The 119,497-nt window shown below is 45.2% G+C and overlaps 2 protein-coding genes across 4 annotated transcripts; one reads left to right on the top strand and one right to left on the bottom strand.

Moving 5' to 3' along the window:
• Nucleotides 1-4,157: 4,157 nt before the first annotated feature.
• FBXO15 (F-box protein 15) lies at nt 4,158-57,731 on the bottom strand. Of its 2 annotated transcripts, none has more exons than XM_036823078.1 (10): nt 57,657-57,731; nt 39,710-39,820; nt 34,943-35,047; nt 31,198-31,440; nt 30,424-30,633; nt 26,894-27,020; nt 25,661-25,743; nt 24,544-24,686; nt 5,996-6,120; nt 4,158-4,515 (listed from the first exon to the last, which is right to left on the bottom strand). In XM_036823078.1, exons 1-10 carry the CDS (start codon nt 57,671-57,673, stop codon nt 4,246-4,248), a joined length of 1,434 nt encoding a protein of 477 aa, XP_036678973.1. In that variant the 5' UTR covers nt 57,674-57,731; the 3' UTR covers nt 4,158-4,245. The 2 variants fall into 2 exon arrangements, with proteins under 2 accessions (XP_036678973.1, XP_036678972.1); XM_036823077.1 differs by lacking the exon at nt 57,657-57,731 and adding an exon at nt 46,902-47,022.
• Nucleotides 47,730-55,560, top strand: TIMM21 (translocase of inner mitochondrial membrane 21). 2 transcript variants are annotated; one of them, XM_036823079.1, is made up of 6 exons: nt 47,731-48,361; nt 51,838-51,900; nt 51,997-52,094; nt 54,706-54,779; nt 54,866-54,971; nt 55,067-55,560. In XM_036823079.1, exons 1-6 carry the CDS (start codon nt 48,061-48,063, stop codon nt 55,160-55,162), a joined length of 738 nt encoding a protein of 245 aa, XP_036678974.1. In that variant the 5' UTR covers nt 47,731-48,060; the 3' UTR covers nt 55,163-55,560. The 2 variants fall into 2 exon arrangements, with proteins under 2 accessions (XP_036678975.1, XP_036678974.1); XM_036823080.1 differs by lacking the exon at nt 51,838-51,900 and having other exon boundaries at nt 47,730-48,361.
• Nucleotides 57,732-119,497: the final 61,766 nt, after the last annotated feature.

Below are 119,497 nucleotides of genomic sequence, written 5' to 3' on the forward strand. Positions count from 1 at the left end.
TTTATACTGAGCAGAATCCGTGGACATTCACGACGTGCAGAACTAACACAGTGTCAGTACGTTAATCCTTGAGAAATCCCACCTTCCCCCACGTCCGTTCCTGCAGCAGGCGGGGTGCAGAGGCTGCACACGCAGGAGCGGGCCCCCCCGAGGCACGAGGCGCTGGGGCCCTGGCAGAACGAAGAGGGTTTCCTCAGGGCGCAGCACCCCACCACAGCAAACGGGAAGCGGAGAGGACGACGCGCGGGCCGACAGGAAACTGGGTTGGGATGTAGCCTTTCCGGGTCCCTCCACTGTGGACTCACTGTCCTCTCCTTTGTTAACAGTACGTACCTTGTGGCAAGATACTCTGAGACTACGTCAGTATCCTGTTTCTCATCACACTTTCACCCACTAAGTTAGCGCTCATGATTCCTGCTGTAGTTTTGCCAAATGGTGAAGATGAAAACTTTTTTGAAAACTAAAATTGATAACCCCAGAGACTGGTGTGCGGGGTTGCAAACTGCCGCCTGAAGGCCAAATTCAGCCTGCACCTGTTCTGGTAAATCAAGGTTTTGTGGAACACGGGCCCTTCACTTGTGTACTGTCCGCAACTGATTTCATGCTCGACGGCACAGCGGAGTAGATGCAACAGACACCGTACGTTCCACAAAAGCCGAAACTACGATTGGTCCCTTTACAGAAGAAGTCTGCCAACCCCTGCCTTAGAGAAAAGACTGCATTTATGAAGCAGGTACAGAATGTTTTATATGGAGCTAGAAAAAAATTCGTATAAAGTAAAAGCCCGGTCATCAAAATAAAAAAGAAAATTAGCAAAAAGGGTTGAAAAACAAAACTGAGACACTATTACAGAAAGTACAACAAAGGACTAAGAGACAGAAGATGGAAAAAATAAGAGACTTCACAGGATCAACCCAGAAAGGATTATAGTTGATTAATAAAAGTTACAGAAAAATACAACAGAAAAAATACTGACAGGTTTTTTTAACCCATAGCTGAAGTACACAAATTCTTAGATTAAAATGACCCATAATGAAGGATAAAGGCCCACTCCAAGGTACCGAGCATAAATTCCAAAAGCTTCCAGAGAGAAGAGAAAAAGAGCACATGCAAAGGAAGACCAACCAAAATGGCGTTATGTACATCAAGGACAACCACAGGATAAATGCTCACGACAAAATGTCTTCCAGGTTCTAAGAGAAAATATTCTTCCTGCTACAATTTGTACCCAATGAAACTACCTAACAGACTGGATCCCAAATGCATTTCTTGTGTCACTTTCTTAGAGACTTATAGGAGAACGCGTGCCACTGAAGAAAGGATATACAGCTGACCCCTGAACAACACTGGTTTGAACTGTGCGCATCCACTTATACTTGGATTTTTTTCAACACTAAATACGACTGCACTACACAATCTGGGGTTGGTTGAATCAGCACATATTGAGGAAGCTCGGATATGGAGGGCTGACTTTATGTTATACTCAGATTTTCAACTATGTAGAGGGTCCACACAGGCATTGTTCAAGGGTCAACTTTAAATCAAGAGTGAAGACAAGATTCCATAAGGCAGGATTCACACAAGAAACTTCCCAGGATGTGGGCTGTCCAGTAGGGCTAGAGAGAAGTTTAGATTAAAGCAAACAGAGGCAGATCTCAGGGGATGAGCCTGGGGGGGAAGAAGTAGTAGAATTTAGAGATTATTTGAAATGTTTAATAAGCATTTGGGGGGGAACACTGAAACACTGACCAACATATGAAAGACTGGACAGATCTTTAAGGAAAATTTTAGGTTCGTTGAAAACCATTTAAGTAAAAAAAGAAGGCAATTACTAATCCAAGAAAAATAAAAAGTTGTAAAAGAGAGAAGCATCACTGGGAACAATATTACAGTCATAGTAACAAACCACAACAACGTATTTTCAACTGCAGGAATTATCTGGTATGATGCAAGAGGGGAAGTAGTAGTGGTGTAAAAGAGATATATTTTATCTACTGTAAGTCAATATATGCCAAAATTGACAAATCCAGAAACAGCCACAGATTATCATTTAGAAATATGAAGACAAATAACCGCTTTACAAAGCTGAACATTATCCCAGACCCGTGAAAAGGGCAAGTGGGGGCGAGGCTGAGTCTTCAGCATCACTTGGTGACATGTGGTGTGCGCGCACGGCTTTGGGGAGGCGCCATGACGGTGACTACCTCGTTCACCCCTCCCCCAACACCGCCCAATAAACTTTCCTTCAGAAGTTAGCTCAGATGGGAAGGACTCCCACCCCCATCAATCCCTGCCTCCTGCACGCTCCCACAGCTGCTGGAATATCCCTTACAGTAGTTTCCATGGATGTAACAAACAGCTACTGAGGATGGATTACGAGCCTGGCATCGCATGACCTGGACCAGCCGACTGGGATGCAGACAAGTGTTGTAACTGTGAGCCCCCGCCTACGAGCTTCCCCACGGTATTGCCAACATGAATTACCCGGCTCCCATTCCATCCAAATACCATTCAACCGGGGATAAAGAGAGCAGCACTCTTTCTCCGGGGCCACCTCACTTCTACTACTATTTCTAGGACATCTAGTCCCTCCACCATCTAACCCAGTGAGTCCAAGGAGTCACCCCACACTATTCTGGGGTTGTTTCCAGTTCAGTCCTGCTGGTGACGCATGGCTTCCGCCAACTGCTTCTTGGAGCATCTTGTCCTCTTCTACCTTCATCCTGAGCTCACGGCTCAAACCACTGCCTCTCCACCCGCCAAATGCCGCTCAGGTGGGGCAGGTGCTCCACATCCCCTCCTTGGTGAGACCACGAAGTAGCATCGCCCCATGCTCTCAGTGTCTGACACGGATCTCAAATTTCTCCCTCCCCAACATCTGCAGCCCAAGACCTAGGAGGGCGGGAGGGTGAGGATGGCTTCAGAGCAGGGATCCTTTTTACTCTCACGTTTCTTTGGTCGAGAACCTTTTCTTTTATTGCTGTCTTCAAGCTCTTTATTCTACACACAAACACCTCTCAAGAGAAAACTGATCAGATAATTCAATAAGAGAAGAAGAGAGATAGAGGGGGGAGGAGTTTAATCATGTATGTCCCTGTGGGAGCAACACGGCATTTCAACGATCAGTTCTGAGAACAACTTTAAGTGGGAGATAAAAATATGATAGAAAAAGATAATCAATACAATCTCAAACAAATTTAGAACCAGGGGCTTCCCTGGTGGCGCAGTGGTTGAGAACCTGCCTGCCAATGCAGGGGACACGGGTTCGAGCCCTGGTCTGGGAAGATCCCACATGCCGCGGAGCGGCTGGGCCCGTGAGCCACAACTACTGAGCCGGCACATCTGGAGCCTGTGCTCCACAACAAGAGAGGCCGCGATAGTGAGAGGCCCACGCACCGCGATGAAGAGTGGCCCCCACTCGCCGCAACTAGAGAAAGCCCTCGCACAGAAACGAAGACCCAACACAGCCAAAAATAAATTAATTAATTAATTTTTTTTTAAATTTAGAACCAAATCCCTGAAAAACGTGATTAGATGAACGTTACCTCCACTTGAACCCCAGGCGTCTGCGGATCCTCCTAAAGCATTTCTGCAGAGGGCGTGTCCTTCCCTCCCTGTTCCCCTGATGCAGAGCTGGGTGTCTGAACTGCACGTGCATCATGCTTCGCTCTTCTAAGGGATAACAACTTCCTCTGATGATTACAGATGCATCTTTCCTTGTGAAGCAGGTCATCTGTCTATTTTACTTTGCTTTATTGAACACTAACGTGGCTGCTAAATGCCATGAATGTAGCAGTTTCTAATTTTAATGAATTCCATGAAGTTCATATTTAAATATATTTCTTTATTTGGGGTTCTAACCAATAAAGAAACAATCCTACGTATACAACACATGCACGCACGCACACGCGCACACACACACCCTCAAGAGAAAACCGATCTGTTTTCAGTCTGATCCGTTTTCTTGTTTTTTTAAAGTGTAAGTGCAGAAGAGAAGCAAATACCTTTTTTCTTTTTATCTTACACGAATTTCCACTGTGATGTGCTATTTTCACGTTTTTAAAATTTAACTTAATCTTCTAACCTTAACTTTAAAATGACTCAGAGATCATGATTTCTAGTGTGAAACAAGAGGACATCAAACAGACTACTGCTTTATTTTAACTTCCAACAAACACCAAGAACAAACCCAGTTAGTCCAAAATAAACAAACAGCAACAATAATTTGCCACCTACTGCTAATGCTCAGTATTTGGTCCCAAACCAGTGGTTTATCTTTGCCACCCGCAGGTAGAGCGCCAGGCTGACGATAAAGTACTCTCCCGTCTCCTCGATCCACACCAGCTCCAAGTGCACCCTTCCCTCCGCGTCTGCGTAGTCCACACGGTACGTCTCCCCCAAGAAAGTAGGGCCGTCAGAGGGCCCGGGAGAGGGTCTCATGCACACCGGGGAACTGAAACACCAGAAGGGTTTCCCATATTCTTCCAAAAGAGTTAAGTCCATTATAGAGCAACTCTACAAAATAAACACAGATGTTCATAAGTGTAAGCATAAACCGGCCAATTAGACCTGACTTAGTAAATGTAGATGGAGCCTCGTCATGAAGGATTAAGTGAAAGAGGAGGGAGAAGAGGAAAGAGAACAAAATTACAGGAAGAGGGAACAGCATGTGACGAGCATGTGACAGTCCTCGGCACGGGGCAGGGCATGGGGGGGAGGCGGGGGGATGCGGGGAGGTGGGGAGGGCGGCCAGGTCAGCTCCAGCCATCACTGAACTGCTGCGCCCGCGTGCAGCAACCGGTACCAGCAAACGCAGAGACTGCCTTTCTAATGGTCAGAGCTGGGATAAAGCTTTGTTTCCTGTACAATTACAACGCTTCCCTTCCCGCTCCCCAGTGGGAACTGAATATCTGCTTCTCGATTACCAAGGAACACAAAACAAATTATATTATTTTTATATTATGCTGACCCTTTAAGTCTGCCATGTTGATATTTTGCCTTTCTTGGTCCTCAAGGCCATTGTGACTTCAACATTTTAGCACGTGTTTTTGTAAGACTCATCTAAATCCATTTTAAAAAGTCAGGTCTGTGCTCTTGAAGACATGAAATAATATTCCTTTGTATGTGATAAATCTTTACCAAGGTTTAAACATCTGCTCACAAATAAACAGAATAAAACATCTCATTGTAACAAACAGCAAGTGACTCAAGAGAGAATCCTTAATGATACTTAAGTGCTGCTTTTCACGCTCAACAACAACGCTGCTCTTGGCCTCAGTCATCACCCCTAGTCATTGTCACAAGGCATCCGTGCTCGTAGGCAGAATTCAGCCAGCTTAACTGGGGCCCTCTGCGTCCACAGCAGATCCATCCTGTGGAAATCCTGTTCATCCCACAATATACAGATGGAGAGGAGTGAGAACCAGGGCACCCACGGGCACAGGGATCACAGGAGAAGCGAGACTGGGTGAGAACCCCCCTCCTCCCCCCTGCCAATCCTCCCTCCCCTCCCTGTGGCTGGTTTGTGATAGAGGTAAAAATTGTTTTAACTGTTCAAGGAAAAATCTGTATGCTGGAACTTATAACTGCAATAAACTTTAAATTGGTGTCCTAAGATGTAATTAAGAAGTAATTAAGATGTTTTTGAGTAAATGCTACTTGCCTGGTCCAACCTACGGCTCCACTCTTTCTCCACAAAACAAACAGCCAGGAGGACTTCGAGGGAACAGAGGGGTGCAATCAACACTGCTCAGCAACGTGCTGCGTGCCACCTACCCGGCAACTCCACCACGCTCAGTGGAAAACGAAAGGCACTCAATACGCGTTGCATAAATCAATCAACTGATTGCCACTGGCTAAGAGGACGTGCACAAATCTTCAGACACCAGAACAATAAATCCAGGACTTTCAAAGCAGCATCAAACATATACATCAACAGACACATTTGTTATACAGAAACCAGGTACTTTAAGAAAAAAACAAACAAACAAATTACCTTTATACAGCCATCAAAAATATTAGTTTTCCAAGAAAGGCCAACTTTTCCAATAAGAGGTAGGTGTTCTGTGCTATTTTTAAAACTTATCACACTGAGCTTCATATATTCATTTTCAATGCATCCTGAAAAGATCAAAGATTTTTAAAATTACTATACGCCAACCAATGCAGGACAACAAGTCAAGACCCCTCAGATCTGCTGCTCTATAAAGGAAGCCTCGTGGAGCTAAGTACTGGGTTCAGGGGTGGAAGGAGACCCTGACACAGCTGACGCAGGCGTCTGGCTGAGGCGAGGGCACTACTATATCCACCTGCACTCCTGAGACAGAGAAATGAGCTTGTCTCAATGGCGAGACGGGGAGAGGCCTGGGGTGCACAGGACAGCACCCTGTCACCGATGGGGAGACTGCTGCGAGGCAAGGGTTCCACTGATTTGATTAAACAAACCGCTAGGAAAATGCGAAACCAGAGCTGTGAAACTTAAGAAAACAGGGGCTTCCCTGGTGGCACAGTGGTTGACACTCTGCCTGCTAATGCAGGGGACACGGGTTCGAGCCCTGGTCTGGGAAGATCCCACATGCCGCGGAGCAACTAGGCCCGTGAGCCACAACTACTGAGCCTGCGCGTCTGGAGCCTGTGCTCCGCAACAAGAGAGGCCACGATAATAAGAGGCCCGCGCACCGCGATGAAGAGTGGCCCCCGCTCACCGCAGCTAGAGAAAGCCCTCGCACAGAAACGAAAACCCAACACAGCCAAAAATAAATAAATTTAAAAAAAAAAAGAAAACAGAGGCCAGAAACTGCACAGAAAAAGGGCATTAGACGTGAGGGAGGGGAGAGACGTCCAGAGGAAGGAGGGGTGAGAGCCAGTGAAGGTGGAAAGCGGTCAGGGAAGGAGCCCAGAGCACGTCTTCGCAGGAGCGTATGAACAAGCAGAAATCCCACCATGTGCTGACCAGGAGCTGAGACCAGAGCCCTGCCCTCCCTGGACCAACGCAGAGCTGCCCGGGAGCAGCCTCGCCACCCAGGGCTGTCACGGCCCAGGTGCACGCACGCCCGGGGGCCTGCAGGACGGCTGAGCCTCGTGCGCCCACTTTAACGCATCCTGCAAAGGGGAGCATCACCCGTGATGATGTCACAGGCCTTCACTCGCACGCAAGCTTTCCTCAGAGGCGACACCTGATCAAGGGTGAGATGTGAGTCACGGGCAGAGCAGAGAAAGGAGAGCAGAGAAAGGCACATGCTCTCTGACCCCATGGCTGCTTATCTCACGGGACAAAATAAAACCAAAACCAAGCTGCCCTGGGAGCCAGAGCCCCATTCTAGAAACTCTAGACAGTGTCCTCACGGAAGTGCAGCCAAAAGATCAGGACCAGGACATTAGCTCTGAGCGGGAGTCCCATTAGGCAGCGCCAGAGCTCCAGCCCTGGAGGGCCTGTTAGCCCATCTGGTCCAAGGACAGAGGCTGCCCAGGTTCCCTCCCCTGCTGCTGAGTGCTCAGCAAGAACCGTGCAGCTTGTCAAGCGAGGCCTCGGAGGAGGCGAAGCAATGACATCCCGAACAGCAGATGTGGCTCTGCTCTGCCCTTTGTCACCACACAGCCACGTGCAGGAATGCTGGCTTGTCCGCAAGACATGGCAGAAAGTGGAGCCCAAGGTACAACAGCCAATAACAGCTCAACGGCAATTGTCTGAGTTGATAAACATGAAATCTGTAGGAAGCGAGGACTCTTGCTACTCTGTTATCACCAGACAACCTCCCTGTAGGAAAGCTAGAACACTGTGGTATCTTAAAAGGTCAGAGCTCTTCCTACTGACCCTGTGTAACTGCTTGCTTTCCAAGACAGAACAAGGTGAAGCTCTCTGTACATGTAAGCAATCTGCACACAGAATGCATATGTGAAGGTGAATGCAAATAAAATAGGTCATGTTTTTGAGTATTTACTGTACACCAAGCATGTTACATACTTTGTGTACAGCAGCTTAAAAGAATACCTTAGAATAGTACTATTAATTAGACACTGCAATTCTCTGAGCTCACAGTTGACAAAGCTACGCGCCGAGAGGTGAGCAGTGCCTTGCCCGAGGCCACGTGGTGGTCAGCAGCAGAAACGTGACCCAGACCTGTTCTGCGTCTGGAGTCCATGTTACAACAGATTAAAACAGATATGAACGTGGGGACACACGATCACCTATTGGTTTCAATACTAGCTGAGAATGTATAACGTAGATCTAGATTCTCACGGAGTTTTGTTTTCATTTTACTGCCAATAGAGAAAAATCTATAAATGCACAGACAGATGCGCTGGGGAACTGTTTATGGCTCCCAAAACTGTTGCTGATTTGTCCATGCTCACTACCTCCCGTTCCCAGCCCTCCTGTAACCAGGTCGTGAGTGGCCTGGCTCCTTCTCTGAGACGCGCCCCTGCTCGCCTGGGTCAGAGTGAGCCGTGGGAGCGGGTAGAGAAGGGAAAACGCCTCTGACAGACGCAGGGGCAGAGGCCCAAGTCCTCGCGGAGCCGGCACGGGCAGCACTCTGGGGTCGACTACTAGGTGTGACAGGGCGATGTTTTCACAAGAGAAGCCACAGTGCGTCACACGTATACAAACGCAGAGTCTAGCTCTTCCAGAGAGACTATGAACTACCATATCCTTATATATTCCTGTGCTGCTTAAACCATTCAGAATAAATTCTGTTGTTGGAGACTCTAACTTTAACCTACCAATACGTAAGGCCATCCCCAAAACGCAGAGAAATACAATGCAAGGCTCACCACTATTGGCTTCCCGTGATATGCATGCAGAAGCATGGACTTCAGAGTCGTAAGGAACTCGTTCCAAACCTGCCCAGGCATTTGCTAGAGGTATGACCATGGTCAAGGTCCAAGCCAAGCAAAATGAGACACAAATAGAGAGTACTTTATAAAGCTTTGTGATTAATGGAACAAGTAGTAAACATTAACATTACAGGGTGAATTGTTATAAAAGCCAGTGTAAGGTTGCTAAGCACTTTAACGTATTATCTCAACCATAATACTCCATTTAAAGAGCCAAGCCCACTGCCAAGCAGAAAGATGTACCATGTTCATGGAATGCAAGACTCAATACCGTTAAGACATCTGTTTACCCAAATTGATATACAGACTTAATACAATCCCAATCATAATCCCAGCAGGCATTTAATAAATAATTTACAAATAAATCATAAGATGTGACAAGCTGATTCACATGGAAATGCTAAAGACCTAAAATAGCCACACAATCTTGAAAAAACGAAAAACAATTGACTTCAAGACTTACTATAGAGCTAAAGCAATCAAGACAGTGTGGTATTACTATAAAGATAAACAAATAATAGATCCACAATATAGAACAGATAGGTCCAGAAACAGACCAACACTTTTACAAGCAACTGATTTTCGATGAAGACATCAAAATAATTCAATGAGAAAAGAAAGCCTTTTCACAAATGGTGCAATAACAACTTGCTATTCATATGGGAAAATAAAATGAACCTCAACCCTTACCTCATACTTCACACAAAAATTAATTAGGGATGGATCACAGACCTAAATGTAAAAGCTAAAACCATAATCCAGCTGGAAGAAAGAATATCTCCATAACCTGGAGTAGGAAAAGTTTTTAAGACAGAAAAAAGAAAATAATACCATAAAACAAGAAAATAATAAATCAGATATCATCAAAGTGAGAAACTTCTGATCACTAAAAGATACCACTAAGAAAATGAATAAGCAAGCCATAGACTGGGAAAAAATATTTTCAAAACATGTATCTGCACTACCAAATGTAAAATAGATAGCTAGTGGGAAGCAGCCGCATAGCACAGGGAGATCAGCTCGGTGCTTTGTGACCACCTAGAGGGGTGGGATGGGGAGGGTGGGAGGGAGGGAGATGCAAGAGGGAAGAGATATGGGAACATATGTATATGTATAACTGATTCACATTGTTATAAAGCAGAAACTAACACACCATTGTAAAGCAATTATACTTCAATAAAGATGTTTAAAAAAAAATAAAATAAAATAAAAAAATAAAAAATAAAAATAAAAAATAAAAAAAAAAAACAAAAAAACATGTATCTGACAAAGGACTGTTATCCAGAATATATAAAGAGCTTCTACGATTGAGAAATAAAGAAACAAATACTGATTTAAAAAAAAAAAAAAACACCACAAAAGGATTAAAGACACTTCAAAAAAAGATATGCAAATGAATAATAAGTACGTGAAAAAGTGCTCAGCACTATTGGCCACTAGGGAGAAACTACTACTACCATACACCAGATGAGCTAAAATTTAAAAGACTAATAACATCAATGGTTGCCCAGGATACGGAGCAACCAGAACACTCATACACAAATGACAGAGTGTAAAATGGTACAACAACTCTAAAAAAAGAAGTTTGGCAATTTCTAATACATAAAAATGTCTTATAGATTAAAAAAAAAAAAAGACTGGCAACTTTTAATCCATAATTAAACCTGCCCTAATTCGACTTCCCAGTCCTAGGTATTTAGCCAAGAGAAATGAAAACATATGCTCACAAAAAAGACTTGTACAAGAAATCTATAGCAGCTTTATTCATAACAGCCCAAAACAAAAAACAACCCAAATTCCCTCTCTATCAACAGGAAAACTGGTGAGCAAATTCTGGTATACTCATTCAATGGAATACCGCTCATCAATAGCAGGAATGACTATCAACCTTGCATCAGTATAGATGCATCCCAAGTACATTATGCTGAATGAAAGAATCTGGACACAAAAGAGTACATACGGTATGATCCCATTTATATGAAGTCCTAGAACTAGCAAAACTAATCTAATGTGGAAAAAATAAGAAAAATGTGTATGGGAGTTTTTGGACTATTCTTGTAATTTTTTGTAAGTTGGAAAGTATATCAGAAAGTTACAGAAAAAGCAGCGCTCAATAAAGGTTAGTTGTTAGCTGTATCAACCTTCCTCCGAAGGCCCCTCTGCTTTTTTTGCACTGGCCCCTCTTTTCCTATCCAACCTATAACTCTGTGCATGGCCCACCTGCATCCTCAGATCTTCCTCATCCCCCATTGCTTTAGGGAGTTTATCAGTCACCCCTGTGGCTGACAGCACCTTTCTACCTACATTAATCTCTTTCTTTCCTAAACCCCTGTACACTTTAACATTTAAATATATTGGACTGCTAGATCTGTTTCCTGAAATAATCTACCATCTTTGGGAATAAAGGTCATGTCTTCTGTGGCATATTAATGGCACTACTAATAACATTTCTCATTTCTCAGCTTTGATTAGAGTTCATTTTTTGCATCATAAATAGAACACAGATAAAGTGGGAAGTAAAGAAGGTGGGGAGGAGAGATTGGTGATTGAATTTTCCTGAAGCAAAGAGAAAGAAGAGGGAAGGGGGTTCAGTTAGATTAGAACTGCCTGAGGCAAGGACAACAGAGCACAGGTTAACTAAACAGATAAGCTGAATGAGACAGAACCCTCGATCACCATCTGGAGACCAACTCAGGGACACAAATAAATGGAACGGTCGTCAGGAGGCAACTCTCAGGTGTCTCTAAGTCTTGGATAGAGAGGTAGAAAGACCCTATAAACCTAAAAATACTTGCCACAGAGCATTAACAATTTACAGCAGAGACCTGATGCTACAAAGTAATAATCAGTAACAAGATGGTATAATCATTAGACTCTAATGACCAAATAGAACTGGCACTAATTCTTAGGGAGAGAAAATCTTTAGTATCCCGCCATTCCCTGCTGGTTGTCTAATGTAAATCTGCCCTGGCATATACATGGCTTTTCTATTTCTCTCAGCTAATTATTTTCAGATACCTCTGTTATTTTCCGAACCCCTGATATACGTAAAATGTAAATAGTTAAATACAACCATAGATCAGGTCCCTGAACACGAGGAGGATCAGAGCTCCCTCTTCCACTTCCGTTTCGTATGTAGGCTGCAAAAGGGAAATGAACTGGAGCTGTACTCGTGGGAGACTGGAAAAACAGAACTTCCAAATCTTTAGGACAATTTCCATCCTCGGTTCCGGCTTGGACCCAAACAATGTCTGTCTTGGAGGATGTGACGACATCAATAAAATCTCCAATAATCTTCTGAGAAGCGGGGGCAGTGGGGGGGGGTCTCTACTTCTTTTCATGTTAAGTAGGACTCCCACAGGCTACATTTTCTGGTGGTGTCGTTCCTGATATTGGTGACAATTAACTTGATTTTAAAGAGAATAAATTGTGTATTTAGACTCTTTAAAACTTCACTGTTCATTAATTCAATGGTGTTTGAAAATAGTTTTTTCTATTGCTGTATTCGAAGGTTCAGACTGGTATTTTCACAAGACTTGGTTCAATTTTCCTGCCTTTGGCTCAATTTTCTATCAGTCCAGTCCATCTGAGTATAATTATTTTTTCCTAGACTAGTCCTTCCAAAGACGTTTAAGGGGAAAGTATGCGGATGTTTGTTTTGGGCCCTCCGACGCCTGCTCTGCTTCTCTCGCTAAGAACAGTCCGGTATCCTCTGAGGAACACAGCCAGGTCGGTGCCCATGCTTCAGATGCGAGGAACCAGGCTCGGTCATGGAGCCCCATCCATCTGGCCACTAACTGAGTCAGGGGTGGTTCATGACCCGACCAGAGCCAGGGAGATGCTCTGAGACTCTTAAGGGGCAGGCTGTGGGTGGAGCTCGGCAGCAAGACCTCGGCCTTGGATGTGGGATCTAGAGCTCGTTAGAGCTGCCCTGGGAGGAGGAAGTCCGACTCAGAACCCAGCGAAGCAAGAGTCGTGGGAATGGGAGCGAGAAGGAGGGACAGAAGACTGCTGGACATGTCCAGTCCCACTGACACGCAACAAGCCCGCCCGGCAAACGGCACTGGGAAGGAGACCTACCCCTGGGTTTTTCAACATGAATCCTTCTTGCTAAGCCAGCTTTAGGTTAGGTTTTCTAGGTAGAAAATTAGGTTCTAGGTAGCTTTCAAACAAAAAATAATTTTCCCATCTATACAGAAGTGGTTTTTTCTTTTAAAATAATTTTCGAATCAGAAAACATGAATACATTTATAAGTGGAAGAGGAGTTGATGGAAAACTGGTTTGAAATAATGAAGAGATAAGAGACCAAGGGCTAAATAAAGGTGCCAGAACAGGCAGGAGCAGATATATTTAGGAATGGAAATCCTTTGGAAAGGAAATCTTTTGGAAAGAGAGTGAGACATCTTTTTCTCTGAAATAGGAAAAAAACAAGCCTACAAACAGACTGTGGTACCGTGAAGATGTGCTGGCAGATGAGGGAGAAAGAGCAGGAAGTACAGTCATTTTTCTTAGCACGGCGGGTAGCGAGCCTTGAGAACAAGGAAGATGAGTGCGACTGCATTTAAACAGCCTTTCTGTGAAATACAAGGCGGGACTAACAAGAGTTGATTAAAAGACTTCTGAGGAGCAACAAGGGATGAGTTGAAATCTGACAGCCCCAGCGGACATGCATTTGTGATTTCCTGCAAGGAACTGCCGGGCATTCATGAAGTTAGACTCTCAAACAGAGTCAAGAGTCCGGAAATGCAAAAGAAGAGGAAAAGGGCTCACATAAAGGCCCCTCCTCACAGGTCCTGTGTTACCGGCAGGGCTGGCTTCAGGGGCCACAACCTGTGTGGATACAAGGGACCCCTCCTGGTTTAATGTGCTGCTGTCAGCATTTTGAACTTAATAATTTTCTAACGAGGAGCCCCGCGGTTTCATTTTGCACTGGGTCCCACAAATCACATGGCCTCTTCTGCTTCAGGGCAAGGACCACTGACTCCCTGTGAGCACTGACATAAAACGTATGGAGATCAGTGTTCTCCTGCTCTGTGAACAGAATCTGTAATGCTAATTTTTCATAATGAGTCACCAAAAGTACAAAACGGGAAAAAATGTACTAACAACTGCTGATGAAGATGCTCTAAAGAATTATCTGTTCTAATTTTTCTAGATAATCACCACCTAGAAAGTACTGTACTATTTCTAATGCCTTCCTGTTATCATAAATGCTTAGAGAGGATAATCTGACCTAGAAACATAGAAAGTAATTAGTATCAAGGAAGAGAGGGAACAAAAAAGTATCTATTTTTGGAATCACAAAAATAAAAATGGGATAACATGCTATATATGAAAAAAAGTATCTTAAACAAACACTAAAAACTTTAAAAGTAGAATTTCTTAAAGAGAAGTTATTTGGGCTAACCAGTGTCTGCTGCTCAAAAGTTGAACAACCCTACTTTTTTCATAGAATAAAAATTAGTTTCTCAGGTGCATAACTTCTTTCAAACCCCTCAATATTTTCTATTGTGTCTTACAGAGTAAGGCACTGAATATTTATCATTTAATCAGTACTTTAATGAAAAGCATATTGCAGAATCTCTATAGGAGATAGAACAAATCTAACAACAGATAAAGGAAACATAATCTAAACATATTCCTTCACAATGGCAGCACAAAAATGAGTTGAGAAAGGTGAAGGACCTACATAAGAAAACATTTCTCCTAAGGGCAGAGGAGAAAACTTAAAGAAATGGATAGTCCAAAACCCTAAATAAAAACACATCAATTCCTTCCAAATTAATGTCCACATTCAATACAAACCTGATCAACATCCAAATAAGACATTTAACATCTGGCCAGGTGATTATTAATTATATCTAAAAGAATAAATGGATGGAAATAACTGAGAAATGCTGGATGAAAGTTCACTAGTAAGAAATGTTACATCGGGGGAGGGACACATTTTCATAATACAGTTCACAAGTAAAGCTTGAACTGCCTTCCTGCCTGGTGGAGATACAGGGAGAAGGGGTGCCAATCCTCAGCAGAGAGAAAGAGCCCGAAGCGGGAAGGGCATGGGAACCTGCAGGCTGCGTGTAATCTTTATGTTAATCAAAAGGAAGTGTGGGTTTAAAAAATGAAGAGAAATAATGTAAAGGAAACAAAGGTGAATATTCACCTGATCTTGGCAAGTGAGTACTTTCTACGTGAAAAAAATTTTGGAAGAAACAAGAAAGAAAGGACTGATTACATACCATTAAAAACTTTGGAAGGATCCAAAACAACATATACCAAATTAAAAGGCAAAAGACAAAATGGAGAAAACACCCGCAGCAAATATAACTCATATAAATCTTGTAAACATTTAAAACAATGGAACCAACCAAACACAAACAGATGGAAATTCAATCAGGAGAGAAATGTAAAAACAAGACAACACCAGCACATGCCCACCTCCTGGAAGCACTCCTTACTTCCTCTTATTTCCTCACTTTAGTCCTCGGGGAACCTTACGTGGAAGGTTCTCATGCTACTGCACCATCACACACTTGTGAGAGGTACTCCGGAATCTGGATCCTACGAAGACGCCCCTGAAATAGCCTACCGGATAGCTACTACAGTAGCCATAAACCTCTGCTACAGTCAACAGGCTTTTTTAAATAGTCAACCTAACATTCAACATTTGCAAATTTAAAACAATCAGATGTCATTTTCACCTCTCAAATCATCAAATATTTTTCAAATTAATGCTCATGATAATAATGCTATAATCATGAAAATGGAGATCTAAATGCCCAACAGAAGGACAACGGGTCAATAAATCCTGATAAAACCAAACAATGGGTTGTCACACAACTTTTCAAAATCTAATTTTTCCTATGACTACCACTTAGTGACATGGGGGAAAAGCAAGCACTGTTCACACAATGTGGTCCACAAATATAAATACAGCTACAGATTTGAAAATGGACCAAAATATAAACAGGAGCTGTCCTTGGGTGACTTTTATTTGCTTCTTTAGAAGTGATCATATATTCAGAATTTTCAAATCCCATAATAAGAAAAAGACATTAGTTTTTACATGCATTTTTATAACAACTCAAATAAATGACAGAAGCAGCATACTTTGTTATTTAAAAATTCTTTCCCTTTGCTTCTTTACCATCACTCTCCCTCTCAATACTGATAAAAAGACTACAATCTGCTGTACTATGCAAAACCTTTTTCCTTCAGCTTCTGAAAATTGGTAATAATTAGCCTGATACAAAGATCAAAAAATATGCATTCTTTCATACTTTGCACTGCCGATCATGCTCTTTTTCAAGCTCTATTCATACTTCAAAGACACAACTGGACTGCTTCCTGTCTGCTCTTCCACTGGGCTGTACCCATTCTCATCCTGAGACCGTCTATTCTTAGAAAGGCCTGCCTGCCAGGCTGGCCCTTGGCTGGTGCCTGGGGATGGATTTCAGGAGTGTTCCCACCTCACCATCCCTCACTGACCAGAGTGGGTCACCTGCCTGAACAGTTTGTACCAACAATGTGGTTCCTGCTGAACATCTTTCCACCTGGGAGTCTGGAATTTGGGCGAGCCAGGCAGCAGGTGCCCACGTAACCAGCCCCAAAAAGAACCCTGGGTGCTGAGTCTCCAACACACTTCTCAGGTAGGCAGCATTTCGCAGGTGTCCTCACGACTCCTGTGTGACTGCACATCCTGGGAGGGGACCCTTGGATGCCTGCACCTCCTTCCCCTAGACTTCACCCCTTAAGGCTTTTCCCCTCCACTGACTTTGCTCTCTACCCTCTGGCTGTAATAAATCTTAGCCATTAATAAAACTATACCTTGAGACCTGTGAGTCCTCTCAGCGGATCACTGAACCTCCCAGCAGATCCACTGGGTCTTGGGGACCCAATGCCAACAGTCTACCCACATTTGCAAAAGAACAGAAATCATGATGTGCACAGGAAAACCCACAATGCACTTGAAAAAGCTTACTTCAAGTTTCCATTTACAAATTATTTCGCTTATAAATCCAATTCAGGTAACAAAATATGTCTTCACTTAAACTTCCTTTTAGCTTAATTTTAGTGGCAATACCCAAAGAAGCAGGTAGCAAACATGGACAGGCTCAGGAATCATGAATCTTCCTTTGAAAAAAAAGGTAATACTGCTCCTTTTAAGAAAATTCTTCACGCAGCCATGACTCGTCAAAGTGACAGAACACATGAAAATACAAAGAGAAAACATCCCAGGTCCTTGGGGGAGGAATATGACAAAGTCCCAAGGAGAAGCCGTCAAATAAACCTTTCGGGAAAGAAGGAAGGACCTGGATTCTCTGCATTCGCCATCAGCAGCGCTGAGAGGTAGGACACCGTCTCCCTGGACAGCGTCTGACTGAGGAGAATAATGTCTAGAGCTCGAGCTCTGCATTAGCAAACTGGAGGACCAGGCAGAGCCGCCAGCACGGAGCCTGCTCTGACCCGAAAGGCAGACAAGGTGAACAGTACAGCAGGGCGTGGTGTCACCACGTGGGAGCTGAGCCCACCAGAGAAGTGTGGGAATTCACAGCCCAGAGGTGTTGGCTGTGGCCTCACAGCGCTGGTCAAGTCAGGGTCCCAGGGTGCTCATCCCCCAAGGGTGAGCTCTGTGTCTCAGGGATCTCGCTCCAGCTCCAAGAACTAACTAGGGTCTTCTGGTTTGATTTTAGTAACATGTATCGCAACTACAACAATAAAAATCCAAAGAACCTTGTAGCACAGTACATGAGACAGAGTTAATAAAATAGAACAGAGGGATATTTTATTCAGAGAAAATACTGTGACCAAGAGGTAGAGAGCATCAAATGGCCAGTACTCACTCTGAATGCTTCACTGAGGTTGCTCTGTATGAATATAAACATGGCGTGAATCCTTTGATTATCTGTATTCCCTGCATATGAACTGACTGCACAGTCATTTCTAGAGATCTTTTTAGCCCGTCGTAGGCAAATTATTCTACACAATGCATTCTATACTAAAACTCTAAAGAAATATATACATTTCCTCTAAAGGATGAAGATATGCTCAGATTTATAGACATATCATGGTACAACTAATTAAAACAGCTACTAATTGCTATAAGTCCAATATTTATCAGAATACCTGACAAGAGAATCTGGAACTGCAAAAGATGTGCACGGTATCTTGGGCAGCTGCTGCTTCAGTGATCCCATGCTTTCTCAGTCACTGTAGTTCTACTGTGTGTTTAACATTTGGTAAGACCAGTAGCCCTCTTATTATTTTCAAAGTTTAATCAAGACCTGGATGGTGGTCACACAGTTGTTTGCTTTATGATAATTTGTTTTATGCGTTTCTCCTTGTGTCGTTTTACAATACAAAACAAGTTTAACCACACAGGTGGCTTCAGGGTTACGGGTAATGGTCTACTTCTTACACTGTGTGGCAGGTACATGGATTTTTTAACTGTTTAATTGTTTTTCTGTAGTCTAAACACAGAGAAAAGATGACACTACCTCACACTTAAACATTTAAAACAAAACTTTTATCAACCATTCCATATTCATGTGTATTTCTAAATGGATTTTAGAGTCAACTTGGCAAGTTTCATAATAAATTCCCTTTGGGATTTTTTAAAAGAACTGTAATGAATTTGTGGACTGAATTGGTACAGCCTCAAATGTTTTATTTAAAGATGGAATGCTGGAAGCGGTCCTACGAAATGACCAAACTCAGGCTCTGTTCATCAATTACATCATATTTAAAGTTGTACCTTTCCGCTCCTTCGAGACCCCTCCTAACTGGGTCCGGCCCACTCCCCGTTAACCCGTCTGAGCGCCACCACTAGTCGCTTTACGCCGGCCCCCCTCGGCCTGCCCCTCCTCAGAGCCCTCCGGGAGCCCCTGGAGCCACCCTCCCCGGGGCCTGCGACCTGGCCCAGCAGGCTTCTCTGCACCCGTCACGGAGGGCAGGCGACGCGCGTGAGACGGGCGCATCCGCCGCCAGCACGCCCCCTGCATCCCGCCAGCACCTGTCAGTGCACGCGCCAGACACACGGACGGGCCTGGTCCCCTCTCCTTCCTGCCACTCCCCGTAGGCTGCCCCTCAGGGCCAGGCGAGGACGCTCCCAGCTCCAGGGACGTGACGACAGAACACTTATCCTTGACGGGGCACAGTGCTGTCACCCCCTCCTGCAATGGCATCGCTGGAATTTACTAAACATACCCCCTGGTACCACAAGAGAGTTTCTCAAAAACCGTAGCAGGCGTTTGAGTCTGTACTCCGGTGAAATGTGACAACTCTGATGGCAACGGCGCCCCCTGCTGACCCTCGTCGCAGAACTACACGCAGAGGAAGCACCTGAGCCTTGTGCGAAGTCTTAGGGTGAAAGTGTTCCTCACTGTGAAAACAACAGATGACGGTGAATTATTCCCATAGAAGTTTCCTATCCTCCTTCACTTTACCTGGCCTCCTGTGTGTCCTAACAACCATCTCAGCTTCTCAGGGGTGTGTCAGCACTCCAGCAGAGACGGGCCCCGCCTGACACCCGTACAACGGCAACACCTTGAAAAGACAGAGCCGCACACGCGAGAAGACCCACTCTAGAAGCACGTCACTGCAAAGTACAGCGGAGAGGAGGCAGCGGCGAGGCTCGGGGGCAGGCGGAGCTCCGCCGCGCACCAGCTGCTCGTGACTCGAGAACTGGCCTACGGTCCACTTCGGCCGCCCTGTTAACAACACGGGAGAGACCACAGTGCCCAGCCCACAGGCCTGCCGTGGAGGTTAATATAAATATGAAACGTTCAGCAAGCGCCTCTGATGAGTGCGCATCCGTGTTCTCTGTCACCATCGTCCCGTCCTCATCATCATCACGGGCACAGCTTAGGCGTTAGGGACACACACAAAGCTTCATCAACATGATGCTGTATTTGCTGAGAACGAGGGGAGGGGGAATCCTGTCCTCTGAAGTCCTAGCACCTGCCTAAGACAGACCTCGACCCAACCCCTCGAGAACAGAGATCGTGTCAGGTAGGAAATGCTGGAAGTGAAGGGCCCCTGAGGACGCAGGGCTGGAGCCCCGGAGAGCAAGAGAACAAGTTCTCTGCCAACACCAGCCCCAAGCACACGAGTCTGTGCCCTGGGTATAGACAGGGGCATGTCAGCAGTCCCCTCGACAGTGTATACCGGGAAAAGGGACAGATTTCATTCTCTATTTTAAATAACAGAATAAAGGTAAATGGGTTAAAGTACAGAGAAGATAATTTGGGCTCAGTGAAAGGCCGAATTTTCACACCTTCACAAAAGTGGGTGGGCTGTTTCCGGATAGAGCAAATTCAAGCCCAGGAGGGGTCATTCTCTAGATCACCTCACCAGTCCTTCCTAACTCTGAGAGTCCAAGATTCTGGGCATAAAGACCACTGAAGAAAAACACGAAAACCTGAAAATTAAACAATCTAAGCAGTCAACTCAAAAAAGGTAGAAAAAGATCAAAATAAACCTAAAGAAAACAGATGATTTCTAGAAAATCATATAAATACTAAAACCGATTCAATTAAAAGTAGAAAACCTGATTATAACAGAATCAGAAACAGATTTAAAACATAAAAAATAAAGGAAAACTGTACCCTGAGTTTAAATGGAAAATACTAAAAACCAAATAACTGAAACCAGTACCTTAAAAATAAGCATACATATGACAAGAGAAGCTTATCTTAGGGATTCTAGGATGTTAACCAATAGAAGATACATTAATGAAATTCACTATAATAGTGTAAAGGAGAAAAACAATCGTATCATCAATAGTTGCCTAAATGTATTTGATAACATTTAACAATTATTCCTGATTTTTTTCAAAAAATCCAACAAATCCAGGAATAGAAAGAAACTTCCTCAACTTGTAAGAACACATAACAAAAACCTAGAACAAACATACTTAGTGGTAACGTATTTTATTAACTTAATTCCCCATTAAGTTGTTAATAACCTTCACAAGAGGGGAATTTGCCAGTGTTCTTCAAAATTACATTTGCATTTACCCTTTGAGCTAGCAACCCTATTTCTAAGCAAGTCTCCCAAAGACAAGCTGCCAAAACATGAAGCAATGTGTGAACAAGGCTATTCCTTTTATATTCGCTATTCCACTGCCTGTAACAGCAAAGACTGGAAACCACGGAAAAAGACATTAACAAACTACCTACCTATGGATGTTTTAAAAAGAGAGAATGAAAAAGATCTGTATCGCACTGTAAAGACTAATCTCCAGGGCTTCCCTGGTGGCACAGTGGTTAAGAATCTGCCTGCTAATGCAGGGGACATGGGTTCGAGCCCTGGTCTGGGAAGATCCCACATGCCGTGGAGCAGCTAAGCCCGTGTGCCACAACTACTGAGCCTGCGCTCTAGAGCCCACAAGCCACAACTACTGAAGCCCGCATGCCACAACTACTGAAACCCACGTGCCTAGAGCCCGTGCTCCACAACAAGAGAAGCCAGTGCAATGAGAAGCCCACGCACTGCAACAGAGAGTAACCCCTGCTCGCTGCAACTAGAGAGAGCCCGCGCACAGCAACGAAGACCCAACACAGCCAAAATAAATAAATAAATAAACAAACAAACCAACATGCCTATTAAAAAAATAAATAAATAAAGACTAATCTCCAGAATAAATTATTAATTGGGAAAAATGAAGGAACTTAAAAGGGAGTACAGTATGCCTCATTTTAAAAAAAATGGGAGAAATATGAATATATTGATATATAGCATTATGTATTCAAAAAGAAACATTTAAAGAACAAACCTTAGGCTAATATAAAGGGTTAACTTTGAAGGGAGGAAAAGAAGAGAAGTGAAGGGATAAGGGTAGAAGTAAATGTCTCTGAACTACATTGTTTTATAACTTCAACTTGGGACCATATAAATGTTGTATGTAATTTTTAAATGTAAAAATAGAAGCAAAGCAATCCTGAAAAAATAAAAAATCAACTGAAACAAATCACTCTAATTGTATATCAAAGAGGTAGCATACCCACAGACAGCAGAATTATTTTAGATGACTTAACTTTTTCTAACATGACATATCTTAAACACATAAAGAACCACAAGGAATATCTTAATTAAAATAACATTCAATAGGTTATTACTAATAATTTCAGTACTGTTTTTGAAATTCTTATATATTTTGATGTTGTTCGGAACAAAGACTTTCAGCAAAAGAAAAGAAATACAAGTATATAATAAAAAAGGTTAATTAAAAACCCCAAGATCTTTAATTTAAATGAATGCATGATTTATTTCTACATATTATGAAATCTACAGACCTCGTAGCTCTGCCTACTGAAAACCCTAAAAGAAATGAAAGCCCAAGGGCACTGTGCATCCCTAGGACCCAGATTATGGTCCCTAAACACCACAGTGTAGTGGGAGCGAGAAGGAACCAGAGCTCCTAGGGGAGACGGCCGACTCCAGGTCCGCGAAGGAAACAGACAAAACGAGCTTGAGGTATCTTGTCCTGTTAGAACACAAGCAAGTTACCAAAGATGACCACACTCATATCAAAAGAACAGGAGCACATGAGATGACAGCACAATTTGAACATCACAGTAACAATAAAAAGAATAATGACTTCAAGTGGACTAAAATACATAACCTCTATTTTTTTAATCCATGAATTCATAATAATACCTCCCCCCAAAAAAACTTACAAGTCATCTTCGAAGACTATTACAGCATTAATCACTATGTTGTAAATTAACGAAGAATTAAGCATGTACCATGCCTTTCCTATATTAATTATATTTCATGGTAATTAAACAGTTGATAATAGAAAACCCTTCTTTATAAAAGAATGCTAATAATAGATGTAGAAGGAATGACAGAATTAGGGGATCATCATTTTACAATCGCTAATAAAATGATGGCTATAAGTACCCATCATCTGGTAAACATTCATGGAGAAATTTACAGAAGACGCAGGCTGAAAAATCCCTGAACCCACTGATCAATCTTAACCTATTTAATATTTAGGCAAATTGCTTGAAAGACGCAACATACCAAAGCTCACACAAGAAGAAACAGATAACCTAAATAGCCATACACCTGTAAAAGAAACTGAAACTGTAGTTAAAAACCCTCCCACGAAGCAAGCTCCAGGCCTCGATGGTTTCACAGGTGAATTCCACCAAGAAATACTGCCAATTGTATCCAACCACTTAAGAAATACTGCCAATTGTATCCAAAATCCTCCGAAAAATTCAAGAGTTAGGAATACTTCCCAACTCATTCTATCAGATCAGCAGTGGCCTGAGACCAAAACCACACAAAGACATTACAAAACAAGTAGGAGATATAATATCAGAAATAACAAAGATGAAATACTTACTAAAAATCTTAAGAAATGTGCAAAATTAGTATGAAGAAAATTCTGATACACTCCTACGAGACATAAAAGTATTTCTGAACAAACTGAAAGACACTCCACATTTATGGGTAGGGTAAATCAACGACGAAGATGTCAATCCACCCTAGGTTAATATACATATTTGTCGTAATTCTATCAGAAGTGCCATCAAGCACAGAAAAATCTAGAAATCTTCCCGAGACAAATGCAAAGACGGCTCAGAGAAGAAAGGAGGTTATGAAAAGGGCACAGAAGCCAGCCTGAAGTGGATCCCACTGACCAAACTGGGGACTTCACAAAGAACAAACTTAGCTTCCCAAAGAATAATATCTGTAATTGATTATAAATTACTGAGTAAATAAAAACCGAAGAGTCCGAAGTGACACTAAACAAGAAAGACAGAGAGGAGAGAGTGCACTCAAAACCGTTCCCCACCACAGGAGGCGACAATTACATCAATTTCCTAATCTGAAAATTGGTGGTTAAAAGAGAAAGGATGCAAGCATTTACCCTACCATTACAGGAATCTACCCAGTTGATGAAGGAAAGCTCTTTACAAAAGCTCAGCTAATAAATGTGGACACAATGACATAATTTTAAAACCACCATTTTCTAAACTCAAAAAAACTGATTTAGGCAAGGAGTATTAATGGATGCCAAATCCATTAACTAAAAGAATTTTGGGGAACAGGATATTCAGAAACGAAGTGCATAGTTTCCCCTATAAAATATTCTTACGATATATGTTAAACTTCAGTCTATGCAAGTCTCTATACCAAACTTCAAGGTCTTGGGACACAGAGCAAAGAGAGCAAGAGGAACCAGTCAGAGAAACCAGAGCAGGGTGCACTGCATTCCCTCTTTTCCTCCTCTTGACTGGTGTCCCTTCCCTCCTCTGTCCACCCCAGTCCGTGTCTCGGCTTCCGTGAGCGTGATAAACGCTGGTGCAGTACAGAGGGCTCGCTGCCTTTATTCTCATCCTGGACGGGCTCTACACTGGCCCTGCTGGCAAATCTACCAAATTCCTCTGAGAAAGAAGAGAAGAAGCTGGGGTGGGAGAGGGGGGATGTGGTAGGGCAAAGCAATAAGTGCCAGTAGAAAGGCTGAGCAGAGAATATTCCAGAAGGCAGAGCAGGGGTGACGGTGATGACGGACACAGAGCCAGCATCTGAGGAACTGCACAAGTCCTAGTGATCAGGGTCTGGGAGGACGGAGGGCCAGGACACAGTTAAGGGGCCAGCCAGGGGGCAATTCTTAACTCAGATATACAACGTGCTCCCCTCGCCTCTCCAGCCTTGGAATTCCACTCTGAAACAAAAGACTCAGTGAGTTTCACCTTTGCTGGTGGAGAGGTTGCGAAACGTGCCACACAGGCAGGAAACTCCCCCGCTGTGCATATCAACATGGAGTTGGTAGTCACTCAGTCCACGCTCTGGGCTGTCATCCAAAAGGGGGGTATGAGGAGGCAGCTCGTAGGGGCTAAAAAGCAAAACAAAACGTATCTGTCAACACCAGAGCTAAAATGCTTGAACTGGAAATACTCTTTAAAAAATTAACACCCCTTCAAAGCACCAGCTCCCATCAACCCTCTATAGATTGCCAATCACGTTCAGTACCACAGACGCAGAAGAACGGCCCCACGTTCCTTCTACCAACTTCCATACAAACGGGCAGAAGCGCGTGTTCCCTGCGCATCCCCGGACCACCATGACAGAACATGGTTCTGAAATCCGCCCGGGGCAGCAGCTCCGCTCTGCAGTGGTCTCGGCATCCAGAGGGCTGAACGCGCAGCAGGAAAATGCACCCAACAACAGACCTACAGCTCAGGGACTCCCCCGGAAGAAGACCAAAAGCCACAATGAACGAGTTTTCATTCAGTAAGGAACGCGTTACTATATAAGGTAACAAACTCAGAAGCACTGGGGAGCAATTCACGTTAAAAAAAAAGAAAAAAAAAAAAAAAAAAAGGCATATGGGAGTCTCAGCCCCAGGGGAAGGGTGAGAGGAGCAGGGAGCCGGAAAGCATGTCCCCCACCTGATGACCCGAAGTTCATTAACAGACACGCTGCCCCAACCAAGCAAAAACACATCTGCAGGTCAGGCCAAGTGGGCCACGGGTCTGCCTGCCTTTCAAGACATGAAAATGCAAACTACTGCAGAGAACTTGCAGCACCTCAGTGCACTAGCATCTTGTAGTAATGAAGCTTCCCTGCCCTATAAATCACACTCCACAAGGTGCGTCACCCTGAACCCAAACAAATAAAGCAAACAGCTACTGATGGATAATCCAATGTTTTTAGCAACAGCTACGTAATTTTGTCTGTTGGCTTCTGTCTACTGATTAAAGACAGAATGTCTTTGTGGCTAGTCTCATCAGGATATTACGATGGTATCAACTCGGAATCCTTTATGCTGACTGCACAAAATTTAATACACCACATACGGATACATACATAGCAGCCGAGCCTAACGTGCTCCGCTCCACAAGGTGATGGAAATGAAGATTTGCCATAACAAAAGCCAGTTCTTCCTCCCTCTGAAAAAGAATACATTTTTCAACTGAAATATTTCAATTTTTCATAAGGTCATTGTGAAGATCGCAGCACATGCATCTTACAGATAGATGTGGTTTCTTACAACCTAAGATTCCTGCAGTGCCAACGCATTATCACTGTCTAATATGACTTATCTGTCACATTCATAGCAGGACCACAATGCACCCAAATATGCAGAGCACGTGGTACCAAAAGGATTAACACCCTAGTGTTTATGAAACATCAAAGTGCTGTCTGACACATGATGACTGTGGAAATATATTTTGTTAGCTCCAGGTTGTTTCAAAGTCTTTTCAAAGATAAAGAGAAGGCTGGTACGAACTTCACAAGGTTAATCCCACACACACTCAGCAGCCGCGGCAGGACCTGTTTGACTTGGCAAACCCGGTGGGAGGGATTAGACTCCAAGTCCACTCATCAGCAGGTCGGGCAGCAGCAGACAGGACGGGACGGCACAGGAGCCGACACCCGTTTCTCCCCGGGCACAGCTGCCCTGCCGGGGGAAGGTGACCCAGACGGCAGCCTGAAGCTGCCCTTCTCCAGGGTCAACCAAAGTCCCGGCATCCGCTCGGCCAACCCAGATGGACCAACTCAAGAGCCCAGAGCGAGCCAAGCGCTGCCTGGCCCCCAGTCACCTTGTACAGAGGGAGTGAGGGAGAAAGACGACCCAACGGCCAGAGCAGGACGAGGGAAGAAAAGGTCCGGAGGCTGGCGTGGGGACCTGGGTTCTGCCTGGCCACCGTGTACAGACGTGAGTGCTATTCCCACAGTCAACTTGGGAGCTGCCATCCTTACACGGCTCCAGGCGAGACACGTCTGAGGGCCCCAGGGTAAACGCACAGGAGATGCTCTGGCAGAGGAAGGGCGTGAAAGGAGAAGGATGGAATGTGGACCGGCTGGAGGAGGAAGGGGAAGGTCCCAGGATGCTAGCGGGGTAACGCGAACCAAAGCGCCCGGCGGGAAGGGCTGGTGCGTCACAGGCGAGGGTAGAACGGCAGACCTGCCGCGAAGGCGCGAGGGCCAGGCAGCGGGGAACGCGAGGTCCGTAGGAGGTGGCTGAACGTCTACAGGACTTAACCCTTGACCCCATGCACGACGGGAGCACGCGTGGCAGGTACGGTCCGGGCTCACCTTCCAGAGCCCCACCACGAGGCCCGGGTGCAGGCAGAAGATCCGGATCAGCCTGTCACAGCCCAGCACGGTGGACTCGGTGAAGCGACTCAGGTTGTACTTTGCAATTAAAGAATGCCATCGGGGTCTTTGAACATCATGCCAAAGAAAGGAGAGAGAAGAATGAGCTCTGGCTTCCCCCGTGCTGTCGATTCTCTTTGGCACATCTAAAAAGACTATTAAGAACATGCTAATCATGTACACATTGCTAATAAGGAGAAACAACTTGTATAAATAAAAGGCAAAATGGCAAGTCCAAATTTCTCACCATCTATCTTATTCTCCCCACCCCCGCTCTTACTGTCAACTCTACGGCCCCGCCAGCAGTGAGCTGAACAATCACACAGGTGAGGGAGAGGAAGAAACCGTCTTCTATCCTCTTCCCTTCAAAACCCAGCACAACGCTACGATCAGCAGTAGATTCTCAATGTACGGGATGCATAAGCAAAGATGAAATCCCTTAAATGACAAAAAAGTAGGGGGTCTAGTAGGCGGCCTGAAAGCAGGTTTACCTTTTAAAGTTATTATCAAGAATAGCTCAGAGATGGTGAAAACCGTAACGTCAGAAAATAAATTTAAACCAAAATCATGAGTGTTTTCATGAAGGAGATACAGCATGAACTCGACATTAGAATTAGTGTCTAAGAGCAAGTAACTCAAATGTGTAAGAAAACACAACTCAACTCTACTGTTCATCATGACACATAAACAGAATGAAACATTCTATTCGCTCTATCATGGTAGGCGGAGATGTCTGTCATTCCCAGAGGCAATTCAGGACACCCTGAGGGAGAGGCGATCTCAGTGGTCAGTTAACACAGCTCAGCACCAGAGGAAAGTCTCCAAGGAGCTGGGGCCAAGGGTGCGCCTCCAGCACCTAAGACACACGCCAGCAGGTGACAGGTATTCAACTGTTCATTAAGCAGAAGTTAAAAGCCAAGGCATTCGGCCGTGCACTGTTTCCAAGCAGAGGGGGCCGTAAGCGTGGAAACCAGATGCCTGGCTGCCAGAGCACCCTGGCCCCTCACTCAGGGAGCTTCCTGCGCTGAGAGCTACGCCGGTCAGGGAGAGGCGGTCGGTGAGCGTGCGCGTTGAGCGAGAACCTAAAAGTATGCTCAGCGCAGGAGAGCAGACTCGGGGGAAGCTGAACGCCAGGCTGGGAACCAGAGCTGAAACCTTAGCTCCAGCCCTACAGACTGTCTCAGCGTGACCTTCACCTGTGTCCGGGGAGACGGCCCCATCTTCGAGGGAGGGAAATGAAATGAGAGAACCTCCCCAGAGCGCTCGCAGCGGTCACTGCTGTGACATCATCAGTGTGGCCACGAGGCGGCGGGGCTGGGAGAGCACCCCTCAATGTGCCCGAAGCCTGCACCCTCAGACGCAAGGCTCCAGACCAGCTGGACGGACTCCACAGAGAACAGGCTGGTCCCCCTTTGCCTCGGCCTCACGGGTTCGTCCTGGCACAGAAACTAAGGCTGACATCTACCCCACGTTTCTCAGAAGTTCGGGACACAGGGCGTCACCTGCAGAATGGAAAACGCTGGCCACAGTGACAGCGCAAAGTGTCCGACCAGGAAGGCACATATGACAGGGACACGCAAACTGCAAATTACATAGATAAGGCTTTCACCGTTTTAAAAAAAAAAGTCTCACGGAGGAAACAAGAAAGACCCAAATCAGAATCACCGAGTCTCTCCTCTGCTGTCACACAGACACGCACAAGGATTTGTTTCCTCACGATGAAAGCATCTGCTCACAAACTTGCAATAAAAGTGCTGATCAAAAGAGATTCCTGAAAAACACTTTCAGTGTTTGTTCACCACTGTTTATCAAGCGCTGTCTGAAGTCCATTGAGTTTTAATGTAAATAAATTACATTAAATGAATTTTCCCAATGAATTTTGGCATTTCTGTCACTGTGCAGTATCTAGTATTCCTGACCTGGATGACAATTTCAGGAACATAGTATCTTTAACTGAGCTTTACAATTCAACACTATCCATTTATGAACTTTCATGATCATTTAATTGATGTTAACAATTCTGTCCTAATTCCTGTAAACAACATCTCATGATATCAAATAACATAGTGTTCAAACTAGTACAGAGGTTGCAGACTCATTCTCCAAATATAATTTCATGGTGCATAAAACCTAAGACCGCATTAGAAAAATCTGGGGTCCGTCATGATACCATATAGAATTTCAGAGATTTATGCAAATAAAGGTACCATTCAAAAAAATAACTGTTTCCAAAATATCTTCAGTTAACATAATCAGGGAAAATAATCCCCGCGTTTTTCTTCACTGCAGTAAGGATATTTTCGGAACGCAGCAAGACCTGGATTTACTAGCACTAGGAATACAATGCCTCCACGTTCACGGCACGACAACCAGACCAGCGATCACGGAAACAGTCCTCAAAAAGCCAGCACCAGAGGGAGGGACCACAAACAAAGTCCTCAGGGACAAGTCGCAGAAATGTGTCTGTACGCAGGGGAAACAGGAAAGAAGGTGGTTCTTCCGTGGAGATGCAGACCCTAAAGTGAGATCTCAACACCTTCCGTGGCAAGGGCTGGGAGAGAAGCCCGCGGTGGGGCTGCAGCTCACAAGGCGGTAAGAACAACGCCCGCAGATGCCCTGCAAGGTCACAGGGGCCTGAAAGCGGGAAGCAGGCGGCCGGGGACAGGAAACCAACACTGGAGAAGGAGAAGGCGGCTACCTTCGCGTTTCCATACATTTTATGTCAGGAGGTCAGGGTGCTACGTGTGCCACAGTCCAGCTTTTGGAAGAAAACGACTAGTGGTGAGAAAAGCGAGCATGAGAGAGTTCTTGGGAAAAGCAAAAGCCTGATAATGAGTATGAACCCAGGGCAAAGCCACCTCGTGACAAAATAATAATAAGCACTCAGTAAGCATCAGAATACGACACACACGCATCTGATTTATGCATTTGATGATGAAATGTTTCGCTCTTCTTCACCGCAGCCTACATCACGACTGTCATCACCCCATTTTACAGATGAGAAAACAAAGGCACAGAAAAGTCACCTGCACAAGACTGCATATCTAGCCAAGTTCAACACAGAAGCACATAAAAAAAAATTAATGACTTTATGATCTACAGTTTAAACTACGATTACTGTATCCCTTACTGAAGAAGGAAAATATAATAGTTTTATATATCTTTGTGTTAAAATGGTTAAAACTAAAAACTTCAAAAGGCCGGCCATCTATCATCCAGGAAATTATTATGAGAATATCATTCCCTAAGTTATAGATAACCAAGGTATGAGGAGCCTAAGCTCAGGCTTAGTCATCAGTGTGATAAGCCCCTGCTTTTCCTACATGATAGTGATCCAGAATGAAAGAGAAGGCTTTAAGATGCAATCAAATTAAAATACACCACTGGTATTTTTTAATGACAAAAGGAAGGCCAACTGGCACTTACGTATAAGATGTCCTCACCCAGAGGTTCTGCTGATTAGTACTTACCCGTTTTTGATGGGGGTTTGAGACCGGTTCATAAACACTGGCGTCACCCCACACAAATCTAAGGTTGACAGTGTGACAAGACGTGGCCAGTCTTTGCCGTACCACACAGCCGTGACTGATGAATCGTTGATGGAAAGATCAACGTGTTCCAGGATGTGTTCTTTTCCACTATTTTCTTTCAATATTATTACCCAACCTAAACCAGATATTCTGAAGAAAGAAAAGCAAGCAAAAATGTTTGCCTAGTGGAAAAAAAAACCAAAAAACAAAAAAACTGCAGTCTATCACATGTCATCTCTAAAGCACCTGGTACCCTAAAAGCCAAAGCCAAAGTTCCTAGAACACGCCCGACATAAATTTTCAAGTCACAACAGTTCTCTCTTAGGACTTGTCTCCTCACCTAACAAACACTCACAGAACAGCTGCTTTGTTCCAGGAACTGGCAATACACAGATAAAGAACACAAAGGGCTCTGCCCATGGAGGGATGCCTTGAATGAATCTCCTGCTTTACTACAGCTGACGACCAGGCTGCTTCTGCTTTTCATAAAACCTTTGAACCAAATATATGGAATAGGAAAATACTATATATTTTATAGATACACAAAAGCACAAAATATCCAACAGTCCCTCACAATACAAACCACACATCGGTTCCATACACACAATACTCGGAACTTACACCACCCTTCTTCTTTAAGGTGATGGTGTATCTCAGTGTTTAACGGCCCTCTCATGACCACCACGCCCACCTCAAGAAGCCACGCCTGCCTACCTGAGGGCCTCTTTGGTCTTAACTGGGAGGCCTGTGTAAGGGTGGAGAGGTTTGAGAACCCGAGCTAGAGCTGCTTTTACAGACGCTATTTGTTTTGTAATATATTCTTTCTTCCAATATCCAGCTTCTTTATCCCCAACTGACAGTGAGTTCATAGACACGGCTGTCTTCTCTACTGAATTAACTTTCCAATTAGATCTTTTAGGTGAAAAGGCAGTTGAGTAGATTCTGATCCAAATAAAACTGGAGGAAAAGAGGAAATATGTTAACTGTCTAAGAGACACTGTAATGCACCTGTAATAGGAATATATTAAATTAGAGATATGCAATCATTTTTAAATAGTCTATTTCCATGAACAAGTCAAGCTGAACACTTACAGTTGTTCATATGTTAAACTGAACTGTAGTGTGAGGTAAGCGTTTTAGATTCACCAACCCACAGGAAAAGCTTGCTTCCCGGGGCTGAGTTAAAGTGAGTGATCTCATATTATTTGGTACCATCCCTAATAAGAACTGCCGTCTTACACCAATAATTGAATAGAAGATTTACTATAGAAAAAAGCAGGAAGTGTATACAATATGATTCCCTATCTTAAATGCATACATGTTTTTGAAAAGAGCAGAAAGGAGTTTTATATAGATAGATAGATAGATACAGATATATATACACACAGAGAAATGCCAACAGTAACTGACATGTATGGAATTGTATGTTCTTTTTCCTTTCTGTATTTTAATTTTTCAACAGTGAACATGGACTGCTTGCTCAAAGAGGAAAAAAATAAAGATGATTAATGACAACTAACAGTGACAGTTAACATTTTTGAGCACCAGGTGTTGAGCGCTGCTTCAGCACTTCGTATGCATTAACTCACTTCATCCCCCCAGCAAACCCATGAGGCAGCAACTACTACTGTCCCCGCTGAACCGATGATGTGACTGAGGCCCAGGTGCAAAGTGCCCTGGCCCAGATCTGTACGTAAGTGACAGAACTGCCACTGAATCCACGCAGCCTCAACCCCTGCATGTCACTGCCGCTTCAACAGCACAAAGAAATGGGTCCAGACAACTGTATCCACATTCAGAGAGCCAATCAGCCACAACGCTGGAATTCGACTCCACACCCTCGGTTGTTACAGTAACCATCCTAACACTCCTGTGATGAACCATTTTCACACACGTTATCTCACTTAATTCAAGGTCAGTGGAGCCTCAGGAGAATGAAAACGTCTTACGGAATTAAAATATTACATATATTGTTCCCCTTGATTATTTATAAAACACAAAGTTCAAGTTTAGGATGCTTTTGACAGTCGCCAAACCCAAATACATTCATTTCTTGATCACAAAATGCTCCACCTTGTTAAAAAGCTAAAGCAGATTTAAGGACAAGAGCGTATTTGTCTAATCTGACTATCAGTCAAGCACAGAAAAACTTCAGTCAGGTTGTTCAGGACATAGGGCCAATTTAATGTTTTGATAAAGTGTTTCCCAGAGGGCTGGAAAATAACCCCCCATGTGATGATCCAGCTCCAGCCCGATGTAGGCCTCCCCGTTACCCCACGCAGAGACTGGTGCTCAGGCCAAGGGCTGCCCTACGCAGGGCAGGGAGGCAGCACCACCGGAACAGCAGGGCGCCAGGGAGACCCCACCCTTGCAGCGTGTCTCCCGAAAGTCAGCAGTGTAATTGGCTACAGCAGGGCTCCTGCCCTCTCCTCAGACAATGCTTAGAAAGTACCATTAACTTTTTAGAAACATTCATCATTTACCTATCCAGTTGTTAATACAACCTTTTATGAAGTCTGGCTATGAAAGCACACTCTTAAAAATACAATTCAGGGACTTCCCTGGTAGCGCAGTGGTTAAGAATCTGCTTGCCAATGCAGGGGACACGGGTTCGAGCCCTGGTCTGGGAAGATCCCACATGCCGCAGAGCAAATAAACCCGTGTGCCACACTACTGAAGCCCACATGCTATAGAGCCCGTGCTCTGCAAGAGGAGAAGCCACCGCAATGAGAAGCCCACGCACAGCAACGAAGAGTAGCCCCGGCTCTCCGCAACTAGAGAAAGCCCACGCGCAGCAATGAAGACTGAACGCAGCCAAAAATAAATAAAATAAATAAATTTTAAAAAAAATACAATTCAACTGACACAATTAAGATTCTCCTCCAAAAAAGGAAACAAACTTTATTAAGGGTAACTTCCTAAGAAGCTCAGCTTTTCAGAGGACAGCTACTCCCAAGAAAGAGGGATGGGCAAGTATGCAAAGACTCTCACTAGAGCTGAGCCCACAAATGCACCGAGAGGCCCGGTGCCTGCCCCGTGTGGGTCTTGGATAGAGGCGATAGAGACTAAGAAGCTTATAATTTATTAGTTTATCTAAATAGTCTGAGTTCTATCCTTGAGTAAGGTAAGAACCTGCAAAAAAGCTACAGTTTTCAACATTCAGTTGACCCCTTCCTTGAAAAATGCCTCACTGCACTTTGCTTTAGTGAATGTCTTCATCTCTTACTAAGGGTCTTTAACGAAGAGACACACAAAACTTGCCCTACATCCATTCTAGAACTATTTCAGGAATTGACATGATGCACGTATACTGACACAGACGTGTATTCTCTAATACAGGAAATATCTTTTTAAATTAAGAGATAAGAAAACCGCCCTGCCCAACCAGAGAATAATACATGTCCCCTTCTCATTATGAGAACTTGGCTGCTCATTATACGACCTGGAGAAATTTTTAACACAGATTCTAGAACACAGAGTTAAAATCTGCAGAAATCTACATACCAGGGATCCAAATATTTATTTGAACTCTCCCAGCTTTTCTAATGCAGCCATTCCATGGACCGGCATCTGAGAACCACTGTACAGACGTTTCCTGCTCACTGCATTCCAAGATTCAACAATATCACAGCCCTCCATCTGTTACTCTCCGTTTCCTCACCCTATGAAACCACCAGTGAAATCCGCATTCCCCCTTATCTTGCTCTTTTCCCTGGTTGATACGGGGGTTCCGTGTGGGATCAGTACCTGTCTGATCTTTCGATGTTCAAGGACAGAGGGACCTCAAAGCCAAGACACCACAAACCTCACCAGAAGTTTGCAGGATTCCACTGTCTCGCCCCCAAGATAAACTTCTGAGCTGCAGACAAAGATCAAAGCGACAAAACAAAAGAAGGGGTTTCATCCCTCTTTTCATAGATCTCCGCTAGCCCAGGGGCGCCCCACTGGCCTCCTGCTTCCAGGGCAAAGGCTCCCTGAGCGCATGTTCTCTCCTATTCCGCCCGCTTTACGCTTCCCCACCAAGCAAGTTCCACGGCTGGCAAGTTTCGGTTCTCCCCACACACACCTAAGGGAGCCCCTGCCTTGTCTTTCCTTAGGGTCTGCTCTGCAAGGCCCGGGCTGGGGTTAGTCAGGGGCAGGCTCCACAGTGCCGCTGCAGACTGTGTGGGTAAGTCTGCCTGCCTCGGGGACAGCAAGCCTCCCCGGACAGCAGACCAAAAGCCACTTTCTCCAACAGTTACACCAGCAACAAGCTTCATCTTTTTCAGTTCACGCAAAGAGATGCAGAGAAATGCAGACCTTTGAAAATATCACACATTAGACATATTCCTACTCATGTATAAAACTACTCTTGAAATTCTTTTAAATTCTAAAAAATGGTTAAAAAGCTCCTACTAGTTTTCACGACTTCCATCAAAACACCATCAAACACGACAGAGAGGTTTGGTTTTCTCCTTACTTGTCATTGGCCAGGTGATAAAAGCGCCTGTTCACACATCCGGCGCACAGCAGGGCCACCGCATCCAAGTAGGACAAGATCTTCAGCAGGATTTCTGAAGGCAAACTGAGAGAGGGAGGAATCAGAGAAACATCCAGAAAACAACTGGCCATGCATCTCCAAATGGAAGGCAACAAACACACGCTTCCTGTACAAGAGGCACACTGCACCCTCATCTTCAATCATTTCTCGATTGATACGCTCTGCTTATTACAATTCTCATGACTTAAACCAATGCAGAGACCCAAAGGTACAAATAGCTAATTTCCTTGGTATTTTTAATCAGGTTTTCACACTGAAAATGGAAATGAAAGACAGAGGATGCACTCTTGGCTATAGGCAGACCTCAGATATTACTGCAGGTGGGTTTGGTTCTAGACCCACCAGAATAGAGCGAGTCACAGGAATTTTTTGATTTCCTGATGCATATAAAAGTTATGCTTACACCACACTGTAGTCTATTAAGTGTGCACAGCATTATGCCTAAGAAAACAATGTACATACTTTAATTAGAAAAATACTTTATTGCTAAAAAATGCTAACCATCATCTGAGCTTTCAGTGAATCATAGCAATAACATCAAACATCACTGATCACAGATTGCCGTAATATAGTGATAATAAAAAAAGTTGGAAATATTGTGAGAATTACCAAAATGTGACACAGAGACAAGAGGTGAGCACATGCTCTCAGGAACCGGCGCTGACAGACATGCTGACACAGGGAGGCCACAAACCAGCTGGTAAAAAACGCAGTATCTGCAGAGCACGATCAAGTGAAGCACAGTGAAACGAGGTCTGCCGGATTAATGAGAAAAACACAACCACCCCCGCTTCCAAAACATACGAGCGGAATAGGATATGTCAACTTGTTCTCCCCCAGCCCAGGCGACGCCCCTGCACCCTCCTCGCGCAAGACTTCACGCCTGTGATGCTTCCTCTGGGGCTTCAAGGAGACGCCAGGCCCCAGAAAGTTCTCTGAAGTGTCCTTTTCATTTCATTCATCTGCCTAAATAAATACGATGTTGAGATGCATCCTTAATCTCCCATCTATTTCTATGATCTTAGAATTTTACAAAACACTGTAAGAATCTGAAATGCCTAGAAAGCATGACTGGTGTTAGGAAGTCAGGAATGGGCACTTTTGAACCTCAGGCGAAAGGAAAAATGAAAAAGCAGCTACAGGAGATTATACTTGGTGGCGGGTTGGGGGGGGAGGGCGTGTCTAGGGATACAGGATAGGGAGTGTAAAACCCTTCAACCAGTTTATTTATTTATTTTTTTTCCATTGACCAATTTAAAACAGTTTGCCCCTTCTCTCCACCTGTGATTTTAACTGTTTTAAATTTTTTAATTATGATGAAAACCAGGTTAACAAACGTTTCATAGGGAAACAGTCAGTCCTAAAATTCTGATAATACTGAGACAGAATGAAGTGGATCCTGGAAGAAAAGACGATTAAAACAAGACATACTTGATACAACGTGTTACTGTGCAAGTGCCACCCCTGCTCGAAACTTTCTGAGATATTTAAGCAGAGGCTTTCTGAAAGCTTAAACATGTAGCCATGCTTAGATATTAGTTAAATCCCTACCCTCCAATGAAATTCTGTATATTCAGAGTCAGTAAATTAGATGCTTTTCGTGAGAAAAGGTCTCTAATGCTAGAGATAGCAAAGGTGCAAGAAAACACATTTCGTGACCATTTAAATTATCCAGCGCATATAGTTTTTATATTTTGATTTCACAAAAATTCAGTTATTATTTTTTAAATCAGTTTAAGTTTTTTCTAAAACACAGAATTGGGCTTCAAGAAAACATCTCAGAAAGGTATCCAGCAACTGTAAGAATTATTTAATTGGACTAAAATCCCATTCAAGATGGGCATTAGACAGCCTTTACTCTCCCGTCCACCAGACTAACACAATAAGGGATGGGAGGGTCCTGTCTAGGTACTTCCGGCAGACGAAGAAAACCTCCATTTCATGTTAAAACAGTCGAGATCAAAGATGTTCTCAACCATTGTTCATAAGGTTTCCTCAAAGCTGGTGCAATCCAAGTTCACACCCATCCTGCGTTACCTTCTGTTGGATTCTAGTTACTTCACATCACACCGGCTAGGGCAGGGGACGGGGGAGAGAAAGGGACAGAGGAAGGTGAGGGGCAGGACAGTCCAGGAAAACCTCCCCGAGAAAATTTAACCTGTGTGCGCTCGTTCACAGTGTGTGGGAATTCACGGTCCACACAGAGGAGCCTCTGCAATCCCCACTCACGCTGTTCTTGCTCTCTGTTCCCACAGAGAAAGCCCAAGCCCTGCAGAGCCGCATGCGGACCCACGCTCAGGTGCCCAGGCCCGTGTGTGTCCAGGGACCCAGCCCTTCCAGCCCTGCCTCCCCTCCGGCCGCTGCTCTTCCCCATCAGCCACATCAGCCTCCGAAGACCCTGCACCCTGAGACAGTGCTCTCCTCGTCCCCCATCTCCTCTCACTGCCAAGCTTCTGTCCACACCTGCAGCCTCCACTACCTTGCCTCCCACTTCCTTTTGGCTTTCTACATTTGGTGTGAAATACGCAAACACTACACGCGAAATGAAGTCCAGCCCATGGCCCGCCACTGGCCTGGAGCAGCTGCAGACGCTGCCCTGCCAGGCGGCCTCCCACCGCGGCCCCGCGGCCCCGCGCCCAGCCGCGCTGAACCAGCCACCCCTGTTCTCGCAGCCAGCTCCTCTCCCGGGTCACACGCCACCCCCCCTCCCTTTCTGGGACCTCGCTGGTCTTTCCTGCTCCCCGGTGGTTCGAAACGTCCTGGGCCCTCTGAGCTCAGTCCTGAGGCCCCTCCACTGCCGCCTCCACACTCTCCCCGGCGCCACCGGCATCCTCACTGCCTGCGTCCAGCGCCCGGCTGTCACTCTGCCTCCCACCCCCAGCACTTTCCAACCCCACAGGCAGCACCTCCACGGACACACGGACACACCGCTCAAGCCAACAGTCTAGGATTCCCGCCTCACGTCTGGTTCATAAACGAGTCATGTCACTTATGCCCCAGATGTACCTCAACTTGGTCAGTGTCTCTCCATCTCCCCTCCTCCTAGACAAGGGAGACAGGTAAACAAGTAAACAAGGTAACGTGAGAAATCAAATGGCATCACACCTCCGTGCTTAAAATCCCACATCGTGGACTTCCCTGGTGGCGCAGTGGTTAAGAATCCACCTGCCAGTGCAGGGGACACGGGATCGAGCCCTGGTCTGGGAAGATCCCGGATCCCACATGCCATGGAGCAACTAAGCCCATGAGCCATGACTACTGAGCCTGTGCCCTAGAGCCCTCGAGCCGCAACTACTGAGCCCGAGCGCCACAACTACTGAGCCCACGTGCCTAGAGCCCGTGCTCTGCAACAAGAGAAGCCACCGCAATGAGAAGCCCGTGCACCTCAACAAAGAGTAGCCCCTGCTCGTCGCAACTAGAGCAAGCCCAGGCACAGCAACGAAGACCCAACGCAGCCAAAAATGAAATGAATAAAAGAATAAATTTATTAAAAAAAAAAAATCCCACACTGTGAATAAGGTCCAGACTCCTGCCCACGGCCCCGGGCCCCTCCCCCTTGCCCACCGCCCCTGCTCCTGCAGCAGGTCCAGGCCCCTCTCTGCCCACCTGGCTTCCCCTCTGGGTGCTCTTCTGCAAGCGCTTTCACCTGTTCTCAGTTCTCAGCTTCGATGTGAGCTCCTCAGCAAGTCTTCCCTGACCACCCTGGCCCCTGATCTGGACTGCGGAGCCCACCTGTTTTCTTGATGGTACGTACCCCAGTGTATAACCCATTCCTTGCTTTAACCCGTGTCCCCCCCACAAGACCGTAAGCCTCGTGAGGACACGTGTGAGCGGCGCGCCACCTGCATCCTCCCGCAAGCGCAGCACCTGGTACAGAGACGGTCCTCGGATACGGGTTGGAGGGATGAGCTGGAGGCGTATTTGCCCTGCTTCTCCTCTCAGGTTATCCTACGACGGAGTCTATTCCCAGAGTACGCAACGTTTCAATCAGTGTCCTTAAGTACATCTTTCTTTTTTGTCTTTTTCTTTCTTTTCAAAATCACAGTGAAAGTATGTACACTGTTACCTGAGCTAGTTATGACATGGTGTTAAAAGCCCAAAACTTGAAGTCGGGCAATTTACGTTGGAAATGTGCAGACCAGGTGCACCCCCCGCCCCCCACTGTAAGACGCTACAGCAGCGCCAAGCTTCCAGGACTCCTCACGACACTGAGCATACAGCTGGTGCTCCAGAAACATTAGTACAGTACGAATCCACAAGCATTTCAGCACCAATCTCAAATAATAAATTTTTTTAAAAAGTTTCTACAGATCTTGCTGCTGAGGGTCACAGTACAGAACCTGCCGTAGCAAAAGGGGCTCCCCAAATCCTGAAAGCTAAAAAAGTCAGAGATCTCGTAAGCTTTCAGAAGAACACACTTTCATCTTCTTTCTCCTTTTTCAAGGGTCTTTATCAAATGGGAAGTGAATAATTCTGAAGAACCTTTTTTAAAAAGGACAATTAAATTTACTTGTCACTTTTAGAAGTTCAGCTTCATGAAACTAGTCTAATAATGACAGGCTGATGACTCATAATCATACTCTCCGTGTTGTGCATTCTTCCGACACAGTGCTATTCTTAGAGAGCTCAAAAGAGCAACCCGGTATATCCAGCCCCGCAGAGCGGCAGAGCACCTCTGCTCCTTACCCGTCCAGAGACACAGTGCAGCCGGTGCAGGATTCCCCGCAGAGCTCATCCAGGCGGCCACAGTGACTCAGAGCAGCACAGCCCGCGACCAGCCTGACACCTCGCCCGGATCTGAAAACAAACATGGAAAATACAAATTACAAAGGCGCATGTCCGTTCCCCTCTACAAAACACACAGGATTCATAAACTCCAAAGACCACTCACTATGAAACTTCATCTACAGCAAGGGAGGGAGGGAGGGAGGGAGGGGAGGAGGGAGGATGGTGAGACATTCAGAGTCCTGAGCAAGCCTGAAAACTGGACTTACTCTGACTGACGTGTTTTTATTACAGGCTGTCAGCATGTCAAGGAGCTGCTATAAAGTGTACTGAATGGAAATAAAAAGGGAAAAGATAAAATGCATCCGCTGTCCAGTGCCAATAACACAACAGAAGCCTAATAAAGATAACATCCATAGAGTAAAAAAATGTAAATTTGTGAACCAGAGCTGCCACCACAGTCTCTGAGTTTGCCGATCTTTGAGGAATAACGGCTGGTTCCAGCTCTGACAGTCACAGCCACAGGAGGACCAAACGCTCATCCTCAAACTCGCTTACCTTCTGCATCTCACATTCAATGGAACACGTTTTAATTGGCATTCTTTTTATTTTAGTGGTAAATAATAAACGTAAAATAATAGTGAATCTTACAGTCAATGGCTTTTAAGACTTAATGAGATCTAACATTTTATGCAGCTAGTCCTTTTCAGAAGCTCCTAAAACAAATTTTTATTAAAATCAGTCCTCAAGACCAGCAGTACTCAATAGCAGCTGGGCAGGGATCTGAAATGCCCAGAAAGTGACCAAGCTCAGTTTCCCACTTCTAGGCAGCAGTCCACAGAGAGCGCTCCTGGTGGACACACGACTTCTCTTGGGAAGATCTGGAAGCTGCCTCTTTACCCCCTCCCCAATACACACACCAATAACTGACCCACCTCCCGGCCAGCATGCTATTTCAGAAATGACTAAAATCTAGAGTGCGCGAATTCTGTATGCTTAGTTCACCAGCGCTACGGCTCTGAGGATGTCCTTTGTTCACCAAGGGTTTAACCACTCCCCCGCCCCATTTTTCCCACCAAGATGACTTCCTGGATATATTTAGACTATCACTCAAAAAGGATATGGGCAATGATTGGGGGCAAAAGGAGGGGGGCCTAAGAACTTGGAAGTAAGGGCAACAGTCTCTCTGGAAGTGGAAGAACGAAATCCACACGGGCAGATCTGAACAGAGGGTGGCCCTCGACCCCGAGCATAACCTGCTCTTAGGAGGCACGGGGAGTGTATCACCCATGGATTCAGAGTAGCCCGGTGCCTGCCACGGGGGTGGACACGCCAGGACGTACGCGTCAGCAAGCGCTCAAGTCGCCTGGCGATTCCCCAGGTGACTCTGAGCAGCCAGAAAATGAGCCTCTCTTCCCGTAACAGATTTTTCTCTTCAGAAACAAGCATAATGGCTGGCACACAGTAAGCCCTCAATAAACATGAGATATCCTCTGCACGCTGGCACCTCAACCCAGGAGAGGGTGAATACAGTAAACCATTCCAGATCCTGCTGCTACCCACGCCTCTCCATCCCAGCTTCAGCAAAAGGCACTCAAGGTGCTCTTCATCTTATCTGACTTCCTAGCCAAATGCAGAGCAGTAGGGGAAGGGCAGGGAGAAATGCTAATTTGGAGAGCTTTGCAATGCCCTCTCCCCCTTTGACCAGAGAATTCCACCTGCGCTGTAATTTTATACTTCTGTTGTTTCAGCAAAGACTTCCACAGTAGGAAAGCTTTAAGTCCATTGACCTGGCTCTAACAGTAATCAGAGGTAAAATACAATTTCCTAATTGCACTGATTTCCTAGGGCTGCCTTAACAAAGTACCTTAAACTAGGTGGCTTATTGTCTCACAGACCTAGGGGCCAAGTGCCCAAAATCAAGGTGCTGGGAGGGCCATGCTCCCCCCCAAGACTATAGGACAGAATCCTTCCTTGCCTCTTCCAGCTTCCGACGGCTGCTGACAATCCTCGGTGTTTCTTAGCTCGTGGCAGCTAAGCTAACTAACTCCAATCTCTGCTCCCTCCTTACAAGGCCGTCTTCCCTCTGTGCGTGTGTGTCTGGGTGTCTTCCTATAGAACAGCAGTCACATTCAATTTAGGACCCACCCTAATCCAGCAGGACCTCATCTTAACTAATTACATCTGCAGAGACCCTATTTCCAAATAAAGTCACATCCTGAGGTTCTGGGTGGACATGACTTTGCGGGGGGAGATGGGGGCACTATCCAACATGATACACAGTTTTTTTAAGTATTTTAAAATGAGTTAAAAGCATTCCTTATTTTAAGTGGTTAACTAATCCTGCAAACTCTATATGACCTGTGTTACAGATTCAACGAAAATACCTGCAGGAGACAAAGGTTTCTGACACTTAAGCTTTAAATAAAAGGAATTTCTTTTACCCCTCCATCAAATAATAACAATATCTACCCAGAGTTCCCAGGTGGTGACCCTTAGACCCCTTCAAGTGTGAAGTGTCGTGCCGAGAAGTCTAAGAGTCTAGACACACACTGATGAAGACTGAGGAATGACTCTCCCTGATACACTATTTTTTAACTTAAATGAACACTGCTGTGGTTGATCAAATATAAATTTGTCTAGAAGCATTAGTAAATTGATAACAGCTTTTTGCCATTATGTATTTCCTCAATCAAAAGATGCAAAAAAAAAAATCAAAACTATTACCCTAAACCTTTCCAAGGGAACTGAAGAAAAGCAAATCAGTATCGATCAGTTTCAATCTAGCAAGTTGGCAAAGACCAAATAAATGATAAGGACAAGGGCAGCTCTGCGGCAGACAAACAGGCATTCTCCTTCACTGATGGGACCACAAATTGGTGGAGACACTATGGAGAGCCAAGTCCTTAAAAGGCACATGTTTTTTTAAGCCAAGAATCTCACGTCTAGAAATATAACCCAAGGCAAAAAAATGAGCCCAAAGACTTCACTCAGGAATGTCCATCTCAAAGCTGTCTGCACTGGGAAAAGTACTAGAAACATCATAGACATCGGTTAAACCCCACGACCTCCGTAAAGTGAGCCACGTTCAGCCAATAAAAAGGGACAGTTTCAATACAGGTGGAAGTGTTTGCACAAAAACAAGTTCGTGGCATCTCCCAGATGTCTGCACGGCCAGTTCCCTCACCTCCTGGATACAGGCCGCCATTCAAATGTCACTGTCTTCCTGAGATCTTCTAGCCACGCTCTCTAAAAACTCCAATCCATATCGTGCGCGCGTGCACACACACGCACGCACACACACACACACACACACACACGATGCCCCCCAGCACCTACCGCCATCTGACACCACACATTTTGCTTGTCTACCTTGTTTGCTGTCATTGGGGTGTAAGCACCATGCTGGCAGGTCTTTTGCACGAGTTTTGTTCCCCGCTGATTCCTCGGCACCCACAACATGCCCAGCATGCAGAAGGCATTCAATAAATATCTGCTAAATTAATAATATCAACTGAAAAAGGTTATATCAGTGTATACTACATAATCTTATTTTTGTATTTCTCTCTTAAGGGAAAATGTAAACACATACATACAAAGAAAAGCGATCTTTGAGGAAAGATAACAAGGTATTAACCGGTAATACATCTGATTCACAAGATTATGGAATTACAGGTGGTAGTTTTTAAATGGGGGCTGGAAGATTGAAGGGACAGAACACCATGTACTTTCTAATGTTTCTTAATATACTGAAAATGTAATGAATTGTGGGGTTTTTGTTGCTTTAAAACTGAGAGCCCACACACAAGAAGGCTTGGGAGCACAGTTTCACAGCACCATCCTTTAGGCTGGAGCCGTGGTTTTCAAAGGCCTCCACAGCATTCTGGGTAGCAGGCCCCCCGAAATCTTGGAGCACAGCCTGCAGAAAGCATAAAACTTCTTTGAAGTCTCTTATTTAATACTAAAAATTAATGCAAATATTGCATTCTACTGGATAACATCAGTGTTTGTCTTATCATAAAAATGTATTATATGACTCACCAGTTATTTAACATTTTCCCCCAAAGCTGTTACATTAATTTTCCACCTCAGGAAGGTGCCCCCTGCCCACTGGCTCCTATCTGTTTGAAAAGTACAGCCTACTTGTTGCTGTTTTGCTTTTCCATAATTAAAATAGATCTCCTGAGTCCCTCATTTCCAGAGCAGAAGACTAAGTCTCTAACGAGGCAGCCAACAGTGACTTCTTCAAGGTCCCAAGCTAGAGGTCAAGAGCCCCAGGACCCTCCCCTCCTGACTGTCCTCCAGAGCTCCTTCCACCGTGTTACTATAGTTACTCTACATCTTATCAGTTTGGATTTTGGTACCATTGAAAGCACATCTCCATTTCTCCATAAAATAAACTAACTGCACATTTTTAAGGGCCACACAATTAACAATCAGTAAGTTCCATGCGTGTGCTCATGGAGCTTGATCCCAAGCAGGGCCCTGTGGGGCTCCTGGACACAAAGCCTTTCTGTGCCCCCCATTTCTTTGATTATAGGAAATAGCCTTCACCCAGCCTCCATGACCTTCCCTGAGTTCCAACGGGCAGATTCAAACAGTTGTTAATTAGGGAAGGGAGGGGATACAAGACAAGGGAGAAAAAGTCAAGAAAAACAATAGTTCAGCCTTGGGGCAAGGTCCTGGTGCCCCATCAATGGATACACACATCTTTGAGCTGTTCTGCAGATGCTAAAACGTCCTCCAGGTGGGAGAAGTTAACCATTAACGAAGGCATGCTGCCCACAAGCACCCGCGGAGACACCAGACCAGTTGGAACCAGGTTGATGATGCCGACTCCCACTTACCTCACCACCAACCAATCAGAACAATGTCCACGAGCTGATCACGCCCTCTTTAAACCATTACTATAAAACTTCTCACTACCCTCTGCAAGGGGGTCACAGCTTTCGGAGGCACTAGCCCCCTGTGTTCCCTCTTTGCCTGGCAGAGAAATAAAGCCACTTTTTTTGCTTTCCTCTCTGTATTTCTTTCCTTTCTGTCTCTGTATTTCTATTCAGCACCGGTGTATAGAAGCCAAGATTTCGGCAACAAGCTCTGTACGTCTACAAAGTTAAGTACGCATTTAGCTGATACAATTAGTAAGATGACATTTAGCTTAAAACCGCCTTTTTTCAAGTGACAAACTTTATCTGATTGCTTTGAATTAAGTTTGGTATTTTAAAAACCTACTTTCTGGGCCTGATTTTTAATATCTGATAAATCAAAGAAATTAGACCAAGTAGAAATTAAGCCAACTTGATACGCTTTCTGCTATATTTCTTACAGTTTAAGGTATTTATTTATACAAATCCACATTTTGTGTTAAAAAGGTTTACACATATTACACATTTTGTGTGATTCCTTGTTAAAAACTAATTCTTCTGCACTGAGACATTAAAAATAACCATCTATGTAGACCATAATCATTCTTAGGAGCTGACTTTTCTTTACCAAAAAGAACTTACATCTCACCAAATCACAGGTTGAGGTGCAGACTCCCATGCCAGACATAATTACAGGCATTCTAATTACATCATTTCAACAAAAAGTTCACTCAACTTTCAAAGTAATAAAAGATTCATCATATAACAATCATTCCGCTTCCACTAAAAGAGCATTATATATAAAGACTACTTTTAGTAATAGTGGCAAATTAATGTAAAGTTCAAGCTTCCTATTTTAAATTCCTGTCTTTCTCTCCTACATAATAGAAATTTTGCAGGCATTGTCACCATTTTGTCACGAGGCTTGTGATATGTCTAGCATTACAGCTATTTTCAAGAACCAACTATTACCGTAATACCAAGAGAGGGGGCCCTGCTTCTGAAACCAGGGTAAGTAGGGTTAGCGGACCCCAGGATGGACAGAAGACATAGTCCTGGAGATTCAGGGGAAAAAATATACCTTAATTAGTTGAGCTGGTAAGTAACAGAATCCTTTTCTATGCTTAAACACAGACATCTGGTTTGCTAGAAGGCATATTATGCCTGACTTTTTATATCTATAAATGGAGAATACCTACAAGGAAAAAGACAGTCCTCAAGAATGCAAACGGTCCTTAGCATTATCCCTCCACCTGGTAATCTAACTGGGACGATGGGTGCAGAGCTGGGACTAGCTCACGATAAAAGAAAGAGGGATTTAACAAGGCATCACGACAGCACGTGGATATTTCTGACAAACTGGATCACTCGCTTTGTGAAGTGAGCCATTATCCTTGGAGTTAAGCTGAAGTTCCTTTTGGAAAGCAGCTACCGGCTCCCACTACCCGCTCCTTCCCCAGCTCACTCCTGAAAGTTGCCTTCTCTCACTGTGGAAGAGGACCAGCCTTCAGGCCCACGGTACCCCAAGAGAAATGGAACGGAGACACGAGCCTCCAGACACCAGAACAAAGACCACCACACGCCCCCGCGCTTGGACATGAAGACTGCAGAAGAGGATTAGAGGCTGAGCACCAAGGGGTGACTGTCTAGAAGGCATCCCTCCAGGGTTTGCTTAGAAACTCAGACCTGGCCTTGACGTCGGAGTTGCAGCTCCCCGACCAACCTGCCTAACAGAGTTACCTGGTTAGGGGTTGAGGCCTCCGTTCATGAACTGGGAGTGGGAGAGAAAACCGATAATGTTTGATAAGCAGAATCTACTTCTCTAAGTTATAAAGTCATAAAAAAGACAAAAGGTGACTCCCGGTCCCCGAATTAGGAAGCAACTTTGGGAACGCGTTCTGGAGGGGACCCTGCCAGCGAGCCGCGGGCGGAGCGCAGAGCTGCGCAACTGCCCCCGCAGGTGAGCGCGTCCACGCGGCGGTTCTCCGCGAGGGCTGCTCAGGGTCGCGGGCCTCGCACGCCGCCGTTCCCCGCAGGGCCCACTAATTGAACGAACTGAGGAAAGAATATTCCCGGGAAGCTCCTCTACTTGTATCACGACTTGGGGTAACCCCACGGTTCCAAGTTTTAGAGACTTCCTCCCGCCGTCCTTCCAGACCTTTCCCGCGCTAAAGGAGCGGCGAGCGACCCGCCACGGCGGAACCAACGAAAATAAAGGGAAAGGGAGGCGGGGGAGTGAAGGGCTTTCCTCGCAGGGGCTCCCCGGGCGCGCGCCCCCCGAGAGTCACCTGAACCCCGCGCCCCCGGCTGCCTTCCCCGCTCTCCCGCGGGCCGAGCCGTCGCCGCCGGGCGGCGGGAACCGGGCCATGAGGCCGCGCCAGGGCGGCTGCAGTAGCCGGCCGCGTCCGGTCGCCATGGAGACCCCGCGCCTACGCTGCTCGGCGCGCTCCTCCTTCCTGCCGTAGCACCGCCCCGGGCCACGCCCACCCGACGCCAGCGCGCGCCCCCATGCGCGTGCGCAGAAGCGGGGCAGGGCCGAGGACACAACCGCTTTTTCACGGGCTCCAGGGGCGGTTCTGGAAACTTCCGGGGCCCGGCTTCTACGCACGCCCGACGTGCTGACGCCGAGGACGCCTGGCGGCCAGAGGCCGCTCCGACTTCATGGCACTGCGTGGGCTTTGTAGTGGCTTTGTCCCTTCCCACCTGCTGGCTCTGGGGTAGTTTGCGCGGTTTCCTGTCTGGTTTCCTTAGGAAGAACAAGCGCAAAGGCTACATCATCTGCCCATAAGGAACATGATAGCGACAATCAAACCGAGAATTTCTGTTTATAGGGGGCTTTCTAGGGGTCGCAGGAACAAGCAGTTTATAATTGCTAACTTGACTTCTGCAAGTTCTTTTTGAATTACACAGCGCCAGGGGCACAAACCCCGCCCACCACCAACACGGCCCCACCTTCTTGTCGCGCCAGGTACTGCGGCGCGTGCGCAGGGTCCCGCGCAAGGGAGTCTGGGAGGCGGCGAGAGGTCAGCGCGCGCTCTGGCCGCCTTGCACTGTGGGAGATGTAGTCCTTATGCCTTCCCCGCTGCGGCAACTCTGGAAGAAGAGACGCCCTCAAACTACTATTCCCGGGACTCCTAGGGGTTTCCCCGGTTGCTTTGCAAAGGCCTGTCGGGGACGGGGTGAATGTCTGCGTAGAAAGTAATCAAACGACTTTAATTCCAGTAAAAAGAGGGCCGAAGAGAAGGGAAGGAGGACATTAACTCTTTTCGGGAGACTTTCTGTCTTGATTTACGCTGCTGGAGCCAGCGTTTTTTCCGAACACGCCGTGCAGAATTAGCGGTGTGAACGCGAGGACTGGAGTCCGTGTCCGGCTGGGTGTGTGGTGGGTAGTGAAAGTTTGCTCGTCACAGCTGGCATCTTCCCTAAGCGGAGCGGCTTTCCGGGAACATGATTTGTACTTTCCTACGAGCTGTACGGTGTACGGAGAAGCTGCACAGGTCCTCGGGGAAGCGGTTGTTTCTGGCACACTTTGTACTTAACAAAGCTTGCTTGAAGACTGAGCCCAACTGGAGATGGGGGCCGCAAGAGCAGAAGAGAACGGTGCGACCTAGGTGTATTTTGGGAGTCACCCAGAAAACCATCTGGACGCAAGGACAGAGCCCGCAGAGAGCGAAGGAGGACGGCAGCAAACAAGTGTCTGCGCACAGAAGTCAGAGCGGGGAAACCGCCATCTCAACGTCACAGAAAGGTAAAAGGGAAGTCCCTGTAACGATCAGTCTTTCAGCAAACGTGACGAGAGCTGCCAGTGCCCTTTTACACAAGTTCAGTGTTAAGAATAAACAGTTGACACAAATTAAAAGGTAGAACCGTTAAACACAGTTTAGAACCAGAGAATACAGGCCCACAATTTTCTTCACAAATCTGAACTCAGATTTAAAAGTTGGTTTTGATATAACTTTGCTGAATTATGTCTATAAAATTTTTGTCAACTTAGTTTGGTGACAGCTATATAAAACTTAACCATTGTTTAGTACTTTATAATAAACAAGTAGATTTCCCAGATGTTAGTTTGTCTCATTTGAGCCTCAAATTTACTGTTTGAGGCAGACATTAGTACTCTTTAGTATGTATAAGGCATATTTCCCCAACTTCACACAACTAAAAATTGAATGCAGATTTTCCCAGTCTCAATTTTCTGATATCCAGGACAACCACTCCTGTATCTTTAGTCTTTCAGAATAGCACTGTCTCTGGCATTCCCCCTTAGATGTGATACTGCTTTTCATTTACTATTTTGGTCAGTAGGAGGCAGTTTCACAGACTTCCATTGGACTTTACCCATTATGGTAGCTTTTAACCTGCCTCAAGGGAACTAAAGTAGGGCCTGTTGTTGGCAATTACTGAGTATGTCCATTCCAGTTATATGTTGGGAATCAGGGAAATGACTGCCAGGTAAGTCCATGGACCCAGCTGTGAACCTCTTACAAGCCAGGCTTTTTATTACATAGCCACCGTATGTACATAACAGAGGGACCATAATGATTCCTTGCGGTATTGATGTCAGCTCAGACTCTGTCCAGCAGACCTTGACGTGTTTGGGTGTCCCCCTTTTCCAGCATACAGTCACCAAGTGAATGGCCGTAGGGCTCTGGTGAAGGACCAGGGGAATCACATATACTTGCTCAGTATAGAGGCTGGCCTTCCTTCGGTAAATGGATTCCAGGTCTGAAGACTGATTCACGTCCAGAAATTGAGCCATTGATTATCATGGTTGCTCCCACCTGGCTTCAGTGCCACTGCCGTCCCCATGGCTGTCAGGGCGCCTTGTTCTGTAACGATGTGAAGTGTTTTCCAGGCCCTCCTACAGGACAGCCGGCTGGTGGATTTTGCCACTCTAGCATGCCCACAGTTTTCCATGGCAGTTCTGTCATTTTTACTTCACTTAATGTGGACCACGCTCTCTCCGTCTTTCCAAGAGCGAACCTAGCCATGCACCAGCTCCCAGGCTGCTTGTCAGACTTGAGTTTTTGATCGGAGGAGAGTACTGCCCCTGTTGATCAGCTCTCACTTGTCCGGTTCTGTATTCTGTGATCCTTCATGCTGCCCTTAGGATACAGCCGGCTCTGCTGGTGGGGCTTCCAGCCCCTTTGGGGATGGCCCGTTTCCTCTTTCCTCCCAGTTATGTCGTAACCTGGCCAGAGCACGTGTCTCGCTAGATGGAAGCCCCCGCCAGGTCTTCAAGGAGGAAGAAGAGCTAGCCTTGAACTGGAAGGCATGAGCTGCTGCTTCACACGTTAGGGTTCAGGAGAACCTGCGGACTCAAGATTCTGGAGTGCGTCAGCCTTGATACCCCCCTGCCAAGCTGCAGGCTCTCTCTCCTCCCAAGTCACGACACTGGCCTTGACACAAGAGACCTGGTGGGGTGAGAGTCCAGCCTCCCTGCTACTCTTTTGCCCTGGGCCTGGCCCTCAGCTTTTTCTGCCCTCTGGGTGCAACAAAGGAGTCTCCTGTTTTGCTGTCTAGGAGGCGCCTGACTTTCACACTTGACCTTCATTGGTGATCAGTCACCTCGTCCTCTCACTGTCTTTCTCCAGTGCATTGGCAGCCCCCTACCACAGCCATCAGTCCGACTCCTTATAATTGCTTATTCCCCCTAAATTCCCAAAACATGACACCCATCAGTGCATTCCGTCCCACCAGTGCTCCAGGCCACCATCGGTGAGAGCCGCGACAGTCGTGCGACCACTCCCTGCCGGGCCTCTCAGCTCCTCCCGCCACCAGGGACGAGTCCTCGAGGCCAGCCGGTGGCCAGTGATCCAGCTCCAAAATCCCAGTTTGGAGCTGCTTCCTGGGACCACTCCTGTAGCCCCGTCGTAGGGCGAGTTCCAGGGAAGCAGACTCAGTGGGGTCTGCGGGCAGGAGGTTTGGGGGCCTCCCGTGGGGAGGAGGGAGGCTGGGCTGGGCAGCGGGGCGTTTGCGATAGGGCCTCCGCTGGTCCTGCAGGAACGCGGGGGCTGGGCTGGCCCTTGCAGTCCTCTTATCTCAAGATGTGGGGCTTGGGCACCAACCAGGCACTGGGTATGGGGAGGGCCAGGGCCTTGGATGCAGGGATTCCGCCAGCCAGCAGCCACGTCGGCTCCCCCAACCTGGGGAACGGGAGCCCTGGTCCTGCGGGGAGCACGTGGGTGGTCACCACAGCACCCCTCATTGCAGAGACAGATGGCAGGAGGGGTTTTGTGTGAAAGTATACGGTCTGAAAGGGTCAAGAAGCGGAAGGTAGACGATGAGCAGCTTCTACTGAAGACAGCTATAACATGACGCTTAAACAAACTTCGAGAATGCGTGGGCTATGAGTGATACTCGGCACGGGCTTTGCACGCAGCACATACAGTCGGTGTTTGTGGTTGAATAAATGGGGAAGAGCCTTCCCGAGAGCCTAAGCGAAGCAGCGGTGAGTGTGCCAGGCGGGAATCGGGAGCAAAGGTGTTGGGGCAAAGGCCTGATTTGGGTCACGGGGAACATCGCGGCTCCTGACCACCGCACTCAGTGTCGTGTTCTCAGCATGCCGCCGGGCTCACAGCTGGCAGGTAATGCTTATTAAGTGTGTTTTGTGACCTTGGTAGAGACTAGAATGAGATGGGTTTTTAAAAAAAAAAAAAAGTGCAGTATCTGTGCAGGTTCTGTGCAGGTTCTTCATTTTCTAAAGCATTTCGATTCACAAATCTGCCTGGCCAAGCAAAGTCCTGTTTTGTTGTTTCACAGGCAGCAGGGTGGCAGGCTGGGAAGGTCACTGACTGTTGAGGGCCGAGACCCGTTTTGATCCCTTTGACTGCAGCTGACAAAGCCAACACGTCTCTTAATGTGTGAACAGCAGACCGTATCCAGTGGTGCCTAATCAAGGACTGTTGTTTCCACTTAGAGGGACTGGATCACTCGTTCAAAGGGTTTCCTCATCTTAGACAATAAGGAGGCATTAAAATCATAATGCTACCTAAAGTAAAGAATCCATTCCTAAGCCCCGCTCCCAGAATCCTGCTGCGGTTCTTTCAGAAAGTTTCTTCAGGTGGTCCTGATTCACAGAGAGATTTGACAACAGCTGCTCCAGAACATGTACCGACCCCCTCAGGTCCTGAGCCCACGTCTCACCTGCTAGAGATCCTGAAGCCAGAAGCATCCCGGCTCACGTCCAGCACACGTGTAACCAGTGGTGTTTTCTCTTTACAGTGAAAGAAGCTGGAAGAGATTTTACCTATTTAATAGTGGTGCTTATTGGAATCACCATTACAGGTTGAAAAACACAGCAAGTATAAAACCCCTGAATATCTTTTTCACTTTCCGTTTGTCTTGCTCTTGCTCTGCTTGAGCTTTTTCTTTGATTTTCAGGTGGCTTGTTTTACACGATCTTCAGAGAACTTTTTTCTTCATCCAGTCCTAATAAGATATATGGGAAAGCCCTAGAAAAATGCAGATTACATCCCGAGGTTAGTCCTCAAGATTGAGTTACACAGACTCTGATAACAGGGAGAAGAATGTTGTGGTGGGGAGGGGCAGGCAGAAGTCATGTGCTAGTTCTGAGACTAATGAATTCATATAATAATAAAATCGTAATGGTTGGATTGTGATTATGTTATTAGCTCTTTGTACTTGAAATGCTTTCATTACGAGTAGCACCCAAAGGTCCATGGGGGGGTGTTTCCATCCTAACGGTACAAGAGAGTCGTTTTACTAGTTGTCATCAATAATAAATGCTTAGAATATACCAGAGTATTAAACTCACTAGTCTTTTTAAAACCCTGATTCATAATCTTGTGATCATAATAGTAACTGTTGATGCTTATTGAGAGCATATTATGCACCAAGCACTCTGAGCTGCTCAGTGTTTGAGCACATCGTCTTTATTCAGTCTCAAAAGAACCACTTGTGTTGGGTGCTACTATTATCCTGTTTGCAGAAGGAAACTGACATTTAAAGAGATTAAGTAACTCAACTAAGATGACTGAACCGGTGAGAGGGAGAGCCAGAACCTCAATCCCAGTTTGGGTGATTCCACATCTTAGGCTCTTAAGCACAGCCTGCCTGAGCCACGCCCTGGAAGATGCAGATGTGGAAAAGCCGCCTCGATTCTTTTAAGGATCCCGTCCAGAGGAAGCTTTTCATAAGGCTTTCCAGTCACAGACAGAAAGCCAGTGTAGCCCATGCGGTGCCAGATTTTACTCCTGGGTGGAAAACTTTGGCACTGAAACATCTTACTCATTGACATCTTAATTCTTGTACTTTGAAAGAAAATGGCAGGTAGCATCATAAATATCAGGGCTGTTTCTCACACAGACCCAGGAGGAATGTCAGAGAAACAGAACGTGAGGTCCCTGGGGAGGGGAAGCTTTCGAACCCTCAGATCCTCTCAGCGTCCATGCCCTGCCCTGGGTTTCCCTGGGGCACCACCTCCAAATGCTCCATGAGTGTCTCTAATCATGTCAGGGCGGAAACGGCAGGAGCTAACGGCCTCTGGCATCTTTTTACTGGACTCGGGCAGTCTGAGAACTGCGGAGGAGAAGGCAGAGGGGGAGGTGTCCCTCTGAGTTGAAACTCAGCAGGGAGTAAAGGAGGTTCCCATTAGAGTTACTGGGAGTCCTAATTATACCTAACAAGAAACCCTTTACAGGGTACAAAACTAAACATGAGCAGTTGCATAATTAAATGTTAGGGTGCATCTCTAAGAAGAGATGAAGAGTTGCTGTGTTATTCCCAAACTCGGCCTTTCATAGATCTTCAGCCTTTTGAACAAAACAGAACTTCACAGAATAAACACAAAGAGCGAGATATTATTAAGGTCATAACTTAATTTGCTGCCTAAAAGAGCTCTACGAAGAATAATTAAACTTCAACAATTCGATTTTGTCAGCATTTATTAGGGGCCTATTGTTTGCCGGGCACTTTGCTTGGTTGAAAAACAGAAAATACTTACGTTTTGATACAGACATGTTTAATCTATTAAGTTGTTTGAACAATCATTTCAGCTACACAGTTCTTAAATATGTCTCATCTTACAAATTAGTCTGTATATGTGCCTGAAAATTTTGATACTGAAGATGCTCAACAGACCAAATAAGAAAAATTTTCAGAGTTGAAGCAATATTTTTTTAGTTTGATATCAAATTTCTATTTTTTTGAAAAGGTTCCAAAGTATTTGCATTTTAAATTCAGTAAAAATTACATTTCCACTTCATTGTGAGTTTTCCCATTAGGAATAATGGATTCCTACCTCTAGATCCGGTTTGTTTTAAATAAATCATTACTTGTTTTTATTTGTGTATTTAATGACCAAAAAATTATTTTGATCTCATAGCTTTTAGTATTAGACCCCATTGGGTAAATTTCACTAAAACTATTCAGACATTTAAATATTTGAACACTTTGTTACATCGTGTTTCTTTTTGTAAAAGGGGAGTGGAAACAGCTCCACTTCAGCCTAACTGTTCTGAAACTACAAGTAACACCATAAAGTTACCTATTTCATTCTCTGTGCATGAAAAGTTTGAGTGTTAATTATGGGATGATTTTTGCATAATAACTCTTTTCCCACTTTTCTTATCATTGGAGATATCATTTTGAAAGAGTCCCAGGCTTATTTTTTTTTCTAAAATAAATCACTCAGTTTGTCAGAAAATAGTTCCCTAGGAAGCTTAAAAAAAATAGCCCTGGGCTTCCCTGGTGGCGCAGTGGTTGAGAATCTGCCTGCTAATGCAGGGGACACGGGTTCGAGCCCTGGTCTGGGAAGATCCCACATGCCGCGGAGCGGCTGGGCCCGTGAGCCACAACTGCTGAGCGTGCGCGTCTGGAGCCTGTGCCCCGCAACGGGAGGGGCCGCGATAGTGAAAGGCCCGCGCACCGCGATGAAGAGCGGTCCCCGCACCGCGATGAAAGAGTGGCCCCCGCTTGCCGCAACTAGAGAAAGCCCTCGCACGAACCGAAGACCCAGCACAGCCAAAAATAAATAAATAAATAAATAAATAAAGATTTACCTTTAAAAAAAAAAAAAAAAAAAAGCAGCAAAAATAGCCCTGACTGAGGAAGCATCACCTTACTCTGCAGGTCCTAAGTGTCTTCGGCGAGCCCGTTAAAGGCTACGGGGAGATGACGAGACGTGGCAGAAGGCAGCATGTCAGGTACTGCAGGCGGCTTGGATTCGAGAGCTTGGGGTGATGTTTAAGTGGGAGGAATTCAGGCTTGTGCGTTTTCATTGTCTTGACAGTTTTATTGAATACGTAAAAGATGGGCTGAAACACATGCGTGTGAAATTCTACATCCAGGGCTCCGAGCCCGGGAAGCAAGGAACCGTGCATCTTGAAGTGAAAGAGGTGAGATCGTGTGGGGATGGGGTTTCTTGAACGCAGACTCTACGTAAAGTGCCAAAGAGCAGGGCAACACCTTGACACTCATTTTTTTTTTCCAGAACCCGGAAAGTGGCGAATATGAATTTCAATATATATTTGTAGAACTTGAACCGTATTCTAGGAGAACTATTGTCATTGAAGATAATCGATCTTAAGACAATTAAAAGAACAAGCAACCACGTGTTTCCTGGCGGACATGGAAAAATGCACATGAAGGCTCTGATCTTCACAGCCCTCTTCCAGAGTCTATTTCGAATAAAATAGGAAGGAGTGTAGCTCATAAAAGTGAAGGCAACTGGGTAGTTGTTGCATTTAGACAAACTGAATTAGAGATTTTCTTGTACGGTGAAAAATCATGAAATAGAGCACACCTTATGTTAAATCATTGAATCGCTGATCATGAGCAGTGTTTCTGCTGTACTTAACATCATCTTTTATGATAAACTTTTGTTATTAAAAATTTTACACCATGTAAATAAGAAAATAGAGGTATTTAATGCTTTTTCATGTTGTATAACTGTAAAAAGTCTATGAAATAAAATTGAAACTAACAGGAAGATGTCAGAAGCAGCTTCCTTCCACGTATTTTGGAATATGACTTGAGAAACACTTGAAAATATTTGAGAACTATAGGGAACCAAGTGATACACTCTTCTAAATTATCATAGATAGGTGTATGCGTTGCATGGTTTTTAGTAATCTAGTTTGTCTCATGTTTCCCCCTCTGTGAGTTGGGGGCCTCGTGCACAGTAGGACACGTGCACGCTCTAAAGTTGGGTGGACCTGGGCTCTCACCAGGTGTGTGGGCCTCTGCAGGTACCTTAGCGTTATCAGACCTCGCTCTGTCCCATGTACCCGGAGCCAAGTACAGGATACGTAAGAGCAGAAACCTGGCAAGTTTGGGTGGAAGGATGATTTTTAAGATACTGTGGTATGCAATCTCAGTTACGGTCTTAATGGTTGTGTCCCTGCAAAATTCATATGTTGACATTCTAAGCCCCAAGGTGATGGTGTTGGGGGGGGCGGGGGGGTTTTGGGAGGTGATTAGGTCATGAGGGTGGAGCCCTTGTGAATGGGATTGGTGTCCTATAAAAGGGACCCCACATCTTCTAATAAAACTTTTTTTGTTATGACAAAAAAAAGGGACCCCACAGAGCTCCTTCACCCCTCCCCCAAGTGAGGACACAGCAGGATGTCTGCAGCCTGGAAGAGGGCCTGAGTGTGTCCTTAGCCTAGTCTCAGCCTTAGATTTTATCTACCTTATTACCCTAAATCCTCAAGTCTCCCCAGACTTTATGCATTAGTATACAGATATGTCAAAACCCTGTTTTCTGGTCTTCTCCACTATAATAACATTGTGTTGTTCTTTCAGTAGCCTAACTTGTATCTAATTTTACCATTTCGGCTACGCCTTTTTTCTCCTTCCTTCCTGCATTCATTAGTTTTAATCCACCCCCTGCTCCCTGTTCCCACCGCCCCTGTGTGCTGGGTGCTCCCAGAGGCCTTCGGCCAGGAAGTTAGAATCGGCTTCCACACCAGTCTCTGCCCCTTGTCTCTCCCCAACTAATCTCCCTCCTCATGGCACAAGAGCCGCTTTCTAAACTCTGGTCTGGTTGCGCCCTGTCCCCACTCACATCCTTCAGTGATTCCCAGATGCCCTGAAAACGGTAAATCCCGTCAGGTCCCAGTACTCTGCCTCAGTCCCCTCCCCCTGACCCACCCTCCCCCAGGCCTAGTCCAGCCACCCTGCACCAGCTCAGACTCCACGGGGCCACTCCTTCAGACCCTTAAGTTCCAAAGTTCTGCTGGTAGGCTGTTTTAAGAAGGTTATGTGTGTTTTGCTACTAAACATTCTCAGGCACTTGGAATTTTCTTAATGCTTAATCAGGCCAACCTTTGGCGGGGTAGGATTTCTCCTCCCCTCAGTGGCATTTTCAAAAGCCTTCTACTGCATTCCATAAAACTCCTTGGGGTCACAAGGCATTGTTTCTGCCCCGTAATTATTGACAGTGCATTTACAGCACACAAAGAAGTAGACTGCCAAATCTCCCACAGTCCCGGCCGTATGTTTGCGTAGCCAGAAGCACCTCTTGCCAAACGTTCTCTCTTTAGGTCCTCACAGCTATAGAGGGCTGACTAGGGGCTCTGGTTTTACTGATGGGGAACATGGGGCTTTATTATTTGTTGGGAACCAGAAACAGGATTTCTCACTCATCCATTCAACCTTTTAGCGTCTTTTAACACCTGCTGGGTCTACCTGATGTGGAACAAGAGTGAGGGGTCGCTACCCGCTAGGGGATTAGGACCAACCTCTTCTGATTCCCATTTTGTTTCACCTTCCTTTGCACCTCCCAGACGCTCATAGTATCTCAGAAAGGACATATACACTATATGCCAACCAAAGCAGGAGACGGTGACAACAGAGGGAGCACCGCTAGGGAAATGGTCCAGGCGAAGGTCATGGGGCTGGTGGACACTGGCCCCATCACACGAGAAAAGTCAGGACGAAACCTCCAGGAACAGGAAGCCTGGGGCCAAATCACGCTCCACCCACTGAACAGCATAATCCTGGATGAACTCATCCCCTCAAGATCCCCAGCTTATTCACATCTTTGGCCTTATAAGGTAATATTCACAATGTGGACTTACCTTTTGGGGCCCAGCATTCAGGAGCAACCAAGAGCATCTGCTACAGCAGCAAGGGGCTCAAACTCATCCACTCTGTGTGACCTCGGAACCTGGGATATGAACGGGTTGGTCTGACTCACGTCCTAAGTGTTTAACCTGATGTTGCCTTCCCATTTCTTTACCTCTTTGCAATTCAGTTTCCTCGTCTCTCAAATGAGGACAGTAATACCACCTTGTAAGGTTTTTATAAGGATTCCATGTGCTGGTGCAGAGGCATTTCCTCAACAGCTGGCAGCTGGTTAGATTGCAGCTATTGGAGGATCTCATCTTCCCTTTAGGTTTAGATGGTAGACAGAGGAGGTACCATTTTCATTTTTGTACCATCAGCTCTTAGCGTATTTGGACGATAGTACGTTTTCAAAAGTTCTGTTAAACCTAAGCCTTAGAAGCATCTATAGATACTTCTAAAACATAGGCAGCACAATTCTCAGAAGGTGACTTTAAAAGCTGCTGAAGTCCTAGTATGCCAGCTCTAAGAAACAGAAGACTGCAAAAATTATGGCTGCAGCCTTGTCACAGTCAAAAGCATTCCTGCACCAGTGAAACAAAATAACAACCAAAATAACAGAAATCTAGTGCCTTTAAAAGGTTGAAATTCCTCTAGGAGCAGGGTTGGAAAAAGGAAAACATACATTCCTCTTCAGAACATACACACACACACACACACCAGCAAAAGATGGTTCATGGAACAACCAACTTGTAAAACCACTTCATAATATGATAAAACAAAAATGCAAAGAAAAGAAAGTAATGTTTTGATCAAATAGTTAGTAGAACCACGGTAAATGCTTTGATTCATGTCTATTGATTTGACTCTAAAGTGTTTTGTGCACTTTTAGAAAAGAATGTTTTTGTGGTAAAACATTTCTTTGCAGTGAAAATTGTGTAACTATTTACTCAAAAACTCCAACATAAGCAGCTCAGAATAACCATTGGCATTAACCAGACTCGTTGGATATTCTGCAATTATCCACGGACTGTGCAAGGTGGCATCCCGGCGCCACCCCTCTTCTCACCACGAGGCATGTGATGCTGCCAGCAGTCAGTGATTTACACAGAGCTTGTAAGGAAGGTGCCCCCCATCTCCCCCGACACCCAGACGACTTGCGGAGGTACTCTGTCCCTCTTCCACCAACATCCCATTTCCAAATCCCCCACCCAACCTAGAAAAAATTAGTCAGTGCTTCTGGTTTACAACCATCATACTAAGATCTCTGGTAAATTATAAAATGCCTCTCCTTCTCCTCTTTCTGTCCTCTCCCCTTCTTCACGGAATTAATGGCAAACTTTTGTTAAAAACAGTTAACAGGGGACTTCCCTGGTGGCGCAGGGGTTAAGAATCCTGCCAATGCAGGGGACACGAGTTCGAGCCCTGGTCTGGGAAGATCCCACATGCTGCGGAGCAACTAAGCCCGTGCGCCACAACTACTGAGTCTGTGCGCTAGAGCCCGCGAGCCACAACTACTGAAGCCCGCGCGCCTAGAGCCCGTGCTCCGCAACAAGAGAAGCCACCGCAATGAGAAGCCCGCGCACTGCAACGAAGGGTAGCCCCCGCTCTCCATAACTGGAGAAAGCCCGCGCGCGGAGATGAAGACCCAACGCAGCTAAAATAAATTAATTAAGTTAATTAATTAATTTTTTAAAAAAAACAGTTAACAGCAATAAAAAGACCTCATGAGATGTTTAACATGTGTCAGTTCCATTGATTAAGATCTGAGCCATTTAAAAAATAATAATAAAAGGAAGCATGCCGAAACGAAAAGTTAGTTGAAAAGGTCAAATTCATCAGCTGGAGAATCCTGACTTTACTGCAGGCAATCGGTATCAATCGGGACATGTATTGCTCACGTTGTATTTGATAGGTGTTGTAGCATCGAATTACGGGAAGGAAGCAGCACAACAATGAAGAGAAGAATCAAATGACTTGTCAGTAATGATGCTTCAGTCCAGGGGAGCCTCGTTTATGAGAACCCACTGTTCACATTCACGTACTGTTCCTGCCACGTGAGAACGTGGCAATGGGAATGTTCATTTATTTAAGCAAAACTGTCAGCACTGTTTCAGAGAGAAGTAAACAGTATAAAACAAATGCGTGCTGAGCAAGGCACATGGCTTTCTGCCTACAGAGGAGACACTAAGGGACTATGTACTGACTTCACAAGGACCCAAACAGGCACAGACGATGAAAACCAGCTATTATGTTTTCCCAGGAAGCCACCGTGTGTGATGGGCTGCCAGTAAATGCTGCCAATTTTGTTTAGGAACAATTCAGATAAAAACCATAAACCTATTAAGCTAAATGTCACAGTCATTGGTATCAATTGTATTTAACCTACACTTATACAAAATGGACATAATACATAAAAATAATATGTCATTTCAAGTAGTTTCAAATAATCGGATTGTAATAGGTTTATTGTTTATCATATCAGAGTTATAAAAATGTTAATTTTTGTCTTTATCGAGCATGACGGCATCGTTTGTGTTATTATTTTTTTTTTTTTTAATTTATTTATTTATTTATTTATTTTTGGCTGTGTTGGGTCTTTGTTTCTGTGCGAGGGCTTTCTCTAGTTGCGGCAAGGGGGGGCCACTCTCCATCGCGGTGCGCGGGCCTCTCACTATCGCGGCCTCTCTTGTTGCGGAGCACAGGCTCCAGACGCGCAGGCTCAGTAGTTGTGGCTCACGGGCCCAGTTGCTCCGTGGCATGTGGGATCTTCCCAGACCAGGGCTCGAACCCGTGTCCCCTGCATTAGCAGGCAGACTCCCAACCACTGCACCACCAGGGAAGCCCCCTGTGTTATTATTAATACTGATGTATTTTATTTCTAATTTATGTAACCGGGGCGTGCCAATGCGTGTGCCCAGCTTCTCATTAGTGATGCCACCTGGCAGCTACCACTCTTGCAGGGCTCGCCTTACGCTCTAACAGTGGGGGACAGGAGTGCAGCCCGTGGCTTGATTGCTTCCGGTCTTTGAAGCGTTCTTGATTTGGTTCCTGTGGTTGCAGCCCTGAGGACATGTTTTAAGTGGGCTGCTGACACTCCTTCTATACAAAGGGCACCTGCAGACTTCTAGAGGCTGGACTAGAGATTCGGGATTCCAGGGAGGGAAGCACACAGAGGCCACACACTCCAATACCCAGGCGACTTCGCACAGAAGCTCATGCCCCGGGGAAATGGCAGGATGCAGTCTCTAACTCTCGTCTAAAACCCATCAAGCCTCAGTTTCCCCCACATTCTTCCTCAGTGTGTCCCCTTCTTTCTATCACTCTCCGACTCTCTGTCTCTGTTCTCTCCAGCCTCCCTCCTCCCTCCTCCATTTCTCCATCTTCTCCCTATTTGCTCCTTAACAGACTGTAATAAAGACTTACAAACATCCACGTTCCTTCTTCCTGATTTAAATTGGGCAAGATAGATCTTGTGGCTGTCACTGGATCGGGAGAGGTGAGGATGAGTCTCACCAATTGGAAGAAGCATAGAATTAGAAACGTGTCATTTCATTAAGTCAGTTAAGTGACACCGAGAATCCCAACGATCTTGCTAACGATCTTGCACCAGGATCCCATTTTATTCTCAAAGCAGCTGCTCAAAATTTTGTTTTCTTATTTGCAGTGAATAGGTCCAAGGACTCAATCTACTTTTCTTAAAAACCTATTCAGGTTTATGATCAAGCATTTGGGCTCAGGACTCAGAAAATCTTAACTGAGTTAAAGTCCCAATTTTGCCCACCATTGTGTGATAGGTAATTTACTTCTCTGTAAAATGGAATAATAATAGTGCCTATCTCACAATTTCTTTTGATAATTATGTGTAAAGTGCTTAGAAAACACCTAGGAAGAAACATATCAAGAAGCACACAAGAACTTCATAAAGAACAATTTAACATTCTACTGAGGGAGATTAAAAAAAAAAAAAGACTTGAATAAAGGAAAAGGCATCCTCTATTTTGAGGACAACATATGAATTCATTAGTGTAGATCATCTCACTGTGCCTGCACATACTAAACACTCAGTAAGTGAAGGAAACATTGAGATCAAGACTGACAGATCCCCACAGTCCCAACTAGCCCTGCAGCAAGCTCCAGCATGTAGAAACAAAAATATAAACAAAGTACTGAAAAATAAAGCAGACAGATGGCAAATAAGCATATGAAAAGATGCTCCACATCATATGTCATCAGAGAAATTCAAATTAAAACAATGAGACACCACTTCACACCTAATAGAATGGCCAAAATCCAGAACACTGACAACACCAAATGCTGGCGAGGATGTGGAGCAACAGGAACGCTCATTCAGTGCTGGTGGGAACGCACAAGGGTGCAGCCACTTTGGAAGACAGTTTGGCAGTTTCTTACAGAACTAACCTCTTACAAAACATATTCTTACCACCCAATCCAGCCATCACGTTTGGCATTTACCCAAAGGAGTTGAAAATTTATGTCCACACAAAAACTTGCCCACAGATGTTTACAGCAGCTTTATTCATAATTGCCAAAACGTGGGCATCCTTGTGTTGTTCCTGATCTTAGAAGAAATGCTTTAAGCTTTTCACCATTGAGTATGATGTTAGCTATAGGTTTGTCAAATATGGCCTTTATTATGTTGAGGTAGGTTCCCTCTATGGCCACTTTCTGGAGAGTTTTTATCATAAATGGGTGTTGAATTTTATCAAAAGCTTTTTCTGCATCTATTGAGATGATCATATGGTTTTTATTCTTCAGTCTGTTAACATGGTGCATGATAATGATTTGCGTATACTGAAAAATCCTTGCATCCCTAGGATAAATCCCACTTGATCATGGTGTATGATCCTTTAATGTATTGTTGGTTTTGGTTTGCTAATATTTTGTTGAGGACTTTTGCGTCCATGTTCATCAGTGATACTGGCCTGTAATTTTCCTTTCTGTGTGGTATCTTTGTCTGGTTTTGGTATCAGGGTAATGGTGGCCTCATAGAATGAGTTCAGAAGTGTTCTTTCCTCTGCAATTTTTTGGAAGCAACCAAGATGTCCTTTAGTAGGTGAATGGATAAGTAAACTGCGGTACATCCAGACAATGGATTATCAGTCAGCATTAAAACGAAATGAGCTATCCAGCCATGAAAAGATATGGAGGAACCTTAAATGTGTCTTACGAAGTGAAAGAAGACAATCTGAAAAGACTCCATACTTTATGATCTCAACTGTATAATATTCTGGAAAAGGCAAAACTATAGAGACAATAAAAAGAGTGGTTGCCAGGGGTTGAGGGGGAGAGTTGGGGGGGGGGGCGGTTTGCGGGCAGGCACGGGGGATGAACAGGTGCAGCACAGGGGATTTTTAAGGCAGTGAAAATACCCCATAGGGTACTGTGATGGATACATGTCATCATACATTTCTCCAAACCTACAGAATCTACTCCAAATAAACACTAATGAGAACTACAGTCTTTGGGAGATAAGGATGTCACTGTGGGTCCATCAGTTGTGACAAGTGTACCATCTGCTGGGGGTGTCGATAACGGGAGAGGCTGTACCCTGCGTGGGGACAGGGGTTTGTGGAATATCTCTGTACCTTCCCCTCTACTTTACTGTGAACTTAAAACTGCCCTAAAAAAGTAAAGAGTTGATTTTTAAAATAAAGCAGAAAAATGTCAAAAATAGAGAAGTCAAATTCTGAGGAACTAAAGAAGGAGGAGCATCTATTAGGCGGTGGCATTGCAATCCACACCTTTTCCATGAGCCGGGCCCAGCGGGGCAGGAAGTGACCAGGGGCTCTCGGCCATCGGAGGGCTGAACCGTAAGGTCCCTGGAGGGAAGCCACTGAAGGTGGGGTAGGAATGTCCGCGTGCCCCCCCCCCCCTTAGCTGAGGGTCGGGTCTGCATGAAGGATGCGCAGCGGCGAAGCTCTCATCCTCCCTGCCGCCTCCTCTCGGCCCTGCCACGCCCCGCCAGCTCCCCTTTTCTTCCCTCCGCTGCACCCCCTCTGCCCCGGAACCTCTCTTTGGCTCTCAGCTCGGCCACTGCTCTGCCTTCTCCTCAGAGCCCAGCGCTGTGGTCCCAAGGTTGGTCTCCCAGGTACCACCGTGCCCCCTGTCGCCCTGCCCGAGCCTTGCCCCACCTCCAAGCCTGCTGTCCTGTTTCTTTTGCCTCCCGGAAGCCTCCCGGGGCCTCACAGCAACGCTGGGAGGGAGCCTGGCTACGAGGAGAAAGGGCTGGTCAGGAAAATGTTCGCTCCTTTGCTGAGGAGATTTCACCTCCTCCTCCAAGGGAAGGGTACCATTGAGAGGTCTTAAGAAAGAAGGTGACTTGTGTTGAAGATACTCTGGCAGCAAAGTGAAGACTGGATTAACGAGACAAGACATTAAAAAGAGGGAGGCTCGCTCAGAGTCTGGGCAGAGGTCTTAGGAGGTGACGGAGGCCTAACGGAAGGGCGATGGACACGGGGATACCGAGGCAGAAGGAGACCAGGGAGATGTTAGGAAGGAGGACTGACGAGGAATGGAAATGTACACAGGAGAGACGGAGACCAGAAACCCGAGGACCAGCTGTGGGCAGGGCCACGCCCCTCGGGGGCTCCAGAGGGAAAGCAGCATCTTGCTCGCCTCTGTGCACCTCCGGTGCTCTGGCTGTTCCTTGGCTTGTGCTGCGTCACTCCCATGGCCGCCTCCCTCATCGCATGGCCTCCTTCTCTCTGCGTGTCTCTGCCCCGCCGCTTCCCTCAAAAAGACACCTGTGGGCTTCCCTGGTGGCGCAGTGGTTGAGGGTCTGCCTGCCAATGCAGGGGACACGGGTTCGAGCCCTGGTCTGGGAGGATCCCACATGCCGCGGAGCAACTGGGCCCGTGAGCCACAATTACTGAGCCTGCGCGTCTGGAGCCTGTGCTCCGCAACAAGAGAGGCCACGACAGTGAGAGGCCCGCGCACCGCGATGAAGAGTGGCCCCCGCTTGCCGCAACTAGAGAAAGCCCTCGCACAGAAACGAAGACCCAACACAGCCGTAGAAAGAAAGAAAAGGAAAGAAAGGAAAGAAAGAAGGAAGGAAGGAAGGAAGGAAGGAAGGAAAGAAAGAAAGAAAGAAAGAAAGAAAGAAAGAAAGAAAGAAAGAAAGAAAGAAAGAAAGAAAGAAAGGAAGAAAGAAAGAAAGAAAGAAAGAAAAGAAAAAGAAAAGAAAGAAAGAAATATAATACCAGCTAGACATGTAATTGAAAAATTAAAAAAAGACACTTGTCATTGGGTGTAGAGCCCACCTGTACGGGATGGTCTCATCTCAAGATCCTTGATTACGTCTGCAAGAGACTCTAGATTATCCACAAGGACCTACTGTACAGCACAGGGAACTCTGCTCAATATTCTGTAATGACCTACATGGGAAAAGAATCTGAAAAAGAGTGGATACATGTATATGTATAACTGAATCACTTTGCTGTACACCTGCAACTAACACAGCATTGCAAATCAACTATACTCCAATATAAAAGAAAAAGTTTAAACAAAAGAGAGACTCTTTCCAATAAGGTCACAATCACAGGGTCCAGATATTCCAACAGGGACATATCTTTTTCCAGGGGAGGCACCTTTTAATCCATGACAGGGCCCAAGAATCTGTCATTTTTAATGGATTCATATCCAAGTAACACGGACCAGTTGGGAACAGCCGGCCAAGGGAACGCCCACCGTCGGCTTTACCTGCTGTAGCAAGCTGTCACTCTCTGACTTTCCTGTTCACGCTGGTGTCTCTCTAAGGAGGCCATCTTCTTACTGCGGATGAGAGCCTTAGCAGGGGTTCGGTAAACACACAGTCCTGGACATCTCTGGGTTGTACTCGCACAGCTATTTCTCCTGAACTCAAATGTCACGTCCTTGTCCCTCCACAGCCATGCTTCCCATGGCTCCGCTCCCATCTGCTAACAGGACATCTGCGGTCATTTAATAGACACTGGCACACAGACGGTAGCTCAGTTTGGGAAAGGCAATTAACCTGCCACAGAAGTAAATTATTTGACTATTCCTGGTGAGAGCAAAGGTTGCCTTGAATGCAGCTTCTGTCCGGCTCCCCGTGTGCCCGAAGGGAAGCAGCAAACAAAGCCTTTTCCTTCAGCCGAGCTTTCCCTGTGCTCCAAGCAGTGGAAGAGCCATTTAGAGCCAAGTGTCGAAAAGGAACAGAGAGCAGACTGTAACTGACAAAGTGCCACCACAATCCTGACTCTAGTAGAGCTGTCTCTTTCTTCCCCTGAAAACCCTAAAACCATAGATGATGTTATTCCACAATTCTGCTGCCCTATAATTCAGCTGATCGGACGTTAGGAGCCCTGGTTAGAAATAACTGAAGGGATTTAACGGTAGATTATGGACACAGCCACTCATCTGCTCAAGGTTAAAACTGCAGTGAATTTCTTGAGTTCAAAAAAATAATTCACGTCTTTGTCCACCTTAATGCCTTTTACAGATGTTACTATGAAGTCCCCTAACAGGATTGCCAGAGGGAAATCCCACATGTGATTTTTCTGCTTACCTGCAATGGACTTCAGAAATATCCTTTGGCTCTTTATGGAAATTGTGACATTATGAAGTAGTATTCAAAGAAACCAACAGCACATTACACTCTGTAGGAGACCAGCCTTCAGATTTGAGCATATTTGCAGAATGAGAAGGAAGATAGAACTGTTTAATGTGCTTAAAGGGTTTAGCTTAATTAGATTCTGTCTCTTGGTCAAAATAACTTACATATCAAAAAAGAAATAAATCCTTAGCTCTGAAGCATTTTTAATATGCCATTCAAATACCTTGGTCAAAATTACATTGAGCAGAACTATTTGGAGAAGAATTAAAGCTGTTTTGTGTGTCTGTTTTAAAACCTTGTCATTGAGTTCAACTATATTTTAAACTTAGGGTCTGAATTTATCCCTGAAAAGGCGAAATGGTTTCTTTGTGCTATGAAGTCCTTCCTCTGCATACTGCATAGAACATTTTCTTTTATCATTATGACTATCTCCTCCCACTGCCCTTGTTTGTTATTATGACTTTACTTGTGGGAGTCTGGTTTTGTCCTGCCCTGGGATTGTTTTCACATGTGAGGGGGCATCAGCTATACAGTCCCAGAAGCACGAGGAGTTGGGGAGACGGGTCCCCGATCTCACACTCCCACTCAGCGTGCTGGACCAGGAGCGCTGAGCCACTGGCTGGCAGGAGAAAGAAAGATGCTCCTCCTTGTTGCTTTTGGCTGCAAGATAGTGTTAAACTATGATTTGAAAATCAGTAAATGTTTTTTTTTAATCTTTTAAATTTTTTTTGACATATAGTTGATTTACAATATTGTGTTAGTTTCAGGTGTACAACAAAGTGATACAGTTATATATTTTTTTCAGATTATTTTCCATTATAGGTTATAAGATATTGAATATAGTTCCCTGTGCTGTAGAGTAAATCCTTGTTGCTTATCTATTCTATGTACAGTAGTTTGTATCTGTTAATCCCATACTCCTAATTTAGCCCCCTCCTTTCTCCTTCAGTAACTATAAGTTTGTTTTCCATGTCTGTGAGTCTGTTTCTGTATATAGATTCATTTGTATTAATTTTTAGATTCCACATATAAGTGATATATGATATTTGTCTTTCTCTGCCTAACTTACTTCACTTAGTATGATATTCTCTGGGTCCATCCATGTTGCTGCAAATGGCAATATTTCATTCTTCTTTATGGCTGAGTAATAGTCCATTATATATATTCCATTATATATATGATCTCACTTTGTTTTTGACTTTTTGAATTTTATTTAATTTATATTTTTATACAGCAGGTTCTTATTAGTTATCCATTTTATACATATTAGTGTATACATGTCAATCCCAATCTCCCAATTCATTCCACCACCACCCGCCCCCCCCGCCACTTTCCCCCCTTGGTGTCCATACCTTTGTTCTCTACATCTGTGTCTCTATTTTGAAAATCAGTAAATGTTTTATGGTCAAGTAGCTAGGGGCACAGCAACATAGACCCAGAAATGGAATCCTTGTTCTGCCACTGACATGACTGAGTGATGTGGGTAAATTTACTTAACCTCGCTGAGTGTCAATTTATCTGCAGGTGACACAGAGACCAAGGAGTGTGAGGGTCAGAGGTGAATATACATATTCAGCTGAGTATGAGGCTTGGAATACAGTATGCTTGTAAACAGGATCTGCAATTACCACATCATCTACTTGCCTTGTTCAAAAATAACTATCCACATTGACTAAGACTAGAAGTTTTGAAATTAATGCCACATTTTTCTGTACAGTGGAAATGTGTGACCACAAGAATTCAATTTTATTTTCCAGGGACAGTCTAACATATGTAAACCAAGTATGCAGTGTCAAAATGCAAAAGGACGATGTAGAAATGAGAAATTGGGAAAAATCACACTGCCACCACAACAGTATATTTTTAAAGAAAAACGTGCCCTTTATCCCCCTTCTACTTTATCAAATGTCATTTTTTAAAAAACTATCTTTTTTTCTTATTATTTCCCCCCCTATAAATGACCTTCCCTCTAGTTAGTGATAGCTACTGGTCCTGGTTTTTAAATACTTGGAAAGTAGCAAAAATTTTGATTATTTTAACTGAAGCTGTGAACAATATAATGATTTACAATAATACATTTAGCAACTCTGAGCTAACTCATAATCTACCCAAAGGGAATATACCTTTAAAGGAAAGTAGCCCCCATAATTTCCTTCCCCAATCAGCATATTATAGGACATGTTGCTTCTCTTTCATTGCCATAAATTCTCAAATTGCTACATCACAGATGACCCTAAGAATTTTAGCCTAAGAATAAAGATGGCTCTGACACAGTAAAGGAGCTCGGAGGTGGCCCTGGCTGGGGACAGAGCAAAAATGAGTTCATACCGGATACGCTAGACTTCAGTGTCAGTATCCCGGTATCCCTTTATGCTGGGATAAAGGACAGGGAGCTGAACCTATTAGACTTTTGCACAGCTCAGGACTGGAGACCAGAACTGCATGCCGTGCTTATGCATCCTCCCAGTGTCCGATGAGCCACAAGAATGAGAGTGAACACCACCATCTTACTCAGGGCGAGACTGGACGAAGAGCAACAGCCTGAAGGACACTGTGGTCAGAGCCGCCAGTGGACGTAGGGAACCAAAGACAAGCCCCGCACTGATCCTGCATTGCATTAAAGAGTGTCCCCAAAACTCCTGTTCGCCTGGAACCTCAGAACGTGACCTTAACTGGAAATTGGTTCTTTGAAGACGCAATTAAGGTAAGGATTGAGGTGAGATCATACTAGGTTGGGGGGGGGGCCTGCACCCAATGACAGCATCCTTCTAAGAGACAGAAAGAGGCATCCAGAGAAAGGAAGGCCACGTGAAGGTGGACACAGAGATTGCAGGGATGCAGCTACAAGCCAAGGAACACTGTCAGAGAAGAGAGCCGCAAATACGAAAAGGGAAAAACCAAGAATAAGCCTTGTGTTGTTGAATCAGAGATGGAGGCACAGGGAGAACCCGTGGCTGTTCATTCACGTGGATGGAGGTAGAAGTAAATATAGATTTAACACGTATGACTACTGTGTACTGTGGTTGTGTATTGTAACTGTGTACTGTGCTTGTTGTGTACTGTGGTTGTGTAGGTGTATTCGTTTGCAAGGGTTGTCACAGCAAAGTACCACAGACTGAGAAGCTAAACAACAGAAACTTACTTTCTCACAGTCCTGGAATCTAGAAGTCGGAGATCAAGGTATCAGCAGAGTTGGTCCTTCTGCGGCCTCTCTCCTTGGCTTGTAGACGGCTGTCTTCTCCCCGATCCTTTCATGGTCTTCCCTCTGTGTGTGTCTGCATCCTGATCTCCTCTACATATAAGGACACCATACTGGATTAGGGCTCACCTGTATGACCTCATTTTAACTTAACTACCTCTTTCAAGATCCCATCATCTCCATATGTGCAACAGAAACTAGCACAGTATTGTGAAGCAATTATACTCCAATAAAGATCTATAAAAAAAAAAAAAAAAGATCCCATCTCCAAACACAGTCACGTTCTGAGGTCCTGGGGGTTAGGATTTCAACATATGAATTTTGGGGAGACACAATTCAGCACATTAAAGTAGGAGAATATCCTTATTTGTAGGAAATATTCAGTAAAGGATTTGGAAGTAATGTGACATCATGTCAGCAGCTTATTCTCAGATGGTGTAAGAAAAAAGAGTTCTTTGTACTGCACTTATTTGCGACTTTTCTGTAAGTTGGAGACTGTTTCCAAAAAAATTGTTGAAGAATACTCAGAGAGGAGAATTTAAAATGTTGTTAAGGGGCTTCCCTGGTGGCGCAGTGGTTGAGAGTCTGCCTGCCAGTGCAGGGGACACGGGTTTGAGCCCTGGTCTGGGAAGATCCCACATGCCGCGGAGCAACTAGGCCCGTGAGCCACAACTACTGAGACTGCGCGTCTGGAGCCTGTGCTCCGCAACAAGAGAGGCCGCGACAGTGAGAGGCCCGCGCACCGCGATGAAGAGTGGCCCCCGCTCGCTGCAACTAGAGAAAGCCCTCGCACAGAAACGAAGACCCAACACAGCCAAAAAGTAAAAAAAATTTAAAAAACCCAATTACTGATTAACAACAACAACAACAACAAAATGTTGTTAATAGGTAGGTAAGTCTACCACGATGAATGAAATGATGGTGTAGCACTTTGAAACCTCAGCTCTGAATTTATTCAAAGTTCTTTCTTCCTATCCTTTACCAAGATAAATGCTTTACCAAGCAAAGTATTCTTCAGATAACCCATTACCAGCTGTCGGCATGAATTCTTAATACCCTGAAAGAAAATGATCCTGGAAAGTATAAAATATTTATGGCCTGCTGTCTGTTCTGCCTCACTTGAGGAAAATTCTCATCTGTACACAAACGTTCTTCAGTTTTTGGGAACAGATGGTGGAGAGTAATAAAAAGACTGAAAAATTAGCAGCAGGAGTGGAGCACAGAACCCAGCAGAGGGAAGCCATGCCCTGTGGGGAGCAAGTGCCTCTATGGTCTTGAGATGAAGAACCTGAACTGAGAGCGCAGCTTTAGTCCCTCAGGTTCTGGCCGTTACTCCTCCTAATTTTACATACATCTCCCCTCTGTCCACTAAGGATGTGTTATTCTGCATACTGTCATTCATTTCCTCCCCTCTGCAGGACAGGTGACCTTCACGAAGAGACCACACGTGCTTTCCCTGTCATGAGTAGAACCTCTGCCATACCATCACCTTCTTCACTCCCCTTTGCTCTACTAGGAACCGCCGGCAGTCCCCACACGAACGCCTGCTTCTTACTTTCTTCAGGTCCGTCTGACCTAATCACGATATTGCATCTTCACTGAGATACGCTGTCAAGAGATTCCACTGTCACATAACCAGCTTTGTTTAGGCTCGTTCATCTAGGCAATGCCACCAAACAAGAACACACCCGTACATCATAAATAGACCTGGACCCAAAAGAATAACCACTCATGCACTCATACACTAGCAGTCCCCTACTTTTAAAGACCAATGAAAATCAAAACATGCCCTATTGCATTCACAGTACTTTTTGGTACATTTGATATTAACTTTTCCTTCCTGAGTGTCATTACAAATTCACAGACTTTCAAAAATTTATCTTACTTGAATTAAGGGTGCCATTTTCTTTGTGATGCTCAAATCGTTGCAATTAGATCAGCAGAAAGCCCTTTGTGCTAGTTCCTTTGTCCTGATATCATTGAGACCCCGTCTATGGAGAAGATTACCTCTCTAGGAGTGCTGGTGGGGCGGGTATAACATTAGAGCCTATCGTCTGGACACCTAGTGTACACATGAGAGTGTGCAGGTGGGGCAGGACAGACGTGATGCTCCTGCTGCCCTTACTGGGCCACTTTTCATGATGAAGCTGGAGAAAATATTTCTTTTCAAGGTCATACTTTTAAATTAAATTAATTTTAACTTAATCAATTACAATTGAAATTAGTTTAAATATTGAACAAATATTTTTAAATTGTTAATTGTGTTTCTGTTTTATTTCTTCTAAAACCTATCTCTTTTAATTTTTAAACCTCTCTTCAAAACCATAATCATGCCTCCTTCTCCCGAATAAGCTCCACACTACTCATTAACCACCATTCCGTAGTCAGGCCATTGACAGCTCCATTCACGAAGCCCATCGTTCTTGTGTTTGTGGAATTGAATCTTACACCCAAGTACAGGAGCATAGACTGTAGGGTACAAGGCACAAACCAGGGAGGAGGGGGGATTTTTAGGAGAACTGACCCTTCCCAATTTCTCTCAGTCCCTCCACCATGGGTCTGTTCACTCTGGCCACCACCACAGAACAGGGCTCAAGGATTGTCCCTCTAAACCTGCCATTTTGAGAACCTCTTGGACCATCCTGGCTCAATGAGGCCAACGCACGAGGTATTTTCTGTCTTAGAGAAATTTAGCAAAGCAAGGTTCTTTCCTTTGGTTTCCAGAAAGCCAATGTAGCAAGTTTCACTGCTCATGTGTTTTAATAAAGGGAAATGGCTTTAAATTTTCATAAGTTCTTAGTAACGATAAGATTTCACTAGGAGTATTTTGGAAGATCTTTTTCAACTTGCCTCATTACTCTTGAACACATACCTATAAGTAAATGAGCCTTGCTCCTTAGAAGAACAAGAGGAAAACACTCTTCTGGAAGTGTGACAACTGACAGACTTAAAAGGGGCAATTTGCTTGATTTTTATTTATTATACTTCTTTTATTGACTGTTCTTCTCTGAAAAAATCTGAATGCACAAATTATGGAGCGATGACGTGCACCATGGAAGGATTCTTCTCTTCACCAAACATTTCAACCTAGTTTCTTTGTAAAAGTAAGACCCTTGGCTCAATTTAGTGATGGTTTATATACCATGGAATATTACTAATAATCATGCAGAGGTGTGACATTAATTTTGAAAGACCTAATAGCACAAAAGGGTGGAGAGTGCAGGTCTGACCTTTTCCACCAGCAATGCCACCCCCGGTGGAGCTGGTGCTTCTCCTTCTACCAAGAGCGGCAGAACACCCTAGAAGGTCTGGATGATTGTCACTTAGGATAGGTTCAGGCCTGTGAGAACTGGGCAATATGGGAAAGGTGAAAAATGTGTGCCTTTCTTGGTGGAATATTAAATGTAGGTAATTTGGTACTTTTGAGGTTTGGCATGGGCACCTAAGGCCTCTTTGAAATATTAAAAAGATTGTGAGCTCATCATGGTTTGGGGAGGAGACTTGAAATGAGAGGATACAGGAAAAGTTTGGAAATGACTCTGAGTGAGGCTTGGTCCAGGATGCTGTTCCCATGGCAGGTTGATTTCCAGTAATGATAAAAATCATGATCATTTTTAAAATCCCCTAAAATTCTGCCAGGCAGCCAAATGGTGTCTATTTGATTTTACAATAATAAATGGCATGTACTGAACACTTACTATGTGTCAGGCATTATGCTGACTTACTTTTTATTCATTATCTCATATAATATTAAGTTATGTAGGTGCCATGATCATTCTCATTTTACAAATGAGAAAGCCGAGGCACAGTGATGAAGTTCCTGTAGAAAGCCACAGGGACAGTAATTTTAGATTATCACCCAGAATGTTAAAAAGCCTATAGTGGGGGGCTTCCCTGGTGGCGCAGTGGTTGAGAATCTGCCTGCTAATGCAGGGGACACGGGTTCGAGCCCTGGTCTGGGAGGATCCCACATGCCGCAGAGCGGCTGGGCCCGTGAGCCACAACTACTGAGCCTGCGCATCTGGAGCCTGTGCTCCACAACAAGAGGGACCACGATAGTGAGGGGCCCGCGCACCGCGATGAAGAGTGGCCCCTGCTTCCCGCAACTAGGGGAAGCCCTCGCACAGAAACGAAGACCCAACGCAGCCAAATAAATAAATAATTAATTAATTAAAGGTGCTAATAATTTAAAAAAAAAAAAAGCCTATAGCGTGGAGGGCTAGGACCCATCCTTGTGGCTCTAACAATTGATATAAATAACAAATAAGCCGAGATGCTGATAGCGTTGTTCAGATAATGTACGTCTTTGCTGAATTTTGGTCTAGTTGCTCCACCAATTTCTTGAGAGAGAAGTGTTAAAATCTCAAGTTATATTATGGAATTGTCTCCTTCTTCCTTTAATTCTGTCAATTTTCACCTCTCAAATTTTGAAGCTCCATTATTGACCACACACAGGTGAATGACTGGCATGTGTTCCTGTTCAGCTGACCCTTTTATTATTATGAAGTGCCCTTATTTATCTCTAGTAATGCATTTTGCTTTGAAATTCCCTTTATCTCGTATGAGTACATCCACTCCAACCTTCTTCTTTGCCTCCTCTGTTTTTCATTCCTACATTTCTCCTTTTCTGCTTCTCTTGAATTATTTTGATTTTTTTTTTTAAAGAATTCACTCAGGGGCTTCCCTGGTGGCGCAGTGGTTGAGAATCTGCCTGCCAATGCAGGGGACACGGGTTCGAGCCCTGGTCTGGGAAGACCCACATGCCGTGGAGCAACTGGGCCCGTGAGCCGCAACTACTGAGCCTGCGTGTCTGGAGCCTGTGCTCCACAACAAGAGAGGCCGCGACAGTGAGAGGCCCGCACACTGTGATGAAGAGTGGCCCCCGCTTGCCACAACTAGAGAAAGCCCTCGCACAGAAACGAAGACCCAACACAGCCAAAAAAAAAAAAATTAAATTAAAATTAAAAATTAAAAGAATTCACTCAAGCCTGTTAAAAGGTGATAAATCGGATAAGCTGATCCTCTGCAGGTGAGAATCTCAATGGACACAACCGGCCAGAAGGGAAATCTGGTTACATGTATCAAAATCCTTCATAATGTACTTGTCCTTTAGTCTAGCTAGTCTACTTCTGCACACTTATGTTTAAGAAAAATAATAAATCATAGATCCAGTCTAGACCCCAGACTTATTCTTCTGCTCCCAGAGTTGACAATAATTGCTGATATGATAGTAATACTGTGGATGTACTATCACCATGTAACATGTCATAATAACTGTTGACAGTTCTCACCTGCTCTCCCCCACCCTGACCTTCCACTGCTTTCCCTCTGCTGCTCATCTTAATGTCTCACCGGCATAAAATTGACAGTATACCTTTTAAATTAATTTTAACCCTTAGAATGTCACAAATTAAGAAAAAAGTTTTAGAATAAGCGGTACTTTCTTTGAACTATTTAATTAAGAAATTCTTCAGGCAAAGAAAAAATATCCTAATAAACACCATGTGCCCATCATCTAGGTTAAGAAATAAAATTGTTTGTGAGCCCCTTCTCTCTTGACCTCCTCCACTGACTTTTCTCTCCTCGTCATTCCCAAAACTGCTCCTGTTAAGGTCACCGACACTGTCCCCGTGGCTAATCCAGTCATCCCATCAGCCTCCGTTACACCTGATCTGCCAGCAGTGACATTAGCCAGTGACAACTCTCCTGTCCTCCACGTGCTATTCTCACGGGCTTCCCTCATCCTCTCCGCTATCCTTCTTCATTGCTTCAGCTGGTTTATTCTATTCTCTTTGACCTTTAAAGGTTGGAAAATCTCACACCTTGGTTCACAGCCCTCCTCTCTTCTTGGTCTGCACCCTCTCCTTAGTCGATCACCCTGGTCCCATGGCCTTTAATAGCGTTGATCTATGAATCCTGTTTACCCTCAGCACTGAGGAGGTGTCTTCAGCAGCAGATTCCGGGACATCTCCTCTGGGGTCTCTAATAGGCATCTTAAACCTAACATGTTCAAAGCAAAGCACTGAATCGCTACCACTCAAAAAATTCCCTCCTCCAGACTTCCCACCTTGGTAAGTAGCATCACCACCCTCACCGTTCGTACCTCGATCTAACTTTTCAACAAGTTTTACCAGCTGTCCCTTCCAAACAGCCCAAGTATCTTTCCTTCTCTCCATCTCCACCACACCCTCTCCGATCTCTCTGCCTGCTGGTCCCAGCCCCTCTCTCCTCTCCCATCTGTTCTACGCACGACATTGGAAGGGGTACTTTTAAACGTGCAAATCAGCCCATTGCTCCCCCTTAAAACCCCGAAGACAGAATTAACTAAAGCAATCACGACGTCTGTCTCTCTGTGGAGCCGCAGAAGAAAATTTTAAATCCTTGGACAGATCCCTTGGGTAACAACTCAGAGTAACAGCCCAAGCGTCCTGTCAGTCCAGCTACTTGTTTGAGAGCCTCCTTGCACATTTACAGTTTGTCTCCTCATCCTTTAGGGGTCCCTCAGAGGTTTGCATTGGGTAAAGATTAAGTTGCGGCAGCTCTGATTCACGATGTGGCCGCTGGCAAGTCAGACACTTAGTGCTGGGCTCCATTAATTCTCCCCAGTGTCTTATTTTCCACTGTTAGACCCACTCCTGAGTTTGGGGCTGTATCAAACAAATTCTTCCCTGTAAATAGAGATTTACCCTAAAGGGATACTCTTGGATTCAAATAGTTGTTATTCATTGAGCCTAAGGAGTTGAACATTTACAATACGGTTGTAATTCAATCTATAACATTATTCAAGCATTTTCCAGGTGTTCCCAATTGCCCTTCTGAGAATGTCATTACTCTGCTCAGTAATATGCTGTGTTTCCAAACTGCCTCTCAAAGACCAACCTCCACCCTCCACCTCATACTTCGAGAATTCTCTATTTCCCACAATATCCTGTCTCCAGAGCCAGCTACGATGAAGCCACTCTATTCACTCACCATCTTTCACTTTCCATAGAATGCTGTCTTTCCCACCCCACATACCATAACTTCAATCCCCTTCTTTGCTTTAAAAATAAAATCATTCTAACTTTCAAATCTCGATTTTAAAAGTGCCTTCTCTTATGCTCTTATTGTGGAATGAAAAAGTGCTTTTCACATATTTCAAGAAAAAAAAAAGTGCCTTCTCTGGTGATCCTCCCGTTAGAAATGTTCTAATCACTTCAGCAACAGTTTCAGCCCGCATACTTGCAAACATTCTCTCTCTCCCGCCCCACACATACATATGAAAATCTCTAATATCTGAAAGAAACACACACATTACCACAAAGAGTAAATTATAAATCATCCAAAACTGAGGGGAACATAATGCTTCTACTTCCAAGATCATAGAACTCCCAACATGGCAATAATTACTAAGTAATCATTCAATGTTATTTAACTCACCATCAGGATAGGAAGAGGAGGAACAAAAATACTAACAAGGAGCATTTTCATAGTAACTCATAGTAACATAGTAACTTTGCTGATTTCCCCCAACCCCATGCTCGTCTTCATACACTATATAGGACTTTAAGTTAAAAAAAAAAGTATCAATACATCCACAGAGAATATATCAAAAATATTTCATTGTTAGATTTATCTTGCTCAAGTGGCTTTTAAAAAGTAATGGCTTCGGGCTTCCCTGGTGGCGCAGTGGTTGAGAATCTACCTGCCAATGCAGGGGACACGGGTTCGAGCCCTGGTCTGGGAAGATCCCACATGCCGCGGAGCGGCTGGGTCCGTGAGCCACAACTACTGAGCCTGCGCGTCTGGAGCCTGTGCTCTGCAACAAGAGATGCCGTGACAGTGAGAGGCCCGCGCACCGCGATGAAGAGTGGCCCCCACTTGCCGCAACTAGAGAAAGCCCTCGCACAGAAACGAAGACCCAACACAGCCATAAATAAATAAATAAATAAAAGTCAATTAAAAAAAAAAAAAAGTAATGGCTTCTATTCTAACAATCAAGGCTATGGAAAACACCTCTAAATCAGAGAAGAGGCTAAACACCAATATCCAAAAGAAATGTTGGAAATAACTCATAATAAGAGCCACTATCAATAAGGAAATGAAGATGTTCCTAGTGAGGATGTAGACCAAAGTCCTCTTCCTTCATTCCACAGACTTTGAGTCCCTACTTTGCACCAGGTTTTGGGTTAAGTCCCGGGAACAGAAAGGTGAGAAGGAATCCACTTCTTTCCTGGAGGAAACCACACGTTCAAGTGGAGAAGTTGAGAAAACAGCCATCATCAGAGTGTGAAAAATGCCCCCAGAAGGGCAGGGAGATATCAGCTAAGGGTGCGAGATCTAAGCAGAGGACAAAGGAATGAGTAGGGGAAGTGTGGGGCAGGGAGAAGAGGGCATTTTAGACGCAGGGGCAGGCTGTGCAAAGGCCCCAGGGGAGGGGAGCTTGGTGCAAGCAGCCGGGTGCAGGGCTCAGAGGCCCGTCCCGCTGTGAGCGCTACAGGCACACCACACCCAGGGGCCACCATTCCCGTTGCAGACATCTCCACTATGCTGAAATGTTTTCTATTCTTAAAATAATTTTGCTAACCCCCAAAATGGACATTTTTTAATGTTTATAACCATTTTCTGACAGATGGTAGTAAAATCTCACCTTCTAACAAAAACTAGTGCATTATGACAACATTCTGATGATGAAAATTAACTATTATTCTAAATTATAAAAGCATATATTATTATAAATTATATGTAATAGATAATATTATATTATATATATATTATATATGTAACAGGACATGATATATATAATATAAATTCTGCTCCAATTTACTAAAGAGGACTACATGTGATCATCAATAAACAAGAGCTGCAACTCTAGCTAATACCCTGATTAGTAAGCATTTTTTAAAAATAAATTTATTTATTTATTTATGGCTGCATTGGGTCTTCGTTGCTGCACGCAGGCTTTCTCTAGTTGTGGCGAGCAGGGGCTACTCTTCGTTTCGGTGCGCGGGCTTCTCATTGCGGTGGCTTCTTTTGTTGTGGAGCACGGGCTCTAGGCGTGTGGGCTTCAGTAGTTGCGGAACACGGGCTCAGTAGCTGTGGCTCGCGAGCTCTAGAGCGCAGGCTCGGTAGTTGTGGTGCAAGGGCTTAGTTGCTCTGCCGCATGTGGGATCTTCCCGGGCCAGGGCTCAAACCTGTGTCCCCTGCATTGGCAGGCGGATTCCTAACCACCGAGCCACCAGGAGAGCCCCAGTAGGCATCTTAAAACTCGAGAAGAACCCCCACTGGCGTGAGATGGATGAGGAGGTATACTGCCTCACACTGCACTTCTCAGAGTCTTTACCTGGATGGTGTTGCTGAGAAGCCACCTTAAGTCTTTCATCACTTTCACTGTGACACGTTTCTATGCAATAATATCCATTTGCCATGATAACCCACGAGGCAAGGATTACACATAAGTAAGTTAGGTATATTATAATAACACACTAAATGTAGCAATTGTTTATTTGTTGTTACAGAGTTTTCATCAAGATGATAATTTAATGCTATTAAAATTTAGAAGCATGTTGCATATTGTTATAATGTCTCCATTTCTAAGATAAAATACTTTTTCCCGGTGTCAGAAAGTAAACTTTGGATCAGAAAATAGAAAACTGAAAGCTACTAGAGAAGAAAATGAAAAACGTTATTGAATAAATATTTGGAGATAATAAATGAAATGGCAGGGAAAGCATATGTCACATCATTAACACAACAAAGGATGAGGTTGAATTAACTACCATCATCTGCTTCCTTGTCCACTATAATTGACAAATTTCACCAAATATGGAAAAGGGAAAACAGACAAAACTACATTAAGCTGATTATTATATCCTGGGGACTCTGAGTTCCTAGTTATTTTGATTAATTTTTAAACCTCCAATTGGGCTCAACAATTTGATTTATATAATTTACATAGAATGAGACTGCTCAGGATTCTGACCCTCTCCTCTCGACATCACCCACCAACAGACACTTCCTCCAAGTCCTGGTCCTCCAGCTCTGCCGAGCACCCCAGCCCAGCCCTTGGTGCCACACGATGAATTCTCAAGAGAGAAGGGCGCACAGCCACCCTCTCTCCTGCCATCTTAGAACTGAGACTCCCTGAGGAGCTTTTTAGACCATCCTCACTCCCTGTCTCCTCCCACTGTTGAAAACTGCCAATCTAAAATCAGAATTAGTTTTAGAGGATAACAAAAAAACAAACGGTAAGAGGAAATAATAATGTTCTTCCAAACATTAATATAAAGGAACAAGTCCTTAGGCCATCTTCCTGTGGCTCTTCCATCTCCTGCATCTGAAGGGGCAGCAGACAGTGTGCAGCACCTGCCCGGTGGCAGGAGACTGTCAGGTGCTGTGTGACCTGGATGCTATTCCCTGGGTACAAGATGGGACGCAGCCCATGACATGCTCCCACAGCTCAGGCAAAAGGGGGCCACAAACCAGACACAGAGACATACACAAGGATGGAGAGAAAAAGAGGGAGACTATTCTCAAGAAGATCGCTTTTCAGAGCAACACTTCACAGTCCAACAGGGCAGGGATCCGCACAGGAGCAGTTTGGGGACAGAACAGGGAGAGTCAAAGTCCTGGGTGACTAGAATGAAAGCTCTGTTCCAAGGACACACCCGTCCTACGTAGACTGTCAGTCCCCAGAGGCTCTGAGAACAGTGAGAAATTCAGTGAGGAAGGATCTAGAAGGGACCTTCTGACCTTTGGTAGTGTATGCATTTTTATAAACTGATTCAAATGATAGAAAGGAGAGAAACAGAAATAGAGGAAGACAGGCAGACAGACAGAGAGCTAAGTCTAACAGGATTTTCTGGCGGATAATGAGTTCTATTTTGGGTGTATTAACTTATGAAATAACCATGGGATATCTAGGTGGCAATACTCAATAAAGAATATATAGATTGGATGAAGATTTGGAAAATCCTTTCTTCCAAAAAGATTTGGAAATGCATATAAATATTAACGCCATGGAGGCAGCTGAGATTACTAAGGGAAATGGTAGAATGAAAAGAGAAAAAAAGATCAAAAAGAAAAGGAGGATGAGGTGCTATAAATAATTAGCAGGAACTTCTTTCTGGATTCAGGAAATACCTGCTTGAGCTGCCTGAGGGTAAGTAGAAGGTTTCTTTCCAAGTAGATAGCCTGATACCACTTGTCTCACAGTTGTAATAACTTCTTGCTCTTATTTCATTTAATTCTTATAGTAGTTCTAACTCCCCACCTCAAAACAGAAAGGAGGAAATCAATATGAAATTATTTAGCATCGCTGCACGTCCTTTAAGAATGACTAACTGAAATGTGGTCCAATCAGGCAAAAATGTAAGACTGTGTCCATAAGAGAACCCATGTTCCATCCGCATCGGAAACAGCGCTCATCACACGCCCCGGGGCTTGGGCAACAAATCCACTTATTGTGACCTCCTGGTACGTTTTGAAATTATACATAGGTGGTTTACAAAATGAAGTGTATGTCTGACTGCTGTTCCTCCCCACTGCGTGTGTGCACACGCGTGTGTGCACGTGCGTGTGTGTTTGTGTTTCCATCTTGTTCATTGAGAACTCTGGCCAACACCACGGATGCCCACCTGTATCCCCACTCTCACCAGTTTAGTGTTGTTTCCCAGTATTAACTGCCAGCACCTGTAGATGTTGGCAAGGCTCTCAGCACCACCCCAGCTTCCGCCATTTGGAAAATATTCATTTTTAATGGTTGCCATAACAAATTTCCACAAATCTAATGACTTAAAACAATACAAGTCTGTCATCTTACAGTTCTGTAGGTCATTAGTATAACTTGGTTCTCACCAGGTTAAAATCAAGGTGCCAGCAGGGCCACAGTCCTTTCTGTAGGCTCTAGGGGATGCTGACTTAAAAGAAATGCACAACATGAGAGTTGTGAGTTAAGTTTTATTGGGGGCAAAATGAGGACTATAGCCTGGGAGACAGCATTTCAGATATCTCTGAGAAACTGCTCCAAAGAGGTAGGGGGGAAGGTCAGTGTATATGTGACTTTGGTGAAGGGGGAGTACATGCAATCAAGCACATATATTTTCCAGAGGTTTCTGCTAGTCTCGTGAAGGTCACTGCTAGTCACGTGGAGCAGATGTCACCATGAAGGAGCTTACTGCTTTTCTAGATAGGAGCAGATACAAGAATTGGGCTCATAAAATCAGCTCATTAAAGTAACTGTCTGAAGACCTGTTTTTCCAGTTTCTGCCCGAGCACAGAGTGCCTCATTTCTGCTCTCCACCCTGAACCACTTTCAGGGGGTGTTGAAAGTCAACAGCTGCAGCAGCACATGATTTAATCCTTGTAGAGGTAGGTGGCAAGTGCCAGTGTCAAGTGCCAATTTGTAGTTGACAGGGAGGGTCTGTTCCCTTGCTCATGTACTTGTAGGCAAACTCAATTCCTTGAGGTTGTAGGACAAAAGTCACTGTTTTCTGGCTGGTCGTCATTTGGGGGCCATTCCAAGCTTCTAGGGGCCACTCCCATCCCGCAACTCCTGGTCCCCATCCTCCATCTTCAAAGCCAGCAAGATGGGCGGCATCCCTCTGGCGCCCCAAATGAATCTCTCCTCCTTCCTCCCTCTCCTCTCTCCAACCCAGCCAGCAATGATGCTTCACTTTTAAGGACCCACGTGATGAACGTCGACCTACGTCAGGCACCTAGTAAGTAGCAGCACCTGGTTTGAAACCCAGGTATCTTAACCAGTCGAAGACGCTGATTTCCTAACAAAAAAACAGCAAAGGGAAAGCGGTGCCAGGCTGAGCCACACTGGAGACTGAGGTGGAAAGAAAAACCAGCTCTACGGATCCTGTCTTTACCTAAAACGTTGATATTTTGTTTATCATGGATATTTTGCATTCGTTTTGATATTTTAAATATTTCATGAAAATGTTATTTATCTTGATTACTCTGTATTTGGCACCTCCCACCCCCAACCCAAAGAATGTGCCTGAGGTGAGGGTCTCCCTCTCCTCACCCGCCTCCCTGGGCCCTGAGGGAAAAGAACACACTGCTGACTGCCCCGTGTGTGAATCTAGGTACGCAAGCAACTTTCCCAGACCCAGAATTATCAGCTGCTTAAAAATAATGATTCCACATGATGGAAAATGGGAAGTGGAACCAAAACAGTTCATAATATTCTGAAACATACAGAGTAATAAATCTTATCTTTATCTTACCCGTTGATCCAGAGGAGAGATGAGCAATGCAGGTAAAGAAGACAGGACTCATTCTCCTCTTTACTGGGGTGTGTTTCACTTTTCTGCAAGGGCCCCAAATGTGTTCAGAATTTCATTTCCTCAAAAGAGGGAGCTCTTGCTTTTTGTTTCCCCAGCACCTAAGGCTTTGGGGTCTTTGTTTCCTTGTTTTGTAAACAGAGGAAGAGTATTAAGGAGTCTGTATAAAAGGCCAAGTCACCGTTCGAGTTGATCACACCCTTCCTGCTGGGAACATCCGTCTTCCTCTGACCTTCGGATCCTTCTCTTCTGTCTCGCTTCCCCTGTGAGCTGCCATCTTGAGGGAAGTTTCCCGAGACTTTAACCCTCTGCGCCCACTAGAGGGCCACAGACACCCACCAAAATGAATTTCAGATGCACGAAATTCAATAAATTGGCAATTACTTACTCTACAAAGGCATTCTTTTAAGACAATCGTTTCTTTTAGACGGTCTGTTAAAGAATTTATTTCTTCAGTATTCATTTTATATATAGTATTCATTTCAATCTCAAGATCGCCTAAGAAGTCCAATTTAAAATAAAAAGCTATTCACATAGCCTCCGAGTATTCAACAAACATTTAAATGCTGCGTCATGCATTCTGTAAGAGTGAGGCCACAAAACGGAGAAAGACTCAATCCTTGTCTTCAAGAACGGACGGATTAGAAGCGTAAAGAATTCATTACAGCATTGGATGGCAAGCGTCAGCGTAGACACAGGAGAAGGCAGTGCTGGTGAGAGTGGGCTCAGCAGTGTGTGTGTGTGTGTGTGTGTGTGTGTGTGTGTCAGCTAAAGACCAGGAGCACAGAGGGAATATGACCTCTGACACCGATGTAAAGCAACATGCGTTTCCTGTGCAAAGTGGGGGGCAATCTATATACTCCTCAAGTGTTTATTACTTGAGAGTTAGGGAGTCTGTAATCACCCCACACTGTCCCAAAGAGATTTGTTCACCATTGGATTGATCAGAGAAAACAAACATACAAACAAAAAACCAGGGTCATCCCCAACACCCGACTGCATTAGAAATCTAAAGAGGCCTGCTCGGCACCATAAGAAATGGAAGTTTTTGAAACCCTTTAAAAGACATTTTTAATTTTAGAAAGGGTAAAAGCAAAATGTATTTTCTCCAAATGCCATGCCATGTAGCCTGACAGGGAAACTCCCTCCCCTCCTGCTTTGAGAAGCCAGAGAAATCCAAATCCGGTGGGTGTTACGCTGTGTCCTGCTTGGTGAAAGGGAACGTGCCTTCTCTTTGGCATAAGGAGGAGGTGACGGAGAACCTGAAGAAATGAAATGCCTGCCAGTCCAAAGGTAAGGACTCTTGCTGTTTGTCCCACTTACCTCTGCCCCAGGCTCCGAGCCAGCTCAGATCAGAGAACAGTCAAGGGAGTTCTAAGCCCTGAAAGGCCTTGGTTCAGTCCTTTGTCCCCAGGAGCTCCCAGGACTGGAAACCAGGGGCAGAGGTACCTGGGTATAGAGACCCACCTGGAAAACCATGTCTGATACCGGGTTCTGGCCCTCAACCATCCAGCCACAAGCTACAGCAGCACACAATGGGCCCAACTCCGGACCCTGGGCCAGCGGGGGGATTCGCAGGCAGAGGGAGAGAAGGGCATCAGAAGTGCTGGCGAAGCCCCGCGCGGGGGACACACAGCTCAAGTCGGGGGTGTAGGGGAACAGGTGCCTCCAGAGCCCTGCAGTTCAGGCTCCTGAACGGACTTCACCAGGGCAGCAAACACTAAGCTTCCAGGCAGGAAGGTGTGTGATCAGAATGGAAGGTATCTGTGGGCATGAAGCAGAAGAGGATGATGGGGTGAGAGAGGACGCTGTGCCTCAGGGCACCCCCCAGGAAGGCCGGCTGGGAGGACACAGTCCAGCTCCGTGAGTGACCTCTGGGCCCTACGCACTTGTATTTAGGCCTAAACCCCAGGGTCCCGGCGAGCAGGGCCTGGGGACGGTCACTTAGATAAGCACGCAGCTTCAGTGCTCAGGTAACAGCGGTGACGCAGACTCAAAGAACCGCCCGCCTCCGCCCCCCACTCTGAACCCAGCGCAGCTGCAGGGCACGATGCCCAAGGTGGGAGAGCCAACCCGGCGCGGAGGAGCGACCCAGTCTGGCAGGAAGTGACTCCTGGGCAGATGCTGGAGGCCAGCAGACCCCGCAGCAGGGGGCCTGGGAAGGAAGTCAGCGGTGGGCCCCCATGAAGTACCCAGGCTGTCCGGGAGGCCAGACACGCCCTCTGGGACCCACAGACATAATTATAGGTGCTCTGATGGGGGCTGGAGGTCCTACACTAGTGGGGGTGGGGGACGGCGGGGGGCCAGGGAGGCCCAGGTGACATGTGTTGCAGCGGTCTCTCTGCACACAATGCAGAGGATGAGCTGAAACCATAAGCTCCTTAAAGCGAGATCCACGTGTTCTCCTTTTTGTGTCGCTTTGACACTTCACGCTGTTGTGCAAAGGGGGTAAGTAAGGCTGCTCCCGGGCAGGCGGGGTCGGAAGGAGACGGTGGGCGCGGCAGCAAAGGTCCAGGGAGCTGGCAGGGGCTGGGCTGGGGCCACAGCGCTGGTGTGCCACCAAGAGAGGAGGAGTTCGGCCAGTAAAATGAACAACATTTGGTTTCTGAATGACTGGGAGGGTTGAGGGTTGATTCGAAGATGTCAGCAAGTTTTTGAACTTGGACACCAAGGACAGGTTGTCAAAGAGGAGTTTGGTTTGGGAAACACTGAAGGCAAGGGGCTGGGGAAAAGGCAGTGTGAAGTAGTAAAAAGCTGGAGGATAATATATGTCAGGTACACATCAGGGTGATTACTATCAATTACATATAATAACTAAAATCAGGGTTAGTTGATTTTAGAGTCGAGTCGAGTCTTAGGGGACTCGAGCTGATGAATACACAAGAACGACCGGCAAGTGGCACCCTGATTATAAACTATGCTTCTGACACACTTGAGGGCACTTACAAACATTCCATCCATCATTTCAGTGTTTAGAAACACCTTTGAAATTGTATTTACACCACTAGCCTGTTCTGCCGATGCAGAGACACCTTCCTGAAAAGCTCAACTTAGCTCGCCCCATGAACAAGTTCACGAAGGCTGAGGGTGACTGTCTAATATTTGACAGGTATCTTAATAAAGGAAATGCTCAGGGCTACTGGAGGGTGAAACCTTGGTGATGGAGCTAGAGGGCCAAGAGATAAAATGGAGGATTTTTAGATGCTGCATTCCAAAATAGCCTCTTATTCCTCTAAAGATGGGCTCTTTGTTCCTGGGACTATTTTTAATTTTGGATTTCATCTATTTCTACTCCACTTTGGTGCAATCAATTTCCAAGAAGAGGCTCGTAACCTCCAAATATTTCAATTAGGAAGTACAGAGTAGAACTGGAAAAGCCTTATGCCAACATGGGGCACCCTTCAGAAGCATTTCCAGCCTGTCACTGAGGTGAAGAGGTTACAGAACTGGTAAGAGGACCAGAGCTCTCACTTTTAAGTGTCTATCTTGCCCCCTCCCCACACCAGGCACAAAGCTGACACACACACCACTGATTGGAGAACTGTGGACCCACTGATGACTGTCCTCTCTCAAATTCGAATGCCCTAGGGACACGGGAAGTGTCATCACTGTGCTGGTGTGGCCTCTTTCTCTAGGTTGCTCCCCCCAGCTGCCTGAGTGAAGGATTTTATTGTCTGGGGAGAGGACGGGAAGGCAGGAAAGAGTGCAGGATGATGGCAGGCTAGACTGGCATGCCACTCTGGAAACCATCGGACAACGCATAGAAACTCTAAACATTCCCCTGTAATTATTTTACCTTGGATGATGAGGAGAAGAAAGCAGATGTCACTTTGGACACTGGGAAGTTTCCTGCACAAGGAGACTCATGGTGGTTAAAAGCATGGAGCCTGGAGGTCTTGTTAACTGAGAGACTTGGAATAAGCTCCTCAGTCTCTTGGTAGCTCTGTTTCCTCATCTGCAAACCAGGATATTTGAAGTCCTTTCAAATCTTACTGGGACGAGGGCAATGAGGGAGCAGACATTGAGCACTCAGACAGCGCCTGGCTCAGCGAGTGCTAACAGTCATTGTTATAATTACCTTCTCCCTGGAAAGAGAAGTAGAAGTCATACCAGTCACGTGCACTGTGTGACAATCAGCATAACGAGACAAGAAAAATGTGTCTTGGTATAATAATCTTATTTCACAACAGTCACGTTCTGTGCCAGTGAGGCTCAGGCTCTTCAGACCAGTCGTGAAGGAGATAAGCCCCTGTTATTGGCAAGAAGAGATGGGAGAGAAGCAGATCCTACCCTGCAGGCCAGGAGCAGGGGGCGCTCCATAAAAACGGCTGAGGTTGGGCTAGTGGGGCGGAGCTCTGCCAGCCACCACCCTCTGCTCTCGGTCCAGCAGGAAGCACGATGCTGGCAGGTCTTCCCTGGGCTCTGGGCTCTGGGTGGGGGGCAGAAGGTGCCACTTCTATCTTTGGTCACAAAACTCAAATGCATAGGTCTCCTGATTTTCTCAAATGTCTAATGTAAGGAGTGCTCAATTTAGCCAAAATCCATGCGAAAAAATAAAAACAGTTTTTTAAAATCTGTGGGGAAGGAAAAGTTGAAATACGGTGTCTGTAAATTACTCAGATTACTACCCCAATGTTCACAGCAGCACTATTCACAATAGACAAGACATGGAAGCAACCTAAATGTCCATCAACAGATGAATGGATAAAGGAGATGTGGTACATATATACAATGGAATATTACTCAGCCATAAAAAAGAATGAAATGATGCCATTTGCAGCAATATGGATGGACCTAGAGATTATCATACTAAGTGAAGTAAATTAGAAAGACAAATATCATATGATATCACTTATATGTGGAATCTTTAAAAATGATACAAATGAACTTATTTACAAAACAGAAATAGACTCATAGACATAGAAAACAAACCTACAGTTACCAAAGGGGTTGGGGAGGGGAGGGGAGATATAAATTAGGAGTTTGGGATTTATATATACACACTACTATACATAAAATAGATAAACAACAAGGACCTACTATATAGCACAGGGAACTATACTCAATATCTTATAATAACCTATAATGGAAAAGAATCTGAAAAAGAATAGATATATATACATGTATAACTAATCACTTTGCTGTACAGTTGAAACATAACATTCTAAATTAACTATACTTCAGTTAAAAAAAAAAAAGAAAACGATGTAAATTACTCAGATTCCTGCCAGGCGGAACAGAAAAGGGAAGGGAAGATGACCCAAAAATCTCCCTTCCTGTTGTTTGGAACAAAAGCTCTTCCGCAGGCCTCCTTTCCTGGGAGAGGCGTGAGGTCAGAGCATCTGTGTATCTTCACTAAGGTATTTGTTAAATAAGTAAAGTGGCTTGCCCTTTCTCACGTTCCTCCCGATTTGCTAAACATCACAATGACAGAACAAAAGGCTCTTGGACTTAACATTCTCCTTGTCTTCTCTTAGGCCGTGCATAGTTTCTCTTGCTGCTCCAAGACCTTCCAGTCGCCTGAGTGTTAACGGGAAAGCCTAGGCGACACGGTCCTGTGGGTTCCCTGCCTCTGGAAGGGCCTCTCCCCAAAAGCAGAGCCAGCTCTGCAAGGGTCCTTGCCCTGGCCTGCTGCATGCAGCCCGGGCATCACCGGCAAGGCTGATCTCACCGCCCAGCTGTCCTCGTGCTTGGGTGTCGCTCCCGCACGGAGGCTGTGTTGGCACCTTCCCTTATAACCAAATGCTGCGGAATCGTAGCTGAGTTTGTTGTGGAGAAGCTTTTGTGCAGGTGCTACAGGCCTGGGAGCAGACTGCGCTGTGGGTGAGGGAGGGCTGATGCAAGCCGCTGGGAGGGCTGCCCCACCCAGCAGGAGGGGCACTGATTCTACTTGCACAGAGTTGGCTTTGAATCCCGCCTCCTACAGACGAAAACCTGAGAAATGACTTAACCGCGCTATACGTTGGCTCACTCATCTGTAAAATGATGGTAACTCTTGGGGTTAGTTGTGTCCCCCAAAAGGATATGTGAATGTGGCCTTATATGGAAATAGAGTCTTTGCAGATGTAATTAATATGTAAATTAAGATAGGTCAGACTGGATTAGGGAGGGCCCTAATAAATCCAATGACTGGTGTCCTGACAAGAGGAGAGGACAGAGAGACACAGAGAAGAGGGAGGTAGACGAGTGATGTGTCCACAAGCCAAGGGTCACCAAGGATTTGCCACCAGAAGGTGGAAGAGGCAGGAAGCGTCCTCCCCTAGAGCCTTCAGAGGGAGCCTGGCCCCGCCGACACCCTGATGTGGGGCTTTTGGCCTCCAGAATTGTGAAAGAATAAGTCTTCCTGGGATACTTTGTTATGGCAGCCCTGAGAAACTCCTACAGTAACCTAGTTCACAGGCTGGTTGTGAGGATTAAATGCGATTACGTAAATGCTTACTGAGTGTTAGATAATCGTCCCTTTTCTTTCCTCCTCCCCACGGACTGGGAATATAAATACTTCCAGGAAGGGCTTTGATAGCCTTGCTGTCACCTGAGAACTCAAAAGTGAAAGCCCCTGGGCTTTGATTAATCCTCTTTCAAATGCACAAATTACACACAGCTGCGGGCAGCTTCTCCCCTGCATCTTGCCTCACAGGAGAGATTCGAGGTCCGAGCTGGTGACTGGATGCTTCCACTGGCCCAAGTCCTGCCTAGCTTGGCCCGGGAAGTCTGGAGGTGAGCAGAAAGAAGGTATTGGGCTGACAGTCCTCCTCTGTGATGGCAGAGGGACCTGGGGTCAGTCCCTCCCAGCCTCCACTGACAGGTCTGTAAGGTGAGGGACGTCAGACAGATGATCTCCAAGTCCTCCTCTAGCTCTGACTTCCATGGCAGCAGGAGTCCAAGATTTGGGGGTCCAGGAACTCCAAAAGACTGGCCCCCAGGCTGGTGGCACCTTACCAGTTGTGCTCTTCCAACAAGAACATTTCAAAAATGTTCAAGAGTTGTCTGCTTTGTTTCCCAGGTTCTGAGACAAAAGTATCCAACTTATCTTAAAATGCAAGCATATCCAAATATAAAAAGTACTAGCGAAAGCACATTAATGCATCAGGGAATAATGGTAGTTTGTTATAATTGAGCAGTTAAGTAACTTATAATCATGAAAGTCTCCCCAAAAGGAAAGTTCTCTAATGAACAAAAGTCATGAGACAAAAGTCATGACTGTGTGGTTACTGAAATTCAGCAACAGGCAAATCTCTAAATGTGTCAACTTAGCTTTGTAGATCTCATGCACTGAGGAGGGGAAAGAGTCCTTATATCGAGTTTTTATTAAGAAATAAAGAATACATCCAAATAAGTTGGAGTTTTAGATTCCTTTAAGCTTGGAAATGGTTTAACCAAATATCAGTCTGAGAAGAAAGTTAGCATGTAGCTACATACCAGGAAAAAGATCAAGTACCTTCTGAGAATATTTCTAAAAGGAAGCTATCCAAGAAAGATAAGTTTAACATCTCCTTATACATCTTTAGAAAGCAATCATCTCACTTAAAATGTAATTTGATAGTTGAATATAAAAATATGTTTTCACAAATGGTAGGATTTCCTTCTTTCTCATGCCTGAATAATATTCCATTATATATACATATATAATATAATAATGGAATATTATATGTATATATTTGCCATATTTTCTTTGGCCACTCATCCACTGAAAAACACTTAGGTTGTTTCCATATCTTGGCTATTGTGAATCACACAGTAATGAACATGGGGGTGTGGATAACTCTTCCATATCCTGTTTTCATTTCCTTTGGATATATACCCAGAATTGGAATGGCACGATGATATGGTAGTTCTATTTTTAAGTTTTTGAGGAACCCCCATCCATAGTGGCTGCACCAATTTACAGTCCCATTAGTGGTGCACCAGGATTCCCTTTTCCCTACACCCTCACTGTCACTTATCTCTTTTCTCTTTGATGGTAGCCATCTGTACAGGTGTGAGGTGATAGCTCATCGTGGTTTGGTTTGCATTTCCCTGATGGTTAGTGATGCTGAGCACCTTTTCACATACCTGTTGGTGACAACATGGATGGATTTTGAGGACATTATGCTAAGTGAAGTAAGTCAGAGAAAGACTAATACTGCATGGTATCACGTATATGTGGAATCAAAAAAAAAAAAAAAAAAAGGGCTTCCCTGGTGGCGCAGTGGTTGAGAATCTGCCTGCCAACGCAGGGGACACGGGTTCGAGCCCTGGTCTGAGAAGATCCCACATGCCGCGGAGCAACTAGGCCCGTGAGCCACAACTACTGAGCCTGCGCGTCTGGAGCCTGTGCTCCGCAACAAGAGAGGCCGCTATAGGGAGAGGTCCGCGCACCGCGATGAAGAGTGGCCCCCACTTGCTGCAACTAGAGAAAGCCCTCGCACAGAAACGAAGACCCAACACAGCCAAAAATAAATGAATAAATAAATAAAATTAAAAAAAAAAAAAAGTCAAACTCATAGAAACAGAGAGCAGAAAAGTAGTTGCCAGGGGCTGGGGGTTGGGGGAAATAGGGAGAGGTTGGTAAAAGGGGACAGATTTTCAGCTATAAGATGAATAAGGTCTGAGGAGCAAACGTACAACACGCTGACTAAAGTAGACAACACTGTTGTATAACTGAAATTTGCCAAAAGAGTAGGACTTAAATGATCTCACACACACACACAAAAGATAAATATGTGAGGTGGTTAATTAACTAGATACATATACACTCCTTCCCCAGCGTATATGTATATCAAATCACCACTATGTACACTTCAAATATCTTACAATTTTATATGTCGACTAGGCCACTATAAAGCTGAAATTTAAATAAAAAACATATGCTTTAAAAATATGTCTAAATTAAGAAGGATGATGTTACACTAAGAAATGTGTTTAGGAGGCTGGTGAGCTGCACAGATTCTAGAGAAAAGAACACTGGAAGGTGAGAAGCCGTCAGCTCGCGTGTTGCGGGCCTGAGAACCAGGGTTATTGGAAGACCTGCCGCCATGGGGCAAGCACAGCCCAGATCCCCCTTCTCGGAAATCTGCTCACCTTCCAAGTGCTAACTCAGCTTCTCGGGTCAGACGCAACACCCATACATATCTGGACGCACGCATGGGTGCTGTTCATGAGTAAACTGACACCATGCGTAACAAATTAATCTCCTGCAAGTCAGGCTTTTAGCTTCAAATGTCCGAAACCAGATCAGCAAGTTTGGGCATGAAAGAAATTGAACAGCCCCTGGAATCTGGGCTTGAATAGCCAAATGTTAGGGAGGTCACCTCCCTGCCCACCGCCTCTGAGCTCAGGGGACCGGCTCCTTCTCAGCAGAAAGTCCTAGGAGACAGCCACCCCCGACCACCACGTGTGGTCTTAGCGGGAGCCCAGCAATTGCGCCAGAGCCACGTGGTTAGAATTGGAATGGCGGGGGAAGGGGGAGCCATTCTCCAAATAAGTGGCAAGTTGTTGGGTGGGGGTGCGGAGGAGGGAGGATGGTTCTCACCTGGCAATGCACAGACGGGTGTAACCAAGTGACACGTATGTAAGCTGATTTGGGGTGTTTATTTTTTTAAGACAACTTCCTGGGGTCAGATCATACATAACTCAGTTTTTTATCCCTTTTTTTAATCAAGAGCGCTCTATGTAGAGACCAGCTATTCAAAACCATCTTTCCTTCAACAGCCATTCAGGGTATGCCTAGCGTACTTCAGGGCTTATGACCAGTGCCGAGAGTACGTTGATCAGGCTAAGTGGGAGCCTCTTACATGGTCGTTGGGTGACTTAGCCTTGCAGAACCTCAGTTTCTTCATCAGAATAATTGAGACCATTAACACCACCTTCCCTGTTGTAACAAGGAGACATACGGCATAGTGCCCCCCACTCTAAAACATCCGCGATCAGTTATGTTCTATTAACTGGTGATGTTAAATATGTATTACTCTAATTTATTTTCATTTTGGAAATCCAATCATGGTAAATATTGTTTACCTTCCATTTCCCACAATATTAAATTTATAATGATGATAATTGTAATAAATTCAAATTACATTTGAAACATAATTGACAGTTTGGGACAGTTCCAGTTATCTAATTAAAGTAGTTAATAGTTCATCAAAGATATCATGTCTCAATTATTCTCAGTAATTAGAGGCTGACAGTCATAATAGCCGGACAAGAAAAATTAAGTCTTTGTAAGTGAAGTTAAAGAAAGGAGAGTTTAAAATAATATTTAAAATATCGTCAAGTTTTTTAATGTGAATACTGTCACTCAAGTGTAAGAAACACCACATGAGGTGCAATGAGGTAGCCTTTGACCTTACTGATATATATTTTAGACAAAACTTAATGAGAAGTTTTGGTCATGGTCTTTAGGTTTTAAGAGCACTTTTGAACTTCCTGGAGATTAAAAGCTGCTATGCTTAAGTGGTCTGGGAGTGAGCAACTCACTTTTTCTCAAAGCCATGAGATTAGTAAAAATTTTCTCTTTCACTGACTATGACTGAGCACCCAGGAGTCCCTTCTAGAAAATTCTGCCACATAAAGGGCAGCAGGGACAGGGGATGGGAGGAGGTGGCAGAGGACAGTAGCAGGTTCATGCAGACATTGACACCAGGGTATTATCAGCATGAGTCAAATTGTGACACATTTAGTTTTTCTTTTCCAAAGAGCAAATGCCTTAAGATCTTGAGTATTGTCAACCAAAAATAAATCAGTGTGGAAGAATGAGAAATGGCATCTATCAGAAAAACTATACCATGTGTGTGATACGGGAATATTATTTCTAAGCCCATGACATATAATCAAAAGAGAGCAGCATGTCATTCAAATGGTAGAAATTTAAAAGCCCAGGGACTTCCCTGGTGGTCCAGTGGTTAAGAATCTGCCTTCCAATGCAGGGGACTCAGATTCAGTCCCTGGTGGGTGAACTAAGATCCCACATGCCACGGAGCAACTAAGCCCATGCGTGTCCTAGAGTCTGCGCACCACAACGAAAGATTCCAGATGCCACAGCTAAGACCAAACGCAGTCAATAAATAAAAAAAAAAAAAAAAAAAAAAAAAAAGCCCGGAGAAAACAAGGTCCAACACTTTGGTTCAGTAAACAATAAACAGTGAAATTGCTCCTATTCGCGTCTGCTCAATTCCAATCAGTGCTAGAAGCAAAAGCAGCTTAAGAAAATGAATACCCACGTTTGATAACAAAAATGCTGAGTGTTTAACAATAATTTTATTTAGTTTCTTGTAAACATTCATCAGTAAGGTGATATACTTGCATTATGCCATAAGCACTCAGAATTAAAGATCTTCATAGGAGAGAAATAAAGTAAAATAATAGAATTATTACAGAATGTTTAATTTGAACTAGTGCCTGCTGTGTAATTCATGTTACCTTTGAAAATGCAATTATATATTAAAATAACCAGACATAGTTCTAACTGTGGGACATGATGTATAAAAGAAATCTTGTTTTTAGCTGTGCATGTCCAATAATGGTCTTATTATTGCAATCTTGGCCAGTATTCCAGATTTAGAATATTTTCCACTCTCAAAATAAAGCATGTATTGGCATGTGAACTATATCTCAATAAAGCTGTCAAAAAACAAAACAGGGCATGTACTGTATTTAAAACACAAACATACCAACAAAAATTGCAGATAAAGCATGTATACCTTCAAGGAGTATTTTCTAAACTATGGTTCATTATTTAGATTTCATCAATCTAAACATGTTAAAACTCTGGCACAGAACTTGTGCCTAGATAGACATCACCATACTACCAAAACCCAGGTAAACCCATTTATTGAACACCTACTAAATACCACAAGATGCTCCAAACCCTTTACATGAACTAGCTCACTGGATTCTCACAATTACCTTAAGAAGTAGGTGCCATTACTGTCTCTGTCCTATGAAAGAGGAAACTCAGACACAGAGTTTGTACAGATTGCCTACGGTCACCCCGCTGGCGAGGGACAGAGCCAGCCTCTGAGCTCAGGCAGCGTGGCTCCAAGTGCAGACACTTAAATCGGGTCTAGGCTAGTAGAGCCCTGAGAAATGAGGTCAAGTGCCTGCTCTGTCATCCAGTCAGAGCCCACCTGGAGTCGAGGCCTCCCGGTGGCCCTCTGGCCATATCCCCACACCACTGTGTGCCCTTTCAAAGCTCCACACAAGACGCCGTGGAAAGGCATTGAACTGGAAGTCAGGATAAGGGCCCCTGGAATCAAGTAGCTGTAAAACACCGGGGTTGGCCCAGAGGACAGCTAGGACACCCCTCGGCACTACCATCACTGGCATCCTACAGCCCTAGGAACTCCATGGACTTCCTTCCAGAGTTGATTTGGGTCAGAGTGCCCTCTAGGAATGAATTTGGACCAGGGACTCCCAAGGCAACACGGAGCAAGGCAGGGCTGCATGACTGTCCAGTGACCAGGTGCTACGTTGGCTCCACCACGGGCTGGCTGAATCCGAGGGCTGCCAGCTGCACTGTCCACGTCAGATGCTCCCCCGGGACCACGAGCCTGGAGGAAGGAAGCAGGGCCTGCTCCCTCCCTTTCCTGGACCCTAAAGGGGGAATTCTGGAAGTTGCTGTGTGCATTCTTCTCCATCCCATGGCTATTCCACCCTGAAGAATGGAGGGACCCACACGGTCCTGCTGCATGTCTCTGATGGGCTGAAAACTTTCTAGAGAGGTTACTCGGCTGTTCCGGAAAGATACACCAATGTTTAGCAGGTAGAGACATCCCCAACTAGCCCTAAGCCTCCCTCCAAGTCATAATGTGAAAACATGAATCAGTAAAGGTGCCCACCTTCTCCCCACTTCTGCTCTAAACTCCTGCTGCTAATTACGAATTAATCTATTACTGCTTTCTCTTCTGCATTCAAATATTTTCATGCTAAGATTTATTAAGAGTTTATCTAATGTCAACCCTTCCCTCCAGGTGATCAAAACATGGTATTACTCCACCTTCAAACCTTCCCAGTTGATAAAAAGGTAGCTAAACAAAGTTTATCTAGAATCTCTCCTGTAAGGCAAGATGCAGGGGAGAAGGAGCCCGTGGCTGTGTGTGGCACAAGGAATTCAAGACAGTCAGGTGGCGATCGAGGTAACTTCCAAATTCATGGAACCATGGTGGTATGTCCCTTAATGGAAGCTTTCCTTTTTTTTAAATTTTATTTTACTGACGTTTAATTGATTTACAATGTTGTGTTAATTTCTGCTGTGCAGCAAAGTGACTCAGTTATATCTATATATATGTATATATATGAAAAATAATATATATATTCTTTTTCATATTCTTTTCCATTATGGTTTATCACAGGATATTGATTATAGTTCCCTGTGCTACACAGTAGGGCCTTGTTGTTTGAAGCTTTCCTCTCTTGCAGTGAGAACTAAGGCATCTAAACCAGCAGACCTCAAGGCTGTGGGAACAGAAAGCAAAAACTCTTCAATGGGTTATTAGGTCCCACCCTGTTGTTCCCAGACTGTGGGACAAAGAGCATCATCAACCCATCACTGGCTTAAGACATACACCACGTCCCGTAGGATGGTACCCAGCTTCCCAAGGGGCTGCCTCCCAGCCAGCACCGGCTGCTCCTCTGTTCTTTCAGGTCACTGAAGGGGTACGTGATGGTGGCGTATATGGTGAGAAGCGAGAGGCCCAAAGCTGCACTTCTTCACCTGAATGGACAATGCTCCCCCATGCAGGGTTCCGTGACCACAGGCAAGGGGTGTCTGAAGTCCACAAAAGCATTTCAGGCGGGGAGGGCAAATCCATACCCAGAAAGGATGCCTTTCCCTTCAGGACGAATCCATCACGATAAGATGAGCATAACATCATCAACTGACCGCTAGGTTTCCAGCAGCCCCTCCCACCCCTGCCCGCCATGACCACCAGGCCACAGCATCCTTTCAGGGACTCAGTACTGGCCTTGCTGTTGGCAGATTGGGCCCTCAGCGGTGCTGGTACCCAGGCTGACTTGAGAAAGAGGATGTCCGTGCTGAGCTGTAGAAAATCTCCGTCCCCGCTGCCATGGCCCACTGAGCCTCCAGGTAGCTGGAGGAAGATGCTATTCTCCACGGAATGGACCATCTCGTCCACTGATTATTGAGTCTTCTCTGCAGCAGAGATCCTTCTCTGCAGCACTTACAGGGAACAAAGATGCTGGGACCCCCTGTAGTTACAGGTCTGGAGGCCAAGACAGCTGGTGAGAACAGACCTCAACACACAGTCCTTATGCAAGAAAGCCTTTCCTCAGACAGGGAGGAATCTAGCAAGACAGGCTGGAGGAACTGGGGGTAGCGGCTGTCAAGGTTCTTAGTTGAGGCCACTCAAATGTCCCCTTCCCTAATCCCTGGGTCCCACCTCTCCCCAACGAATGCCACCAAGTTAACATAAGGGATTTAGTATGGTTGTCACCTCTGCTGCCCACACAATTAGTTATTGGGCCTGATTCCCAGCCGTGCCTGCCTTGTGGCTACAAGAAATGAATGATTGTTTCAAGGCTGACCTCTGGATGCATTTGTGCCTAACCCAAGACTTCCAGCTCTTGCAATTCAGGATTGTCGTTTGGAAACTCTCCAGCACCATCCTCGTGACCATTATTACTGCACATCAGTGGAATGCAGCCTCTAGTTAGTATCCCAACGCCCTGAACCCAACCAGCATCCCGACTCAAACAACAGGTGATGGTTTAGGCAGTCATGACACAAATCCATGTCCTCAGTGAGGATTCCCCTCCTCCATCTGCACGAAGGGCACCACTGTGTGCTCAAGCAGCGAGGCAGCCCAGTCCCCCAATCCCACCCCGAAGATCTGATTCTGGCACTAATTCTCGTAACAAGAACTCGATCAGCCAGGGGCCAACTTGAAAAACAAAGATCATTTAAAGATTAAAAACAGAGGGAATCTCATGAAAGGAATTGGTTATACAGGTGATGGAAAGGCAGAGAAGCCAAATCAAGGACCCAAAGAGATCAGTCACACAAGAAGACACCCCCATGATGGGCTGGAGGGACAAAGGGAAGAGGTGGGGCTCCTAGAGACCAGGGAGGTGGGAACCATGGCAGGCCCATCCGACAGAAGTTAGTACCAAAGAGAAAGTGCAGCCACTGCCTGAGACACCCCAGGAAACACAGGGAGGGAAACCCCTGCGGCTTGTCCCTTCCCCCTGCTTGGCCAATCTCCAACCTTGGTCCCCACTGGCTGAATCAGCTCTTCTGAGAGTCTAGGAAATGAAGCCTGCCGGGGTCACCCCCAAGTGACACAGAGCCAAACAGGGGACAGGTGAGGAATAGATCTGATAGCAAAAACTGCCAAGAACCAGCGCCCTGCAAGGCAGGCTTGGGATGAGTAGAACCCAAGTACGTAAAGCAGGTTGTGCCCAAAAGAAGCGCTCTGGTGTGCAATGACCCCAAAGACTTGGAGCAATGCTTCTGAATGAACTCTTGTGACTTGTAAATAGAACTACTGAATGTGAATAAATGTCAAGAGGAAAGAAAACATGATGTAGAAAAAAATCGAACAAGCAAATATATATGTCAGATAAGGAGTTCATCATTCCCACTGTGATGTTCTGGGCCCAGCAGATCCCTTCAATACACAACGGAGGTGCGCATGGACTTGCTCTGGGTAGAGCTGGAACGGGGCTGGCCGCTTAGCCCACTCATCAAGTTCATGGTATATTCGGAACTATGCACAGGCAAACACAGGCCACAGATTTCAAACACCTCTTTTGCAACCCTGTACGTATAATTTCAAGACATATCAAGTATCTCAAAACATATCAGACTGTCAATGCTACCGGAGGCTAGAATAGTGGGGGTCAAACTTATAAAGCTGCAAGAGGTCTTAGGATGACCTCATCTAATGAGGAGTCACCTGCAAGCAACACATTATTTTCAGGAGAAAGATATCTCAGAAGTTACATTCAAAGGCAGATACAGTGTTGTGATGTCTGATTTTAAAAGTTACCATTTCTTTCCTTTTTCAAAGGAGACCTGTCAACCCTGTTTTCCTTAAACTGGCTCTTGTGCAACAAGATGTGCTCATCCCCGTCCACTGCTCTACAAGTGAAGAAATCTCTGCCCAAAGAGGAGCGTGGCTTACTGCCCAAGGTCACAGAGTCAAAGGCAAAGCCCAAATTTAAAACCCACCTCTCGCAACTCCTAATCCAGTGCTGCTTTCTGTTTCAACCAGTGGTGGTTGCCAAGAACAAGAGAAGTGCTCTCACTTATAGCCCTGGAGATTAAAATGAGGCAACAGCCATCTTGCCTGCCCCAGTGGCCCCTGAGGCCAGTCAGCCCTGCAAACAACTGCACCAGTCCAATCTGTGTCGCAAGAGGGCTTGAAATATCAATCACGATTGTAACAGACAGTACTTCAAATGAAAAATTTGAGAGAAGGCCAGACTTGGGACAACCCTGGCTCTCATTTGGGAAGAAAGTGCAGGGTACAGTATTTCGAATTCTACGTGTCACGAACATTTAGTTATCTTGTCTGCTTCTCATTCTGGGCTCTCATGGAATATGGGGCAAAACATCTGTGCCAGCAGACCACTGCCCTTCCTTCCTGCACCTGCCCTCCACCTGCACTAGGTGCTCACAGTTCTGTGTCTCTAGAAACAAGTGGTTCCAACACATAGTAGCACTTGAGAAATACCTGCTCAATAAATGAATGCACAAATGAGTAGAAGGCGATGGCCAGTCATTACACTTTCTGGAGACTGACAATTCCTATAGCTCTAAAGATGATGTGTCACCTGTACCTATTTTGCTGGTATCCTCAATCAACCAGGCAATATATGTGAAGTAGTGACAAGTTAACAGTCCTTGATATTGATTTCTAATAAACCTAGAGCTGACAAGTATAATTCCTAAAATATTTGTTGGAAGAATATTTACAGGTAGTTTGTTCTTGTCATATAATAATGTTATATAGCATTATACCTTAGCACTATATAAAGGGCTAATGTGAACATTCTTGCTTTTACTTCAGAAATTTTTCTTAAGTATGTTAATATGCCCTTTGATATCTTGGTTTTTTTAAATTAAGATTTCATTGAGTGATTTATTTAGAAAATTATTTCTAAAAAGGAAAATGAAAAGATAAACTCAGTGAACATTAGCACAGACACAGACTGGATGCAACCTGAGTTCGTGAGCTTGGGCTGTTGCTGGAGGAGCCCGTGGTCTCAAACTGGGCACCCCCGGAGGTCGACCCTGGGACAAGCCCACAAGCGCAAGGAGTGAACGTGGGAGGTGAGCCAGGGAAGGGAGGACAGGCAGCGAAGGTTGTGACAGTGAGGCAGGGACACAGGCACAGGTAACAGGGACTCGGCGAGGGCGTCGAGCTTGCCTCAGCACCATCCCGCCCAGAGGCTCCCTGGCACTTTGAGCCTGCCCACCGGCCAGCCAGCCATGGTCCCAGGAAGAGCCAGAGAACACCCTCAGGCAGAGAGATGCGGGAAGCCGACAGCCCCAAGGAGAGCAGGCCTTAGAGGACTCCTCAGGTAGGCTGAAAATACGCAGGTCAGATGCCCTGCCCTCTGCCCTCACTAGGCTTGCGAACCCCGGGGCATCTACACAGACTTAGGCATCATCGAGGTCTCTTCACAGGTGAATATCCACTGCAGTGCCCAATCATCCTCTAGAACGCACAGGGCCCGCCCGAGCTTCCGGGACGGTTCTGACCGCCCCAAGTGAGGGGCGCTACAGCGCGGTCCAGTGATGGCAGTGCCGCTGAAATACTACACTTTTATTAATGAGACCCACGCACGCCGATTATATACACTTCTGTATCAGAAATGCCGTTTCAGAAGCAAATATTTGAGAACCCAGGACACCAAAGGAAGAGATTCACTCGTAAAAAACAAAACCAGGGAAGCTAGTCATTAACTACTCTCCAATGTCAAATGTGCTAGAAACAATATGTCTTTTAGCTCACCAACTGGCAGCCCATCTACTAAGTAAGAATGAACAGTTTGTACCTTTCGGCACTTTTCAGGGAAAACTAGAGGAGAAGAGAAGGCCTGGCCTGGGCTCGACTGGAAAGGACAGAGGTGCAAGGAGGCGTCAAGGACGAGCAGCGTGGAGGGCGGACCAAGCAGGGCAGGCGTGTCCCGGCTCCTGACGGGCAGCTCCTGGAAACACGTGTGCAGCAGACACGGAGAACCCAGTCCCGCCCCAGGGCCCTGCCAGGGCTCACAGGACACCCTGCAGCCACTGTGAGAAACACTCCAATCCCTTCCTACCACCAGGGCACCATCTGTATTTTGATTTTGCCAGTGGACCCCCACAGCCTTTTACCATTTTTTTCCTTCAGCACAGCACAGCACCCAGGATCTGGTACTGCATCCATTCGCCACGTCTCCTTAGTCACCTTTACTCTCTGGAACATTCCAACAGCTTTTTAAAAAATCTTTTATGACACTGCATTTCTGAAGAACAATTTCCTCCCCCCTTTTTAATGGAATTGCCCTCATTTAGGGTTTGATGCATTCCTGGCCAGTAAACCACATAAGCGATGCCGCGTCCACTGCAGACGTGCGGGGCCCACTGACCCCTCTCTAGCAGTACCCATCACAGGCATCACCCAGTTTCCCGACTGCGTGGTTCTACTGCTTCCCCTGCAGTGAGTAAGCAGACTGTGGGGAGACACACGGAGGCCGATCCTCATAAAATAATCCCCTTAGACTCAGCATCCATCAGTAATTCTTGCCTGAATCCATCTTTACTGAGACGGCTGCACACGATTTCCCATCACTGGCACTCCTCACGCATCACCAGCCAACACTCGGCATTCCTGTAACCCTCCTTTCTCTCCCATTTATTTATTTATTTTGTAAAATTTATTGTATTTTTATCTTATTTTTGGCTGCATTGTGCCTTCGTTGCTGCGCACAGGCTACCTCTAGTTGCGGCGAGCGGGGGCTACTCTTCGTTGCGTTGTGTGGGCTTCTCATTGTGGTGGCTTCTCTTGTTGAGGAGCACAGGCTCTAGGCGCGCAGGCTTCAGTACTTGTGGCTCGCGGGCTCTAGAGTGCAGGCTCAGTAGTTGTGGCGCACGGGCTTAGTTGCTCCACGGCATGTGGGATCTTCCCAGACCAGGGATCGAACCCATGTCTCCTGCACTGGCAGGCGGGTTCTTAACCACTGCACCACCAGGGAAGCACCCCCCATTTATTTATCCTTTAATTATCATTATGAACTCGAGGATTCCTATTTTTTTTGAACAGTTAATAAGTCACTACCGTACTTGTTTGGCTGCTGAAATTGGGCCAGATTTAGCCAATGAGAGTCCCATCAAGTTGGCTCCTGTGTCCTTCCGACATGCCCCATCTTTTTTTCTTTTTTAATCACTCCTTATTTTGTGGCATAAGGTACCCCACGCTCATGGACCTACACTGTCTTAGTCCTGAAATCAGCCATTTCTTGGAGGAGTCCTGGCTCCTTTGGGTGGGAAATAGTATTTGACACCAAGGTCTGGGTACAAGGTGTTCATTGCCACCGAGGTGTACTTGCTTCTAGGCCTTTCAGTGGACACAGCACTCAACAATGTCTTGAGTGACTGAACAAATGAGTGCATTTCTATCACGGGGTGTCCTTTCCAAGGTCAGCTTTTATTGGAACCAGCATTATATAACACGGTTCTTTCTATGTTCTCTCCCAGGAACAAAGAGGCCTAGAGTTCAGGCTAAGAGGAAAAAATCAATAAGGACACTGTGATAAAGGACTGGGCTCCCAGTGCAAAAGGGCACCACTCTGAGCAGGGGCTACTGGGACCGAGAGCCCCACTCGGGACGGGGCTTTCAAAATCTGATCCCCAGCACTGGTCACTGGATTTGAATCTTTCCCGTGACTTTGGACAGCAAGACACCAGGTTATTTTAACTAGAAAACGGAGAAGTGAACTTTCTGGGATACTGGTGGAAATCACAGGGAGTTCCTTGAATCCCTCACCTGCCATCATGTCGATGAAATGAATTCCAGGATGCCCATGCACGACTCTGGGGCAGCACCAGCACCAAAGAGCACGTGGCCCATGTTCTCTTTTTAAACCATTGTATTATAAACAATTTCAAACACACGCAATTGTGAAAGAACCTGTATGGCCTCACCCACCATTCTTAGTTCATCCACACCCCTTCCTCCCCCACACATTTTGGCAAAAAAATTTTAAAGCAAATTGTAAACATACTTCAATAAGCATCTCCAACAGTTAAGGACAACACCATTATCATCTGCAACAAAATGAAAAGCAATAATCTCATTATCTAATATCTAATAGTACCCAGTCCATGCTTAATTTTCTCCAATTATCTCAAAAATGTCTTTTTATACTTGGTTTAAATGAAGATATAAACAAGGCCCATACATTCAACGTGATGGATCCATCTCTTAAGAGTATTTTCACCCTTAATAGTGCTCCCTCTTTTTTAATCCCATTTACTTGTTGAAGAAACAGGGTTCTTACACAATTTCCCACATCCTGGACGTGGCTGATTGTCAAATTAGCTCTTAATATATGAGGAATGTTTAGCTCAGGAGAAATTATCCAGTGACCCAGTGAGTGGTAAACCCAGTGGGTGATGTGGTGATAAGAAGTATGAGAGAAAGGGTATGTTTCTGGGGGCCATTTAGCAGGTGACAAAAGTCCAAAGGAAGGGACAGAAAGAAAGAGGCATTTCTAACTAAGGAAAACGCCTCTAGGAATTTGACACGGGTTCAGCTGAAAGGCGGCCCCCACAGGTAGTTGACAGCTGGGCACCAACGAACTGGTGCACCTTGATCGCAGGAAACCCAAGATTTCTTTTCCAAAGCTGTGGAAGGAGAGTCTTTCACAGGCTTCCACCGTGTGGCTGCCAGAGTGCATTTCTGGTAAACTGCTCTCACCGTGATGGTTCGTATTACAGACAGCGTCGCATTACCATCATCCTTAGCACGAACAAACAAAAACATACTAATTTTACAGCCTTTCAAACAAAACGAAACGCTCCTTAAAATTGCCTTTTAATGTTCATTCTTATCTAATTGACCCCTTTTCTTTAATCTTTTTTGTTTGTTTAAATATCTGGATTTGTTATGAGGCCAAGATCCACAGGTACAGAGAGACGCATGACCGGTTATCACGCGGGTAAATGAGGGCTGTTCAGATCCTCCTAACCAGGCGTCTCAAATAGGGCACATCCCGGTTTCTCCCCTGATTTAGTCTCCTGGGGCTGTCATAACAAGAGGCCACAAACCAGGTGGCTTAAAACAACAGAAATTGATTCTCCCGCAGCAGCTCTGGAGGCCAGAAGTCCAAAACCAAGGTGCTGGCAGGGAGGGGAGTCGCCTTCCTGCCCCTCCCAGCTATGGTGGCTGCTGGCAGCCTTTGTCATCCCTGAGCTTTGGCTGCATCCCTCTTTTCTCTCCCTTCATCAGCACAAGGCGTTCTCCCGCTGCACCTGTCTCCATGTGGCCGTCTTCTTATAAGGACACCAGTCATTGGATGAGGGTCCACCCAGCTCCAGTAGACCTCACCTTATCACACCTGCAACCATCCTATTTCTGAATGAAGTCACATCCTCGGGTACTAGGGCTTTGGACTTCAACATGTCTTTTTTCGGGAGACGTAATTCAACCTATAACGTTCCTCTCTCACATATGATTTCAATATAAATAAGCACACAGGTGTAGCTCCAAATAAAGTACAGATTATCAACCTCCCCACAACTTAAAATCATATGTCTGCCTTATCCAGACCGACATGTGAAATTCTAGAGGCCACCAATACCTGGAGGTCTTATACAATGCTGCTATCCTAAAAACCAGGGCATCAACATTCCTTTACCTGTAAAGAATAAATGTAGGAGCTCCTACAAGCCAGGCTGGAGGAAAGCTTGCCAGGGAGGAGCACAGAGATGCTGGGCACCAGAGGCGAAAAGGATGCAGAAAGCAGAGCTGGGACCAGAAGCCTGCACCTGTGTGAAGCCAGAACAAAGAGGTAAGACTCAGAGACGTGTGGGCCCTCCAAGCCGAGCTACCTTCTGCAAGTCACCGAGCTTTGCTGAATTTCAGTTTCCTTCTCTGTAAACTAACTGCGCTTGCACGGTTGTTGTGAGGGTGGAGTGAAATGATGGATGCCCAATGCTTAGCACGCAGTGGTCGGGAAACGGTAGGTACGGCCACCTGCTTCCGTCAGGCACAGACAGCATAGAAGAAACGCTGGAACCCGATCCAAGGACTTGCATTCCCTGGGGGAATGTCTGTGCTCCCACCTCCTCCCACTTCAGAGGCAGGCTCAGTGGGGACGTCATCCCTGCAGGGGGCCGAGGGGACACATGGCAGGCAGCCCTGTCACGGTAGCCTGGGGCTTAGAGAGCCATCGTGGGTGGTTTGAACCTCAGACCAACAGAAAGGAAGCTTGCGGTTCACCCAAGCAGCACCTCGACCAGGTGTTCATGGACTAAACACTGACATTTAAACTCTGCTCTGTGGAGAGACGTGGAAAAAACAAAGATGACCAAAGTGTATGTCTGGGGCATTCGTGAGAAGGTGAGATGACCGGCCAGGGATACTCCTGCAGGCGAAGTGCCTCGTCAGCTGGGGTAAAGACGTGGAGGAGCGTAACAACACTCCTCGTGTGGATGAGAACTAGGGTGTCCACTGGTGCACATGGACGGCGGTCGCTATAAAGGGAAATGGTTCTCAATTCGGGGACTGACGTACATTGTTCCATAGAACCATTGCCCCAGACACAGGCAGAAATGAGCAAGAAGGCTCTGGGGACTGCAAGTGTGAGAACGCCGTGTAGTAAAGTGACTGAGTTCTGCACCAGATGCTTCCCGGGCTATTCCCCAGTCCAACAAATTGCACCCACTCCGAACCGGAGGTAATGATCATGCGTGACCAAGGATTGTATCAAAGGTCTAGATGACGCAGCAGGAACCAAGAGCAAATAAACACCATACTGATAAGACAGAGCAAAAATCAAACAAGCGTGCAGTGCCTACCAAAGGCTTTCGACCACCCTGCTTAACTTGAACGCACTCGGCGCACGCTGACTCTTCCTCAGCTGAACCCTGCTGAGCAGCTTAAGGGGGCTCACCCCCCCCCACTCCACACCTGTGACTTCCATCCTGCATTCACTGTGGTGCATGTATCAACAGATTCATTACTTCAGTGTACACTCTGGGGGAAGTGTCTCCCCAAAACGCTATAGGTTGTTCCAAGTTACGGGTCAACATGTGAAACATGAGAAAAGATATATCGTTCTTTGGAATCAAATAATTTATAGTCATATGTAGGAGGCATGTGAGTTATAGGTTCTCAATGCTATCAGACCCCGTATTCACCCTTTTAAAACTAAGATTTTCTAATGCTATCTTAATCTGAAATAAGATCCCTAGATGATATCACTTGTACACACTTTTGAAAAGAATCATCATAACAACCTAAATCTAATATAAAGGGAAAATACCATGAAAGCAGTTCGTAACTGAATAATATATACTTTAATACATAAACGCTCGAGGGCAGTTTTGCCAGAAGACAAAAAGGGCCCCACACGTTTCCAAAACAACCCCCAGGAGGAAGTACCACTGTCACCGGGAAGCACTAGGGCTGCACGCTGTGACCAGGGCCACCCATTGGACCATGGAGATCCCCCGACCCAAGAGGGCTCATCCATGGGGTGCAGAAGACTCTAGCCAATAGTTAGCAGAGCCAAAAATGTCCTCCCAGCATCTGTACTAGAGAATGCAAAGCATATCGGCCACCAGAAGTAAAGAGAAGGGCTGGGGACAAATTCAGTGGGCAAATAATGGTACAAAAAGAGAGAACGCGACAGAAATAAGCAGGAAGCCACTTGACCCTGGAGACGGTTCTGACCCTGCTGGCTCCCAGCTGGGGCTCCATCCCACACTACTCACTCTCCTACCTTCTCTTTAAGATGGCTTGACTCAACTTCTGTGCCCTAAAATCAACATGGTCAAAATTTTGGAGTGAAAAGGAAGTTTTGACAAGGTTTGTTTGTTTGTTTGTGTGTTTTAATCTACTCCTGTGCTGGCTTGAGAAGTGATTTAATGGCGAGGTGAGCACCAGCGGTGAGGAGTTGTAATTTCTAATACTTTGTCAGTCACAAACTCAATACAGAGCTGGAGGCAAAAATACATAACATCGTATCCATTGCAAACACCCCTTCCTCCCAGGTAAAGACTGAAAATCGGATTCATTTGACTACTAGTGACCTTGAGATTGGAGTTGCTTGACACGCACCTGTACTACACCTGCTCAGAGCAGGTGTGCCCACAGGCCTGCCTGGGTCTGCCCATGAGCCTTGCAGCACCTTTCAGCCAAGCTCTTCTCCCAGTGGGTGCTGAGTCATCTGCAGGGAACTGCCAAGCAGGGAAGAGGTTGCCAGCTGAGAAGGGACAGCAGAGCCTGGGGAGACCACCTGTGGCCCAAACCATCCACGATGAAAAGATGGAACAGCGTAGACGTGTGGGATTTTATTCTGAGCTCCATTCTGTTAACCAAAATTTTAGAAACAGAGGCCTGATTAGGTTGTTATGATGACTCTTTTCAAAAAAGTACGTATAAGTGATATCATCTAGGGATCTTATTTCAGATTAAGGTGGCATTACAAAATCTTAGTTTTAAAAGGGTGAATATGGGGTGAAATTAAAAGGTGTTTATTTGGAGTTTGCTAGGACTGCAGCCCTGGATACACAGATTCAAGAAGCACTTGAATTGTGTTCTGCCGGACTAAAAAAAGGGGGCGTTTATAAAGGTAAAAACCACAAGATTACAGTTGGTTACATGAGTTGTTTATCAAGAATTATCATTGGAGCTGGCAAGAAATGGGGGCGCTTGTTAAGTCAGGGTTGGCTGGGGACTGAAATGGTTGTATAGTTACAAGGGGAGGCCTTGAGACCATAAGGTGACAGCTGGCAGGTGTTGCTGGTGGTGTCCTTGGTACAGTTCACAGGCAGTTCAGATTCTCAGTGGTGCACAGACGTGTCTGCGACCAGATCCTCAGCGGCCATCTGACTCCATTTTTGCAACCCTGAACTGTGATGACTTTATTATAATCTCCCTTTGTCGTCACTGCCAAGTCCTGGTGCTTCGCAATTTGCAAAACACACGGCGGCACACCTGCTCGCTTTGGAGCCGTGTTCGCCGTCGCAGCTGAGGTCTGTTTCACGTGCTGCACCTTCTACCTGCCTTGCTCTCGGCTCACCTGGGTTTTGTGAGGTCTCCTAGGACCAGACGGAGTCCAAAGAGCTGGGTGACCTGCAGAACCACCTGCCCTTAAACAGCGCTACACATGCTCCTCCACAGAAGACGTCCCACCCAGACGGCTTCGGGCAGCAGCCCCTGCACGAGCGGGCACTAGAGTGCTGTCACAATACCACTTTCCCAGGACAGGCGTGCCAGCCTGGATCTAGTAGATATTTCATTTTCATTGCTTTTCTTTCCCCTTATGAGAGGTCTAACCAATTTCTGGCACAGTACTTTTCTGCTTTAAAAATTAATTTAAAAAAAATGGGTCCTGGGTCACATTTTCCCTGAAAATCTGGCCCAATATTAGGTTTACTCATGGTTAGGGGTTGAATTGTTTCTCCCCAAATTCATATGCTGAAGTCCTAACTCCCAATGTGAACTTATTTGGAAATAGGGTGATTGCAGATGTGATTAGTCAAGATGAGGTCATACTGGAATAGGGTGGGCCCTAATCCAACATGACTGGTGTCCTCATCAGATGGCCTGTGAAGACACAGACACACAGAAGGAAAACACCATGTGAAGATGAAGGCAGAGATCAGGGTAATGATTCCACAAACCAAGAACACTAGAGTGCCAGCAAGCCACTGGAAGCTGGGAGAAAGACATACACATGTAACATTTATATATATAACATAAATCTTGTTTACTATTTTCTCCTTTGGCTATACTTAAGACCAACCCTTAAAGTCAGGCACACTGGGCATTAGATACATCATTTTTCTTCTCTCCTGCCCACAGGAGAATCAAAGGCAGCTTAAAGCAGTGCAAAGGAAGGAGTTGGTTCTGCCTTTAGCCTCTAAGGGGAAGAGATTAAATTGAGAATACTCATCTCATCTGAATATCAAACAGTGCTGCAATTCTGGGGAATCAGTCTCCACATCGGGAAGGTGAATGCTAAGAGATGCTCAGAATCTGACTCTCACTTTAATAGTGTAATTCTTTGTTTCCACTCCTTAGGCATAAGGTGGATGGATTTTAAAAAATATTTATTTTATCTATTTTTTATTTTTTTTTTAATTTTTGGCTGCATCTGGTCTTCGTTGTGGCATGCAGGATGTTTTTGTTGTGGCACGTGGGCTTCTCTCTAGTTGTGGCATATAGGTTTTCTCTCTCCAGCTGAGGCGCGCGGACTCAGTAGTTGTGGCGTGTGGGCTTAGTTGCTCTGCGGCACGTGGGATTGTAGTTCCCTGACAAGGGATTGAACCCGCATCCCCTGCATTGGAGGGCGGATTCTTTATCACTGGACCACCAGGGAAGTCCCAAGGTGGATGGGTTTTAATAGTCCCCCGATCATCAGCCTTGGCAATGCAAGAGAAAACAGTATGTGTACCAACAAGTTAAGTTGTCCCCTGTGGGTTTTGGCTCAGTAAGGGGCATGTGCACTTTTTTTTTTGAGACAGAGTTTGGAAACAGACTAACTGATGTCATCGACAGCAAGGCAACCATCTTCGACTAATAAACAGAGCTAATTAAACCTCCCTGACTTGAGAAAAGACCCATGAAACCACAAAATCAAAGAACCTTTTATTTGAAAGTTTTGGGCTCTGAGGCTTTGTCAGCAATGTGTTTCGTCACATCGTTGTGTTCAAGTTACTCTTTGATGAGTGGGAAAGCAAGAAGTGCTAGAGGCCTTCACTAACCTTTGCTGGACTGAGAAAAGCCAATGATTTGCCTTCTTTGGCTTATGAAGCAAGCGTTGTCCCTCCTGGAGACCAGCTCCTACCCCAGCAAGGGGCAGGGGGGCAGGAGGTGAAGAGGCCCAGGGCACAGGTCCCAGCAGGGTGGCCCTACCTGCCCAGGCTCCTGCTGGCTCCGTCAGGAGAAATGAGTCAAACAGACACTTTATGGAGGAAGAGCATGTATGCAAACACTGACTTGGGATTCCTCCTCCCTCACATAAGCAAATGACTGCTACCTGATGAAACATGTTGGGTTGATACTAATGAACTATGGTTTCAAGAGAAGCCAGCAGCTTACTGAGCACCACGAGCAGGAAAAATCCACTGCCTAAAGCACGCATATTCTAACCTGGAAGAACTTCCTTCAGCCCGCAAAACTGGCATCGGTCCGACTTACCTCGCCACACCAAAATCCCTTCTGGCTATTCCCAAATATTCACTTTGAGTTAAAAATTCAGACATCTGTGGGCACCTGGAGGTCCCACCATCCATCCTGCGGGCACCTGGAGGTCCCACCATCCATCCTGCGGGCACCTGGAGGTCCCACCATCCATCCACATTTACGGAAGGAACTTGTTTTCAGCCACACTGGTGTTTAAGAGGAGGGAACATTCACAGCAGAGCCTGTGACTCTCAAAGAGAGGTGTCTGTCTTCCTCACCCTCTGAGCCTGCGGACATTCCCCAAACGCAGGGGGACTCCTGTGCGTGAACTCACTCTGACTGGCTGCGCTGAGCTGGGATTTGCTCCAAATCATAATCCTCCCGGGCTGGGGCTCATGGAAACCTGGGGTCGGTTAAGCCAAGCCCGCCCACATCTGTGTCCCTTGGGCATCATCAGAGCAGCCGTGGCCATCGCTGCTACAGCAGCAAACTGATGCATCTCTTGTACTGGCCAGGTGTCAGCAGCAAGAGGAACCGGTGGCAGCAATGGCACCACAGAGACATCTTGGAGCAGCCAGCACCCGGGGTTTAGGGGTGAGCTTCTCCTTCTCTGGGCATGGTTCTGAGTTCCAACTTGTCTTAGCTACAACTCACCTCAAACTGACTTAGACAGTCAAGGGGGTTATGAATGTTGACTCGCAGGTTGAACCAAAAGAAACTGCCATTCTTCGCAGTGGTTATGAATCTGCCTGCCAATGCAGGGGACACCGGTTCGAGCCCTGGTCTGGGAAGATCCCACATGCCGCGGAGCAACTAGGCCCGTGAGCCACGACTACTGAGCCTGCGCGTCTGGAGCCTGTGCTCCACAACAAGAGAGGCCGCGACAGTGAGAGGCCCGTGCACCGCGATGAAGAGTGGTCCCCACTCGCCGCAACTAGAGAAAGCCCTCGCACAGAAACAAAGACCCAACACGGCCAATAATAAATAAATAAATAAATAAATAAATAAATAAATAAATAAATAAATAAATAAAAGAAACTGCATTCTTACAAGTCAGCATTTGTAAATTTATCAGCAGTATTATAGGCTTCCGACCTGAAAAAAATGCCCCATGATCTGGAAGAGAGGCATGATGCAGCAGCTTAGTCAGTGTCTCCAAGAACTCAGATTTTCCCAGTCCTTCCAATCTGCCTTTTGTGACGACAGGCTCATCCCCAGACCTCATGAGTCCCCACCCCAGTAGGACCCAAAATACCTCATGGTGCCAAAATGGCTGCGGCAGTCCATGACATACATCTTTACACCCTATCATCCAGGAGAGGAGAGATGGTCTCTTCTGACAGCACACACAGAGGAGGGAAGGTGTTTCACTTTCCCGTGAACACTGGCAAACAGCTCTTCTGCCTCCTTGGTTCTGACAGAGCAAAATATCTTCCCACTATGGCCAAGAGATGGAATTTTTTAGCTCAAGCAAATCTGGGTTCATACTAGATTTAGGAGTGGGGTCAATCCTACCCATATCACATCGCTGAGAATGACAAGGCTGGTCTCCTAAGAGTCAGATCTGGGTCGTGTTACCAGAAGCACTTGAACTGTGTTCCCCAGGGCTACAGTCCTCAGCTTGGCTCAAATAAATGTTTCTTCTATTCCTCATTATTATTATTCCTTTTTCTCCTCCACCACCTCCCTCTGTCTCTCACATGACTTCAGGAAAACAGAAGACAAGAGGCATGAAATTCCAATTTCCCTATCTCCCATCCTGGCCTCCTTGGCCCTTTCACAGTGGAAAGCCCTCCTCCAGGGCTGAGCTCGCCCAGGGACCTGTGGCCACCAGTCAGCCCTTTTCTCAACCTCTGCCTATACGCAGCTCCCAGCATTTAAACATGTGTTCATATCTCCCACTTCTAAGTTAAAACAAAGCAAAAATCCCCCCACCCCCTGCCCAGCCCCTCCAGCTAATACCCCTCCCTGCCCTCCTCTCACAGCCAAGTTTCTGGACAAGCAGTCTCTCCCTTCCATCTGTGACCCGCTCCCACCCCTTCTTCTCCAGGGAGCTGCTCTCCACAAGGCCTGCCACGACTGTTCTGTTGCTGTTCTAGGGGAAGTCTTCAGTCTCAGTCTTGGCACACTGGTTCAGAGCACGGACCTCAGGGCCAGGCTTGCAGGAGTTGGGTCCCGGCTTTGTCACATGTTGGTGACCTTGGGAGAGTTCTCTCTCCGCCTCTGTTGCTTCATCTTTAACCCAGAGATATAGCAGGTTTCTACCTCCTGTGTGTGTTACAGGATTAGGTGAGGTCATAAATGTAGCACCCTTCAGAGGGTGCCTGGCCTGTGGCAAACCCTACACAGGTGTTAGTAGGGCAGCACCTGCTACTATCCGTGACCCCCGGGGGACACTGGTGACGCTGAGCGCTCTGCACGCCTGTGACCTGCCCTCTCCTGGCCCCCCTCCTGCTCAGCCTCCTCCCAGGCCTCCCCTGTCCTCACACGGGTCCCACCTTCTCGCTCCACACGTTCTTCCCAGATGATCCCAACCAATCAGTGGCTTCAGTGACCATCTGTAGCGATGGCTCAGCCTGTGTCTCCAACCTGACTGGAGAGCATGGCCACCACCCAGATGCCCAAGCCAGCCCCTTGGAACTCTTCCCACTTGTTCAAATGTACCCTTGGGGCTTCCTACAAAAACTGACATATGGAAACTTCTCAATATGCTGGAGATGGATGGATGGTCTCTGGTTAAGAGATTCAGAATGAAAGTACAGCGTCATAAGATTATTCTTAAGTCATAACAACAGTTGACTTCCTCTGAGCAGCATGAATAGAGAAGAGAAGACGGCACAAGACAGGGCCTTAGGGAAGACCCCATTCGGGTGGTGGGGGAGGGCTATTCCTCTGCAGGCCTCCTGGTCAACCCCACTGAGGCCAGTGCATCTCCATCTCTCAGGTGGGGCTCAAGAGTCTGCATTTAACAGACTCACTGCTGCTGCTGCTGCTGCTGGTCTACAGAACACACGTTCAGGAGCCAGGGTGCAGGTCTTGCTAATTTCCCTTAAAAATTAATACATGTATATTTTACCACAATAAAAACAATAATAGTACATAATGGATCACATTCAATAATGAGGAAGCCAAAAAAGTGACTAGAAGAAAAACAGAAGACAAAAGAAAAAATAATAATAATAATGAGGAAGCCTTTTGCTTTTTGATACGGACTGAGTTCTGCAATTTACTGTTGAGTGAAAAAAATCTTTCCACTGTGATTCCACTTATCTAAAGGAATGTGAGAAATAATTCTGGAAGAATATATATATTGAAATGGTAATCACAGGTATGTTTAGCTGGCCATCAATTAAAATTTTCTTTTTATAGATTTCTGATTTATATGTCATTTCATTTTTCTATTAATATATATAAAAGTAATACTATAATTTTAAAATTCCCATTTTGAAAAATTTAAATACATAGAAATGTATTCATAAATACATGTATTTATTCCTAGGCTTAGGCACCTGCTCTTGGCCACCCATATAATCTCCAGATGGATCCCTCTAAACGTAAATCAGATCATGTGTGTTGAAGCCAGGCTGGCCTCCTCGTTCTTCTTCAAATGTCAGGCACCCTGCTGCCTCAGGGCCTTTGCACTTGCTATCCCTGATCTTGGGGATGCTTTTCGTGAGAAATTTGCATGGCTCATTCCCTCACTTCTTTCAGGTCTCCACCCAGATGTCTCCGATTCACAGAGGATTTCCTAATCACCTAATTAAAATCACACTCCTCTTCCCTTTAGAGGGCCTGCTTTACTCTTTTCATAATATTTTTCACTGACTGATGTTCCACGCATGTCTCTTTATTTACCCGTTATTTGCACACCTCCCACCAGCATGCAGCTTCCCGAGGGCGGGGACTGCGGCGTCCTGGTCAGGGCTGGGTCCCCAGGCCCAGATGGTTCTGGCTCATAGCAAGAGCCCAATGCATAGTTGGGGGATGGATTTTAGGCAACAGTTGTGAAGTGAAGAGGAACACTTTTTCCTTCATTCTTACACTTATGTAACGAGTGGCTCTTGATCTTTGGGGAATAACAGACCCCTTAAGAATTTAAGAAAACTTACTAGTACCCTTCTCAGAAAAACATGCACATGAACAGGACATTTCATGTAATTTCTGGGAGTTTAACAACCGCTGGAGCTGCTTTTTAAAGTTGAAATCAGCTGCTCCAAACTTCAAGTGCCACTCATTTAAGCCTAATTGCTATTCAGCTGGGCCAGAAGTTACTAGAAAGCTCTTTCCTTTGGGTTTCTCCCACTAACAGATAACTACTGCTGTCACAGGATGGCAGTTGATTATGAGAATACACATAACACCAACACACATTATAAATGAAAATTTACAATTTGAGCTTGAGATGGGTGAGAATCAATAGGCTAGATTCAGCAGTATAAATTATAGTAGGAGCTCTATCAACCTATCTCCACTGAATCTAGTCACCAGATTGTCTCTTTCCTCATCCTTTGAAATACTTAACCAACACCCATGACACACTGATACGCTCAACTGAGTCTGCCTTCCTGAGTGCCTGCACATCCCAATTCTAACTAGTTAAATGTAGGTTTATCAGTTGCGTTAGTTCCCAGTCTGCTTATCGTAGCTGTATCTATAATTGCAATTACAATATTTAATTGAATGTAATGGACCTGTTCTCAAACAAAAGCACTGGACAAAAGAATGAACATTTGAATGAACTTAAAAAAAACATGATGACATTCCACTTTACCCGACTTTGAGTAATCAACCATCTAACCATACAGTTAAAGGGGCTTCGACTACATTCTAAAAATAGGAAGAGGAGACAGGCAACCCAAAATCAAAAAGGAAAGGAAATCCTATGAGCATTATGGAATTAATTTTTATAAAGATGTAATGCATCAGAGCTGTTTTGGTTTTCCCCTGGCATGACTCAGCAAACTGAGGAAGAATAGGTCTTCTGTAATCCCTCAGCGGGGGAGAGCTTTAAACAGAAGAGGGGCACAGGTGAAAAGGGCCACACATTGGCTCTGGAGGGAACAGGTTCATGAAAAGAGAAATGAAAGGGTTATGGAATCCAGTTTGAACTTGAAAAATAGAGAACCAACCAAGAAGGGGCATAATGCCCAGGAGAGATGATTCTGAAAAATAACAAGCAATGAAGAGCATTGGAGATAAAGGCAATGGTCAACCCCATGATTTCCCTAAAAGGATCTTGTTCTAATATATGAAAACTTTAGCCAAAAACATTGAGAGATGCTCCTAGTTGTATCTGCTGGGAATTCTCCTACGAGTTAGTCAGTGTTTCAGTGTCTAGGGGTAAGTCAGTGACCAAGCTCACACCAAGAGGAAAGAGAAATATGCTTCTCTAGTTATTGTTGGCCTCAGTGGTAAGTCTTGAATGCTGAAATAATCACTGTGTTCCCAGGAGGAGAGTGTCACTTGGGGCCCCTAAAGCCTACAGGCTTTAGTTAAAAGGAAGGCTTTTAGGGACTGGGCTTACTGCCAAGTAAACTTTACCAGCTTGGAAGAGTCTACAGGCTCAGGTCTGGGGCAGGTTTGCTGAAGTCATGAGATACTGCAGCTCAGCAGAGATAAAGAGTAACTAGCAGAAGTTAATCAGACTCAGCTCCAAGAGCATAGAACTTTCCTGACCTCTGGGTGTGTAACCAGCCTGGCCCTCCTTCCTGTTTGCAACTGATAACCTTCCACCCTCCCTCGCCCTCCATTTTTGGACAGGCTCCAAGGTCTAGGTACTAACCTAGCCTCACCAGCTAACAGGATCCGACATGCTAAGAATATCAGGGGCTTGTCAGATAACGTCTTTCTCCGCCTCTTGCCACTGCTGAGAAACTACTAGAGTCTAAACGCACCTGTACTCCAATATACGAAACTGGGAGTCAGCCTTCTGGCTGCAGTTCTTAAAGCTCAATATCCTTACAGGCTGAGAAGCAGTCTGCCAAGTACCTTCAGCACCACCTTGGACTTGGTGTTATCGCCAAGGCTTTTGGCCAAGAGTGATATCAAAGTGGTGTCTTAGTAAAAATAATCCGATAATGGGAATAAGAGATTAGAAATAGAGATGTGAGGTGGGAGACCAGCTAAGGGACTTCAGTCATTTATTAGTTTAGTTATTCAGTTAACAAATAGACACCTCCTATGTCCCAGGAATTGGACAAGCCTTAAAAGATACGCCATGGAACAGAAATAACAGCATGGACAGATCCAGATGGGAAAAGCCAGGAAGGATTTGCAGCAAAAATTTAGAAGAGCTGAAGGCCTGAACTAAGGCAGTGACACTGCAGGTGGAGAGGGGAGATGGATTTGGGTAGAGAGTAGACAGACCATTAGAGCTATTTCTTATTTTTAATTGCAAAAGTCATACACTTTCATTCAAATAATATATGAGGACAAAATATAAAGTAAAAAAGCAAGAGTCCCTTCTCTAGCTTCACATCCCACATCTTACAGGAGGCCACTTGTAACAGAGTGCTGATTTCAGGAAGTGATGTTGTGGGTGAGCGGGATGTGAGGAACTCCCGCTGCTGGCATGAACTCGGCGGATGCTTCTAAGACAATGAACACAGGAGAAGACCAATTTCTTGGGGGTAGGGGATGTTTACTTTGTGCTGAATTTTTAAAATAACTGCGTTATTGAACTATATTATAATCCCACACCATACAGGTCGCCCATTTTAAATTATACAATTCAATGTTTTTTAGTACATTCACGGATATGGGCAACCATCACCATAATCAATTTTAGAACATTTTCATCACCACCAAAAGAAACCCCATACACATTAGCAGTCACTCCCCATTTCTCCCCAACCCTAGGCAACCACGGCCTATTCTGAGCACTTCATATAAATGGAATCATACGGTATGTGGCCTTTCGGGACTACTTTCGAAACAGAGCGGGACCCTATGGTCCTTGTCCCCCCACCATGTCCTCAGCCTGCCTTTTGTCTGTGGAAAAACTTTAGCCAAAGAATAAGTTTAATCAGAGAAGTGAGAAAGTGCAGAAACAAAGGAAAACAGTCAAAGGAGACCAAATGATAATAGTTTAGTCATTAAGCATAGTCAAGAACCTTTAGCTCCTCCTTAAGGGCTATAGATAATATTCTGAGCCATATCCTGTGAGCTGTTTTGCAGATACCGAAGCCCCCACCAGGGCGAGGAGGATGACCACATGATGACCAAACTGAAGCCATGACAGAAGCTGCCACAATTCCGAGAACTGGCCTCAAAGAAATGGGAACGAACCCTGGAACTAAAGATTAACCGTACTTAAAACAACCAGGGTGACGCTGATGAGACCAGCACATTACTGGTTTCAAGATGACTGTCAGAACAGACTGTGCTGTTCTGCTCCCGCCCTCCCCCTGAAACTCCCCTCGAAAAGCCCCCGTCTCCCGAGCAGCCATCAGGAGTTGGCTCTCCGACAGTGGTCCACCCTCTCCCTGGGCTGCCGGCCTCCGAAATAAAGCAACCTTTCCTCTCCTAGCAACACTTGTCTCTCAAGAGTTGGCTTTCGAGCCTTGAGCAACCGGACCTGGGTTCGGTAATACTTTCACTTTGCATACGTTTCCAAGATTCATCCGTGTTGTAACACGCACGGTACTTTTTGTTCTCAAATAATTCAACATTGCATGAATATAACACATCTTTTATCCATTCATCTGTTGATGAACAAATACTTGGGTTGTTTCCACTTTTTGGCTATTACGAATAATGCTGCTGTGAACATTCATGCACAGGTTTTTGTATCAGTACCTGTTTTCAATTTTCTTGAGCATATCGAATTTTGGGGTCATAGGTAACTCTATGTTTAACTTTTTTTTTATTGAAGTATAGTTGATTAACAATGGTGTGTTAATTTCTGCTGTACAGCGAAGTGATTCAGTTATACATATATATACATTTTAAAAATACTTTTTTCCATTATGGTTTATCATAGGAATGTTTTTTTAAGGAACTGCCATGTTTTCCACAGTGGCTGTACCATTTTACATTCCCACCAGCAATGCACAAGGGTTCCAATCTCTCCACATCTTTGTCAACCCTTGCTATCATCAGATTTTTGTTATTATGGCCTTCTCAGTGGGTGTGAAGTGCTATGTCATTGTGGTTTTGACTTTCATTTCCTAATGACTAATGCTGTTGAACATCAATTCATTTACGTGCTCATTGGCTTTGAACATCTTCTTTGGAGAAGTGTATAATCAGATCTTTTGCCAATTTTTCAAATGGGTTATTATTTTTTATAGAGTTGTAAGAGTTCTTCAAAATTTCCTCATTAAATATGATATGCAAATATTTTCTCCCACTCTGTGTGTTGTCTTTTCACTTGCTTGATGGGGTCCTTTAAAACACAGTTGTTAATTCTGAAGAAGTTCAGTTTATCTATTTCTTCTTTTGTAGTTCGTGCTTTTGGTATCATTATCTAAGAAACCATTGCCTACTCCAAAATCGTAAAGAACTATGCCTATGTTTTCTTCCAAGATAATTATGAATCTTTTATTGTTCTTGAACTGGTTAACTGAGAAAACGAATGTGAAAGTAATGCAATTACTTATATATTAAATATTTCCATCTGACAATACTCAAATGACTTCTTCCTGAAGAGCTATTGACGTGACAAGCATAATCATAAAGGTGAAATAAATTCAGTTTACCAATAAAATATTAGGACAATGAAACAAGAGTTTTCAAAGTTGTTGAATGTTCACCACAGGATAAATGTTACTTAAAAGTATCAGGTAAATTCTTTCTACCAGAACTTCTAATTGTTCAGTTATTTCTAGAATTCCCCCATGGCTCTAAGAATATTAAAACAAACAGAATTTTCTTATCTAAAAATGACAATATGTCATTTTAATGGTTTCTTAAATTAATTTGGATTGAAGGTGAATTTTTTGCAATTGCACTTTTTGCATCATTTTTCTGGAGGACCTACGCTGCAGACACAAGCAAATTCGTTTCACTTGCTTCTTTCTTCTTTAAAGGGAATGATGAAGGTGGAGTCAACCCACAGCCCCACCCCTGGAAGTATAACTGTTTCAAGGCCAACCTGAAACCTTGAGTCAACTTCAGCTTGGTCCTTGAGATGCCAAATACCACCAGATGTGGAGAGACCACCCGTGGGATCAGAAAGACCTGCTGCCCACCCACCCTCCTTAAAACAACTAGCCTTTATTTAAGAAATTCTACTTCCAAACTTCACATGGCCTTTGTTTGGTTCATAGTGAATTTCATGACTTATGGGATTCTTTGCGTCACCTGCCTTAGTAGGAAAAAGGAGTGACTAGGTAGAGATACCTGGGCATGAGGCAACAGTAGAGAGAAGCAGGAATACAAGGGTTACCTATTTCTCCATTTTTTAGGACTTTTCCTGACAGGTGCATCATTCCCACCTACAACTGGGGCT

The sequence above is a fragment of the Balaenoptera musculus genome, chromosome 14, assembly GCF_009873245.2.
Source record: "Balaenoptera musculus isolate JJ_BM4_2016_0621 chromosome 14, mBalMus1.pri.v3, whole genome shotgun sequence".
In the NCBI taxonomy this organism is placed as follows: Eukaryota; Metazoa; Chordata; class Mammalia; order Artiodactyla; family Balaenopteridae; genus Balaenoptera; species Balaenoptera musculus.

What these genes read in the sequence shown, in the direction of transcription:
- FBXO15 (XM_036823077.1), bottom strand. Translation starts at nt 46,981, where the DNA reads ATGGCCCGGTTCCCGCCGCCCGGCGGCGACGGCTCGGCCCGCGGGAGA. An exon ending in TGCACTGTGTCTCTGGACGG is followed by an intron (nt 35,048 to 39,709) that starts GTAAGGAGCAGA and finishes TCCCTCTCTCAG; the next exon opens with TTTGCCTTCAGAAATCCTGC. An exon ending in CAAACCCCCATCAAAAACGG is followed by an intron (nt 27,021 to 30,423) that starts GTAAGTACTAAT and finishes TGATGTTCAAAG; the next exon opens with ACCCCGATGGCATTCTTTAA.
- TIMM21 (XM_036823079.1), top strand. Translation starts at nt 48,061, where the DNA reads ATGATTTGTACTTTCCTACGAGCTGTACGGTGTACGGAGAAGCTGCAC. An exon ending in TATTGGAATCACCATTACAG is followed by an intron (nt 51,901 to 51,996) that starts GTTGAAAAACAC and finishes TTTGATTTTCAG; the next exon opens with GTGGCTTGTTTTACACGATC. An exon ending in AATGCAGATTACATCCCGAG is followed by an intron (nt 52,095 to 54,705) that starts GTTAGTCCTCAA and finishes CTTACTCTGCAG; the next exon opens with GTCCTAAGTGTCTTCGGCGA.